Below are 144,179 nucleotides of genomic sequence, written 5' to 3' on the forward strand. Positions count from 1 at the left end.
AAGCAAGATACAAACTGACACTTTATTAATATCCAAGAAGAATTTACTAAGAGAAAACCTTGAAATAGATCTGAAAAGTAGAAGCCTTATGAATGAAACCACAATAATAAAAATGATGAAAAATTCTTTCCTAGAAAATGGAAAATGCAGAAATAGAAAGGAAAAAATGGGGTTGGTGAAGAAGGAGGCAGAGCTAAAAACCAGTTGAATTGTCTTAAGTCAAAACTGTATTATGTTTTAAGAAATGGTTGTTTATGGTTCCAAAATACAGTATAGATTAACATTTACAAGGAAAAGAATTGTTAATAAATCTAACTAGATTAAAATATATGATGAAGTATTATAATGATACTATATTATAATTATACGATAATGAAACATTTTATTCCATTAGAATTTAACACATAACTTACATAATTAATAGAAAAGCTTGTACAGGGAAAGAACATATGCTATGTCCCGACTAGAAAACACTCATTTTAAAAATTTCCATTCCTTTCTTTGCACTAAGGATACAAACAAATATTTTCACAAAAGAAAGGAGTGGGGGTTTTTTTTGTTTGTTTTTTTTTTTACTATTTTAACTATTTGAACAAACTTATTTTGCTCTGAATTTCACTAATTTCAAGAATAGTGTTAATTAGTAAAACTAATTAATTTCACTTAAACCAGTCTTTGGATAAATGAGTGGAATATGAATTAGTGCAATTTTATTACATGTGGTACAGCAATCCCTTTCTGAAAAGCAGGTAATCAAAATAGCTGATAGTGTAATTTAGGTTGTAAAATTTAAATATTTAATGCAACATCTGCAATATAAAAGATATTTACAAAATATCATGAATAAATACATTTGGACTTTTGTGTGTACAAAGTCTAGTATTCAGTATTTATTTTCCCACTTATTCTACCCTCATGCTTTGTTTTTACTAGTTATCTATGTTGGATATATACATGTTAAATAGTCCTATGTTTAAATGTAAGAAATTCTGGAACCCATATTTTTAATATATATATATATATATATATATACATATTTTTGTTTTTAAAAATAAAAACTCTATTCAATCAGATGTTCACCTTGCTGAAGTACCAAAAAAAGGGGGGGGGAGGGGCCAAGAAACTTTGAGAAAAAAAAAAGTCTTTGAAAGAGCAAAGTATAAAATATGGTGAAAACGTTGAAAGGTATTTTATTACCATAAGCTGTAGTAAATGTGAATTTAGCCTCGAGTGACCTAAATTAAATACAGAAACTTATACACTATTTTCTCTGATGGGTCTAATGAAAATACAGTTTTTAAGCAAGCTTTTAAAAAAACCAAACAAAAGAAAGCATGTTAATGTGAAATGATCCTCCACTAATGATTTTCTTTTAAAAAGGAGAAAAAAACTTCCTATAAAGCCTAAACAAGGCAGAAAAGACACACAGACACACATCTGTCATATGTTTGCGGCTTTATAGTTACTGCTTTAAGAAAGGATGTGAGTTATGAAGTGAGTCCTTTTGTAAACATTCTAATAAAGTCTGGATAAGACACACAAGGCATCAGAACCCTTCAAACTGCTGTTCTCTAAATAACACTAAGAATTATATGGAAGTCTCCAACGTCCACGTATAAATTGTTACACCAACTCAAAACATTAGACTGCTGCTTTTTCTTTTATTCTTTTTTTTGCTTCATTTTAAAAATTCTTTTAAGAAAACCTGCTTTATTCTTCTACTTTGCAAACGTGAGAACAGTGCCGTGAAAAATCTACATTTTATAAGATTCCCATGCTTTTTAGAGAAAGAGATCAGTATATTTAATTTCTGAGTCCTAATTCCCCCTTCGCCCCCTTCTAAAGCCTCTATTACTTAGTTCTAGGGAGGGAACCAAAGATGACGTGAGCTTGAGCCTGTTCTCGGCATTTACTCTTACGAGGAAGGTTGGTAAAAGGGACATAGAAAGGCCGATTAGCCTCTGATTACTTTATTAACTGTAGTCTTTAACAACAAAAATGAAAAGACAATAGATTTTAAAAGTATAGTGGGGGAGATGGGGAGTAATGTGGGGATAAGGACACATATGTAATAACTTAATAAAGAAATTAAAAATATATATAAGTACAGAACATACAGTAGACTATCTTCTCTTTTTCTCCCCCCATTTTTCCTAGTAAATATTTTTGAATCAAATAATTTCATTCGTTTGGGATCAATTTCCACAAACACTGTTTAAAGAACTTACATCCTTTCCTGTTCTCAGACTATAGTATTGCTAGTTCAAATCTATTTCTCCTAATACTAATGACTCTTTTTAAGGGCTATTTTTTATCATTTAATTCTAATCAAATATCAACTCCTGAAAAAGGACATGTTAAAAAAATATAAAAATGTTTTCCACTAGTTAAAGAAAACAATATTCTTCTTCGTTTCTAAAAGTACTTAAAGTGCAAGAAATGTTAAATCAAGAGAAAATCTGAATCTGTTAAAAGGAATTGACTAAAGTAAAATTAACAAGTTATTATCAAAGTATTGATAAAAAGTTTGTTTCATGACTATTTACAGTGTTACTAACTAAAAGCAACAAAGAAATATAAATATGACAAAAAATAAAATAAAAACTAACACTACAGATTAAGTATGCTGGCTTGTGTAGGATGTGGAACTCTAATCAACTTCCTAAGACACTCTAATTAGTATTTATTATTATTTCATGAAGATGTATGTTCTTTAAATTTACTGTTAAATTTAGTCTGTGAATCTCACATCATGAATCTATTTCTATTTTCTACAATAGGTATTACCTACAAATAAGAATGGCTACTGCAAGATTAGATGTCAAAAAAAAGAAAAGTAGAAAGAGCAAAGAATTTGAGATTATAGAAGCCATAAAAATATTTTAATTTTTACTTGACTTCCTATTAACAACACCCAGCAACTCTGGGACACTCACCCTCTTTAACTATCACTATATATATGTATGCATGCATGACAACAAAATACGTTTCAATAGAAATATATTTGAACTAGCGAAGCAAAATTGCTTGAAGCTTTTGATCTGTCTCCTAGCTCCCATCTCTGAAAGTCTTTCCCCCTCAACAGTTACATTCAAAAAGTCCAAGATATACAGCTGATGATTCAACCTGAATGACACGACGATAAACTATGGTTTCTCCTGAAGATAAAATACGTCATAAATCGGTGCAACACTTACCTCATTTTAAATATTACTGTCTCCTTTTATCAGGTAACACTATATGACCTCCCCTTACCTTCCCTCTTCCCATATTTTACATGGGATTTTAATTCTATACAATGATCACAACCAGAATTTTTTTTTAATTAAAATAGGATATATGGCTTTAAAGGCTTAGGTTATCTGATAGACAGATTTAATTTAAAAAAAAATAATGAGGACAGTCTGACTTCTGATGCCCTGTAAAATATGGCAATCACGGAATTAGACCAATTTTTAATTGCAATAACTCTCTATACTTAGCTGCAATTTATCAAATGCTATGAAATGATAGGCAGTACGGTTTCATAAAGTGGAAAGGCATTCACAGATAAATGGCAAAGAGATATTTTTGTAGGGAGTGTATGACAACATAATGTGTCTTTTTTCCTCATTAAAATATCTATTCATGAATCACAGTGGCTCCATCAACACAGTATTGGTAGTGGACTGCTTGATTTATGCCGGCCAGACTCTAGCCAGAAGTTAGCCTTTTTCTGGATACTCAAGTCTGGATTACACTCCCAAAATTACTAAATGTGCTAAATGTACTAGGATAAATCCTGATTAGCACAGCGTTGGACTCATATCCTTCATCTTCCCAGGCTTGTTGAGGGGGCGCGGGGAGGAGTGGGTCTGTTCCTTGGCTGAATAAAGAGGAAGGAGGTTCCCCAGTTGGGAAAGAGCAGCTGGGAGGGATGCACCAGTGGGCAGCGGACGGCGGGCTAACCTTTTCCCTCCCCACCTGCCCCAGAGCAGACACTGTGCGGCCCTTCCGGATACACCAGTCTTGTCTATCATGGGGAACATTAGTGGCAAAGACTTCTTCCCATTCTCCAGTCGCTTTTATCTGAAACTGGGAATCTGAAGAGAAACCTGTGGACTCAGCCCCCTGACTCACGCCCCCAACTGACTCTATCTTTTGAGCTTTGTTCTTCACTTTCCAAAATATCTCAGAAGTCACTTAATGAACTCTTAATTATACCCTTTCACCAGAAGGTACCTGTAATCTGCTGATTCATTCCATCACACATTAAGGGAGATTCCCAAACCAGATGAAATTTCTTTATTGACTCAGTCCATCCTATTAAAATCATTTCGAGCTTTTTTTTAACCACATAAGGACTCTTTGCTATCTGAGAGCTTTACATACATGTAAGTAAATGACATACCCTATTTTCATATAGTATGAAAAAGAAGTAAGATGCCTTTTATGCAATCGTATTGATTTTAAAGGTTTCCACTTAGGGCATGCTTTGTGAGGCTTTTCTAATTCTGGTGATAGATTTGCTCATATCAGACTGTTGCACCATCCCATGCCTTTGCCATACCTTTGAGTGGACATGGGGTTAATAGTGCAATCTAGAACCTTGACACAGAATGAAGCCAATTACTCTCAACATTCTTTCCCAGCAGCTTTCCCAACCCATAACCCTGAAGCCCCGACTTTACCTGAGTCCTGAATACTGCCAGCTTTCCCTCTCTCAAACTCTAAACAGCATTCTTTCTACATGATAGGGTTCTCTTCTTCCTTCTTGCCTTTCACAAGTAAACCTCCCCCCTATGCTGCGCCTACTCCCATCTCCTCTTGCCTCCCCAGGCACTTTGCATCATCAATTATCAGCTCTCATCCTCTCCAGGGACTCCTAAGAATGTCTTCAAAGACACATGCACCCAGTTGGGGAAAAAACTACTCCATGTGTCCCACCACATTCTTCAGCTATTCTTCCATTTCTGTCCTTCTTTTCTTTGCTATTAACTTCCCAAGCACTCAGTCTTCTCCTTCTAGCACACATAAGGCTCGTATCATTACTTACTCATTTCATGTCTATCTTCTCAAGAGAGCTATAAACTCCATAAAGGCAGAGATTAAGTTGTCTTGTTCCAGGCTATAAGCTCAATGCCTAATACAGTCTGGCACATAGTAAGCATTCAAAAATATTGATGATATTGGTTTTTTTCATTTTAATAAGTGCTTTTTTTTTTTTTTTTTTTTTTACCTCTTTCAGCATAATTCCTGAAAATCTGGTTTCCATTCTACTCTCATGAAATTGTACACTATCAAAAGTGTTATGGTTTGGGGGGTGCCAGAAGCAAGGAGGAATAAATGATAAAACCATTGGATAGAGGAGTAAAGGAGAAGGGGGGGTGGGAGAGAGAGAGAGAGAGAGAGAGAGAGAGAGAGAGAGAGAGAGAGAGAGAGAGAAACATAAAACCACCAATATTTAGCCAGAAAACTAAAATTTCAAAACACATGAAAAAATCTAATAAATTACTATCTCAACAATTACTTACAAATCGATACATAAAATAACATTTTTCTTAGCCTTCACTTTTTTGACCTTTAAGAACCTGATGCACTGAGGCCACTTTCTTTGGGAACCCTCCAGCGAATGGGTTCTCCTCACAGTCCAGTTCCTGAGACTTTTTCTCAGTCTCATTCCTCCGACTTTTATAAATCCACCCCAACCTCCTTGCCTGGAATGTTGTGCAAACTCCAATCTCTCCCATCTCAATCCACACTGAACATTATAAGGAGGCCAATTTCCCCCGTTCAAAAATTTCCAAAGCTTCTACTGCTTGTATTGCTAAATCTTAACTCCTTATCTTGGCATTCAAGGCCCTTCATAATCTATACCTTAATCTCTCTCCAACCATACCTCCCAAATTACTTATAGTCAGCCCAATCTACTTATTAAGACCATGAATGTCTTATATTTTCTTCCCTAGGACTTTGCTTAATGTCAGTTGCCCTGCCTAGAATGCTTCCCCCTCCTTTTAGTATATCCAAATATTATTTTTCTTTTTTTCCAAAAATCGCACCAAAGTAAAGCAGAGCTCTGGTTGATGGAAGCGTGTTGCTTAGCTGTTAGCAGGTCGGCTCTCACTACATGCTTATTGGATAATAGTGCAACCCTAAGAAAAGAATGGCTCTTATTCATCTTTTAATATTCAGTCCAGATTACTGTTTCTTCATTAAGGCCCAACGAAAAAAATCCAAAGAATAATGGTGTCTTTTTGAACTATTTCTTTTGGAAACCAGCCATGGACTTAATTATTTCTTCTCTTTTCTTTTGTTAGGTTGGGAATAGCTTTGTAATACATTATAGGTGTTCAAAATTCAAAGGGTATAAGAGTACATACCAAAAAAGTCTTTCTCCTAACCCCATCCTTCAACCAGCTAGGTTCCCTCTTAAAGCAACCAATGTTATCAGCTTTTTTATTTTTTTTTATTTATTTTTGTGTTTGTTTTATTGCTTAAAGTATTACAAAGGGTATTACATATGTGTCCTTTTTTCCCCCCGCCCTTGACAATCCCCTGGTCTCCCCTACCCCCCAGTGTCTTATGTCCATTGGTTATGCTTATATGCATGCATACAAGTCCTTCGGTTGATCTCTTACCCCCCTCCCTCCTGCCCCCCAACCCTCCCTGGCCTTCCCGCTGCAGTTTGACAATCAGTTTGAGGCAGCTCCTGTATCTATTATTGTTCATAAGTTTATAATGGTCTTTATTATCCATGAATGAGTGAGATCATGGGGTATTTTTCCTTCATTGACTGGCTTATTTCACTTAGCATAACGCTCTCCAGTTTGTTATCAGCTTTTTGTGTATTTTATTAAAAGTAAATAAAATGCACTGTTTTTTAATATGTTTAGTATTTTGTATCAAACAAATATTTATCTCCATAAATATTTAATGCTTTATGTACTAACATGTTTTTCCCATTTATGGACACTGTGTGCCTTGGCTTCTTTATAGATTTTTAAAAATTATTTATAGATTTTTTTTTAGAGAGAGAAATATCAATTTTGCTCCAATTATTTATGCATTCATTGGTTGATTCTGGTATGTGTCCAACCTGCAACCTTGGAATATCAGGATGACACTCTAACCAATTGAGCTACCCAGGCAGAGCCTTGGCTTTTGTATAGAAATGTCTGTCACAAATATTTCTCGATTGATTGTGCAATTTTTTCTTTCAAGTTTGAAACAGACTAGTCAATGGTAAGACTGAATCTCCACTACCTTCCTCCTTAATTAAGAAGGATAAAAAAGTAAGCAGTAGGTTTTCTTCAAGCACTTCCTCCCCATACACAGCCTTTAAAGGAAAATTAAAGCACAACTAATCACTTATGCAGATGTGCATTGTTTTACTGCCATAGTTTAATGTGTTCCAGATAAGGCACAGATTACCCTATTTCCTTTGGTTCTGATACATATGCTGATACGAAGATTAACAGAATCACTGATTTGTAATGGATGATTCTGTTTCATTCTAGAATCTCTCATTTCTGCTTTCCAAAGTTCGCTGAAGGTATGCTTGCACTGAAATTTTTGCTTCATAATTATGTCCCTCTCCATTTCACCTGGCACATATTAGAAATGACAGGAGAGCCCACCCACCTTGTTACTACTTCCTAAAAGCCCTATAGTTTCCTATAATTATGTTAAACATATATACCAAACTCTGAAATGATAAAGCTCCAAAATGTTTTTTTTTATTTATTTAAAGTTATAAAATAATACTTAAAGGTCAAGCATTGGACTCAAAATAAGTTTCATTCATAGTTAAACATTTGACCCAGCGGTACTAACTTAAGGCATTATCCAATACATAATGAAGTATATGTTTGTAATCAAATGGTTTATTTGTCAATTGAGAGCCAAAGCAGATAAGCTAGAACTCCTCAAAATTTATTGAAGTGTCTTCAACTATCAGATTGGCTATTTTTAATGGATCAAAATTATTATATAGGTGCCAGATATTCTCTTAACTTCATACTATACAAAACAGCAACTTAATGTATACCCCATGCATGACCCTGGAATTCTTTCTGATTAATCTTATATTTAAGTCAACACCCAGGGTTTAAATATTAATTATAAACTCCCAATTTTTGTTAGGAAAAAAGTATCTTGAACCAATAAATAAAATTCCATTTTCAAAAGGTTAGTCTAGATTATTTTTATCTATACCAGCACTAATACTTTTAAAAAATTAGAGTTTTGTTTTTTTCTTAGAACACAATAGAAAGTACTAGCATTGTAGGCTTAAGAATTGTAGTAACTCATTAAATCACCAGAATTATAATGCTGGTGTATGCTATTTTCTTTAATGGCATATTTCCTTTCCAACTAGACACACATGCACAAACAATATTTTCAAAAGTTTGCTTTTATTCCTAAGGGCACTTCACCTAGAATAGTCTCATAAATACAAAATTCATGATAAATTACAAAATATGCAGGTGTGAGTGAGATCAAGTAGGCCTCAGTAATTCTGATCCATCACAAAGATTGGGTTTCTTTTTTATCCTCAACTTTGCTAAACTTTGTTTGGGGTTTTATTTCAAACTTTGGGTCTATATTATCAGCTAATATATTTGAATATTAACCAGCTAAGAAATTAAGTAACATTTAACAGTTAAACATATTGCTCACTGTTAAGGCAGGTTGGAAGCACTTAGTTTTGAAAGGCATGATATATAGCTAGGGAAGTGAGTGTACCCAAATAATTACACTGTCTTTGAAAGAGTGGCCTATTTATAAGTAGAATAGCCAATGAGATTGAGGTAGTAGTTGTCAAATTTACAGGAAGTAATTAAAGGAGCAGAGATTCTCTTCTTTTACTGGTTGTTTCTGGATTCCATAGAGATTATGAAGAGAGACAAGAAAAATGACAGAGCAGCCTGAACAGCCCATCAAACTTTCTACTAAGAAAATTGTTTTCCTCCATGGATAAACTTTCCAGTTAACAAACACTTTTTGCTTTTATTTTATACTGTATTGATTGTGATTTTGCACACAAAAATGTTTGATTTCTACATTTTAATGAAAACACGGGGATGTTTTTCCCCAAGAGACTCGTTCCCTATTTCACCAGCATTTTGTAATCCTCTCCATCTTCAGTTCCTTTGGTTTGCTGCCATCTGGCATTGTGCCTTTGATTTTGTGAATAAGGTCCCCAATTGTTTCTGCAGCTGTTACCAGTGCAGTCTGCCCTGTTGCAAATGGAGAAAACAGGGGAAAAATCTCCACAACTTACACAACATTTCATTCCTGTGGCTCTCTTCCCAGGCCCCGATTGTGAGTATCTAGTGTACATTCCTCAACACAGATGCTGACATTACTACACCCTTGGTTCAAGGAAGATATAAAAGTGAACCCTTTCCAGTAATCATTATTTATAAACATATTCATTAATTTATGAATATGACATCTAATAATTCTATTCACATTACATATATATATATATATATATGATTGTTTTCATTCATGGTCATGATAATGCTTCTAATTATACAATTTCTCTCTTGTTCCAACCAGTTGTTTCCTATGTCCACAATGATGTCTATATCTTCCATATTGACCTCATGCAAAATCATAATTTTCAAATTATACTCCCAAGAGCCAAGGGGGGAGAAGTAAAGATGTTGAGGATGGTGAGCTGCTACTGGCCAGTTCTCTGTTATAGACCCATCACCCTTTTTTCAACCAGGGCAATTCTTTTTTTGTTTGTTTGTTTGTTTTTGGTTTTTTTTTGTGGTTTTTTTTTTGGGCAATTCTTTCTTAGTTCATTTCATGATTGGGCTTCCAGGTGAAATTCCATTTGAAATACAAGTTTCACTATAACTTTTTTAAAAAATATTTTTATTGATTTCAGAGAGGAAAGGGGAGGGAGGGAGGGAGAGAGAGAGAGAGAGAGAGAGCGAGAGAGAGAGAGAGAGAGAGAGAGAGAGAGAGAGAGAGAAACATCAATAATGACAGAGAATCATTGATCTGCTGCCTTCTGCACACCCTCCACTGGGAGTCGAGCCCGCAACCCGGGCATGTGCCCTTGACCAGAATCAAACCCGGGACACTTCAGTCCGCAGGCCGATGCTCTATCCACTGAGCCAAACCAGCTATTCTTCTGATTGTGTTCACTATCAATTTTGATGATAACTGAATTCACTCACTATTGTGGAAGGGGGCAGGTTATTTCAGACAATAAATAGATAAGATATTATTGTAGTTGAAAAGGCCTTTATTAGCAACTTCCCCTGAAATATCTGCCCTTGTAGCAAAGCCACCTAGAATTTCCATTTCCAGTCCCACCTCTTTTTAAGCATTGAAAACATTAATTTCAGGGGAACTATAATAGGTTGGACAGGAGAACACATTAAGCCATCCGTCAGCACTTCCATATGAATAAGTTTATGTACTAACTCTTGGGCCTGGAGGAAAAAACCTGGTTAAGTTTTTGGGGGGGGTGGGGTTGGGGACAGAGAAATGCTTTCTAGGTCACCACTTCAGGGAACTGTAAGTTACTGTGTCATTGGGAAGCGGAGGGGACGAAAAGAAAAGATATGGAACCCTGAGCAGTCGAGGGCAGCGATAAGAAACCGAGGCTCTAAAAGCTGAGGCGTGAGAGCGAAGGGTGGAGCAGTTCTCTTCTGACCCTCCCCTTGGGCAGTAGAGCTCCTACCTCCAAATCCAGAGATTTTCTTTTCTGATAGGACGACTTTATTCTTCTGATCGTGTCAGCTATAAATACTTTTGTTTTAATTGATTTTGACTTTAAACGGATTCTGTTGTCACCAATACCAGTGACAGTGCCTAACACAGTGCGCAGAGCTATCCTGAATTCTGCCTCTTTCATAAAACGGGTCTATTCTTCCCCCAACTCAGGCAAGGACGTTCTCAAATCTACACACAAAATTTGTTACACACATTGATATGTCGGGCCCCTATATTTTACGTAGGAAGTTATTCATCTAGGATACAAAGGTAAAATGTAATACCATAAACTCCCCAAGGGATGCACAGAGTATTTAACTCCCACAATTTGTAAAACGAACAGGCAAATGGCCTTCTGGGTCTAGTTTTTACATTACATTAAGGTGATGAGTAAAATTGAGTTATAGCTCTGACTCAGTATGTGCGAATTATTATTCCACATCTCCAGGCCTGCCCTGGAGGAAGTTCCCTTCGAGCATACCTCTGTAGACACAGTGATTTTGTGCCTCTGACCTAACCGAGCATGATCCCTGGCTAATTCTACAGCCAAGTCTGCAGGCAGCTTCACTTTACAAAGGAAGAAGGCAGCAAAGGCTGGATTTTAGAAATACTGTGTCAAGTTCCAATAAAGGTCAACTTCAGATGAGAGTGACAGCTAAATGGGGAGGTGGCAGAGAGGTTAAATAAAATGCAACCAGAACTCTCCCAAGAGTTTTCTTACCAGTCATCCCCACATTGGTCTATGAAATTTTCAAATACACATAGGAGACTTGCTATCATTCTACACATAGTAGAGTTCACATGCATTTTCCCTCTTCTGCGGGCTGTGATCCCTGAACACGCTAGGACCCAACAGGGAGTCAGCCAGGATGCTACTTAAGGCTGAGGAAAAGCCGGCTGGACCCCAACACTCTTTAGACTCCTCTGCGAAGAGACCCTGTGAGGGTCTCACAACTGTGCCAGTGTTGGCGCGCACTTTGTGTCTAGTTCACGTAGCATGGTCAGGACACAAGGGCTGTACCTTCCGCAGGTAAGAGCTTTCTCTTCTGCATAACCTTTTGTCCGCCTTGTTCTGTAGAAGCCAGCCCGAAGCGCAAACACCTTTCCAGAGCTCTGCGCACTACCCAGGGTGCAGACACGAATGCCTTGCTGATTTAGCCATTCCTTTGATGATCAAATAAAATCAAGCCTGCTCCCCGCTCTTTGATGTGCGGCTGGGTCCAGGTTCTTAGGGCTGCCGGCCTGAGGCATCCCGATGACTTACTGCAGGCGTCCTAGTCCTAGTCCCCGCGCGTCCCCCAAGGTACCTATGGTCGCTGCAACCTTTTCCTGCGCGTTCCCCGTTTCTTTTGTTAAGGCTCCATTTACACAAATTATTCCTTCCTTTCATTAAGGAACCAGGATTTATTTTCTTTACTCCCTGTATCAACCATGCACACATCCACTGCTGTAGAACCAGTCAACGTTTTGTGTTCTTGTTTATTTTTATTTCTGACGGAGGGAGGTTCAAATCAAATAGTGAAGGCAGAGAAAATAATCAAACAGCCGGCGGTGGGCTCTTGGCTTTTGTTTTCATTCCAGTTTTCCTTTGCGGATCTTTTTCATTCTCTTCTTTATCAAGGGCCAATGAAATCCTTGTGAGCAGCGGGTGCAGGCGGTGGCAAGGAGGCTGGGCAAGTCTCTCAGGAGAGAGAGAGAGAGAGAGAGAGAGAGAGAGAGAGAGAGAGAGAGAGAGAGAGAGATTGATTCAAGCAAAATAAGTCAATACCTGGAGGAAACCAAGCCAGTCCTGATGGCCATTGAAGAGCTGCTAATTCTTCTCCAAGCAACACCTGTGTGCCCTGGGAGCCGGAGCAGAGTGCATCCCAGGTGGGGAGAAGGTCCAACCACAGCCCTGGTGGAGACAGAACACCCACTCTCACGGAGGAACGTGACCTTGACCTGCTTTTTGTTTTAAAGTTGGCCTGGAGATCTATGGAGCCAAGATTCCTTAGAGGGCACTAAAGTACTGAATTGATAACTCCAGGAGTTGAATAATGACCAGTGCGAGCTGGAGTGGCATGAAGTGCCCTTTTCCCCAGGGCCATCGAGATGACAATGGGCTTCTAGAGGGGAGGGGAGGAGGGCGTTGTTACCTGCTATATGGTGCATCGGGGACACTGTGGGAAGCCTCGGGAAAGGAAGGCAGGTGGTTTAAACTACACATAATAAAGAAAACGCTTAGGTGACAGAGAGGTTTCCACCAGGTGCCTCTATTAAAGCCACATCCGCTCAGTGCCCCGCCCAAGGTGAGTCTGAACAATATCAACCTGGCCCTCCCCTCTGGAGTGGAAACTCTAGGAAAGATTTGGTGTAGGTTGTTTTTGTTTTGTTTTGTTTTTTTTTAATGCTGTGTCCCCAACCCCTAAACCAGTAGGCATTAAATAAGTATTTAATTGAATGGTAGAGCATTAAAAGTCACCCCCTTCCCCCCCCCCCCCCCAACACACACACGCTACCATGAAACAATGGGATTTACAAACCAAGACCAGTGACAGAAGACAGAGGTTCTCTACTCACAGTTCTGGTAAGATCTGGCCACCCAGGGAAATTAATTCTGACTCAACAACACCTTCATCTCCTCTTTACAATAAAGGGAAGCAAAATCACACGTGGATGGAGGGGGGCATTTGAGGGGGGGGGGAGTTGATGCTCCTACGGACTCTTCCTTGGTTTCTTGGACAGAAGAGATCCGGGAACTGTGGGCACAGATAGAAGCAACATCAACATTAGCATCATAACCGCAAACCGCAGAACCTTCAAACTATTGTCTAAGTAAAGGAAGTGCATTCATGCAAAATACAAACTGTGAAATGGATTTGGGTGGGGGCGGGGGAGGCTCTACCTAGCAAGAGAATTGTTGATCTGGGTCCTTAGGGTTGAGACTCAGGAGGCTTCCCTGCTCTGGCTCCTGTGGGAAGAGACTGATCCACGGCGAACACTGCCGTTCTCGGGTCGCTCCAAAGACTAGCCTGGACGGTGGACGCCCTCAAAGCAACACCTAGGAGCTCGCCGCCGCCTTCGGTTCTGGGGCCCCAGGCTGGTCCCCAGTCGCCGTCATCTCACTCCCTGCCAGAGGCCGTTCGCCTCTGCTGCCGTGGCGAGGAGCAAAGCACCTCTCCCCGACCTCGGTTTCCCAGCGCGCGGCCTTGCAAAGGGGCAGCTTTGGGATCGTGCGCTGGCAGGACCTCTTTCAGAACCAGGACCGCTCCAACTCCCCCTGGGTTCTGTCTTGCCCCTGAGGGCTGAAGGGGCCGGGCCCGCCAGGTCAGGAGCTGCTGCAGACACCAGCTGCGGCCTGCCACCCGGATGCAGGCAGGTCCCTGCGGGTGTACCCACCCCGAGCGCAGGGCGCCCAGGCGCCGGGATCGCCCTCCTGGCTTTTTTAAAAAGATGCCAAGAAAAAAAGCACCTTTGGGATTCATCCTTCCACCGGTGGGCAGAGGAGCGTGTGGGGAGAGCCTGAGTCCAGGGTGGGGGGTGGGGGGTGGGGCAGCCGGGGAGAGGACCTGGAAAATGGGAAATGCGCCGTCTGCCGACCTGGGGTGATTTGGCTTTGATTTTCAAAGGCAGCGAAATGGGGTGGTTTCGGTCCCCCCTATTCAGTGGCTCCGGTTGATCCTGGAGCTAGTTACGGGTGTTAAACTGGTACGCGGGTGGGGCAATTCATTAGGCAAGAAATGGATTAGTTGTTTATTATCTATAAACATTCCAGCCACAGCGACCAATCATAAAACCGCGGAAGGGCCTATAAAATAAAGCAGCGGTGAAGCCTCCGTGTGGGCAGGGCGGGCTTAGCAATTGTTCTCCGTGATAAAGGGGCCATCGGAGCGAGAAAAGGAAAGGGGTGGGAGTCCACAGGAAAGCGAACGTCGGAAAATAACTTCGATTTCTCTAAGTTGAACGGGGAGGGGGGAAAAATTGAGGTGAGTTGGCAAAGGATGAAGCAAGGAAGGAGGAAATAAGGAGTTGGGTCACTAGTGAGGTTGGTACCTGCAATAAAAGCCATTGATTAAACGGAAGAGCCGTTTAGTCTTTGGTTCCTGATGAAATACCTAGTCACCAAACCCTGGATGCAGCCTAATCATATTTTATGGAGGGAAAACAATTTTAAGAATGGCCTCTTTCTAGGGTTAGAAATTCACTTTTGAGTATGGCTGAAATTCTTTTTAAGATTCTCACTTGGGATACAACGTTTCCTGATAGGAGCTAGGATCAAACAATTAAATGCTGTTTAAAAGTATAAAGTCTGATGGCTGTTGGTTTTTTTCCACTAAAATAGCTATATTGCTTCTTTAGGTATTACTTAAGACAAGCTTTAAACTCTCATTGCTTATTTGATATTTTAATATACTAGAAACAGTGGTCAAATATTTATGCTGGTTTCCTAATAACTAATTCAAGAATATTGCCAATTTGATTCAGAACCTAATATTTAGAAATCAAGTTATGGGTAAATTGCTTAAAGACAGTTTAATAAATGTATTGGTTTGGAAACGTATGATGAATAAATTTTAGAATCTCGTTACATACACACACATCAGAGATGTTCTGTTTCTTAGATTTTAAAAACTTTTTTATTGAAGTATAACAATCCAAAGAGACAGAAATCATAAGTGAACACTTGACAAATAATTTAAAATAATACTTCTTATGTAACTACCTAGATCAAGAAAAGAGCATTACAACACCCCAGACTGGCCCCTCATTTAATATTAATATATATATATATATATATATATATATATATATATATATATATATTTGGGAGTATTTTGTTTTCTTAAAAAATAAGTTGCTCATCAAGCGCTCAGATCTCTTTTCAATGCCAGCATGGAGGACTTTTTCCCCTGAGGATTATCTTCAAGAAAACGAAATGCTTTGAGCTCTCCTGTGTCGAGGGGGGAACAAGATCGGGCTGGGGGTCTTTTTTTTCCTCCCTCTGGTAACATGCAACCTCCCCCCAGCTTTCCTTGCTCCGTTTGGAGAGACATAACAAACAAACGATTACATGTTGAAAAACACATCTGAAAACAGAAAGGTCACGTTACTACCGAGTCCTGGGAAACATTAATCTGGTGTTTGGAAAACAGTTGACAGTTGAAGGTTGGGGTTTCTTTTCTATTCTTGGAGGGACTGAGAGGGAGGAAGGGAGGGAGGGAGGGGGAGAGAGAGGGAGGGAGGGAGGGAAGGAGAGAGAGAGAGAGAGAGAGAGAGAGAGAGAGAGAGAGAGAGATCATTTGAATGAGAATAAAAAGGTAGAGATCAACGCTTTGTGGCCTCTTCTGAAATAAATGCTGAGGGGGGGGGGAGGGGGGAGCACTACCAACTCTCTAACCCAGATTTCAAAAAGCAAAGCAAAACAACAAACAAACAAAAAACAAATAAAGGAAACTACAGGGACAAAGAGACCCGGATGTGGCTGGAGTTCGCCCGAGCGTGGAGGTGTGTGCGTGTCTTTTCCTAAAGCAATGAAGGCGAATAGTGAGGAATAATCGCGATAACGTCAAGCCCGGGACGCCCGAGGGGAGAGTCCGCTGGACGAAAACCAGTCCCTTTTCTAATAGCAGCCCCTGCGAAGGTGAAAGTTGATTGCCTGACCACTCGCCTCCCCGCGGCATTCCGCTAAGCCCGCGCGCACCCCGCCCCCTCCGCCGCCGGTCCCCCAGGCTCCGGCCCCGCGCGCGGAATTCCTTTCCCCGCCCTCGGGTGGGCGCCGGCCCGGGGGGCGAGCTGGGCGTCTATAGGACCCTGACGTCGGTCTGCGGTGCCTCTCATCTGAGCGTGTGGTGTGGCCTGAGAGAGAAGCCCTGAAGCGCATTCCCGGGGCCAGTCGCTGGAAATACCACCTTGAAACCTGCACCGATAAATTGCTATGACAGCAAAGACTTAACCCTTCTTTACCGGCACCCTTAGATGCGACCCCTGTAAAACAGAACGAATGAGAGGCAGGGTGGTGGCGGGGGCGGGCAGGGAGAGCGGGGATCCAGAGGCACGGGCCCCAGCGGCAGTTTTCCCGGGGCTCTCTGTGACCTCGAGAACGCCGCTTTCATTGGGAGGGGCTCCGGGGTCCCGCCACAGAATGGAACCCCATGGTGCGCTGACATTCTCTGACTGATGGACCGTCATCTGGCCGTCGCGAGCCGGACCTTCTTCCCCCCAGCCCCTCCCTATGCGTGTCAGTTCAAGTGCAAATGCATCTTTGGAGCCAGAGGAGAGTCTCCGGCAAAGACCCCGAGCAGATCCTCCGTCCGGGTCGGGAAACGTCGCGCCGCGCCGGGGCGGTGATCCTGCCTGGGGCCGCGGCGGCCAGAGCGCTCTGCCCCTGCCGTCTCGGCCGGCAGTGATTTATGCGCTGGTGACACGCGTCGGCGGGAAACCTGGACGGTTCGCCAGTCGTGGGGAGCTGCGGCGGAGTTAACGCAGGACTGCTCAGCCGGAGGACCGCTCTCCCGTCCTGCGCGCCGAGCCCCCGCCTCCCCACCCGGCGCTCGGGGGCGCGGGGTTTCCAGCTTCTCCCGCTTCGGTGGATTCTATTCCAAACCCCTTGAGAAACTGAGCGCATGTCCACTCTTGGATCCGTCTGGCCGAGTCTGGTGTGGGTCCCGGCGGCCGCGGGCTGCCCCGGGTGCACGCTGCCGCGAGGCCGCAAGGCGCCGAGGCCCGGCGAGCGCTCGGTGGGAACGAGCCGCCCTCGAGTTCAGCGCGAAGCGCCTCGGTGGCGGAGGGAGGAGGGACAGGCCGTTTGCCTCGGGAATGAATTATCCTCGATCATTTGTTTTAAGACGTGAACTCCTCCAGAACCCAGCAGCAGCTGCTGTGGTCGTAGCCCCAACTCCAGGCAAGCGGCCAAACCGTGCTCTCCATGAAAGATCGAGACTGGCTCCATCCGGTTACAAATACAATTATTATGATTATTATTATTATTGTTATTATTATTATTAATTTTCCCGACCCAGCAGAGGAAGCGCTCCTCTCGCCATTCACCATTCTCAGCACCGAAGCTCGCCGCACCCTCCAGACGTCGCGAAACACACCTGCCTCCTCCCGGCAGGTCTCGGGTGGGACCTCCCAGGTCCTTGCCCAGTTCCTTTCTCCACGCAGCGGATCAATACATTTTATAAGCACTTCCGGACAAAAACAGACGACGACGAACGATCGCAGAGCATGTAACTGAAGTCAGGCAGCAGTGTTTTGGGAAAATTGTCCCCTGAGACCGAGAGAGGGAAGGGGCTATCCCCCTTTGCAATGCGCCCTATTTCTTCCAACTTCGTGGTCCGCTTGGTCCCAGAGAGCGAGGCGGACGCGGTCTGGAGACGGATGGGGCGGTTCGTGCTGCTCCTCTCCCGCTCTCCGGAGTTAAATCCCCCAAGCCCATCCCCACCGGCAGCCCCGCGGCTGAAACCAAGCCCGGGACCTGGGGCACCAGGCCCTGCCGTAGACAGACAGACAGAGATGAAGGATGCGACAGTGGGGCCTGAAGTGCTGCGCGGAGATAAGGTCCCGGAATCCAGCAGGAATTTGGTCCGCTGCCCTGCTTTGCCTCTGTTTACATCACACCGTCCCGCCCCCACACCCCCCGCCCCCCAACACACACCTGGAGGCAGAGCAAGTGCCGCGGGAGACGGTTGGGGAAGACTCTCCATCCCCTCCAGCTCCCGGGCGTTGGGATTCCCTAAAAAACCACTCGATTAGCTAAGTTTTGGTGGAAGATGCTAATGAGACAATCGTCGGTATGGCGCCTCAAAGCCCAGAAGGACATAACCCTCCCTGATTCATAAATATGACTCCAAATGTGTGAAGGACGTTAAGTGACTCTTCTTCCTTCTGGAACCTGCCCTGGTCCACCTACGATGCCGAGCGAGAGCCGTGTGGTTCGCGCGGGTCACGTGCCAGAACGCTGTTAAAGTGAAAGGAAAAACGGAGCGAGGCGTTTTTAAAAGAACACAACAAAACGCGCACAGAGTTTTATGAGAACAGTTACAACGAAGAAACTGCTTTTTCCAATTTAATGAAATTTGGTTCTTTTAGTCGTTTGCACAGCTTTTCTGAGTGGATGACGTTTGATTGTAAAACTTAACTTTCCAGAAAAAAAGATTGCTCCCCTAACCAAATGATAACGCCAGGGCAACAGATAGGCTATTTGGCTTTTAAACACACGCAGTTATTTTTAAACAAAATGTTTTTAACTACCTGGAACACATACAAAACACTAAAGATGGTTGTATTTTAGAAATTATCACAATACATCCCCTTCTAAGAATTAGGAATTTACTCCCACTTAAACCAAGAAAGAACAATTCTTTGGGTTAAATATTTTTTCTTAATTCCTAGATGTGGATTGGAAAGTAATAAAATGAATATTTGCAAGAAATCATTAAATGTCAAGATTAAAATGCTGTATAATTTTCCTAGTAAAACATAGCTTACACTTCATAACATGTGAAACTCATTTATAAATTTTACACTTCTTTGAAACATAATTCACTTATGTCATATATATTTTGTAGCAAAATGGAAGTCTTAGTGTTTAAGCACATATTGTAATGTCACTTAACTTTGATTTATTTCTTATCTTTTAAAAGCCCCTCTCCCAAATGAAAGATCTTTTTGTTTAAACAGCAAATTATATAAAAATATAAAATCTGAAGAAATTAGCTATTTGAAAATCTTTCGACAATTTTAGGGATTATATTTGTTGTTTTGTTCTCTTTCTAATTTACATATTTGAATATATATGTAAATTATATAAGTCATGCATATTAGGCAGGAGAAATTAATTTTGAAACTCATTTATTTTAAAAATGTTACACATAGCTTGAGGTGAGTAAATTAAATTTAGATTTTTTTTGTCACAATGATAGAACAAATATTAGTACTATATTGTTGATATTAAAAGGCAAAACCTTTTAGCCTGTGATTTATATTTTAAAAAAAAGTATGTTGAATCATTTGGTCAGACTCTATAAAACCAGTGTCTTCAGTAGCTTTTATTATAAGTATTAAAATTCAGATTTATAGAACTATCCATTTAAGGAGAACTTTTGAGAAACACAAGCATAAAAGTGAAAAGACAGTTTCCCCACATAGTCACACTCTAAGCTTCCTATCCTCAGTGCAGCAGAAATAATCCTTTTATTCCATAAAATGGTCACTAACCTTATAAAGATAAAAGAATGTTTTAATCTCTTACCTGAAGGAGTCTTGTCAATGTAGCAGGAACTGAAATTGGGACTGTTCTGTGTTGTCCATTACAGTACAGGGCTCTGGGCTGTTTTGCCTTTGTGAAGGCTGAAGTAACAATGTATGACTATCGCCTCCTGGGACCCTTAGGAAAATGAAATAGATAGCTGGTTCAAATAAATGCTCTAGACCTTCACCCAGGGATATCGTGGAGAAAAACAAATGATTTCACAGACACTAAAAATAATTGAAAGGTTATTCTGTAATTTGTTTTTCTTGTGTATGTTATTTTGTATGTACCTATAAATGCTATGTTCAATCAATAGATATATAAGAAGTGATTTTTAAAATGTTACTTTAACCTCTATTTTTTTTAGAGCAGCAAAAATCACCTGAGAAGCAACTTCTACTTTTGAAGTCTTTGAAATGTATATTTTAATTCATAATGCAACTTTCTCATCCTAAAAAAATTTTATGCTTCTTAAAAACTGGCATTTTAAAAATTTCTGTTTTTTAGTAAGTTATGTATGTGAGGTTGGATTTCCTATAGCTTTTGTCAAAATAAAGTCACTGTTTGGGGTTTAGTATTTATTTAGATGTGTGTCTATATTTGTTTAAAACTATGAACTCCGAAGAGAGTTTTAATTCTATGCAACATAAATGAGTTTTATTAACAAATATATATATATATATATATATATATATATATATATATATATATATATATATAGTTTCAGCTTAAAAGAACCAAGATTGTATATTAACAACGTATTATCAAAACCTATAAGGATATTGCCAATCTACTATCAGCTTGATTTGCAAACCTAACAATTAAGTTCTTTCAATTAACCATAGGTATACTGTTATATGTTGTCTGTATACATATTTTGCTGATTTTAGAATGGAAAATAACCCTCCCGAGAAATTTGAGGTGGATTATCTAATTATTTTTTTCCAGCCCAAATTTTTAGGTGCTAAGACATAAGCATATGTTTTGCTTTTTAAAATATTTCCAAAAGAAAATCTCAGAAATCAAAAAGACATTAGAGAAATGCTTTATCTAAAAATTATGATGATTATTTTGTTTATGAAATCACCAATCTTTATACCAGGTGAAATATCTTTAGAAGTCATTAACACTCTTGGTTCTCTGAGTAGAAGCACAGAATGTTATTTTGAAAAAGAATAATACATATTCATACATTTATACATATGCATACACACTCTTTTATTTAAAAAAAAAAAGGCTTCATAATTTTTGGCAGCAGAAAAAGGGAATAGCAAGCATCAAAGCCTGAAGTAAGAAGAAAGCTAGTCATGGTTTTCAGGCAAAGGAGAAAGGACATTTCCCAGGGTATCTTTAATTTCATTTGGAGCAGTTGGAGTGAGGAGAGTTAGGTTCTCACTAAACTAACTGCATTATCTGTTTACACTGAGCAATGATAACATCTTCTGTTCCTAATGAACTATGTAGACATATTTCTAACCCCATAATATAGACCCCACCACCACTTACTATTTTTTTCACCACTCACTTTTTAAATAATTTGTAACGTTCATGTCAGTTGGGAAACACATTTCCCCAACACCACATTTCCAATTCTCCATAAGGACAGTCTTTAAATGGAGTATGAACCCATCATTCACTTAACAACTATTTTTACCTACTAAGTGTCAGGCACTATTCTAGGAGCACTGATGAAGAAAAGAAACAATATCCTTGCCCTGGGTTAGAGCAATTCTTTCTGAGAATATGGAAATTAATCACTATAGGGGTGGGGGTGGGGTAAAATAAAATAAAATCCTGTAGTTTCCAGGTTATCCACCAGGTGGCGAAATGTGCAAAACTGATAGCTTAATATGAATCAAAATTTGGTGCAAAGAATAGATATTTCTATAAAAATTTCCACCATATTTTGCTTAAAATGTCTCTTTTGTAACACTACAATTAATAGCTAATGATTATAAAGCATCTTGCGTTCAGTTTTCTAAAGCATTCCTTTCGAGGGTCTCGTCCCTTCAAGGAGAGAAGAGTCAGCTGTGTTCCCCAGAGGCCTCTCTGGAAGATCCCAAGCTTATCTTAAGAAATTCTGCTTTTACCCTCCCTTTTTTTTAAAAAATATATTTTATTGATTTTTTACAGAGAGGAAGGGAGAGAGATAGAGAGCTAGAAACATCGATGAGAGAGAAACATCGATCAGCCGCCTCCTGCACATCTCCTACTGGGGATGTGCCCGCAACCCAGGTACATGCCCCTGACCGGAATCGAACCTAGGACCTTTCAGTCTGCAGGCCTATGCTCTATCCACTGAGCCAAACTGGTTTCGGCTACCCTCCCATTTTTCTCTGTCCCCTAGGTGTGGGGATTATAGAAATCTGCCTAAAGGACTGAACATCTGGCTTTGCATGGGCCTCCAGGAAGCCTTGAGTCTATTGTATTCAAATTCTTGTAGAGACACTTAGGTATCACACTGCGATTTGTTTGTATTGTCCCAAACATTAATATCTTAGAATAACACCCATGCTGAAAAGTAGTCAAACATATATGACAATGTATACATACATGCAATCATGTCTATATTTTATTTCCATACTCCCCTTAAGTGTGACCTCTCACTTACATTGAAGGAATAAAATTATGTATTCCGATCTCTTTGGAATAGAATATATTCTAAAATAAAATTAGACCTTTCTTCACCTTCAGACTCCCAAAGAGGTAAAAGAAATAAAAAATCTTCCATTCTTAGAAAATGGTTTATATAGGATGTAGAAATACTTTTAGAGTGGTTTAAATGTAGTTTGAGATTTTTCCTAATTTCTTATTATCACCACCAGGCCCTACAAGATATGACCTCTGCCTTTTTCTCTAAAACTCACCTTCCCTGGGTTTCCTCATTCATGCATTCATGCATTCCTCAAATATTGACTGACTGTTCCTTGTTTCAGTGGCTCTTTTAAGGTACTTGGAGTAGATAAGTAAATAAGGCAGCGCATTCCTTCATGAAGCTTACATTCTATTGTACAGGGACCAACTTCGTTTTCGCCTCATGGCCTTTGCATTGCTGCTTCCCTTGCTTTGAAACACTCTTACCCATATCTTCCCAGCGACGGGTGTATTTAGATAGATGCATATCCAGGACTCACTATCTCCTCAGAGGGTACTTGCGAAGACTAAATGAGTTAAGGAATACAAAGCCTTTAGCAGAGTAAGCTTTAATAGAAGAGTAAGATACATGTTACCTGTTATTTTGATGTTATTATTTATTGCCAAATGAAATATCTCCACGATCTTTCCAGAGATTTTTGAGACTCAGTTCCTTGTCATATTGACCAAACTACAAAACGAGAATTCTAACTTACAGAATCTATTTCCAAGATGCTGAAAGAGTATTTCCTGCCAGGGCCAGAGCTCTGCTGTGCAGCGTGAATACAAATATCCCTGGTTTAACAGTATGGTTTTTATCATGGATGCCAATTGGAAAATAATTTAGAGATGCTTTCGATTGGGACCAAATTTTGACCCTTCAGTGCATTTACATTCCCACTGCAAAGTGTTTAAACTTTTATTATTGCATTTATCACATTGTATTATAGTCATGGGTAGGGCGACCATACTTCCTAGTGTATGCCTGTTGTCTTGAAGTGCCATCTGGTTTAGCATTTTAGCACTTTCAGAAGTGTCCTGGTGTAGACAATAAACTCTGTAGTCCCCCAGGTTATGGGGCAGGTGCCTGGCTGGAGAGGCTGAGGAGCACTGGGGTGGTCCTAAGTCTGGTGTGGGCCTTTGTGAGGAATTGGTGAGTCTGGTTCCTCGGAGCTGTCTGGCTGATTTGCATGCAGAGAAGGACTTTGAGGGCTAAAGGCAGAATCAGTGGAGGAGAGTCAAGAGGGCCTCAAAGACGATGGCTAGGCACCGAAAGAGAGGGTTCCTCTTCCCACTTTTGCTGAGAAAACATATGGCTGGACAGGGAGACTTGCAGAGAACAGCACCACTTTGGCTCATGTAGAGCTTATAGTTGTAATAAGTATATTAGGGGACAGCATCCCGGTCAAGGCAATGGGATATAACCCAGAAGATGCTTTGCAACCCTAAACCTCAGGGAGGCGTGAAGACAACTAAACCGGAGTGCCTAAGGACTCAGATATTCAGGTGGGAGGTGAGGGCTGATTCACATGTGTCTTAATCAGTGCAAGGTCTAATTTGGTCTGGTATAATTTTAGTTTTGGGTACTTCGATTATAGAGTCAATTACAGTCTACCCATTAAAAAAGAATATTGGATAAGTAGGATGCCTCATGTCCTGGCAAGAAGATTCTTTTGTAAACAGAGAGTTATTCTGAAAGGTTCTTTAAATTGAAACACGGTATATTTTTATATCTAAGGTATGTTATTTAAAAACTTTAAGACTATTTTTGAATATTTGGTTTGCGAACCCTTGTCAATCAATCTGTTAATTCAACAAATACTTATTTAGACTTCACTACTTGAAGTGCACTGTGCTATTTGAAGTGATCATGACATTGTCAATATACATAGCTATTCCTGTGGTTCATTCTATCATTTTTATACTGAGGACTCTACCAAAATGTTAGCTTTTATTGCCAAGCTCTGCTCTATTCTACATTTCCTACCTAACTGACTAGCTGCTGAATATCTTCACGTGATTGTCCTATTTGTACTTTAACTGACCAGAGGGGAATTCATTCTCTCCCACTCAAATCCTCTCTCTTGTCACTTTATTCCCAACCCAAGTAAACTTGTCCTTCACTTGTGTTCCCTCTATCTTCTTCAGACTATTTAGAGTAATTTTTAACTCTTGAATCTTTATGTTCAACAGTCAGTACTTTGCCAAGATGGTTCACCTCCAAAATGTCTCTCACATCTACCTTCTATCATTTGCACTCCCAATAACAATGCTAAAGTTCAAGATTTCGATCGTTTTTCACTGGCATAATCACAGTAGCCTCTTCAGTGATTTCCTTATACTACTTTCTGTTGCATTTCTACCTCATATTTCAGATTGGCTTTAGATCTTCCTAAATCACAGATTAGAAATAATACTTTTCTCCATGACAATCTCCAATTGCCTACAAAAATGAAGTGCCAACTCCCAATTTTAGCATATTCTTGCTCCAACCTGTATTTTTCAGTCTTTTCTTCCCCTAAATGATTGCTCAGACCTTACCCTGGAATTCCAGATCATTCACTATTCTATGGCCCTCATACGCTTTTCTGTTTCCGTGTCTTTGATCAGGCTCTCCTCCCACCAAGTAATACCTCTATTAAAATAGCATTCATCCTTTCACAGTCAGCTAGCCAGTATTAATTGCTCATTCTCTTATTTCTAAAACACTTTTTAAAAAGATCTTTTAACACATTTTCTTCTGCCGTTCAATAAGGTTAGTGATATACCAAATGTACCTGGGGCTCTGCCTCTCTTAATCTCTATAAGTGGTCATGTGACCAAGACACGCAACTTCTCCAGACCTTCGTGGCTACCTTGTGGTGATATATAGAGAGCATTATAGAGCTGAATGTGATTATGGTTGCCTTCCTCCCACTGAAGCCCTGGACGACAGGAAACAGTTTTCTTTATTTTTGTCTCTTTCACAGCACCTGGTTAATTCCCTCCTTGCATAAAGTGAGCCATCTTTTATTTTTTTAAATGGAACACTTCACAAATTTGGGAATCATCCTTGTTGCAGGGGCCATGCTAGTATCTGTATAGTTCCAATTTTAGTATATGTGCTGCCCAAGCAAGTACAAAATGAGCCATCTTTAAATGTTTGTTTGCATATTTTTAAAAAATATATTTTTATTGATTTTTTTTTTAAGTTTTATTTTTCATAGAGAGAGAGAGGGTGAGGGAGAGAGATAGAAACACATGTGAGAGAGAAACATTGATTGGCTGCCTCCTGCATGCTTCCTACTGGGGATCGAGCCCCCAACCTGGGCATGTGTCCTGACTGGGAACTGAATCTGTGACCTCTTGGTGCATAGGTCGGTGCTCAAACACTGAGTCAAACCTGCCAGGCTGAATATTTAAATTAAAACTTCACCATAATGTAAAATAATGCTCTAAATTTAGGTCATGCTATAGATATTTGGGAGCTATCGTGAACTTGATTATGTAAGACATGAGATTTTCCTTAAACAGCGAGAAAAGCACAAAATTCTTCAGAATGACTTTAGGAGAGCAGGCCATGCTTGTAATGTGATAGGCTACATAAAGGTTTTAAATACATCAATGTAATAATAATTGAAAATATTAGAAACATTCTGAATCAATGACAATGGGAGGCAACTGGTGAGGGGCAGAGCAAACATTGTTTAATTTAACAGTATAAAATAAGGAGAAACATGGAAGCAAATACTGGCAAAACTTATTAAAAAGTGACTTTGGCTATGAGATTTTAAATATGCAAAATCATCTCTATTGAGACAGAGATGCATTTGGTTCTCTCAGTCTGATACGAAACATAGCATTTGATTCAGGCAACTTCCCTTGCTTTGATTTCAAAATCATTAGTCAACTTTCTGTAGGCTGCTGAAGGAAGAGAACGATCACATGCGTAAATTATTGCTGTAACATTTCCTTTAGTTCTGGATTTCAAAAAATCAATGCTATGAAAAATACATTTGCTTGAGGTGTGTTGACAAAACCAGGTTTCTGAGGCCAATAAGACCCAGAACCAACACCACTTCAACACGCCAATAAATGCTCCCCTAGGAGAGCTGTTACAGGGCCTCGGAGTTCACCTATTCCAACAGGAGCTGGGCCTCGTTCAAGAATTTTTTTCTCTGGCTTTTTAATGTGACAATGGCCATAATCTTTCTTAGACGGCATTTTGGAAAATACTATGTATTCTTTTCTTTGTTCCCAGGTTAAGGGACAGAAATCTCCAAAGTGAAATAAAATTAACTGTGAATTCCTTCATGAACACAATTTCCTTCATTATATTTTTTTGGGGGGGTGGGGGGAAGGAATATTTATTGCGGCACCTAAGTTGTAATCATGTTAAATGCATACACATTGAAAATAGTCTATATAATTTCTCAGAATTTTAGAAATGCAATATACCAGTTGATGGCTTCAGGATTGAAAATGACATTCGCTTTGGAAGAAACTCCCAACTGGGCTATGTCATGGGGACAGTCGTGCTGGTATATACACAGCTGCTTTATTTTCCTCCTTTTATTCTTCTCTCAATAAGAGCAGCAGCTTCGGTCAGCTTTTCTAGGCCCCTTCACTTCTCTGTGCTCTCTCAGGCTGCTATTCATATCATTGATTATTTTTAAACTAAGTACATGAGTAAGTAAAAAAGGCGGTATATTAAATCAGTTCAGAAACTTATAGCTGAATTTGAAAATCGATTATAAAATTAGGTCATGCTAATGGTTCAAAAAGCGTTTTCAAAAGTGAAAAATGATTTCATTTTTTAAGAAAAGCTTCATCTTAATTCTTTAAGAAAAACAAACAACAGAAAGTCATTTGATATCCTAAAGTTACTTTGTTTAGTTTTTAAAATAAATTAGGGAGGAGGGACTTGGTAAAGATTTTGTCTTTAGTTCCCTTTGGAAAAACATCAACAACTTAACTATTTCAAAAGCGGTTAACCGCTTGTAAAGAGACTGAACACAACATGGGAGGTATGTGTGTCCCCCAAACCCACATATTTCTGATTCAGACTTTTAAGCTGTCAATATCTCAGAGACAATGCCATTGACATGTACCTGGCACTAGTCCTGCCAGTTAATTTTTTCCCTGGAGAGTGGTTTGGGGCGACAGAGTGGCGTCCGGGTTCCCCAGGTTGCGGCACTGACAAACTGCAGTGGTAGTCCAGTCAAGGAGCCTGACAAAATCTCATTAATCATTCTAAATTAAATCCAACCTCCCTGTCCAACCATGCCAAGAAGAAAGCCATTTTTTTTTCTTTTTAACAAATGAAAATTTCCTCAGCAAAGATTTGGTATCTTTCTCCTGTGGGCCTTTAATTCGATTAGACAAAAATAAAATAAAGCAATCCACTCTTCTGAGCCTGCAAACAAAACATTTGTCCAGATATGATTTAACAGATCAACCAAGTGTCTTTTAAAAAGAAAACAAATTTTGAATAAAAATACATGGGAACGTTCTGAGGGGAAACTATACTAGTTAAATTAAGGACACCATTTACCTTTCGATGAATTTATTTTATTCTACCTAAAATGTATGATCCTTAATAATAGCTGAAAGAAGAAATAAAAAAACTCATTACCATAATATCTTGGCACATTTTATTCCAATCTCTTCTTTCCAGTAATAGGTTTTTGCTGTTTTACATAGTAATTGTAATATGTGTCTATGTGTATAATTTAATATCCTTTTCAATATTTACCAGTATTTATAACTGTTTTTCCATACTATTTATAAACATCAAGGCTTCATAATAATACATCATGAGGATGTGTTTTGCTGTACTTCACCAGTGCTTGGCATAGTGTCTGGTATATAGTATGTTCTCAAATATGTGTTGGTTGTTACAAAAGACCCAAGTTCTTGGCTTTCCAGGTATTTCCACCTTTTTTTCTTTAATTAAAAACAATGATGTAATTAAGGTGTATATCCTACCTTTCCTCTATTTTGGACTATTTCCATAGGATGGCTTCCCAAAGAGGACATGTTCACTTATAGATGCTTGAAAAGAGGCTGCAGGCAGTATATTATTAATAGTGATCTTTAAGACAAAGTTCACTTTAAACACAGAAAAACAGACTCCAGTTAGAATAAACAGGTTATTATTTTAAATATCAAGGCTTCTGAACAAGTTTATTCTTATTGAACACCATAGTAATAATGTAAAAAAATGGAAAATATTAATTTGGAAAAGTAACAAGATCAATGATTTAAATTCTTAAAAACAAAACAAAACAAAAACAACCGCCCTGGCTGGTGTGGCTCAGTTGGTTGAGTGTTGTTCCATGCACCAAAAGGTCGCTGGCTCAATTCCTAGTCAGGGCAATGCCCAGGCTGCAGATTCGATTCCTGGTTGAGGTGCAACTGATCAATGTTTCTCTCTCCCTCTCTCCCTAAAACCAATAAAAACATATTTAAAAAATAAAACTATATTAAAGCAGTAATTTATCCAAATATTTAAAGTTAGAATCTAGAGATGAGTTTACATCTAGAATAATACATAGATTAAATCTGTATTAATATTTTAAAAAATAACGAATGTATTCTGATTTGTAACTTTTGTACACCTGAAAGATCTGGGTATATTTTTAAAAAATGCAAAAGTAAAGCACTTTTCTATATGCTTATGTAGAAACTGAACCAAGGCTAAAATAACCCAATTGCATTTATTGAGAAACTGCTCGTGGCCAAAGTCTGTGTTAGTTAGTGAGGGAGATAGAATGACAAGATTTTCACCTGCAAGAATTAGGAAAGTTGTGCTGGAGGGAAAAGCATCTGAGAAGACTTGGAAGGACAAATAGGTAAATCTGGGGAAGGGGATACAAGTTTTCCAGATGGGAAAGCAGAACAAATGAAATTAGAGAGTGTTAGTTTTAACAGAATGTAACAGGAAAAATCCTGTAGATAAATTTGGAGGACTCAAACTTTTAAAGCATTTTTCCATTTACCTTTCCTTTTCTTAAAAAAAAAAATCTGTATCTTAGAAAATATAGGTGTTGGTTGTATATGGGATGAATGTACTAGCAGTACCCAGCTGTATGGTGTGTTCTGAGCTTGGAACAGCACAGCCCTTGGTAGGGGAGGAAGGTGTAGACAGGACTGAATTGCAATGCACCATAAATACTCCCGTGGGTTTCAGCAGAGCTCAGATTTTACGCTGAGTAAGGGAATACTTGGTCAGAGACAATATAAAAGCCTCTAGCACTACTGTGACTTTCTAGCCTCAAAGAACTCAGACCCAAGTGGAAAAGGTAGATTTCAAAAAAGCCTGAGTGAAGATAGGAAAAAAACTAGTTTCTTGGGCTGCATCATATGCCAAGTTCAACATCCTTCCTGAAACCCTCCTTTTCTAGTTCTTTTTTTTTTTTTTTTTTTTAAATATATTTTATTGATTTTTTTACAGAGAGGAAGGGAGAGAGATAGAGAGCCAGAAACATCGATGAGAGAGAAACATCGATCAGCTGCCTCCTGCACATCCCCCACTGGGGATATGCCTGCAACCCAGGTACATGCCCTTGACTGGAATCGAACCTGGGACCTTTCAGTCCGCAGGCCGACGCTCTATCCACTGAGCCAAACCGGTTTCGGCCTTATCTAGTTCTTGAGACACTATTCTTCTCTGGTCTGTCTCCAGTTTTATTTATTTTTATTTATTAAGGTATTACATTTGTGTCCTTATCCCCCCATTCATGTCCTCACCCCCCTGGTGTCTGTGTCCATTGGTTAGGCTTATATGCATGCACACAAGTCCTTTGGTTGATCTCCTCCCCTTACCCCCACCCACCCATATCTTCCCTCTGAGGTTTGATGGTCTAATCCAGTAGTTCTCAACCTTCCTAATGCTGTGACCCTTTAATACAGTTCCTCATGTTGTGGTGACCCCCAACCATAAAATTATTTTCGTTGTTACTTCATAACTGTAAGTTTGCTACTGTTATGAATCATAATGTAAATATCTGATATGCAGGATATATTTTCATTGTTACAAATTGAACATAAAGCATAGTGATCAATCACAAAAACAGTATGTAATTACATACGTGTTTTCTGATGGTCTTAGGCGACCCCTGTGAAAGGGTCGTTCGACCTGCAAAGGGGTCGCGGCCCACAGCTTGAGAACCGCTGGTCTAATCGATGCTTCTCTGTCTCTGGATCTGTTTTTGTTCATCAGTTTATGTAGTTCATTATATTCCACAAATGAGTGAGATCATGTGGTATTTATCTTTCTTTGACTGGCTTATTTCGCTTAGCATAATGCTCTCCAGTTCCATCCATGCTGTTGTAAATGTTAAGAATTCCTTTCTTACTACAGCGTAGTATTCCATTGTGTAGATGTACCAAAGGTTTTTAATCCACTCATCCGCCGATGGGCACTTAGGCTGTTTCCAAATCTTAGCTATGGTCAATTGTGCTGCTATGAACATAGGAGTGCATATATTCTTTCTGATTGGTGTTTCTAGTGTCTTAGAATTTATTCCTAAAAGTGGGATCACTGGGTCAAATGGGAGTTCCATTTTTAGTTTTTTTGAGGAAACTCCACACTGTTCTCCATAGTGGCTGCACCAGTCTGCATTCCCACCAGCAGTGCACGAGGGTTCCCTTTTCTCTGCATTCTCACCAGCACTTGTCATTTGTTGATTTGTTGATGATAACCATTCTGACAGGTGTGAGATGGCACCTCATTGTTGTTTTGATTTGCATCTTTCTGATGATTGATTAGTGACTTTGAGCATGTTTTCATATGTCTCTTGGCCTTTCTTATGTCCTCATTCAAAAAGTATCTATTTAGGTCCATTGCCCAATTTTTACTGGGTTATCTTCCTTTTGTTAAGTTGTATAAGTTCCCTGTAAATGTTGGAGATTAAACCCTTATCGGTGATAACATTGGCAAATATGTTTTCCCATGCAGTGGGCTTTCTTGTTTTGTTGATGGTTTCTTTTGTTGTGCAGAAGCCTTTTATTTTGATGTAGTCCCATTTGTTTATTTTCTCTTTAGTTTCCATAGTCCTAGGAGCTGTATCGTTGAAGATATTGCTTTGGCATATGTCAGATTTTGCTGCCTGTGGATTCCTCTAATATTTTTATGGTTTCCCATCTTATGTTTAAGTCCTTTATCCATTTCGAGTTTATTTTTGTGTATGGTGTAATTTGGTAGTCTAGTTTCATTTTTTTGCATGTATCTGTCCAATTTTCCCACCACCATTTATTGAAGAGACTGTCTTGACTCCATTGTCTATCTCCAGTTTTAACAAATCCTCCTTTTCTGACATCTTTTTCTCTACCAAAACTTAAAATGCCGTGTTTCCCAAGTATCTCTTTTAACTCAACATGTTCCCTAGAACAGTGGTCGAACTTCACGGACCACTGCCCTAGAAGAGTTTTCTTTTCCCATGCTTCACTTCATATAACTTTATAGGATACCCCAATCTTACATGTTCAGCCCCAACTGTTTTGAACTCTAGTCTTATTCTCTAACTGAAGTCAAGCAATGTTCTATTAATACTTTCAAATTTAAAAATTGGGACTATCTTTTCCATTTCTCCAGTGGTTGCTTCCTAGTACTTACCTTTAATAATAAGACAGATTATCCTATATAATAAAAGCCTAATATGCAAATTGTCCCCTTGACTGCTCGCTATGATGTGTGTTGACCACCAGGGCATGGTGTGGAACATAGTAGGCATCAGTGACGCGGCGCTGGCAGCGGGTGGCAGTGGAGGTGCTGCTGGCCCTAATGGGCTCCGATGAGAGCGGGACCACGAAGAGATGGTGGAGTAGGTGAGTGGGCGGTGCCAGGCCAAGCCGGGTGTGAGCAGACCGGATTGCCTCACTGATCACCCTGAAGACAGTGACCAGCAGCAGCGGTGGGGGGCGGGGCTGCCACCTGGCTCCCAGGCACAGAGGGAGTCGAGTGGGGGCCCAAACATCCCACTGACCACCCCGCAGATGGTGACCAGCTGGCTCCCAGGCACTGAGGGATCAGGGTGGAGGCCCGATGACTCAGGTGGAGGGGGGTGTGCAGGGGCCTGGGGTCCCAGATGCTGCCCAGGGCCCAGAGGTCAGCTGGGACCTGCCCTTCCACTCCAGACACTGGCGTTTCGATTGCTGGCCAGGCCTAGGCACTGCACCCATGTGGGAAATTCGTGCACCGGCCTCCAGTCTTTGATAATAAGACAATCAGATCCTCATCTTAGAAAACTTTGTCTAAAATCACCAAATCTGGGGGGCAGGAGGGATGGGGGTAAGAGATCAACCGAAGGACTTGTATGCATGCATATAAGCATAACCAATGGACATAAGACACTGGAGGGTAGGGGTGGCCAGGGGATTGTTAAGGGCGGGGGGAAAAAAAGGACACATATGTAATACCCTTTGTAATACTTTTAGCAATAAAAAATAAAATAAAATAAAATCACCAAATCTTATAGATTTCCAGTGTTATTTGTTTTCTCCTCTCCAATTCCTCTGCATTTGCCTAGTTTAGTTCTTATAATGAAATCTGACAGGTTGGGAGCAATCCTTGACCTCTTAAGAAGACCATATTCTGATAATGGAGTAGGACATGTAGGTTAGAGTATAATTATAATAATACTAGAGGCCCGATGCACGAAGATTCGTACAAGAATAGGCCTTCCTTCCCCTGGCTGCCAGCACTGCCTTCGCTCCAGCTGGAGCTGCCTTTCCGCCTTCACTCTGGCCAGAGCCGCCTTTCTGCCTCTCGCCTTGTCGTGCCAATTTGCATATTCCCTCCTTATTGGCTGTGGGCACCGCCATCTTTGCTGCAAAGTTATGGTCAATTTGCATATTCCATCTTTATTAGATAGGATATTTACAAAGTGCTATGGTTCACAAAGAAAAAAGCAATTAACACCAGTGGTAGTATGATAAAGACAGTCTTTGATAGCTTTGAGGAAGAAAATATACTTGGAGTGCATCTTAGAACTTAGATACAGAAGGGAGAGAAGGATATCACATAAAGAACAGCTTATAAAAGGTAAAGATAGACTAGGCACTACATTGAAGGAGATGAGGCTTTAAAGAAAAGCTGAGGCTAGATTATGAAGGGTTTTATATGCCATGCTAAGGAGGCTTTACTTAATTTTGTAGAGAAGAGAGGCATTAAAAGCCTTTAAATAATGGTATCAGAAGTTTGTACTTTATAAAGACAAGCTTGTTGTATCTGAAGGAAGTTCCAGTAGTCCCCAACTTTAGGGGATATGCCTCCCCAGCAGGCATCTGGAAACACTGGACATTATTTGTATGCCACAATGACAGGGAAGCCACTGGCATCTAGTAGGGAAAACCCAAGTATGTCATGTCCTACACTGCATGAAGCAGTCTCCTATAATGAACAGCCTTCCCCAAAAGCCAGTGCAGTGGGACCTCCACTGTGAAACAATGAATTGCTAATTTAGCAAATGTTTAGTAAAAACTTAAGGTTTTTCATAGACAAAACATTTAAAAAATTCTACTCGCCTAAATTTAAAAATAACCAAGAACAAATCCTTATTAAGTATAGGAAGTAGTAAAAAGAATACTGTCCAATTGGAGAAGGTTCCATTTCAAATAATGGCCAGATAAAGCTGGTCTTTCAGACCATCCCTCTAACAGATAAAAATCACAAACTCAGGACAAAAAATGTCAACTACCTCAAAGTAATGGGAAGCAAGCTAAAAATAGGCTGATGGCTCTAGCCCAGGGTTGGGCAAATTTTTTGACTCAAGGGCCACAATGGGTTCTTAAACTGGACCGGAGGGCCGGAACTAAAGCATGGATGGAGTGTTTGTGTGAACTAATATAAATTCAAAGTAAACATCATTACATAAAAGGGTACGGTCTTTTTTTTTTTTAGTTTTATTCATTTCAAACGGGCCGTAGTTTGCCCACGGCTGGCTTAGGCCAATGGACTGAAGGGTCCCGGGTTCAATTCCAGTCAAAGGCACATACCTTGTGCAGGCTTGATTCCCTGCCTGTGGGAGGCAACCAATCAATGTGTCTCTCTCACAGATTACCATGATGTTTCTCTCTCTCTGCTCTCTGTCTCTCCTCATCCCATCCACTCTCTAAAAAAAAAAAAGGCAATGGAATATTCAGGTGAGGATTAACAACAAAAATAAATTAAAATTAAAATAGGCTGATGCAACAGAGAACACTTGGAAGAAAATAGCAGTGAGTGACTTCCCCAATTCTTATAGCTCTTAGCCTAAGGGCAGTCCCCATTCTGTACCACAGGAGCCTATAGCTTTTCTGACTTGAAGAACCATAGGACACAGTTGGGGCAATGGTAGCTGCTAAAAAGTGAAGGAAGAAATAATGGAAGGAAAGAACCAGAGAAAAAGCCTAAAGTCCATGTATAAACTCTGCCCCAAACTCTTGGCTGATCTCTGAAGCATGCATGCATAGGAGATATTCCAAGTACAGCAGCTAGGTTAAAGAACTAAACTGAGATGTGAGCTGCCACCAATTGCAAGGGAGCAAGAACTTACAACAGAAATTCAGCCAAATTAACTGCCAACATATTTAAAAAGAAGTCTTTGAAGAAACATATCAGAATCCAGGGTTTCTACATTTTATTCACCATGTCCAGGACAAAATCTAAATTACTAACCTATGAAGAAACAGGAAAATATAATCTACTCATAAAAGACAATCAAGGAAGACGGTCACTAAGATGATCTCGATATTGAGATAAACAGAAAAAGATGTTAAAGCAGCTATAATAACTATGTTTAAGATTGTAAGAGAAAATGTGCTTGTAATGAATGAAAAGGTAGAAAGTAGCAAAGAAGTATAAATTATAAAAACTAAATGAAATTTCTAGAACTAAAAAATATAGTAATTGAAAGAATAAAAGCTCATTGAATGGGCTTAAAATAATGATTACCAGAGAGTAAGTGAACTGGAATATAATAGATCAAGAGAAGCAATCCAATTGGGGGGGATGTAGGGGAGGGAAAAAGTCAACAGAACACCACAAATATGTGAGACATCAAAAGGCCAAGCATATGTCTAAAGAAGGAAAGGAAAGAGAAAATTAGGCTGAAAAACTATTTTACAAAATAAAACAATGAGAGGAAAATGACATTATTATGCACAGGGGGAAAACAATTTAAGTACTACTGACTTTTCATTAGAGACAAAGGCGGGGAGGCAGAACAATGACACGATGTCTTTAAAGTGCCAAAGAGTGTGGGGGAGGGGAAGTGTTGACACAGAAATATATTCAGCAAAAATATTCTTCAAAAAGAAAAACAAAACGGCATTTTTATATATAAAAGAAAATGATGACACTTAACTGCCAGAAGACCTGCACTGTAACAAACATTAAAGTTTTTCAGGCTGAAATGACTGATACTACCGAAGAGAAAGGAATAAGAGCATTAGAAATCATGGTGTGGGTAAATATAAGAGTATTTTTCCTTAATTTATTTAAAATATATATGACTGTACAAAGCAAACTATAAACTCCACAATAAAATGATATAACATGCTATTTGTAAGACATGACAAGTATAAAATAACAGGGTAATGAGGTAAACACGCCTATGTGGTTGTTGAGTTTTTATGTGTAGTGGTACAACAGTAACTGTAAACAGGCTTTGTAGAGTTAGCTCTTACCATGGGTTTGTTTTACATAGGTGTGTGCATTTGTGAAGACTCGTTAATTAGTATATTTAAGATTTATGCATTTTATTAAATGTCAATTTTACCTAAAAAGAAAAAAAAAAGCCTTAAAAATTGATCTCTAGCAAATGATATTCAAGTTGAAATCTTCAGGAATGAAGCGTACTGATGTCTGAAACTTATTATGGCCTGTATCCAAAAACATTAAGACAGGCTGATTGATGGACAGAGATGGATAACTATGTGGTAAAGAGTATGCAGTAAAATCTGAATTGCAGAATCTAGGTAGGAGTACATAGAAAAGACAGAAGGAGATAGAGAGGGCAGAGTGCCATGCACTGGAAAATAGAAACGATAATGTTAGCACTACTCATTGTTTGAAAATTTCATATGATAGTTTTGAAGTTAATTAATTAGTTCTGAAAAAGATTAGAATTATTTTGTCATGGAATTCAAAATTATGTACCTGTGAAACTTATTAGAGTATTTGCTTCACAATCTTAGAAAGTGCTTACTTATTACCAGTCGAAAACTCCCTTTGACTTTCAAAAGTTGATTACCTTATGATTTGTCCTTGAAAATTCTTAGTACATCATTCAGTTGTAATATTGACTTAGGGCCAAATCTGGAAGAAAACTGATTCCACACCTCTAGTTATGAGTTCCTGCTCCTCTAGTTCTCTTCCCATAAACTAGCAGTTCTATCCACCACATAGTGTATCATTCCAAAGCTGATGCTTTTCACTTAGAGGTATTTCCAGGGAACTTTTGACTTACTATATAAATATACTGTTATCATTCCAATGTTAAGTGTTTTAATTACTAAATAATTGTTAATGAAGATATACTTCATACATTTCCTCTCCATTAAGCAGTATTTTTCCTCTCATTACCTAACCATGTAACATTTGTGAAGGCAGAGCCCATGTCTAGGTTTCATGCGTACCTACCACAGTGCTTGGCATGTGGAAGACCCTTGGTACATATTTACTGAATGAAAGAATAAAGAATATTTACTATCATTCACGATATCCCTTTCTCAACTGATACTGAATAGAAATCATCAACATTAGGACAATAGTACAGTTTGACTAATTACTTCAAATATAAGTTACAATAATATTTTGTTCTTACATATGTAAATCTTTTTTAACATATTTTGCTATTTTAAATGTTTTAAAGGTTATTGTGACTTGACTAACCCAGAAGTTTTAAAAATTAAAAGTGATAAATTTATATTATAAAAATAAGTGCCTATTTTTCATACTAACAAATCAATACTCTTTTCAAAGTTCAAAGGGAAGAGAAGCTGGTACTGATTGTATCAAAGTAAGATTCAATTTTTATAAAGACTAATAATCTCATATCAGAATCAAAAAAATTTCAGAACTCAGTTTGAGAGAAAAAGGAAAGGTTTTAGTTAAAATCTTTACAATAAAATAATTATGATTATAAATCTCTAGTTAAATATGTACACATTACATGGTATTTTAAAAAAGAATGGAAGTGAATAAAGTTTTTCAGGCAAATCTAATACACAAATATACCATCTTTTAGAGTATAATGTCAGTTTAACATTCTTAAACAGCTGTGTCAGACAATGGCTCTGCTTTGTGCAAACATGATAAGCAAAATTAAGAAAAATTCTGCAAAACTCTTTAGTTCCTCAAGAAAATGACTAAAAAAGAAAATAGAAAAGAAAACAAGATTGTACACTCAAGCTTGATTGTATACAGAGGCTAGAAAGACTGGCACTAATGTAACCCCCATATCTGCTAAATAGGTCCTTGGGTAGCTTTAGTTTGAAGTTAAAAGTTAAAGTCCTAGCAACTGTGCTTTTATGCAGCCACATGGCCAATAAGGTAGATGTTGTCATAAAGGTGCCCTACAAAATCTTCACTAATATTTTGAGCAGCCCGACGAGTATTTCGAATAAATTCTCGTTTTGACATTTTATTCTTCACGTGAGGGCTAGTGAGGTCAATGGAAAGTAGAATCAAAGAGTAGCACAGTACATAGACAGCATCTGGAAGGAAAAAGAAGCATTTCAAAATGTGGTTCCCAAGGCATCATATCATGCAAAAATGTTCATAATTTCAAGAGATCAAGATTAGATTCTAACTATAGGATTACCAAGTCATCTCCGTTTGCCTGGGTCTTTCCCAATTTTAGCACTGAAAATTCTGTGTCCTGGGCAAACAGGGATGCTTGCTTATCCTAACTGAATATCAATTCAGCACTTTCTTCAACTCAAAAGAACTTCAGAATAGTTCAAGAGTTGTCATGAAAACTCACTCTAAATTTTATAAGTTCATAATTGGCTTTAGTTTCATCTTGCTTTCAAATGTGATATTTCCATTCAACTCACCATAAAATATTTGTACTGTCAGTATATTTATCTTCCCATTAAAAAGAAATCACATATTTATTTACATATGCTTTTATAAAACCCTAATTTGAAAGCATCTTTAATGACAAAAATTGTATTAACTTAGTACAATAAGATTTAAACAATTCATGTTAGTAAATTAATATTATTTGAGATAGGCATTTTAAGGGTCTATTGAATTTACATATTAATCTCAAAAGTAAATCTTTTGGGAAAAGATTGCTAAAGCTGAGCACCATGCAACAAAAAACTTTTCTTCTTTATATATATCCTTAGGGCAATACTTGTTGTTTACTATTAAAATAGTAACAAAGTTCATGATGCTTGCTACTACTTGCTACCACTGTGGTGTTTATATTTCAGAATCCTGTAGTCTTAACAAAGCTAACTAAACATTATGTCTATAAGAGAATGTTCAACAAATTTCATATGATAGGTATTTTGTAATCTCTTCTTAGTAAGGTAAGCACAATAAAACTTTTGATATGAAGCGATAAGTAAAGCTATATCATGTGAAAAATATATGTGACTCAGGCTATATTACGCACACAAAAACAATGAACACTAGTCGTATGAAAAACATTTTATTAGAAAAATGGTTTTACCTATGTAATATGTAAATTATTAAAAGTGTTACAAATAATTTCTCAACTTTTTAATTAGACTAGTAAAAATACCAATATTCAATTTTTTAAAATTTATATAGCTAAGTGTAACTTTCCTCCTAAGACAGCATATTAACTATATATAAATGATAGCTATGGCAAACTAAAGTAGTCACTGGTACAAGCAGTAAAATAAGTATTTGTAATTTTTCCCTATAGTGAGAAAAATGTCTCATAAACTACTGTTTTTACCTGAAGGAGGGAATGGGAGAAGGAATTCACTATATATATTCTTACCAGGACTAAGGCCAAGTTCTCTCATTAAATCAGGGTTACAAGCACAGAATCTATGTGAGAACTTTGTTATAAGAGTTTCAAGATATTCCCCACGCTCCTCCGGGGCATGGATGTGACGAAAAAATTCTCTCAGTGCATTGGGCAAGAACTGATTTCTAAAATTATGCAGTGTTACAAGGTCATCCAAGACATCTCTCCTAAAAGAAAAAGACACAGCTTTAGTTAACTTTTCTTATTAATCATCAGTTTTTGAATAAAAATACTTTATTATTGAGCACCAGATCAGCTAATCCTATAAAGTATATATAATTCTTAAATAAAAAAACTGACTGTGAATTATTTAAGGAATTAAATAATTTAAAAGTATTTCATAAATAGAACAAAACAAGGTAAAACTTGTATTTCTAATTATAAAATGAAAAACTAAGATTTTCAATATTGTAAAGGGCAGGTATTTTTCAAGTATCTTCTTGGCTAAGTCCAAATGAGCAACATAATTTTTCAAATTTTAATTATGAAAATAAAGAGTCTTCACCTTCCATATCAATCTACATCACCGGAGGTAACAACTGTTTATGCACACCTTTTACATGTCTACATGTACTGTCTATTGTTCTAGATTTTTTAAAATATATTTTATTGATTCTTTACAGAGAGGAAGAGAGAGGGACAGAGAGTCAGAAACATCGATGAGAGAGAAACATCGATCAGCCGCCTCCTGCACACCTCCTACTGGGGATGTGCCCACAACCAAGATACATGCCCTTGACCAGAATCGAACTTGGGACATTTCAGTCCACAGGCTGATGCTCTATCCACTGAGCCAAACCAGTTAGGGGTGTTCTAGAAATTTTTTTTGCTTATTTTAGATAGTATATGTCAACAGTTTTCTGTCTTAAATTTTTTTTTTTTTTTTTTTTTGTTGATTTGAGAGAGAAAGGAGAGAGAGAAAGACAGAAAGAGAGAGACATTGAGTTGTTGCTCCACTTACATATGCATTCACTGGCTGATTCTTGTACATACCCTGACCAGGATCAAACTCACAACCTTGGTGTATCAGGACAATGTTCTAACCAACTGACCTACCTAGCCAGGGCTCAGTCTCTATACATAGGTCTAACTCCCCTTTTTAATGGCTTCACAGTATCCCATCTTATGAATGTAACAATTCTAATGATACACATTTAGGCCATTTACAATTATATAAATATTTGTGAATAAATATATATATATATATATTATATATATAATTACTAGAGGCCCAGTGCACAAATTCATTCACAGGTGGGGTCCCTTGGCCTGGCCAGTGATCGAGGACTACTGGGGGCCGGCTGGCCAGGAGGAGAGACCCTGGGAGGTTGGCCAGCTGGCCCCCCAATTGGGGCCTATCAGGGGGGTTGGTTGGCCAGGGGGAGGGGCCGTGGGAGGTTGGCGGCCTGAGGGAGGAGCCACGTGAGGTTGGTGGGAGGTTGGCTGTGGTAACGCACTGACTACCAGGGGGGCAGCAGCTCCGGTGTTGAATGTCTGCCCCCTGGTGGTCAGTGCATGTCATAGCGACTTGTTGACCAGTCGTTCCGGTTGTTCAGTCATAATGGTCGCTTAGGCTTTTATATATATAGATTTTTTTTATCAATAGTATTCTAATAAAAAGACAATCTTAGTTAAAAATGCTTCAATCCTTACTCAACTAAACCATGATTATAATCTTTAATATCTACCAGTTGCTTATGGCAGGGATAGGCAAACAACATTTAGTGGACCAAATATGGCCACTGCCTAGTTTTATAAATTAAGTTTTATTAGAACACAGCTATACTCGTTTATGTACTGTGTAAATCTACTTTCATGACACAATGGTAGAGTTATAAGTAGCTGTGACAGAGATCATATGGTCTGTCAAACCTAATATATTTACTAAAAGATAGATCAGTTTCTTTAGAGAAAAGCTGCTGATCCATAGATACCTAGCATTTAAAGTTAAAAAGAATTAATGACACTTTCTTTATGTAAGAGATTTCTTTCAATGACCAGTATGCTGGACTATAAACTCCCCAAAGACAGCGATTATATTTTAATCAAATGCATAACCCTACTTTCTAGCAAAGTTTCTAGAATATGATGAATGCAGATTGCTGTTAAAAACTCCTGAGAAATAAAAAAACCCCTGAAAATTATAATAAAAAGTTAAATACATTTTGAACCATTCATGAGATTAGTATGAGACCTTTAATTAAAAAAATGGTAGTGCAGTGATGTCACATTAAATGTCAACCCAGTATTTTTTATATCCACTGATAACCATAATTTAGAGTAGCGGTCGCCAATTTTTTGGACCTCACGGACCACCGGTTGGTGACCGCTGATTTAGAGCACAGATTAATGACTACCCAGCATCATTTCTGTGTATAACATACTGTTAAATGACACATTTTCAGGATTTTCAAAGTTGTCTGTGACACTTCTGTGCAGTATTGATCTGAAAATATGTATTTCTTACCCCTAGGATTTGTGAGTTTATGATTACAATGTCTATCTGATTTTTATATCGGCAATTTTAGAATTCAGAACTTTTAGTTACCCAATCACTTAGGTTTTATGGCTAGTTATTAAAAAAATACAAAAGGACTGCAGCAATTCAAAAATACTTGGTTTTGATTTACTATTACAAAGATGATGGGCTACCATTTTGCGTGTATGAGTGGGACTATTTTTTATTTTTGCTTTCTTTATAGGCAAGTTAAAGCTCAGAAAAAAATGACAAATTTACAAAATTGTAAATTACAAAAATCTTTTCCCTATCTTTACTCAATTATGCAACCTGGGCATATACCTTGAACTGGGAATTGAATCGTGACCTCCTGGTTCATAGGCCAACGCTTAATCACTGAGCCATGTTGGCCAGGCTTGTAGTATAGGTTTTAAAGTAAAACAACTCACAAAAAATATTACTGAACTCATTTCTGATGAAAACTTTATTTTTTTTACCTTTCATCAAGATAGATTCTCAGTTTTTTCCAATTTAGTGTTCTTGTACAGAAGATAAACTTTGCTATTTCCTTTGGTGAGTCATCTAGGATACCCTTGGACATAAAGTAGTTCACTCCCTAAGGCAGAAATACAAATCTCATAAATAAAATCAGTCTTTATTTATAAACTTAGCAATTAGGCAATAGCAGAACAATAGCTATAATTCTTTCTAGCATTAAATATACTTTGTATAGCTTTAACATGCAAAATACAAGCTAGAACTTGAACTGAAACTATTACTTGTGGCTGACAGTTTACATGCAATGAAAAGTAGGAAATTCAAAGGTAAGACTCCTAAAAAAATCCTAATTAAATTTTCTGGCTCATGTCAGTTAAAACTAACTATACAGAAATACAGCCTAAATTAGAGGAGGGTGTTGAAGAGGGGAGGGAAAAACTACTATATAGACTTCAAAATAAGCCTTATCACAAACACTTTCGCTGTCTAATAAAAAAAAAACATGATTTCTTAAAACTCAGATACATGTTCTAATACACTTTTCAAGGAAATAGGTTCTTGAGAAGATTCTCCAAATGAAAGACTAACAACTTGATTCTGAAAAGAAAAATAATTAAATTATTTAACTTAAAGCAAAGTGGGCACAATTCCCAGGCAGTTTATGGGTTGTTCACTTTGGCTTTAAGCATTGCTATATTCTTCAAGAATTTAGCTCCAATACACACTGATGTAAAACATAAAACAATTTATGTTTTCATAGGATTTATCTTTGAATTTCCTTTTCTCTGCATGCAAAGTTTTCCAGAGAAGCATTACCCATAATTTTGTACCTACTTTAGGTTTAAAACAATGACAAAACATCAACATAAAATCAAACGCTAAAAGCAATCAATGTTCTCTTATGTATATGGAAATCACATTCAAATAACTGCTTTATGTGGATTTGAATGTGCAATTATTGAAATAAAAGGCAGGTGTGTTTATTTCAACTCACAGTTATTCAGATACTTGCATTACCACGAATGCTTATGTCTGGATAATAGCACATTATGTACTGTTAATTGGCAGAGAAAATGACGTAGTATATACACCCAACATATTGTTTTCACACATAAATTCCTTCAGCATTTCTTTCCTTTATAAACACAAACTACTCAGAAATATTAGACACATTAAGAAATCAAAAGTTGTAAGATTTTTATAAAAGACTCTTAAAACCCTCTCATAAAATTTTTACATTAAAATTTTTATAACAACTTGGTACCATGAGGTAATGCTTTGAAAAGTTATAATTATCTATAAATTATAATTCAAAGATAAAGTTTTTTTATAAAACTAATTGTATGAGGCATCAGATAACACCTTAATGAGTATTTTAATAGTATAAAAACAATCCTAAAGCACTGATTTAAAAAATGTATATAAAGAACAGAATGTGATATCATGAAACTTTGTCAACTCGATTGCAAGCTGTATTTTAGACTGCATCCTGTATACAAGGCTAGAGAATATCACATGATCAAGATGGAAAGCCGAATAATTTGTTTGGAATGAGGCTTTCAGAAATTGTCTGAGGGGGCAGGACTAGAGAAATAGTAATGCTTGTTCCATCCTTTCCTCCATTAGTTTGAATAATCGAGAGTTGACTGTATATTTAATTGATCCACCCAGCAAAAATGGTCCGTTTTTTAAATAAAATTCCTGCATTTAAAAGAATAACATATCAGAAGGGCTTAATTTTAATCCAAGTGATTCAAAGATGAAGTGTCAATTAAAGATTATTTAATAGGTTATTTATTCATACCTACTTATAAATCAATATTTAAGACATATAAAACTATTTCTAATCTATTTTTTTAAAAAATTACATAAAATATAGAAAACCACTAATATGATTCATTAAATAGTACATAAATCTCTAATTACATGATAAATACCATTTTAATATCATTTGATGCTTCTTAGTTATAAATTAACATTGGTATCTGCATCAAGTATGTACACTGTTGGTCATTTCCTTTTTTATGGATTACATGTTTTTAGACTTTAATATCTAACCTAACTTGTCCAGGCTTACACATGTGCAAAAGCAATAGAAATGCAAAGGAAATCTTTTAAAAAACATGAAAAAGAAACTCATATGCTACCAATCCAGAGGATAAGTAAAAGACAAAGATAACTGATGTTTCTGGCTTAGATGCAGAGAGAAATGACTGACAGAAAAAAAAAAGTGACAGCAAAAATCCCACAGGTTTTAGAGGGCATCGAGTTGATGGAACAGTGATGTGTATGGTCTTAGAAATGTTAACAGATACAACTAGAAACGTACTGTAGGCAGTTGGCAATTTAATAAGACATAAAGGAAAAAAATGAGGGTTGAAGGTACAGACTAAGGATCTTCAATAAGAAGACTCAGTAAGAGAACAGGTAATGAAGAGAGCAGGGATAGAGTAATGCCCGGAGGGTAAGGTCTCGGAAATGAAAAGTTTACAATGCAATGACATAGTATAATTAAAGGAGCATAGTGTTCAGAAGAGGGACCAAATTTTGGCTCTTCCACTTAATGATTATGTTAACATAAACAATTTACCCAGGAGCCTTGGTTTCCTAATCAATAAAAATTAAAAGGCTATTGTGTGGATATGACAGTGCCTAGTATAGAACATGGCTAGTTTCCTTTGTCTTTTAGATAGCCCAAGGAGACAAAAATGGGAATGAGGGCATGGATTTGGTGATTGAGAGAAAAGAAAGTAGTGACTTTCAAGGTCTCTTTACAAAAATTAATGGGGACTCTCAAGTCCAAGTAGAAGCTAAGGAAGGAACACAAGGCAAGACCATTCACTTGAAAAATGCACTAGTATCAAGGAGGAAAAACATGGCAAAATGAAAGGGCAAAAAGGTACAATGAAGTTTTTCCCAAGAAACAAAAGAAGGAACATCAATGGAGAGAGGAAAAGACTGAAGTGCAGGAAAAAGATGAGATAATGGGAGCAGCAAGGTAGAGAAAAGGGGAACAAGGGAAAGAATTGAAAAGACAGGTGAGTTCACTGTGCTTTCTAAGCCTGACAGACAGGACAGCACTGTTGGTCCAGAGACAAGGGTACCAAGAAAGTGATAAAAGTAGAAAGCAGAGTGCATGTTGTTTTCTTCTTAGGGAGGACAGATGATCTGGAAGGAGTTGGAAAAGAGAGTTGATTGGGATCCTGAAGCAAAATGGTAAAGATTTCTATCAACAATGGTGGAGGGTACAGAAAATCCTTGAAGGCCTGGCGGGTGTGGCTCAGTGGTTGAACATCAGGCTATTAACCAGGGAGACAGAGTCATGGTTAGATTCCCAGTCAGGGCACAAGCCTGGGTTGTGGCTGGATCTCCAGTTGGGGGTATGCAGGAGGCAGCCAATCAATGATTCTCATCAATGATGTTTCTATCTCTCTCTCTCCCTCTCCCTTCCTCTCTGAAATAAAAACATAAAAAAATGAGAACTCAGGTAAAATTAATTCATCCCATCTCAGGTTAAGCTTTTCTTTAATAGAACAGATGTTTTCAGCAATTCAAGAAAAAAAACAAAACACCAAGAAATTTTGTAAAGCAGTCTCCATATAGTATAGTATTCCACTAAAATTTTTTATGCAAATGTAGCACCAAGACTTACACAATAAAATTAGGGTGGTGAGCTGTTTTGAAGTCATTTGTTAAGTGGCAAAAACCAAATAATTCAAGAAAACATAAACAAGTAACTAAAACCAATATTAAGAAGTAATTTAGAATGAAGAAAAGATGTGTTGGAGCTAATCACCTATATAATGCATCTCTCTATTTACTTCTTAACTGTGAGAATGGCTTCCCACATAATAAGTCATGCTTTAAGATATAGCTACTTTTTTTCTTCTATTACATAAGTACTCCTTATTTTCTCTCACCTTTTAAAAAAGTCAATTAAAAAAAATCAAATTACTATATCCACAGTTGTGCTTCACAAGCAAAATCTACCATACATATGTTCAGAACTAAAAATATACATATTTGGGTACAAAGCGAATTCTAAAAAACTAGGCATGCAAAGCCAAATAGGAAAGTACTGGCTTTTGTTGTAAACTTAATACTACTCTTAAAAATAAAAGTCTTAATTTATAAAAAGTACTGTTGGAATTAAAAATACTGGCTATCGGCACAAGCACTTTGCAGAAACACTGTGTAACAGTTGGTCAATAAAGGAAACCATTAATAAAACAACACTGTGGCATACCAGGGATTACCCTTAATTTATTTTCCTAAAAGACAGCTTAGGATATACAATTAGATTTAGCTAGTTTTGTTCAAATCTGCCATTGTATACAATGTGAAAATCCAGTACCTTGGCTACTACTTTTTAGGCAATAAACCTGTTCCTAGAGCATTACATAATAGGAAAAGCAAACTGGACAGTGTATTTAATTTTCTTTTAAAAATATTGAAGGCTATTAAAAAAACAATCCAAAAATGTTAACAATAAATATTTATAAAACAAAACAGTTCAATCTAGATTTCTAATTTTCTTTCAATATGACACTAATATATTAATATTCAAGTATACATTTTAACCACGGTAAAATAAAAAAATTGAAATGCAATATTTTCACATCAAAAGCAATGATATAAAAATTAGGAGATACAATATATGTTATGAAAATTTTATTTCCTTAATTACTTCTAAAAAATAATTAGCACATCAGAGGACAGCCCTCTATAGGTCAAATAGTATTCCCATTGTCTTGGTTAAAAACAACAACATCAATGATTAGGATGACTTCTAATACCATTCTTCTTTTTCTGAGTGCTTTCAGAATTACTAAGAAAAATGTTAAATCTATTAATTTTTATTCTGTCCAGCAGTTCTTATTTTCCCTATTTAGTCATATAACATGTCCTATCATTAAGGGGGGAAAACCCACATAGAATTTGCATAGGTAAAATTCACCTAGGAATATGTATGTTATTCTGCAAATAAATATCAACATCTTGCTTTAGAGTTGAAGTAAAATAAATGCAGAAGATTACAATATGGGAAGGTTTAAGACTAGGTATCTGTTTTTTGTCCTGTCATTCTACCCAATAACTTTTGCCTTGTTTTCTCCCTTCTGTAAGTTTCCATGCCATCTCATATGTGTAAAACTGACCTTAGCACATACTTCAGAAATGTCACACAATGCTTTTAATCATGGTAATCCAACCTACTCATACATATAATGATTGCTATTCTCAATCCAGTCACTAGATTCAAAGATAAGAGTAAAAACTATGCCTAAATTTTTAAAGTTGTCTTATGTAGAAAGATTGCTTTATAAGAGAAATGTTTTCCTCTTACTCAGGTACCCATAATTAGGCTACTCTCTGCAAGGCTCTGTGTGACTTATAACTCAAAGGAAAGGAGACACTGGAAATTGGAAAATAAACGTAAAGATAATTTTGATGTTAGTTTGAAATCTGAGCACAGATTAAGTTTTGTCTCTTCCCTAGGAAGAGAGAGCACACACTGTCCATACTCCCCCAATCTTAATAGAGAAGTGACAGTATAGAGAGAAGAGAGTGCCAATATCCTGTAGCCAATTCCTGAAATTGGTCAGAACATCACATTTTATCTGGAGGATAATGAAGGTCATACTGTTCAGTTTTCAGTACAAAATATGGAATGAAATCAGTTTATTTATGTACTTGTTTGAATTGACAAGGATTTCAACTTCCAAGAACAATTTATGAACGATTTTTCAGTACATTAAAATGCACAATGCTCAGGAATTGCCGAGAACAGTCACACAGACACCCTAAATTATCTGTTGCCAGAAGAAGTTAATAGGAAATCTCATATTAAGGAGGAATAGTTCAAAGAAAATTAAAAGAAAAATGGGAAATCCCCTCTAAGGGAGTCCAGGGAAAATGGAAGAGAGGTGGATCGATCTTTCTAATTCTTCTTCACAGGAGAGAAAGCAATGACATTAGACATAATAACATGAACCTCAGTATCTAAGGTTTTAGATAACAAAAAGTCCATATTAATTAGTCCTAATAGCCTCAAACAGAAAAAGAGCCACATACGTGAGTTCTAATAGTCCCCAAAAGAGTCAAACCCATGACAGGATAGAGCAATAAGATGATAAATATGAAATTACTTCCTAATTGATAAATTACTACTAATAATTAAATATAGCAATCATTATTGTAATTATTATTGACAAAGTTGTTGGTAGTTGAGATAAGCTTCTTGAAAATGTCCTTTTACCTCTAATATATCTGGAAGTTAGAAAAAGAAAACATTTTTATAAAACTCAAGATAAAACTTTATTAGGTGAAGGCATGATTAATAACAATTCAAACTAGTGAGAAAATGACAAAATTGAACACCAATGTTAGCTAATTTTAAAATTGCATTTGCAATGTGCATGTGTATTGATTTAAATGACTAACTCTACAATTTTATATTACCCACATTCTAAGTTGTACATTCATAGAAATATTTTAACAGCTCTTAAACAATTTCAAAATAACATTAAAAAAACAACAAATCTTAATAGTAGAAAAGAATGGAAGCAAGTTGGGGTTTAAGTGGTAGTTTGCTGCCAGCACATGTATGTACTTATTCATGTAATTAAAGTATCTGTCCATCCAAGAAACATGTTTACTTTGAACATAATTTTGGACCCCTAATTGTAATGCTTACAATGTCCTCAAAGGGACTAAACTAAGTAGCACCCCTGAAACAAAAAATTGCTATGTAATATTTGCAAAAAACTGCTTATCAGATATCAGGAAATGAAAAGAAAGGCAAAGAGTATCACTGTCAAAAACTAGATGTTGGTGTGACCAATGCATATTTCATGAAGGACCATCATCAGGTGTCAATATTTATCTATCAGATAAAAAAGTTCCAAAAGAGGAAAAACCCCAGAGCCGAGAGCTGTGCCTGCCTCTTGGTAGTAAAGTTGTAGTTGTACCTGTAGTATAAATTTAAAGCTACATTCTGGTGAGCACTCAGAAGTACTAAGCTCTTAGTAGCACTAAACATACATTATTTCATTTAATCTTCAGAATACCACAATGATATAGGAACTATTATTTCCCCATTTTACAGATGGTGAAACTGAAGCACAAAGAGTTCAAATAATTTGCCCCAGGTGAAAGTCATATAACTAGTAAATGGAGAGATACTTAAAATTTGTTGAATGAACATGAGTATATATATAAAAGATTCCAGCTAACTTTTAAGAAAAGCTGTAAATTTAAGGATTATCTATTTCAACTAAGGGAGAAAAAAAGAAAAACAATTAATAACAACAACAAAGATCTATAAATTATACCAAAACTCCAGTATGCTATGAAATGCCTCAAATTATAAACTCTCAAAGTTCTGAGTCACCAGTCCAAATAATAAAAACCAACATGTCATTTTGACGATACAGTTAACTGCTAATGGCCAAAATTGGTTCACGAGGATCTAAGACTTTGATTATTTGGAAGGAATCTCTAAACATTATAATAACATATAGGAAAATCATATACTCTTATGTATAGGTGTATACTACAATTAGTTAACTAAAAAGTCGCATTTAATGTAGTGTTTCCTTCAAACCCCCATATTTCAAAAGCTACAATTAAATTGATGGATGCTGTATAATTGGTGACATCCAAGAACTGAGAAAATAATTTTCTTTTAGAGTTTTATTAAAACACTTACATTTTGGAGTGACATCTACTGTGATATTGGTAAGCAGTAATTGCTAGATTCAGAAAAAGTCATAGGCGAGACAACTACCTTGGACACTAAAGCTGAGAAAGTAAATCTAGCAAGTGATATCAATGAGAATGAGATATTTTGATGTCAAGTTTTATTAAAACAGTGGTCACATGAGATAATAAAGAACATTTCAGAGGTCTCAAGGTGGTCAGATAGGGTATGAAAGGAAATAAAAAAACAAATAAATTTTTATTTGAAATGTACTTAAAATATTAATAAAATATTGCAAATGTTTAGGTACATTTATCTAAATTGGTAACAAAACTCAAACAAAGTAAAAAATACTGCTCATTTTAGCATTTCGCACTTTAAAATTTGTAATATAGGTCTTGTGGTGTTAAAATATTCTAATTAAAATATTCTAATTTGATTCTCTCCTTTAGTTCAAAGTCCTGTATTAATACATTGTCTCCTAATGTCAGTTTACTTTTACCCTACACAGTCCACACTAAATGAGATAACAAGTTAGTATCTCCCAAAGCATACTGAAGAAAACAAAAGGAAAATTCATCAAGTGGTTCAACTGAAGAATAAACTACGGAGAACTATAGGCTTAAATCTCTTTTTCAATTAGAATACGGCTATAAAACAGCCTGGGAAATCTGATTCTCATTGAAGCTTCTAAAAAGATGAGTCTACAAACATCCTTCAGTGGGCTGACCCTAAACCACATGCTAGAATGACTCTTAGAGACAAGAGAGGCCAAGAGAGGGTGGCCATGATATATTGTGGCCAGGTCAGAGTGTAGAATAAAGTTAAATAAATAATAAAATAAATCTTTATCCTAAATAGACACAGGATAAAGTTGCCTTCTTAACCATAAAATCAACACATATAAGTTAGATTAAAAAGTAGATGTATATACACATATATACCCATGCACATATCATGTTGCCCTTGAAAGAGTGAATGGCCTGCAGTTTAGTATGACTTGACTAGTTGTAACTAACCAGACTGAAAGTATTAACTTATCTAGATAGAGAATAATATTTAGTGCCTGAGAGGCAGTTTTTCACTTTGACTCTCATGCTGATCCAAAGGAAGGGACATTGCCAATAAACTTGAGCATTTTGGCTCTTTTGGGTAAACAATTCTTAGAGAGCAGAAGCTATATTTGGTGAGGGACTCCTTTCATTGTCAACTAGCTCCTTTTGCTCTGGTTAAATTCTCATCAGCAAATCTGGGGATAAAATTAATTTACTAATGAGAAAGAACAATGCTTATTTTTATAAAAATGTATTTGGGATTACATATCAGACTCCTGTAAGTTTAGGTAATAGCAGTAATAGTGATGAGGACGATGATTAGGCAGTACTCGGATGTGTTTGACTACAAACAACAGGAATCTCAATTCAAAAAAAGTAAAGGAATTTATTGCCTTGCATAACAAGAAGTTGCAAACTAATATGGTTCCAGGGTTGTTAGGCTCACACATAGCATTATGGACCCCATTCTTTCTTTCTAATGTGTCATTCTCAGTATGTTGTTAACACTTTCATGGCTGCTAATGCTCCTATCATAATATCCTCATACACCAATGTCCAGAGTGTGCAATGTACATATGTGTACGTACACACACACACTTCTCTTTGTCTCTTTTTAAAACCTAAAAAAATCTTTCTCCACACCATCTTCTTCAATCTCACAGGTCAGAATGGATTAAATCAGCGGTTCTCAACCTGTGGGTCGCAACCCCTTTCGGGGTCGAATGACCCTTTCACAGGGGTAGCTTAAATACATCCAGTAGCAAAATTACAGTTATGAAGTAGCAATGAAAATAATTTTATGGTTGGGGGTCCCCACAACATGAGGAACTGTATTAAAGGGTTGCGGCATTAGGAAGGTTGAGAACCACTGGATTAAATGGATGTCATGGAAGCTAAGGGGACTAGAATTAACATGATTAGCTTGGAATAATCTATATTTGACTTTTGAGGCTGGGGCTGGTTTATAGTGAGAGTCTAAGTGATGGGATTTCACTGCTGCCTATATAAGGATACTGTGATTTTTTTTTTTTTTTAGAAATTACTTTTACCACAGGATATAGTGGTATTAGAAGGAACTCTAAAACATCTCCTGACTTCCGCCTTTTGTCCCCCCACCCCCAGTGTGCCAGTAACTATTCCTTCTGATAATTAGGCCTAATCACCTCAACCACAGCATCCTTACCTACCCTCACAGCCTTTTTGTTTGTTTGGTTTTGTTTTGGCTTGTTTGCTCAGTGGCAGAAGGACCTAATATAGCCAGAAGGTAGTTTCAGCAACCAATTGGAATTGTACCTCTGTTACAATATTTCCCCCTTTGGGTATTAAGGGCTCTAAACCAGCAGAGTCCAGAAATAAGGGAAGCAGAATTACAAATTTTCCAAGTGGCTCACTAGTAAAAAATAGTGCTGCAGATGCCTGGATGCCTGCCCAAAGGCCATTCCGCTCTCTAGCATCTCAGTCACAGTTACTAAATCATGTTTAGTCAGTCATGTAATCCTTTCTATTCTGTTCTCTGTTGTTCTAGGGGTGTACATTTGACTCAGTTCTGTTCATAAGAAATGAGCACAAGTACATTGGAGGCTCCTGAAAAAGAACCCTCTCCCCTAATAAGCAGAAGGAATTTGAGTTCTTTGACTGCCTTCTTTGTGCTGAGGGTATTTTCATAAGAGAATGAGATATTTTGAGCAGCGGTAGCCATCTTGTTATCAAGAATGGGATACCTATCTTTGGGTGTCATTTGAAGTAAATATATGTATATGGCTTAAGACATTATTATTATTAGTTAGGTTCTCCGGTCCTTCAAGCCCCAAACACCCTAGCTGGCACATACAGGGAGAAATGGGTACTGCAGGTAGCAGATCATAAAATGTGACATAGGCTGAGTAGAGCAGCAAAGTGAAGAGCACCATTTATAACATAAGCTAAGAATTTAGGAAGTTTAGTTTACCTTTCTTTCTTTATGCTATCAAACATTATGCAAAGTATACCTTCATCTAACTGCCAAAGAATACATGCTTATCTGTAAATTCTGACACCAAATCAAGATTTTCTATCTCTAGCAATAAAAATAAAAGTTCTTTTTCATCACTGTTGCTATTCTATGAAGTAATGGTAATGAAAAAAATCAGTAAGATTTAATTTCTGAGATGTTATTCATAAGAATTGAGTATAAACGCTTGTTTTCCTTCCTTTAATGGAGAACTACAAATTTCCTAATTATATTTTAGCTGGTCCAACAACAAAAAGAATATGTTATCTTAAAAATAACTATCTTTTGCATTTCCATGTAAAACACATGCACAGGTCAAATTTAAAATATTTCTCATAACAGGTTCTACCCCAGATCAATTTAACAAAATGCATAAAACTGTATGCATGTGGGTCTTTTTGAATGAACACAGGAAAAAAAAAGTGCTGATATAGTTAAAAATAAAGACTTCTCATAGCTGACCACAATGAGGATTACTTTGTTTAAAAACTTTTAAAGAACATACTTAGACAAAAATAAACCTATAATAGAGTTTAAAGAAACATGTTCACTATCAATTTTTCAGACTAAATTTAAAAATAACTAGGTCAAGAAAATGTTTAATATTAAATGGAGCACAAGGAATATAGCTGACTGGATGATAAGTAAAATTACTTTATTACAATACTGCTAGTGGGATAAAATCAACACACGGAACTCATACATGCAGGGGAAATACAGCCTAATGTAAACAGATGGTTTTTAGCACATTCCTTTACTAGAATGTGGTCACCTGCCACAAAGTACACAAGCTCATGCACAAGATCAAGACTTTACATACAGCTGAGATCACAATGGCATGCATACAACAATAGCGTGCTAGATAAATCGTACCACAGACTGTGCAGATCTTCTCCCCCACCCCAGTTGCTGTGGAGTTTGGTTACCCATATCCGTGACATGAACGATGTCCTTTGGAGAATCTTGTTCCCTGTGGCTGTAAGTATTCTTATTTTGATAATATTTTAATGATGCTTGCTATCAAATCTTAAGTAGAGAACTAGAAATTATGGAAAGGTAGACTATTTTTTTTTACAATACTGAACAATTATATACATCTTATCTCAAGTACTTACAATAAACACCACTTACATTTAAACATATCAAAACGAATTTGCTTCTTAGGCTTAAACTAAGCCAATATAACACATCTGATGACAGTGCTCCAGTGAGGAGGGGGAAAAAGAAAATCACCCTCCAAAAAGTGCTAATTTTTAGTTCTCAAAAAAGTGTCAAAAGTCTTCTAAGTATGACTAACGTACAACTCATACAGAGAAATTCTACATGAAAACATCTATTTGGATATCCCTTTCAGTTATGTGATTTAAATTCTGAAGGCCTGACTTGGAAAAACAAGCAAATTGACATTGATTATTATTTATATTGATCAATGAAAGAAAATATGGAATATAGTGATTAAAATACTTCCCCTCATTTCTCTGCACCTATAAGTGCATTTCAATATCCTTTTTTGCCTATTTATAGCCTAAGTACATTCAGGTAAAGGCAGAATTCTATTTTGCTATTAGGCAACACCTGCTAAGTTACTGACGTTCATAAAAGCCCAGAATCAGAATTCTGGAACCACAGGTCACTGTGATGGTTCAGCCTATGCCTCTTGGCAGCACTATGTGCCCCTTTCGGAACAGGGAGTTCAATACTTCTGGAATGCTCCAGGATATCTTTAAATCAGGCCACGGAGTAAAGAAAAAGAAAATACAGCCAACTCTCAATAATAATGGGAGGTAGGATGGAGAAGTAACTCTGAAGATCTAAGAATCTTACTTTAATTAATAACTTCAATCCCCCTCTTAGCATTTGACTTAAAACTAAACATTTTTGTCAGATTAAAAAAAAATAGAACTTTAATTTTGCCTCTTTTCTCTGCCCCCTCCCACTTCCAAACACTCTAGGGGCGGTATAACAAGAACTCTATAATCTAACATATGTATTGCAAAGATAGGATTATATTTTAACATCTAGCTTTTCCAAGTTAGATATTTAAAAATATCCATCACATTCTAATATATAAGGGCCTATCTATATTTTCATCTTTGCATAAAAAGAATGGCTTTACAATTTGTTTAAAAAATTGGTACTCCTTTAGCAAGAAATAACTACTTACCACAGTCAATATCAATAGCAACATCCACCTTTTCTGACTTTTGTAAATCTACAACTCAGTACTTACCAAGTTACATTTTCCTTAGAATGTAACATTTGCAAGTAATATTAATTGAAGATGACAGTTTTACTCAACATCAGCATAAGTCATGACAGGAGCCAGTACGCCTTGGGAAACTGGCCATAATAAGACTGGGGCTTGTAATAGCCTCCTTTCCTGATTCTTAAGTATCTAGAGTAAAACACTGTATTATTCTGCTTCAGTTCTTCTCCAGTAATCATCATTCAATTAACTCAAGAAACTGATGTGAAATATATCTTACTATAAAGTTCATCATATGAACTGTTTTAGTTAGCATCAAGTAATGCCTAATTCTAATAAGCAAAAATAATGAAGTCCTGAAACCATGCCAATCTTCAAAAACATAATGTGGTTAGTTAAATCTCTTGTACAGAGCAGGTATTCATAGTGCAAGATAAAAAAGGTGACATGCTATCTGTTGCTATATATTAGACAGAATTTGAATTTGATAAAAAAACAAGTAAAGTAAGTGTATTTTATGATAATGGCACCAGAAAATAATTGCAATAAAGTGACAAGTTACAAAACCTAAATTTATAATAGTTTATCTACTCATTTGCCTTCTAAAATGATTAATTTATAAAAACCAGTACTGGCTTCAAATATGTAATTTGAACTTTAACTTATAAATCATCCTACTTTCATACAAAGTATCAGTTTGCCATTCATTAAAAATAAAAACTCTTTACACAGTGGTGAAGAGAGAGAATATCGTAATTTAAATATTTGTATCAGGTTTTGTTATATTTGTGGGGCTAAGACAACTTACAATGTGTATGTATTGGCAAACCTTTGTAGTGGTGTTATGTTTTATTTTTCATTCATGTACAAAAAAATTAACAAAGAAAGAAATCATATGTAGCAAGCAAAAATCAATTTAAATTTAAAAACATGGTGTCATTTGTATTATATGCATATTTATAAAATTCGGATTTCTGTTTAATATTTAAATATTCTGCATGGGAGAAGCATTTCTCTAATTATAATTGAGCAAAAGTTAAGATATTTAAAAAATATTTGTGTGATTTAAATAGCTTTTAATACTTTCACAACAAATAAAACAAAAAGTTGGGTTTTAAAAATTAGGTAAATTAAAACAACTGCCAGGTATTTTTTTCCACAAAAAAATAATATACCTAGAACTAGTAGTTCTGAGTGCTCTATAATTGATATTAGATTTCTAAGATAAATCTAGTATATATTTAAATATCTATCTAAAAATTTGAACCTTTCCAGGATATATTAAAATGAGAACAGGAGGGAAAAAAGTCAGTGAAAGAATTGTCTTTTGATCATTCCTATGTATTATGTTAAGAAAAAATTAATTATTAAGCAGTTACTCTTGCTTCTCCCACTCTCCCTTTTTCCTGTTTGTGTTTGTTTATTGTCTTTTAAAAAATTAAATTATGAATACAAAATTATTCAATTTTATAACAGAATCTAAAAGCAGTTTCTATGTCAAATGAAATTAGATTGTTAAAGGCATTATTTAAAGAAAACATTCTGATGTGTTGGAAACCAGAACAATGTATTTTGTGATCATTTTGATAAAAGTAGTAGCATTGTTATTAAATATAAACAAATCAAGGAGAAAATTCTGCAAATAAACTTCCATGAACGTATTTTATGCGCTCCAATATCTCAATCAGGTCCAGTAGAGGACTGCATGTGTCATGGAAGTTGTCATATAAAGTGAGCAGGCAGAGAGATTAGAACATGACATGGTAAGGTAAAAACAGCAATAACTCAAATACTGGGCTTTGCAGTGATTGAAAAGGCACGTGCAGTGACTTGTGATTTTACTTGCAAGTTTATTGGAAAATTGCAGCAAGAAAGTAATAAAGTTCAACTGTTACAAATACTCAAGTTCTTCACTTACCTCGTCTGGATTGGCATTAAAGGTGAGGCTGCCTTCATCCAGCTGCATATATAATTTTCTAAAAGAAAATCCTATAGGTGGGTTCTTATTGTATATGGAACAGTGACCCCAAGTGGATTTACACAACCTATAAAAGATAAAATAAAAAAGAAAACATTACCATATTTAACTCCCCAAGTTAAATGTGTATAAACATGATAAAATAGTAACATGAAATGATATAAAAATAGATTTTACAGCTCTAAAGTTTAAAATGTTTAGTTTTATGCTTTTAAAATTTGTTTACTAGAGTATAGTAGACAAATTCCTTCAATTTAGCAATTCTGACAGCACATAAGTGTGGGCTACAAAGATCAATAATATTTGTAAGCACTATTTGAAGCTAAATATAAACTAGAGGCCTGATGCACAAAATTCATGCAAGGGGCTCGGCCCTTGCAGCTGCCAGTGTCTTGCCTCGGCCCTTGGAGCCCCGGCTTCATCAGGAAGATTGTCTGGCTGTTCGGTCTAATTAGCATATTACATTTTTATTATTATAGGTAATAATGATAGCTAACATTCAAGTGCTTACTAAATACCAAGCAGTATTGTAACTTGCTTATTAATCTTTACAGCATTCCTATGATGTTGGTGCTACAGGTAAGAAACAGACACAATAAAAAAGTTGTTCAAGGTTGCACAGCAAATTTGTGTAGAGGCAAGATTTGAACCCACAGAGTCTTATTCCAGAGCTTGCAATCTTAACCGAGAGCTAAACAGGATTAAGTAAAATATGTGCTGTATTGGGACATAAAACTGAATGGGGTGGGGGGAAGATAGCTGGGCAGAAGGACAACTTTTTTTTAACTATATATATATATATATATATATATATTCACAGGCAAACTATACACAGGAATTGTTTGTAATTTCAATACATACATCAAAAGCTGTGATGTTAAGCATCACTATTTTTAAGATACTGCTTTAAAACACTGGCTCTTTACTATCACAGTGATAAATGATTGATTAAAAATTCATTAAAACCCAAAATGCTAACAGCTCATATTTCAAAACACATTATTTCTGCAGATTGGGATAGTTGTTTCCAATTCTGTACAGAGCCATTAACTACTGGTTATTATTTGAAAGCTAAACTTTTATCTTATTACATTGCCAGAAATTCTGACTACATACCACAGATCATAAAATGTAAACACATTATTCCAGAGACATGGAGAATATTGAAATTATATTTTTTAATAACTCTACCTCAAAATGATCTGATTTTTGTGTGTTCAAAAATACCTACTTGTACACGACATACAGATGATGCACTATAGAATTATATAACTGTAACCTATATAATTTTATTAACCAATGTTGCCCCAATAAATTCAATTTAAAATCATCAACAACAACAACAAAAATCTACTTGTAGAGATAAACATTAAAGTAGTTTTACTTCCTAATATTCATTATTGATTTTGGGCTCAAACTTCCTTCTTTTCACACACATACACAATGTATAGAAAAACAAGAAAAAGCCACGGTCTCAGCCTATAACACCAAAAATTGTGAAGATAGTGGGTAAAATACCTAATTTAATATGAGAATATCTTCTTAATAGTTAATTTACATCCTTGCATTATTTTTATAAAATAAATGATTTTTGAAACAGTTTAAATAAGTTTAGTAACTTATTTAGAAAATTATCAGTGTTTTAGTAGCCTCTTTAATCTATTCCCATAGATTTTGACTTTTATTACTAAGCTACAGAACCTCCCAACATAAGTAAGTATTCAGCACATCCAAAGTTAAAATAAAAACTAAGCTAGCCTTTAATTTAAAACAGAAGCAATTTATCACTAAGAAAAAAAATTCAAGCATCATAAAAATAGGCATAATTATGTGGTAAACAAAAAGAAAGCATTTCTTTCAAAAATGATCAATCCAGATTTAAATCACAAGTGAAAACTACTTTCTGGTTGAGTTCATTCAGATGAGCTTAGTTATAAACTTTTTTTCAAAGATAAGGACATAAGTTTGCTGGGACTACTAAAATGTAGAAAAGAGATTATAAATAAAATGAGCAAGTTTTAAAGTATTTTCATTTCCTCTTATACTAAATCATTAAAAATCAATAAACATAATTTATTTTAAACATTACTAATTAATAGAATTTTACTCACTTCCATAGTACTTTCACTATGACAAGACAATGAGAGAACGACAAGATGATACTGATGATTTATATCTATTTAGAGGTTAAGAGGTTGAGCTATTTAATTAATACTGTAATTCTGTTGCATCTGGAAGCCTGAGTGAGGAATGTCATTGTTGGTAATACATTTTGACTAAAGATTGGCTATTTAGATAATTTATTAATTCTCTCAATTGGATTTTCATTTAGAAATTCAAGTCTCATAAAGACTTGTTTTTAGATATGTTTTATATCATTGTGAAGTCCCTTTTAAAAATAATGAAACAAATCTTGGTAAAGAATGCTAGAAAAACCAATGATTCTCCTATGTTTGAGAATATTTTCACAACTCTAGTATATGTACTTTTTAAGGATTAATGTAGATTCCATAGAGCAGATTCTATTCCACCAAACATTCTCAGATTTATAGCTTAAATTTACACTGGTATAATAGCTGTTAAAATTTCTATAATCTACATTCAGTTCAGCAAGTAAATGATCTCTTTGCTTTCTAATATTTGCCTACTTATTGATTACATAGTGGTTAGAAAAAAATTAAAAGTAGGTGAAATATTCACCAGTTAAAATTTATGCTAATAAGCACCTCTGACAAAAAAAAAAATATATATATATATATGAGAAAAAACCACAGCCATCCTCCATCTGTAACCAATGGAAACAATAAGATTTGAAGAATATTTATTGATTTTTAAGTATACTTATTCTTTATAAGGGAAGCACAAACTATACCAGCGTTGTGAACACTAAATTTTGGATTATAAATTCTCACTTAACGACTTGTATTTTTAGAATAAACTGACAATTTTTGACTTAAAATAAACTGATGCATCTTGATTGATAACCTCTCTTATAACTATAACTCATTATTTTATTTTATACTGCCCTTCTTTTCCTAATATCAAATTTGACTGTGATGATAACTGTATCTTGATTTTCCAGGTTTTAATAAAGAACAACTCTGGTTGAAAGAAACATTTCATGATACAAATATAACTAGCATAAAAAGAACAATTAAGGTGATTATGTTTAGAGATATTCGAGTTGAACTTACCCTTGCCACAGAAGTTCATCATTAGCGAGGTCCTGCCAAACACATGAAGCTAAGCAGAGGTCAGTTGCATTCAGGTAGGACAAGATGGTAAAGCTTAGCTCAGGAGGCAACATTTCCAAATTAATGAATCCTTCCTGTTCTTTAGATTTCCTTGCTTTCAAGAGATGATATATATCAATGCCTCCTTGGACTTGTTTACGATGACTGCTGTTAGAAATGCTGCTGGCAGCCATTCTCCTGGTCTGCTCTCTGCTGAGGTAGCCTTGTTCACTATAGCCTTCCTGCTGTAGCTGCTGGTTTCTGGCCACTCTCCACAGACCCTGACCCATCTGCAAGCCTGGGAGAAAGCCAAAATGTAAAAAGGTTAAATTGAAATGGGAACCTGCGTTTCCCAGTGGTACAACAACTCTGACATGAAGCATTCATTTATCAGAATTAGCATTCCTCATGAAAGCATATTAAGGAGTAATATATTACAAAGAATAGCTGGTACATCATACGTAGAAAACTTGGACAGAGAAAGTTTCAGAAATATTTGGTTTGATTATCACCTTTATCCCAGTTTGCTAACTACTTTTAAAGTCCACAGGTGACATAATAATTTTTCACATGGTGAGATTTAAAAGTTACTGGTGTCCTAAAGACTCTTACAAATTATAATTATGTGGACTTATGGGCCAGTATTAAATAGAGCTCTGATCAGAGCACAGGACTTGAGTTAAAAGGCCTCTAGACCCTGCTTTTTATCACAAATCAGGCTAAGCTAAGCTAGCCCCTTTTAACCAAACTCCCAGATGCATAACAGCTGTGAAACAGGCTTTTAGTTTAATTCTTGCCAGTCTACATTTATGTTGTAGACTGTAATAAAATGTAACATAGGCCCTGAAGTCTAATTCAGAAACCTTATAAATTAGACACCTAGAACGCCATGATAAATAGCTCAATAATGACTATTTGGTTTTGTTGTTGCTTTAAGTAAAAATAATGTAGACTAATTTTCCAGTTCTTTTCCATATAGGCGTATGGATTCCTCAGAGATAACTGGAAAAGGCAGACAAGAGTGTGCTCGTCTCCTCCACGCCACCCACTGACCTCCAACCAGAGCACTTCCACATTTATCTGTTGCAAATATTGGACTTCATCGTATATAAACATATAGAAAATTAATGGCCCGGACTTTACATTTGATCTTAGCTTTAAAATAAGTAACTTTTCCTAGGCAAATAAATTCATTACGAAAAATGAAATCAGAAAGAGCTCTTAACTAATATAAGTAGTTATTTTCATGATCTCTTTTCCTAACAAAATATTCTTGTTTTATAAACCCAAGTTGATTACTAGAATGTATGCATATTTCAAAGTTTGGGGGAAAATTGATTTTTGTATAAAATCATTAAACTAAATTTCATAGCATAACCAGACCTTAAAATATGGGTTTGTTTTAATTAGCTGTTTACAATAATGACTAACAAAAGATAACAAAAGCAAAAACAAAACCAAGAAATAAAATCCACGGGTGGCCAGAACTTATGAAAATTATCAGGAACAATTTGAAAATTGAGTAGGATTTCAAAAGATGTCAACGATATTTTTTTCAATATCTATAAATACATGACTCATGTGTACATTTACGGAATTACTGGCTATTATTTGGATAATAGCCATTATAACAGATCACTTATTGATGAAAACAAAAAAAGAATCCAGCATAATTTTTCACTCTTCCTTCTTACAGTGAACTGTTTACACTTACAGGAGCTTAAATTATTAAGGGATGGGGATACAAAGAGAAGAAACCTATTAATGATTTTAAAATGTGAGGAAATTTGTTTTTGCAAAGAAACCACAAAAGATAATCTTTCCTCCCTACAACACAAAGCACAAGAATTGTAGCAGTTCCTCTATTTGTGATTAAGCTACAGTGATTACATTCTTATTTTTATTATAGAATCTTAAGACAACCCACAGATTGGGAGAAAATCTTTGCAAAACACTTATTTGATAAAGGACTGGTATCCAAAATATACAAAGAACTCTTAAAAGTCAACAACAAAATAAACAAATAACCCACTTAAAAATGAGCAAAAGATCTCAAGCCACCTTACCAAAAAAAAAGATATACAGATAGCGAATATGCATATGAAAAGAGGCTCAACATCACATATTTAGGCAATCACAAATCAAAACAACAAAGAGATAACTACTATTACACATCTACTAGAATGACTGAAATCCAAAATAATGACAACACCAAATGCTGGCAAGTATGTGGGAATGCAAAATGGCACAGTCACTTTACAACAGTGGTTCTCAACCTTGGCTGCACATTAGAATCACCTGGGAATCTTTTTAAAATCCTGATTTCTGGGCCTCATCCTTCGGAAATTCTGTTTCTTTGTTATGGGGTGGGGCCACAACATTAGTAACAAAGAAACAGAATTTCTGGAGGATGAGGCCCAGAAATCAGGATTTTAAAAAGATTCCCAGGTGATTCTAATGTGCAGCCAAGGTTGAGAACCACTGCTTTAGAAGGTAATATGGTTGTTTCTTAGAAAACTAAACATGCTTTTACCGTATATGTTTATAGCAGCTCTAGTCATAATTACCAAAACTTGTAAGGAACCAAGATGTCCTTCAATAGGTGAATGGATAAACTATGGTACATCCAAACTATGAAATATTTACTACAAAAAAGAAATGCGCTATCGAGCCATAAAATGACATGCATGAAACTTAAATGCATACAACTAAGTGAAAGAAACCAATCTAAAAAGTCATATGTAACATGACTTTAATTATGACATCCTGGAAAAGACAAAACAAAAATAAAATAACAGAAAAATACAGAATATCAACATAAATCTGTAAGGAATTTTAAGTTCACCCAATGGATAATTTAATTTTGATACATATTTAACATTTTGAGATTATAAAGAAAGGTATTATTTTCATCATGGCTATTTCTGCATTAATCTTAGAAAGAAAATATCTAGAAATCACATTGATTGCTAAAGCTCATGTAGCCTGTCATTTTAGATACTTAAACGTATTTGTCTCTTTACCTTAGCACAACTAAAGGTAAAAAAATCGAACATGGTAACTATGGTATTTGAAGTCTCAAGGTTGAAGGCATTTAGTATCAGTTTCTGTGTATTTCCCTACAGCATCTTTCCAGTGGCATATGGTTAAGCAGCTGCTGTTCCTCTCAGGGATGCTGCTAGGAAACACAGACTCAGGGTGATTTCCCCAGGCTCTGGACTTTAATGGGGATCACTAAAGTTGAGCGCTGAATGTGATTCAGAAAGCATCCGGCAGGTAGAAAGAGGTAAAGGCAGCAGCTGGTTCTTAAATAAAAAGTAAAAAAAAAAACCACACACAAAAAAACTTGATGGGGAGAGGGAAAGTTTTAAGCTGATGTACACATAATTCAGACAAAGAAAACGGCATTTTCTATTCTCCTACTGTTAAATAATACTGCAAATTGCCCTTTTGGGACTCCATTTTTCTTTTAAAGCAGCTGTTGATACTGGGCAAGAACACAGTACAATAAACCACTTGAGGAAGATTAATATCATAAGTTTATCCGATAGAGAAAAGAAAGGGTGTTTATAGTGTTCCACCCCACTCCCAATCTTCATTAGGGTGACAGGGATGTGGAATGTGAATGGAACTCCCAGAAAAGTGATAAAACTCTCAAAAAGACATGATATCCATTGCAGACATTGTGAAGCAAGTCATGGATGGAGTGGTGTTTTGGACTCTGAAGTCCAACAGAGGAGTTTAAATCCTCACTCCACTGGTTATTACTTACAGGACCTTGGGGGACTTACTTGATTATTCTAAACTTTAGTTTCTTCATATATAATGTAAAAAAATAATACTTAGAGCCTAAAAGGCTGTTGTATTAGGTGAGATAATGCATATAAAGTTTCATTCCACGGCTAATAGCCACTAAGATGTTATCTATTACTTTGTTTTGACAAAATAATATTTTCACAAAGTAAAAATCATGAGTACTTTGGTAAAATATATTTAATGATGCTTAATTGTCCTCGTGTTCTGTACACCAAATAATCTCATTTGTTCATGTTGACACTTGCTTAGCATGGTAAGATTTATTTACATAATTCTTCATCCTCTATCTGATATTTTAGACATGGTTATTTGTTCCCTTCATAAAAGCAATTTTTTTATATCAATGACTACATTTTAAAAAACCACCAAAACCTAAAAAACAAAATCCTGCCTTATGTTTCACAAAACATTTTTGAACTTCAGCATGCCTTATGGTGGTGTCAATAGAAATGGCATGAAACAGGGCCTTATGTTATCATTAGTAAGCTTCAACATTTGGCTCTAAAAGAGAGAGAAAATATGATAGTTTCATGCTGAGTTCTTACATGGTTTCAAACTCTTAAAATTTGTCATTTGTGTCAATTACTTGGTCAAAAAACTAAGCTGCATAGTGGAATCACTGACTAGGCAAAGAGTTTCAAACTAAATAAAAATTAAACACAAAAATAAATTAAATACTTTTGGTGTAAATATGGATTTTGTGATGAAATCACCTATTATTTGTTGACTCAAAAAAGAGATATTTCTTTCTTGAAAACAATACTTACTCTTATAAGAACACTAGAGGCCCCGTGCATGAAATTTCATGCATGGGGGGGGGGGGAGGGTCCGTCAGCCCGGCCTGTGCCCTCTTGCAGTCTGGGACCCCTGAGGGAATGTCTGACTACCAGCTTAGGCCCACTCCCTGGACCCCTTCGCTCCTTACCACCTGCCTGCAGCAGAGGCGGAGAGGCTCTCGCCACCACCACTGCACTCACCAGCTGTGAGCCCAGCTTCTGGTTGAGCAACGCTCCAGGGGGCAGCTCCTGCGTTGAGCATCTGCCCCCTGGGGTCAGTGTGCAGTTTTGCTGTTTGGTCAATTTACTTATTAGGGTTTTATTATATTGGGTAATTAGTCTATTTCATGTTAAGATAAAAAAAAAACAGTCAATTCTTATAGTTCTGTAAAATCACTGCAAACATGGAATTAGCAAATATTGAACCACTGCTCCTAGAAGAAATATGGGGTTAGGTTCCTGTGAGCCTTTAGACACATTTTTACCAGCTGATCAATATATAATTTTGTTTTGTGTCTTTCTATTGATTCACTACCACAGAACACACCAATTCTGAAAGAAGCTTATCTAATGGGCATTTCCTCTGTAGAGCACTACCACAGCCGTCTGAAACGTAGGAACACTAGACAGCTCTGCAGCATTACACTTGGGAGCCATTTTAAATCACAAAGTCATCAACAAATGGCATAAATGGGAAAAATGTGGCACTGTATTAACCACAAAAAAGATTTGTTTACAACATGAGAACTAAAGCAGGCAGAGTGTTCGTTGCCTTATTCAAACTTAGCTGGAAATGTGTGCCTCCACAGATGCAAATTTTTGCAGCTCTGCAAATGTCCAAGAATGACTGGAAAAGTGTCAAGAAAATTGATTTGGGGATAAAAATATTTACTGAGTAGACAAATTCACTAATACAAAATCTGCAAATAATGAGAACTGTAAATTAATAGTATTCTAGATGGCCCATGCATTTTTCTTCCAAGTGTGAATATATTTTGTTAAAGTTTATCATCTTCAGAAGATCTATAAAATTATGAAACCAAAAATATTTCTAAATGTGGAACCAATGATATTTCTAAATGTGGAAATAGTATTTCATTATTTATTATCTGATAGAAATAAGCAAAAGTTTCATAATTACTTACGTTACAGAGGAGAAATTATGTTAACAAAAATCCTCTAGAGTCTAGAAGATATCAAATTTGAAATTTTTCTTTTCAGAGGACAAAAGAAGCTATGTGGCGGGGGAAAAAAATCAAGGCATATTTTCTTATTTTTCACACTGGTGATAAAATCGATACTTATAAACAAAGATTTAGATACTCTAGTAAGTTTAAATTCTTCATAGAGTATGGTTAACCCAAATATAATAAAACTTGGAACTCCCTTTTAAATTGGATGAAGTATCATATGAAGCAATGGCCAAATAAATATTATTCAGGAATTTGTATTTTCCTGGAATTATGCAAACATGGCTATCAATTTAATCTTGATTGTTTTAATACAGTGGTCAAACAATGCTCCCGCTGTCTCAGAACTTGGTTTTATACTGCTTGGTTTAAAGGTCAAATATTCGTGCTCAATTCTGTACTAATCACAAATGCACTCCAGGAGTGGACAGGAGATTCAAAAACCTGGCACTAAAGGCTACTGAACAGGGACTGGTAACCAAATTAAGTGACCTAGAGTACTCAGTGGTGCTATGGATAAATGTCATATCAGCTAAATGACAGAGGGGTATTTTCATTTATTTAAATTTTATATTTTGGTACTATCGTATCTTGTACTTCAGATTTAACTTTCTATTCCAAAGTCCTATGTGCCGTGGCCTAGTAGCTAGGTTGACATAAATGGATATTAACATGATTTTAGGACTGATTCCAGCATTTTTCAAAAATAAAGTCTTTGGAAAATATTTACCAAGAAGAGTGCATACAGTTTCTTACTTCAAGATCCGTTTATGGAGCAAACAGCCACTAACACCTCCAAAGGATCTGTCGTACCGTCAACATTTTAGGCACGGTACATGTAGTGTTATTATGCATCATTGATAATTTTCCTTCTAAAACAGCTCTTTTGGTATTACATAACTTAATTTTAATATTCTGAGCTCTAAAATTATTTCAATTCATTCATAGTTTTAGAAATAGGTTTTAAACCAGAATTAAGATAAATATAAATGGTAGGGTACCATCTCATGAACATGATTTATGACATAAGGCAGCGATTTTCAACTGGTGTGCCACAAGAATTTTTAAAACATGCAATACCTGACTATTCAGTCAGGAGTGCTGACCTCTTTTCCCTTAGATTGTAAAATTTAAAAAATGACAACAGCCAATACAACAATAGTTGTCTGGTGTGAATGAATGAAAATCATACCTTTTTCTTTTTTTTAACAGATCCGCAATATATATTTTTTGGTGTGCTGCAGAATTTTAGTAGTTTATGTGTGCCATGAGATGAAAACAGTTGAAAATGGCAGACATAAGGTATCAATTGGACAGCAGATAGAAGAAAGAATGTTCTAAATCACTTTTGAAAAAATCTTATGGTCAACTTTTGTCTTGTTAGAAATAGAAGACTGAGCCCTAGCTGGTTTGGCTTAGTGGATATAGCATCAGTCTGTGGACTAAAGGGTCCTGGGTTTGATTCCGGTCAAGGACACATACCCGAGTTGTGGTCTCAATCCCCAGTAGGGGATGTGCAGGAGGCAGCTGATCAATGATTCTCTCTCATCACTGATGTTTCTATCTCTCTCCCTCTCCCTTCCTCTCTGAAATCAATAAAAATACATGTATTTTTTAAAAAGATGTAAGATTGAGCACATATAATTATCACTTTTCCCTTCTATTAAAATGAGAGAAAAGGAATAAAAATTGTAAAAACTAATCCTGTGAGAGAAAGGAAAACAGGATGTTAAGTGGACATGAAATTTCAACAGATTTCTGTAATGTGAGAGTGGAAGGGGAGTGCTTACTCATGAACCCATGAAGAGGAAGGCGGAGAAAAGTCTGGAAGAGCAGAGAGAAAAGTACATTACAGAACCCTCAAGAGGCTTTTAGGGGTCCAAAACACAGTTTAAAGACGGTAGTAATTCAGAGCAAAATGAGGAACAAAAAAACAGGATTAACATCTCTGGGTCACTGTTACCTTACTTACACAATAATGAAAAAAAAAATTCCTCTTTACAATTTCTTGTGAGAATTAAATGTGCACACATGGAACAATAGACCACAATTTAGCCACCAACACACATACATCATGTGTCTAGAATGCTTACACATCTATTTCAACCCCTTTTCTTACCTAAGTAAAATGAAGAGGCAGACAGTTTCACTAAAGAAATTGAATGACCATAGAGAAAAGACTCCCCTCCTCTCCTACTCGCATTTACAAGTGGCCCAACATAATGGCTATCAGACCAGAGCAAAGGCAACCCTATGCAGATGCATACATCTATAGATTAACTTTTTATTGTCTTAAAGATCCAATGTTCAATCCTTAAAGTGCAGCTGAGATACATAACAATCACCTGGTTTATTTTTCCTGATTTCACCCAGTGACTCTTCAATCAAAATTAAATTTAATCTTAATCTAATAGACATAGTTATAAAATCATATACTTTACATATGACATATTTTGAGAGTTTGAGTAGAGTAGGAATCCACTGAAACTCTGCTATATAGGAATATGGTAGAAAGGTACATCTTTCTCCCAACTTTCCCCTTTGCAATCCACTTGGGATCCCCCCACCCCTTCATTCCCTAAGGCAGTGGTTCTCAAGCTTCTGGTCCTTTTAAATACAGTTCCTCATGTTGTGATCCAACCATAAAATTATTTTCGTTGCTACTTCATAACTGTAATGTTGCTACTGTTATGAATGGTAATGTAAATATCTGATATGCAGGATGGTCTTAGGCGACCCCTGTGAAAGGGTCGTTTGACTGCCAAAGGGGTTGCGACTCACAGGTTGAGAACCGCAGCTAAGGGCTACCAAGAAACTCTTTCTTAAATACAGAATATGAATGTCCAAAGCTTTTATTCTTAACCACCAAACCACATGCCTTGAGTTGTTAGAGCCCACAGATGGCAAAGGCAACCTACCATCTGTTTCTTCATCACTGGCTCGCATCTTTTACCTCTGTCACTGCTTATTAGCTCCATTCTTTCCCAGCTGTGCTTCTCTTTTAGGCTACTGTTCTTGTGGAAAGCACAGAGGCTTTGATGTGAAAACAAGTCTGGTTCAAACTCCAACATAGAATCCGATGAGCCTGTAGTTTGTGGTCCTCATTTGCCACATCAGTAAAATAATGGCTAATTCTGACCCAATGGATACTTAGAGAACCTACCCACAGTAGATAGTTTACAATAAGAGGTAGTTTTGTAGCCACCCCTCATGCCCTTTTAATGATAACACTTATTTTGTTTTTTCCCATTTCAGAGTACACTTGATTATTTTGGACTTAATTACCTGAGTAGTCATATCCTGGTTCTAAATTTCATTAATTTAGGATTTGTGAAATTTGGAGAGATTCCATTTACCTTTGGTAGGAGAAGAAAATAACTAGTGAATATATAATGTAGAAGGTAACTTTGCTTAGATTGATATATAAACACAAAGTTTAGCAAATAAGGTCAGTGATAACAAAGATAGCGTTTTGGTGTTAAGTACTAACATATTTAATCGCTATTGATATGTTAATGTCTGACAGAGAAATGGTTAGAAGTGTTCTTGATACTGTTACTCTGGAGGGCGAATTTAAAATTGGAGCTCCAATTATGCCATATAGTGTGTGACTGTAAATACTTCAAACAAGATTTCTGAGCTTCTATTTCCCATAAAAGAGGGGAATTCACTCCTATCTATTTTATAGGGTTGCTAATGAGCCTTAACTAACATACCATCTATAAAAGCCTCTTTTAATTGGGAAAGCTGTATGTAGGTCCTACCTCACTTTCTTTTTTCCTAATGCAAACATCTGAGAAAACGCTATACCTATTTTTTTGGACACGATTATGGATGTCATTTTCTCTTTTTAAAAAAAGTTTTAGTCTAAACGAATTTGTTGCAAGCAGCATAAAGGAACTTCCACCTAGAAGGCAGTATACATTAGATTAATTACCAACAACTATATCAGTTAGTTTTTAAGAACAATAATACTTTTCTATTGACTTTCAGTAGATGGCTGTATTTCTAAAAGGGATGGTGTTTTGGACTGACTGCATTTGTAATGCCTTGCCTTTTTTTCAAAAGGGCAGAGCATCTACAAAAGAATAAGATAGAAATTATTTATTAATAGCGATTGGAATATCTAATATACAGCCTGTATTTAAAATATTAAGCGGTTTTAGTCAAAACATGTCCTTGTGACAGACATCAAATAAAGCACTCTTCTATAAGAAAAGGCTAACTGTACTAAGGCTTTTAGTAATTCCATTACACTAAGCATTCAAATGGCACATGCTGTGGAGACAACTATAAGTAATAAAGAATGGTTTATACCCTATGCAGGTAGAGAATACACAATGGGTATTCAGATGGGTAAAGTATAAAGGAGGCTGAAGGTCTTAAAAAAGCATTCTGCTTTAAATACTCTTGTTTGAAGCAAAATGATTCCGTAAGTCTCTTCCTGAGCAAACAACGTTAAATTACTGGTTTGCAATGATTGACATGAAAAATCTCATTTAAATACTCATTATAAATGGTTAGTTTTCCTCGATATTTCTTAAGTGTCTACATAGTGGAATTTATAAATAAGAAATTTCCTACCTCAGAGATAGAGATCTAAAATATGTACCAAAAGAGTTATCTCTCAAATGCAATTTATATTAATATTTAAAGATCAAGGATGTTCACTTATTTGTATCTTTTTGACAATTTTCATTTTTTTTCCTAGTAGAAAGAAGTAACAACTATACTTTCGTTTTTAAAAATCTTTAAGTGATATTATGATATTACTCAATGGCATAGGAACATAGGAGATTCTGTGAGAAAGTATTTTCTAGGTGACGTTTAGAATCAATTTGGCAGCCCAGCATTTACTTCCCTACTTCCAAAAGAACAGACCACCAAAGTAGTTTAGAAAAGTCTGAGTAGAGAATTTAAAAAAAAAAAAAAAGGAAAGGAAAGAAAAAACCTGATAACCAATCACACCTCTAAAATTGAAAGGCAACAACTGTAGAGAAATGAAGGAAGGGTCCGTCCACAAGGAGGTCTTTCTAAGGAGAAAAGGGAAATAGCTAAGTACTAAGAGGTCACAGGGTACATTAAACACATAAAAAAACCCAGTCATTAAATTTAAAGATCTGGTCCTGCAAGAGCAGTTTTTGTTCCTAAAAGGCATACCAGTTGTACTTGTTTTAATTCACAAAGATTTACAATATTACTTTGTTTTCTGGAGGTTTTTTCCTGTTCTTTAATTTGATTCTATAATGAGTGTTACCAAATGGCATCTGAACAAATGTAAAAATTAAGATGTGTCATTTAAATGTAACCCAAAAGCTGAGAACTGCGTGCCTATTTAATTTCTTCAGCTTTTTTTTTTCCAAAAAATGTTCCACTGTCTGTTTTAACTTTTAAATAAATTTATCATACTTCTCACCAGCATTATTTGTAATTACACTGGTTCTTCCTTGACTACACTATTTACTCAACCCAATTATAATCAGCAGCTGCATATCCCAACTCACCTCCTCAGGACATACCACACCCCATGCCCACCAACCACAATGGCCATTCCTATGAGAGTTGTGGAATTAAATACAAAACCAAGACTATAACTCTTACTGAATTACTTTTATACAAACCAAACAATATATTAAATAAAATAAATATCAAAGGAAGTCCCAAATAGGAGGAAAATCAGAAATGAGATGAGAAACATCTAATAATAAAGATTCCAACACAAAACATGGTTTTGATTCAGGCTCCTTCTTTAACTAGTTGTGAGTACTGCGCAAGTTACTTAAATTTCAAAGTCTCAGTTTCCTCACCTGTAATACAAGGATTTTGAACTTGGTGATCCCTAAGGTCTCTTTTAGCTATCAAATTCTATGATTCTATAAAAATAAAATGAGAAGACATTCTTTTAGAAGGTAAAATGCAGAGGTGATGGAGACAGATGCATGTATGTGTGTTTGAGTGTATTTAGCATCTGCCCTTCCCATCTCTCTTTTCCATGTTCATGACTTCTACAAATCACTATTCAGCAAGAGCCCAGGGGCTTGTTCTCCAAGCATGACTCACTTGCTAAAATCTTGCTCCTTCTTTCAATCAGTTTATGAAATGCTGTGCGACCTATTCTTGAAGAATATGCAAACTGCTGATTACAGAGCTAAACTCCCTAAATCTGCTGCTTAAATTTGAAACCACAAATATCTTTTCTCATCTTTATATCATAAAAGTATTTGCCCCAAATATGATGTAATCTTACTCAAGTTAGGACATTTTAGTTTTAGTGTGGAATCTATGTCAATAAATTTGTCAGAATAACAAAATAATGAGAAAAAAATAAAGAAATGGGGAACATAAATTTTTAGAAGATGTATGATATTAATGTTGTTTTAAAATTTTAAGTAAAATACTTCAATGAAAAAGTATCATGGGTTAGATGTATATTTCACAGACTTTCAATATTAATTTAAAAAATTTTTTTTTATTGCTTAAAGTATTACAAAGAGTATTGCATATGTCTCCCATCCCCCCCCCCCTTGACTTTCCCCCAGCCTCCCTCCCCAGTGTCTTGTCAATATTAATTATTTTGATGCATTATCACAGGCCAACCAAGGCATTAGTCTGTTTCCAAATTTGAATGAAGATATAGAAAAACATAGTGTACACAGCAGTTGGCTCATCAATGAACTATAAAATCATAAATCTGAATGACTAATTTCAATGTACTATGATAAAAAAGGTCATCTCTTGGCAATTCAATGTTTTAGTTTACACAAAGCACAACACACACACAAAACATTCCCTATTAAACTGATCATACATAATAAATTACAATTCATGTTTTAGCTTATCTAGAAGTTATTACCTTAAGATATTGTATGGGTGAAAGTACATCAACTGTGTTACTTTTGTAAGCATCTGTTTAAAATTTTGCAACCATCTAAGGGCCCCAAACTCCTATAAATGAAGTATGTTAACCTGATAGGGAGCCCCAATTTAAAAGCCAAATTTACAATCTGAGAATTGACACAATCAGGCTGGTATTAAGCCCCTGAGGGATAAGAGATAAACTTGAGTAATACTTTACTTACAGATAAGGATTTACAACATCTTTCAAACTTGGAAGAAGCATAGACATTTTTACAGTGGGTCACAGCCAAAATCGTGTCACAAGAAAACTTGAAGTCTATACCTTTAATTTCTGATAAACTTATATGGCTCCCTGACAAAAGCTATGCTGGTAAGGTACATCCAGGTAATGCTGGAAAAGGTGGTACCTGCCACCTAATAGTGCTTAAAAACAGGCATACAAGATAAAGTTCCACTCTAGGACATACCTCTCCCCAATCCCTTTTTGATCTCATACCACCATAAAGGCTTCCACTGATGTGCCTGCTTTCTACACCAGAAGGCTTCCCTCTACCTTTTCTTTCCTCCTTAAAAGCTAACTTTGCTCATGTTTGTTTTGATACAATTTCAGCCACATAAAATGGCAATGAGTAAGGAATACACAATCTCCAGCTGTGATATGCTCTGCTCACAGTACCTTAAAAAACACAAGCATTCCTCAGACACACATCATCCCTCAGGCAGTTCCCCAAGCAAAATAATGAGCCTCTCTTCAAATAATTAGTAGGGGGGAAAAAGGAGAAAAAACAAAAAAACAAAAACACACACACCAAAACACTTTTCCATGAGATAAGGCTTGTGTAAGTTTGTTTATTTCTTTACAGTCTGACATTCCTCCTTGTCTGACTCATTTCTGCTCAGTTATTCCTATCTATTACCTCCTAAAATTTATCAGGCGGAATATCTCTTAGGCAGCCTCTAAGATGGCCCCCAAAGATCCTTGCATCCTGGGACTTAAGCCCTTGTGTAATCCTCTCCAGGTAGATTTTGGGTTGAATTATTTACTCACTTCCAACAAACACCATGGCAGTAGTGATGGGGTAAACTTCTGAGATCAGGTTATAAAAGACTATAGAGAGCCTTTGGGACTCCGTTAGATTGAAGCCAGCTGCTATGTTGCGAGGCAGCCCTGTGGGGAAGCCCCTGTGGTGGAAAGTCAGGCCTGCCAATACAAGGCGAGAGCACTGGGAAGTGGATCCTTCTCCCCCGCAGTGGAATCTCCAGGTGACATCTCAGCCCCCATGTACAGCTTGACCACAACTGCAGGAAAGACCATGAGTCAGAGGTGCTCTGCTGAGCGTGTCATGAATTTCTGACCCACAGAAACTTTGATATAATAAATCCTTGTTATTTCAAGCAGCTAAATTTGGGGGCAATTTGTTACTCAGCAAGGGGTAACTAAGGAAGGATCTAATCAGACAAACTGTCAAGTTAACTGGATAAAGATGGGAAGTTTCCTACTCAACCTGAAAAAATAGAAAAAAAACCTGTATTCTTCATTCTCCTCAATTTTGCAAACCATTTTCTTGGGCGGGGGGATTAGGGGACTTCTACCTCAGAAATAAGGTTACCAAACGCCAAACATTAAAAGAGGGAGAAGAAAAACTGAAATGGAAAACACAAATTAGCTCCACCTTGCAATAGTAAACATCATGATATACTGATTTAGACAGAAACACCTGGGATCCTTTAAAATCTAAATTCCACTGGTTAAAACAAGCATGCACAATTACTAAATTACTAAACCTAAACAAAACATAAACAGAACCCAAAAATAAAACAACGAAAACCTTCAATGGCTGAGGATTAGGAATCATTTATGCTACTCCATCCAATTAATAATATGTCATTGAGCATCCACCATATAAGAAACTAAAGCCCAGTCACAGAGACTCAAACAAAAGAGGGCAAACGAAGAAGCTTTCAAATTTATAACCAAAGTTTGATAACTGAAGCAACTGGCAATCTATCGTGACTTTAACTGTATTTGCATTCATATTACTGAAAAGTATGTAAAGAACCGAAAACTGTGCTTAGGCATAAAAAAAAAAAAGCCACAACAAAAAAAAAACCACACGACGGAAACAAAACCTACTTTGCTCGAAAAGCAACACTTGGGTTAGAAAAGGACAATCATCGCCTCTTCTCGGCTTTATTTCAGGATGAAGTTGGGTCACTACGTCGGGTCCCAGGCTGACCTTAATGGCCTAGAAAACCCCAGAACACACCTATTCCCGCCTGCTGACACCGCCTTATTCCCCACTTTAATAAGCCGTCACCGCTGTCACTCAAGAAGCTTTGCACTGTCATTGGTCCCAAAGTCTCGCTGGTTGGCAAGTTTCTACTAACTAGCGAGCACCAGTTATCTTCATTTCCGAGGAGAAAAGTGGGGGAGTGGAGGGGAAAAGAAGCAGGAGCCCTGAAATATCTAGGCTGACGCTGGTACCTGAGCGACCTGCGATCCCCACCGCCGCCGCGACGACTCGGCCTCTTGACGGGGGCTTTTAGCCAAACAGAAAAGAGCTCAGCCGGGAACTGGTGCCCAGGCCATTGGAGAAGCCGGTTCAGACGTTCCCGGTTCACGCCGGTGAGGGTGAGGGCGGCGAGAACCCCAGAAACAGCCTCAGCTTCCTCCAAACGGAGCGCACCTCCAGCTGCAGCAGCGAGGGCTGCCGACAGCCCGAGGTTTGACGTTTCCTATTGTTGCCGGAAGTGACGTGTGAGGTCTGAGGCTTAAAGCAAAAGCATTTTTATCTCCGTTGTGGACGATTCTTTACAGATTCCCCGTTTCTCACTTCGCCTCCCGAGCCACTCCGAGCATCAAAACTGGGGACAGTTTCTCCTCTGGAAGCTTGGGATCGGACTGGCTGTGGACAAGGCCCTCAGCAGAGTCAGCGTCCTCGGGGGTCTGGACGAACGTGGTGTGGAATCTGCGGCGAGGAATCGTGGAGCGTGGGAAGCCTGCCGCTCCGAAGGCCCGGTCGCGCTGCGTGGCGGGCTCTGACCCGCTGTTGCAGATACAAACGGTCGGCGCGAGAAACGCGCCGGGGCGCGGGGTTGCGGCTGCCGGGATTTGTTGCTGGCGGCTGGGCTGGTTGCATAGGAACCCCTCCACACCCCTCCCTTTCGGAGTCCGCTTCTTGGCCCCGCGGCTGCTGGGGGAGCCTCGAGGAGCTGGCGAGGCTGCCCCTTAGACTGGGCTGAGTTCTCCTCTCTCTGATGCCGTGACCGAGGCCCCGAGTGTGAGCGATGACCAGGTCTGTCTTTTCGTCCTTTTAAATCTCGTGGAGGGAGGAGGGCCCCTAGACGTGTCTTGCCTATAGTATACCCAACTGCTTACGTCCCTTCGTGACAGCGAAGAACCGTGGCAGCGCATCCTCTGGGATTCGGTTGTGATTTACGGTAGCGAAGTGGTAGACCGCTCCCTCCTGTTGCAGCCTCTGAGCTGAGCTCCTCGGAAATATTGACTGGAAGGAAGAGATGAAAAGTGGTGCATGTGTTCCTTGCTTGGCATGTCCCTGGGGTTTCAATATGTTTCCATGTTCCTAGGAGACTATTGATTTTTCCCTCACTATGAAAAAAAAAAAAATCAATCTTGACGTTTTGATTCCGGAATTACGTCTGTGTTAACCTGTTTTTCTAAAGTTGTCCAAACCTTTCAACAGTTTTATATGTGAACACGACAGTCTGAACTCTGTCTATACTTGTCCCTTACTTCCCTTGTTCCACACCCCCCCCCATTTTCTCAATGTTTTCTCTCCCAGCCCTTTCTCTCTTAGAACAGTGTTTCCCTAATATTTTTTGTGAAAAGTTTTATAAACTTAAACCTTTCCTCTTTCTACTCCTCTATTTTTGATACACGGTTTTTAGATAATATCTAGTATTATGAGCAATGTCGCAAACTTAAGTCATCAACCGCAATCGCTGTCGTCAGTATAGTTGCTTCATTTTGATCAAAAATCCCTCTGAGTTTAATGGCATTCCATTGGGAGGCATCCTTGCATGACCCCCAACAGCCACGATCTCTCGCTCGATTGAAAATGGGGTTCGATTGGGCAGAGCTGACTTGCAGAGAGAGCTCTCTGGAGGAAGCCAGGAAGCAATATTGAGACCATCGTAATGGTTGGATCCATGCTACAAGCTGAGTAATATCTTCTTCTTTTACTTTCCTTTGATACGGGTTATAAAGTGTAAATGTTATTTTTTTTAAGTTATTTTTCATCTCCGAAAGTATTATGTTAAATGTGCATAAGTTCGAGATTGACTTTTTTAATATCTTAATTTTTAATCTTGTAGTAGACTCAGTAAAGCCTTTCATGAAACTATAGAGCAGTAACTATAATTTTTCTATGATTTCACGTTTTGTATCCCTTTATTTTTTTTTTTTATTCTATTCTTATCACTTATCTCCTTCACCTACAGATCCAAGCTGTACTTGTATCTTACTCTTCTTCAAAATATTGATTCCGCTGGCACTGAAGATGATGTGTTCCAGGGACATACTTTGTGGTCAGAAATTCCATTACCAGAGGTAGAAATAATGAGACATTGATATATGTTCCAGAACTACAGAGAAAGGAAAGATGGAATAGATACCATAAAGTGTTAAATGAAATGAAATGACCTGTACTAGAAAGATGGAATATGCAGGATAAAAGGAAGTCTGTGGGAAGAAATACAATGTATATTAAAGTTATAGAATGTCTGAGGGGAAAAGGTGCTCCAAGAAGAATTGTGTTAAAATAGATGTGTCTGGAACTTAACCTCAGACCTTCTATAATGGCCAATGACAATTACAGCCAGCTTAGTTCCCAACTCATCTTTTCCTGGAAAGTAAAGGCTGGTCGTGTTCATGAGAAGTCATCTCTCTTCTTCCATATATCTGTTGATCCCCAATCATCCTAAATGATGTTAAAAAAAGATTTGCCTTTTCGGCCAGTATTTTGTACAATGTGATTTGAGGAGTACTTCCTTTCTTTTCTAGTTATCTCCCATTTGACAGTACCCGAAATTCCTCCTGCCTAAAAATGTAAATGCTTAGTTGAAGTAATTGATTGGCTGAAAAATAGTGACTAAAACACATGCATGAGTGTATAAAAATATAGTCAATAACCTGTTCTTTACCATATTGATAAAGGAGAGGAGACTTGGATCAGGAAGATACTGTGTTCCTAAAACAGAGAAAAGGTTCAGAATGGGATGCCTAGGAGCTTAAACTAGATAGCTTACTAAATTTAGGATTTTGCACATTGTTAGCCTTATTGCCTCTAGTTAGAAGGTGTGTAGAGAGATGATTTGTATCCTGGGTAACTGCTGGGAGGTTGACTGGGTGAAAGATCATGCTAATTCTACTTCCCCTGATTTATGAATTGTTCTGTTTTAATTTTAATGTCAATGGCTTCACTTTAAAGAAGCTTCGTTCCCGAAGATTCATTACTCAAGGTATTGTTATATGTTACCAGAGGCCCAGTGCACGAATTCATACACAGGTGGGGTCCGTTGGCTTGGCCAGCGGTCAGGATGATCCGGGCCGCAGAAGGTTTGGCTGGCTTGGGGGAGGGGCTGGGGAAGGTTGTCCTACTGCCCGATCTGGGCCATTAGGGCCAGCTGGCCAGGGGAAGGGACCACAGGAGGTTGGCTGTGGGAGCACACTGACCACCAGGGGGAAGCTCCTGCATTTAGCATCTGCCCCCTTCTGGTCAGTGCGCATCATAGCAGCCAGTCGACCGGTGGTTTGGTCATTCAGTCACTTAGACTTTTATATAGATTTTCCTTCTATGAAGTGTCCATGTACAGTTCCAAGTAGATATTTTTAAGTGTTATTGTGTTTTGCCTTACTGGTTGACTAGACATATATCTCTTTCATCTCTTTCTAGCAAAGGTTCTTAACTATTTATAAAAATGTATTTTTTTTTTTTTATGACCTCCTTAGGGAATAACCTTTTCTTTGGAGAATCTAACAAAAGCCCTACCACATCACTCATTTAAAAATATAATCCTATGGTATTATTTTCTTTGGGATTTTTAAAAAGTGAACCATTTTATTTAAAATGTCAAATATTTTTCATATGGCCCTAACTGGTTTGGCCCTGTGGATAGAGCGTCGGCTTGCGGACTCAAGGGTCCCAGGTTTGGTTCCGGTCAAGGGCATGCACCTTGGTTGCAGGCACATCCCCAGTGGGGAGTGTGCAGGAGGCAGCTGATCAACGTTTCTCTCTCATTGATGTTTCTAACTCTCTATCCCTCTCCCTTCCTCTCTGTAGAAAATCAATACAAATATATTTAAAAAATATTTTTCATGTGTTTTGCTGCACAAACATATATAAATACATATTCTGTTATGTAAATTTTTTGAATTAGTATTTCTGTCTCATAGGCCTTATGTATACCATCTTTAGCAGATATTGCCAAGTAACACTAATATACTCTTGCACAGAATTCTGTAGATTTAAGATTTCAATAATTAATTTGATTGAGTATCCTTTCACATGTTTACCCTTCTGTCAAATTCCTGATCAGGTCTCTTTCCTATTTTTCTATTGAGTTACCATTTTTTTCTTATTGTTTTGTAGGAATTTCTTTACATACTGTAGACATGATTCTTTTTGTTGGTTACATATATGATAGCATCATCTCCCACTCAACGGCTTATCTTTCTACTCTTTTAAAGGTGTCTTTTGATGAACAGAGTTACTAATTTTAATGTGTTTCATTTTATCATAAGATAAATTCTTCTGCACCTGAAGTTCATAAAGATTATTCTCTTCCGTGATCTCCAGAAAATCTGGTCGTCTTATATTTTATATTTAGATTTTCAACAAACCTGAAATTAATTTGTGAAGGATGTGAGGCACCCTTTACATCAGGGATTCAAGTTTTATTTATTCCATCTGGATATTCAGTTGACAAAGTATCATTTATGGGTAAAGACCATCCTTTCTCCAGGGCTACTCAGCATCAAGTTTGTCATAAATTTAGTGTCAGTGGTCGGTTTCTGGACTGTATTCTGTTCCATTGTCCTATTTGTACATCTTTTCACTTATTCCAAATTTCACTTTATACTGAATCTTGATATCTAGTCATTAAGTCTTCCAAATTTAACTTGATAGTTATTCTTTTCTTTTGCATTGCTATATATATTTTAGACCTATGAATAATGTCCACCTATGAAAAACTGCAGGCATTTTTTGGGGGGAGGGCGAGGGAATGCATTAAATCTATGGATCAATATATATTGAGTCTTCCAATTCTTTTTTTAAAAAAATATATTTTATTGATTTTTACAGCGAGGAAGGGAGAGGGATAGAGAGTTAGAAATATCGATGAGAGAGAAACATCGATTCAGCTGCCTCCTGCACACTCCCCACTGGGGATGTGCCCTCAATCAAGGTACATGCCCTTGACCGGAATCGAACCTGGGACTCTTCTGTCTGCAAGCCGATGCTCTATCCACTGAGCCAATCCGATTAAGGCCGAGTCTTCCAATCCTTGATCAATGTGTATATCTCTTCTATTTAGGGCTACTTTAATATATCTCACTAGAGTTTTATGACTTATTTGTTTTGAGGTCTTACATATATTTTCCAGATTTATTCACATGTTTATGATTATTTATTGAGGCTATAGTGAGTTATTTATACATACATAATTTTTAAACATCTCTTAATTATTTGGGGAATACAGGGAAATACAATTGGCCTTCTATCCAGCAACCTTGTTAAATTCACTTATTTCTTTTTATTTTTTTTTCATATACAGTTATGTGGTCTGTGAATAGTGACATTTTTATTTCTTCCTTTTTAGTCTTCATTCCTTTTACTTCTTTTTCTTGAACTTTTGTACTGCCTACCACCTTTAGTACAATGTTGAATAGAAATGATGAGACTAAGTAAGCTTGCCTCATTCCCAATCTCAGGAAGCAAGTTTTCAGTATTTCACTATTATGATGTATAATGTTTACAAGAGGTTTCTGTAGATGATCTTTATCAAATGCAGTTAGTTCTATTTCTAATGTCATAAGAATTATGAAATAAATGGGTGTTGAATTTTAGCAAATGCCTGTTGTGCATGTATTAAAATTATAAGATTTTTCCTTTATTTGTTAATGTATTGAATTATACTGATTGATTTTTTTTTTTTTAATACCTTGGACTAGAGGCCTGTTGCAGGAAGATTCCTGCAAGAATAGGGCTTCCTGAGACTGGAGCGAAGCAGAGAAGGGAGCAAAGCCCACCGAGGCAGGCTTCGCTCCCTTCTCCTCTGCCTCGCTCCCTCCCTTCACCGCTTAGCCCTCGGCTTCCTCCTGTCTCCTGCCTCGGCCGCCTCCCTTCTCTGCCACTTCGCTTCCTCCCTTCTCCGCCACCTCGGCTCCCTCCCGTGTCCACCGCCTCAGCTCCGCCCTCGTCTCTGCTATCTCCGATCCATTCCCTTCTCTGCCGCTTGGCTCCCTTCTGCAGTGCTTGGCTTCCTTCTACGCTGTCTTCAGTCTTTGCTGGGTGCCTGTGTATGCAAATTAACCGCCATCTTTGTTGGGTTAATTTGCATACTCTTCTGATTGGCCTGTGGGCATAGTGAAGGTACAGTCAATTACCATCTTTGTCTTTTATTAGATAATAAGTTCATACTACTTTATTAATTTTATTGTTCAAAGTGTGTTAACTTTGATCATTGGGAGCTATTTCATTTGGCTCCTGTGCCCTTTTGATGTACCCCCATCAATGTTGGATTGGTTTGTTTGTTTTGTGTGTTGTTTTTACTTTCTGGAACTACATAATGCTTCAGGTTCATTTTGCATATTTCCTGCCCCAGTTCTACAATTGGTCTTTTCTCCAGGGAGCCCTGCTTTCTTTATTGGAGAATAGCATTACACACCAAGATCTGGATGCCATGTGTGCTCTTTGCTACTGGGGTGCCATTGCTTTTAGTCACTTTCAGCTGGCAGAGAGCAGAAATAGATGTGTATATACTAAGCTGTCTATATCTACATATCTATAAATATTTCAATATGCAACTATCTGTATCTATATTGAGCTAAACATAAATTCATACTAATGTCTCTAACTAATCCATTAGGCATGGCTTATTCTTGTCTCCTCCCCTTGCTTATCAGTAAATTCTCACTCCAGCATTGAGAAAGCGTAGCTGCTACTATTCAATCATCCACTTACTTAATTCAAGTATCAGAATTAATTCACATATATACACATATATACACACACACACATATACATACACATGTGATATATACATGTGATATATACATACACATGTATATATGTGTGTGTGTGTATATATGTGTATGTGTGTATCTTACCTAATAATAGACAAAAATGTAAATTGACTGTACCTTTGCTACACTAACCAGCCAATCAGGAGAGTATGCAAATTAACCCAACAAAGATAGCAGTTAATTTGCATACGTAGGCTCCAAGTGGCGGAGCAAAGCCTGACAGCCCCGGGGCTGGAGCAGCAAAGCCAGACGGCCCGGGGCCAGAGCAGCGAAGCCGGATGGCTCTGGGGCTGGCTCCGGCTGGAGCCCGCCCAGAATGAAGGCCTGGGTCCCGGGTGCCAGAGGCAAACTGGTGCCAGCAGCCAAGGGAAGGGAAGGCCTATTGCACAAATCTCTTCGTGCAGCAAGCCTCTAGTATGTATGTGTATGTATATATATATATACACACACACACACACACACACACACACACACACACACACACATACACACACAAACATGAAACAAGCTAGAGGACAGTTAAACGCAGAGGCACAGACAGCTATTTGCCCAGTTGAGCAAGTTATGTGTCAGAGACAGGAAGGGAAGTGAAAAACCAGTATTTAGCAGCTCCTTATATATAAACTTTCATATAATCATCCTTGTTTCAGTACCCCTCGGCCTTACCCCTTGCAGAACTGTAAGGGTACCCTCATTTCTGAACCTATGTTGCTGCTGTTGGTTTTCTCCTAAATAGATGGGATTGGCCAGTCTGTGCTCTGCTAGGTTGGCTGTTACTCATCCATCTGCTTTCCATCTTCCAAAATTTTGTTGATACCTCTTCTGTTATGGAATCCCTATAGTTCTTTTTGCCCTGGTGAGGATATGTGGTTTTTAATCACTTGTTTTTTTAACTAAAGCATCTTATTGGCAACTGGGTGAGGTCAGAGCTCTGGGAATTATGACTAAATCTGTGCTTATTCTGTCTCCATTTTTTACTGATTTTTTTTTAATGTACCCTTCATAAGCATCCAAAATAGTCTTTGATGTAGACTATTTCAGATTGATGTGTCTTCTCAAATGGTACTTTATTGTTCAAAATAAAATATCTGGGAGAGTATCATATATGAGACACATTTCAAGAACGTGAATATAAAGCAAACTTTTTTTTAATAAGGAAAAAATATTGGGGGGAAAACACACCTTATATTCAGGAATATGAGATAAATACTAGGCAATACTAGACCAGTAGAGAAGATAAGTTAGGGGAAAAATAGCTTAGCCAAGGTAAGTATGGAGATGTGAACAAAATAGGATATGTGAACAAAATAGAATAGAGAAGCTTCAAAAATACACAGACTTAATTGTTTTATAAATTTTTACTTTTAGGTGAAATATTAGATTATTTCAAAAGCTGGAGCTGAATGTAATGTTAAATAATGGCAACAGGCGACTTGAAGAGAAGCTTACGGAACCTAGAACAAATGCTTCGCTCACTAAATTATCCTCAAGAAGTGGATTGTGTAGGGTAAGCTAGTGTATAAAGCGTATTTGTAGTCTTTTGGTAATGATTTGATATAATTGACATGGGGGAGTATCTAAATAAAGACACTGATTTTATCTGGGCACTTTAATAATTTTCCTAGAAATGATTTTAGAAAGCGGGGAATTATAGGAGTTTATTTCTAAATATGAATTTTAAAGTCTAACTTGAGATTTAAATCACCTTTTAGAAGTAGCAGCAAAGCCTTTGCTGGCTTGGTTCAGTGAATAGAGCGCCGGCCTGCAGACTGAAGGGTTGTGGGTTTGATTCTGGTCAAGGGCATATGCCTGGGTTGCGGGCTCTATCCCCAGTGCGGGGTGTGCAGGAGGCAGCTGATCAATGATTTTCTCTCATCATTGATGTTTTTCTCTCTCCCTCTCCCTTCCTCTCTGAAAGCAATAAAAATATATTTTGAGTCCTAGCTGGTTTGGTTTGGTGGATAGAGCCTCATCCTGCAGACTGAAGGGCTCTGGGTTCGATTCTGGTCAGTCACCAGTCAGGGGCATGCGGGAGTCAGCCAGTCAATGGTTCTCTTTTATCATTGATTTTTCTATCTCTCTCTCCCTCTTCCTAATTTTCTGAAATCAATAAAAATATATTTAAATATATTTTTTTGAAAACAAAAAGAAGTAGCAGCAAAATATACATTCATATATGGTATGGTCTCTGTACAACTTTTAAACTCGTAGAAATGTAATGAATTCATTAGTTATATGACTTACCACCCTCTCACATCTAGTTGGATAGTATTTCTTTATTATTTGGAAGATTCTACTTAATAGATTTCTTATGACCACTTATACCTTGCCTGAAGATTATTAAGCTAACTCATATAACAGACCCCACATTTGGACATTTTGCGCTAGTTTCCACTTTCCCAATATGACTGACTTGCTTTTGTAGGTTGTAGCAAAGCAACATACATTTCTTCTATATTCATGCCAATCTAATACGGTATTCCTGTCACCCTCTATCCCCTAATACAGTGATGGCGAACCTTTTGAGCTTGGCGTGTCAGCATTTTGAAAAACCCTAACTTAACTCTGGTGCCGTGTCACATATAGAAATTTTTTGATATTTGCAACCATAGTAAAACAAAGATGTATATTTTTGACATTTATTTTACGTATTTAAATGCCATTTAACAAAGAAAACTCAACCAAAAAAATGGGTTTGCGTGTCACCTCTGACACGCGTGTCATAGGTTCGCCATCACTGCCCTAATACATCTATTCTTACCTGAGATATTCATTGATATTTCCCCCTCTGGGAAGTAAGTTGATATCTAGTACTTAGTTTTTGTTGTTTTTTTAGAAAATATTTTTTTTGTTGGAGTTCAGGGAGAGAGAGAGAGAGAGAGAGAAGCATCAATGTGAGAGGAAAACACATTGTGCTTTTTGCACACTCCCTACTGGGTATCGAACCTGCAGTGTGGGCTTATGCCCTGTCTATTAATTGAATAGGCAGCCTTTGGGTACATGGGACAATGCCCTACCAACTGAGCTACACCAGGCAGGGCTAGTACTTAGTTTTGTTCATTGTAGTATCCCCTTATCTAGAATGATGCCTGGCACATATTAGAAGCTAATTAAACATTTATTTAATGAGTGTCAAGGGACAACTCCAGATTAGCTACATTGTCAAGTAGTAGAGTGAGTCTTGGCTAAACCAACTACTAAGTAGAATTCTGGAGTAATGGGCTTTATATATAAAAATAGAAGTTCTGAATGTATACTGAGAGTTAACACTAAGAAATGGCTGCAAATGAAAGGAGAGTAAGGAGAGCAAGGAGAAAGTTGAGCTCTAGTGACTATTGTCACAGGTATTATACATGAGAAACAGAAGGCATTCCATAGTATGTTTCCATAGCATATACCAATAGGCTGGTTATTCAAGAGAGGGAAATCTCTACTGTCTGGTCTTGCCGGGACTTAACCAGTTTGAATAGCCAAGTTTTCTTCTTACCACCTTAATCATCAACATTTTTTAAAATTTATTTTAATAGGTTTTTATTGATTTCAGAGAAGAAGGGAGAGAGAAAAACATCAATGATGAGAAAGAATCATTGATTGGCTGCTCCTGCATGCCCCCTACTGGGGATCAAGCCCCCAACCCAGGCATGTGCCCTTGACCGGAATTGAACCTGGGACCCTTCAGTCCGCAGGCCGACACTCCATCCACTGAGCCAAACTGCTAGGACTACCATCAACATTTTAAAGACATTTGTATAGGAATAATTTTAAAAGATACTGATTATGTTCCTTTCTTCTGAGTACACTGCTTAAACATTTGGTTTTCTTATTGACCCAAGAGTGTCATTAAAAACAATCATTTTTTAGATTATCTACAATAATAAAAGCCTAAGCAACCATTGCAACCGAACATATGACTGAACAGGCTCCATGGGGCGACTACGCCGGCTGGGGGGTTAGTGAGGGGCAAACAAACAACCGAACAGTAGGCTGCATGGGGCGACCAGGCCCACAGAGAGGGCAGTTATGGGTGACCAGGCAGTGAGGGGCAACCAAACGACTGAGCAGCAGGCTGCGTGGGGCGACCAGGCCAGCAGGGAGGGCAGCATGGTGCAACCAAACGATTGAGCAGCAGGCTGCGTGGGGCAACCAAGCCGGTTATGGGGTCAGTTGGGGGCGACCAGGCTGGCAGGGGGGGTTAATGAGGGGCGACCAAATCACTGAGCATCAGGCTGTGTGGGGCCACCAGGCTAGCCAGGGGGGTTAGTGAGGGGTGACCAAATGACCAAACAGCAGGCTGTGTGGGGAGACCAGGCCGGTTGTGGGGTCAGTTGGGGGCAACCAGGTTGGCAGGGGGGTTAGTTGGGGGCGACCAAAGAACCAAACAGCAGGCTGTGTGGGGTGACCAGGCCCGCAGTGGGGGGGGGAAGTTGGGGGTGACCAGGCCGGCAGGGGGGCAGTGAGGGGTGACCAGGCCAGTAGAGGGGGGCAGTAGGGTGACCAGACTGGCGGGGAGGGGTGCAGTTGGGGGCGACCAGGCCAGCAGGGGGGGCAGTAAGGGGCGATCAGGCAGGCAGGCAGGTGAGCAGTTAGGAGCCAGTGGTCCTGGATTGTGAGAGTGCTGTCCGACTGTCAGTTTAGTTCTGATCCCTGACTGGCAGTTGGACATCCCCTGAGGGGTCCCAGATTGGAGGGGTTGCAGGCTGGGCTGAGGGGACCCCCTCCCTCCCGTGCTCAAATTTCATGCACCGGGCCTCTAGTTTCGTAATACAGTAATATTGGCAAGGTCTGTTGAGATAGGCAGTGCGACTTGTTGCTGCTTCAGATTACCACCCTCACATACACACACAGCCCCAGATACACGTATTTTGGTTCTTTCTACTTTTTCCCATTTTAAAATTTTTTCTTGTGATTTGCTGTTTTTTGTTTTGGTGTGCCAGTTTATAATACCTGTTCTTCTTACTGTTTCTAATCAAAGTTCTTAGACAATAGATAACCAGGATTTTTGAGGTTGTTTTATATGAGATGTTAAATGCAGATCTGGCTGTCTTCTATTCATAACATGCATAAGATGGGACAGATTTTGCTGTTCAAAAGCATTTTTTGTGTATGTCTTTTTTAAACTGTTGTACAGGTGAAAAAGGTTGCCAGAGCAGTTTTCTCATGGGTAAAATATTATTGTGCCCATAAATATAAAAGAGAAACAATTTATATTTGTCCTGAAAAATTGTAATGCTGTCATCATATACTTGCTCTCTGCCTTACTAAAAATATTGGGGTGGGAATAGGGGGATTTATGTACCTCTTGAATCTTGTGGAAAACAAATGTTTTACAGAAGTGCATTATTACTTCAATTGAACAAATATAACTGAGTAATTGAACTGGCCTCTCCTGTGCTTTGTTGTGGGAGAATCTGTGAAATTACTTCACATGGAGAAAATGAGATTCATATGTGTTAGACAATTAGGCAAGAGTACAAGACAGGCATGAGCCATCAGATACTGAATAGCCAGGGAATCATTCTGCGGGAGAGAAATACGGATCAGAACGTTGAGGATGGCTTCATGGAAAGCTCTGTATCTGACAAATGATTTACGGAGGATGAATAATAGGCAGAGAAAAGTGGGATACCTTTCTAGACTGGAGGAATTAGCATAAACTAATAAGGTACAGATTTCAAAGGGGCCTGCCTAATACAAGGGGAAGATACTGATCAGACTAGTGACAGTATCCCAACCCTGTTTTCCTCATCTATAACTTAAACTTTCCTCTTAGAATTGCATTTCCTGCATTTTATACTTAAGTTTTGTATTCACTTTACCTCTATATTCTTTTGAGATCTCTATTTTTTCTTTCATCCACTGATTTTTCAGGAGTGTGTTGTTTAATATGAACATATTTGTGAATTTTCCAGCTTTCTTGAAACTAAAACTGATGTCTAGCTTCATAATTGTGGCTAGATAAGTACTTGATGAGATTGCTTCTCAAAGTTTGAGACTAATTTTCTGACCTAACATATTCATAATATTTTACCTTTGCAGTTTGTAGTAAAAAGCATATGAGGTAAGGTAACAAGTGCTTGCAAGAGCATACAGTGTACTTGAGCTCTGTAAGATGGTACATTTGTTTTATTAAGACCAAATGTACTAGATTTTCTATTGGTATTAAAGAGCTATTATAATTGTTTGAGCAAATGAGTAATAATTTCATAGTAATTTGGCTAGACTAATTTAGTGTTGGGGATAGAATATGAAGGGTCTTTGCATCACTTTATTATGGCTATCGTATTGTTATAAATTATTGACAATAATTCTTATATTGCCCCGATTTTCCAACTTTGTGGAATTATGCTCATTAAAAATCTTTTTCTTTTTTTCCCCCCAACAGTTTGATTAAGGGAGATTTAGCAGCATCTTTGCCCATCATCAGCTATTCTCTTACCTCATATTCCCCTTATGTAGCAGAACTTCTGATGGAATCCAATGTAGAGCTCATAGCAAAGAATGACTTGCGCTTTATAGATACCGTCTATAAGGTATGTTTGAGTTTATGAAATAATTGTTTTAGAAGTCATCAGTGGTTTTTTCAGATTAATGTTTTTATAATAATTTCTTAAATATATGCAGCATGTATAGTTGACAGTATTTTCATATGCACTTACCACATTTAAATATAATCCCTATTGCAATCAAGATGTAATTGAAGTTTGCTTTATGTTTCATACTCTATTAAATATGACAACTGGCAAACGTTTGTCATTGGTATCATTTGCCATTTTTACAACAAATTTTAGTAAAAGTTGGTATGCTGGCAGAAGTTAGAGAGAAATGTGGTTTTATTGAGTAAAGTTTGTGATGTATAGAATTATGAGTTAATATAGTTGTTTGTAGAGCTTTGACTGAGATTTTATGTGCCTTGTCGTCTAGGACCATGTCTTATATCTACCCTAGTATTTACACTTGTATTATGTATTATGCACTTAATCTCATACTTAGTTTTTTAAAAACCCTACTTATAATCATTAATTTTTGCTCAAGTTTTCTTAAGCTTTTTTAGAAAAGGTAAAACCCATTTATCAAATCAAATTTTTTCTTTTTTAAGTAATAAGTTGCATTTGATAAAATAGGAGCTTTTATGTGTAGAGTCTCTGTTTAATCTTCCCTTTCTTTATCTTTCACCCAGAAAACTTCTGTGGAAGCCTAAGAGGCACTTCCAAGAAATCTTAGGGTTCAAGAGTAGGTTTTGGAATTACTGGTCCGGTCTATTTCTCTCATTTTACAAATGAGAAATTGAAACTCAGAGGCCTACTGACTTGTCTAAAAAATCATATAGTGGAAGAAGTATAAACACATAAAACTATGGTTTCCTGACTTAACTGGTATGGAGTGAGCTAAGGAGTATTTCTAGTGCCTATTAGGATCATTGGGTTTATTTTTCCATCTCTCTGGACAGCCATCTATTTTTGGTACATCCCTCACTACCTGTTTTTACCTAGATACCTCTGCTACCTGGTCATAATTCTCTTTATACCTTTTAAATAAAAGGCCACCCTAACCAGGTGACCATTTATTATTTTAGATTTTTGAAAGAGATTGTTCCCAGTATTTTGTTGATCTATTCCCTCTTCATAGCTTCTTCGTGATCAATTTAATTATAAACCAATCTTGACGAAAAAGCAGTTTCTCCAATGTGGATTTGCAGAATGGAAAATCCAAATTATTTGTGATATTTTGAATTGTGTGATGAAAAAGCACAAGGAGTTGAGTGGTCTTGATAAGGTAATTTTCTTATAGATTTTAACTTAGACTGAGTGGTGAGTATTTTAATGTGTAAAATCAATACCCTAGACAGCAAATTAATACATAGCATAATTACTGCATTATTCAAAGATTTGTGTAACCTTGTAATTCCTGGTGTTTGCTTTAAATACTAGTCACTTGTGTTTGCACATTTGCAACTTGGAGCTACTGGTCCTAAACTAACAGTTAAAACAGTACATTTTCATTACTTCTTAGTTTTCAAAATATATGGCATTTAGACTCATTATTTGACAGTCATATTTTATATATAAAATTTAAATGATATTAGAATTTAAATATACTAGCACATCATGTTTCTACACAAAACTTTTTACATCTTAATACTTTTTTTTTTTAGACTTCCTCACTACAAAGAAAGAAAGTCAATTTTGTTAAGTCAGAACCTTGTTCAAGCAGCGAGAAGTCATCTGCAGAATCTGTTGGCATTGATATCACTGGCAGGTTCATGACTTCAGGAAAGGTCGGAAAATACAGCTACCTACCTAACTAATCCAGTGTACAAGCTCACTTTTCTAGCTAGCAGCTGGTTAAAACATTCTAGTTAGGCATTATACCGTAAGGATTTGTTAGCAATGCATATCATGTTATCTGGGGAATATTCCAAAAGGAAGAGGGTAGAAGTGTAGAATGGAACAAGCTTTCTCTTTATATTTCTAATTCTTATTTCTGCCTTGTTTCCTAGATAGAATATCAATGATTTAGGAAGGTTATATTATGTGCTCATGGATAGTTACTCCTAATTATGTATATAGTCTTCCTGTAACAACATGGGAACATAAACAGAGCATGCCATTATAAGTTATGTGGTTTTATTAATCTGTGTTCATATTTCTCTATCAGGATTGTGAAGAATCCAATGATTGGTAGTTCCTAAACCTATACTCTGGTTTGGGGTAGTGTTTTGAATATCTTCTCTTTGTTGATAGGTAGCTTCCCTGCCCTTATCTGCTCAGTACCTGTGACTGAATAAGTCCTTACTCTCAGGACTTTCCCTTTGTTGATAGTTAGTTTGAATCATTAGCTAAACGTCTGATATTTTGTGGTTTGTTTAATTTTTAAAAAATTGTGATGTCTTATTCACAGAGTCAGTTCTTGATTATTTACGTGAATTATGTGGTAACCTATTTTATGATGAAATTGTTTTTAAAGTAACTTTCAAATACTTACAAAAGTACTCATTCCCAGTTTCAGCAATTTATTAACTCTTTGCTCATCTTGTTTCATCTTTATTATAACCAGTTTTCCCAACATCTTTCTCCAAAACCTGAAACAGTTTGAAACAAAAGCTGACATCATTGAAGAAATATTTCAATATTCTAATATATAAGAATGCTTTAAAATATCATAACCACAATTTCATCACCACTCATAAAATAATAGCTTAATTAATGTTTTATGTACACATTATATGTAGTAATTTAAGCTTTTATAAATCTGAAAGGGAAGATAAGATGTTCCTTTGCAAAGTGGCTGTGTGTGAGGGAAACACTGAAGCACCTCTGACAAAGCTTTCTCTGGGCAGAAGAAAGCTGTGGTGATCCGTCACCTCTACAATGAAGATGGTGTGAGCATTTCTGACAGTACATTAAGTACAACGACAGATGTGAGTGAAGCATGTGCTGTGAGTGACTTAAAGGATACTGAAATAAAGACTCCTGAAGAAAAGATCCCTGAAATCAAGTCTGAGCAACAAGTAAGAATTTGGGATGTTTTTAACAGATGCCAATATTTCTTATACCGATGTACATGATTACTTCAGCGCCTAACTTTGGAATATCTCTGGCCTTTTGAATTATTAATCATGGCACATTATCTTTGTTACCATTACTTAAGAATCAGTAAGACTTACTGAATTTATTCATTTATTTATTTTTTAAAAAAAATATATATTTTATTGATTTTTTACAGAGAGGAAGGGAGAGGGATAGAGAATTAGGAACATCGGTCAGCTGCCTCTTGCATACCGCCTACTGGGGATGTGCCCACAACCAAGGTACATGCCCTTGACTGGAATCGAACCTGGGACCCTTCAGCCGCAGGCCGATGCTCTATCCACTGAGCCAAACTGGTTAGGGCAAGACTTACTGAATTTAACTTGGCATATTATTTACTGCTTATGTTTAGGTGTTATGAGTAATGCAGAGATGATGAAGACATGGTACATCTCTTCAAGGAATTTAGTTTAATGAGATAAAGAGATATACTGCTTTGTACGATGAAGATTCTCTATCGCCTATTCCCTATATTGATGAATGGAAAAAACTGGTGCACTATTGCCTTTTCATATTCCGTTTTGGGCCCTTCATGTCTTTTTCTCTTTTCTCTAAGAGTACCTTTTCTATTATAGTATTGCCACAGATCCTAGTATAGTGACTAATCTCTACTGCTTTTGCTAAAACTCTTTTTTCTGTCTTCTGTGTCTTGTGACGTCTCTACATCTGTATACAGTTGGCATTAATAAAACTGCCAGATGGCCATTAGGCTTATTTCCCATAGCAAACTAAACAGTTTCAGTGCACTGCCATTTCTTGGTCATTTCCTCGTAGCTTTGTGCTGGGTGCTAAGTGTTGTTACAAGAAGCTTGGCAGTGACAGTTATATTGTACTACCCACTGTTGTTCAAAAGAGCCTTATGAAAAGTAACTTATTTAATCCTCACGAGAACCTTATGAAGTGGGAACTTTTTTTTTAATAAGTAAATTGAAGCATCAAGGTCATACATGTTAGACTGTCCAAGTAGTCTGACTTCAGAGGTAACAGTCTTAAATCTCAAGCTCTATTGCCTTAACTCTCAAGCTCTATTATAACTATTGAAATAACACAATGGGCCCAGCCAGCATGGCTCAGTGGTTGAGCATCAGCCTATGAATCAGGAGGTCAAGGTTTGAGTCTCAGTCAAGGCACATGCCTGGGTTGTGGGGTTCATCTCCAGTAGGGAGTGTACAGGAGGCAGCCAATCAATGATTCTCTCTCATCATTGACTAGAGGCCCAGTGCACAAAAATTTGTGCACTGGGGTAGGGGGGGCGGTCCCTAAGCCTGGCCTGTGCCCTCTCGCAGTCTGGGACCCCTTGGGGGATGACCACCTGCTGGCTTAGGCCTGCTCCCCGGGGTTTGGGCCTAAGATGGCAGTCAGACATCCCTCTGGCAGCCCGGCAGCCCTCGGGGGATGTCCACTTTCCAGCTTAGGGGAGCAGACCTAAGCTGCAGTCAGACATCCTTAGCGCTGCTGAGGAGGCAGGAGAGGCTCCCACCACCACCGCTGTACTGGCAGCCATCAGCCTGGCTTGTGGCTGAGCAACTGACCACCAGAGGGCAGCTCCTGCATTGAGCGTCTGCCCCCTGGTGGTCAGTGTGTAATAGTGACCAGTCATTCCCAGTCTTTCTGCTGTTAGGGTCAGTTTGCATATTACCCTTTTACTATATAGGATAGAGGCCTGGTGCACGGGTGGGGGCTGACTGGTTTGCCCTGAAGGGTGTTCCGGATCAGGCTGGGGGTCCCGCTTGGGTGCCTGGCCAGCCTGGGTGAGGGTCTGATGGCTGTTTGTAGCTGGTCACACTCCCTTCAGGGTGGGGGTCCCCACTGGGGTGCCTGGCCAGCCTGGATGAGGGGCTGATGGCTGTTTTCAGGCTGGGCACACGCCCTTTAGGGTGGGGGTCCCCACTGGGGTGCCTGGCCAGTCTGGTGAGGGGCTGAGGGCTGTTTTCAGGCTGGCCGGGACTGAAGCTCCCAGCCTCTCGTTTTTTTCTTTTCTTTTTTTTTCTGGGATTTATTTACCTTCTATAATTGAAACATTGTTGCCATCACTGGCACTCCCAGCTCTGAGGCCGTGGCTGGCTGTAAGCAGGTATCTGGGGTTTGGTTAGCTTCTATAATTGAAACATTGTTGCTTTCGGGCTCAGAGCCGGGCTGCGGCAGGCGGGGAACCTTGGCTTCCTCCATCACTGGAGCAAGCAAACCTCCTGCTTGTTTCAGCTGTGTGGCTGCTGGCCGCCATCTTTGTTGGCAGTTAATTTGCATATCGCCCTGATTAGCCAATGGGAAGCATAGCAGAGGTATGGTTAATTACCCTTTTTGTCTTTTATTAGATAGGAAGGATGTTCCTCTCTCTCTCCCTCTCCTCCCTTCCTTTCTGAAATCAATATTTATATATATGTGTGTGTGTGTGTGTATATATATATATATGTATACACATACATATATATATATCACAATGGAAATGGAAATGTGTTGACTTTTAAAGGAATTTCAGTTTGTGTAATATTATTTTTAATATTTTAGGATATAAAAGCTAATCCTGAGCTTACTGTACTACAGACTCTGCTTGCTGAATGCCAAGAAAAGCTTAAGAAACTGACTCAGATAGAGTGCAGATTAAATTCTTTAGAAGAAAAAATGAAAGGAAAAGTGATGGTAGATGAAAAAACCTGGACCAATCTAATAAGTCGTGTCACTCTTCTTGAAACAGAATTGCTTTTGTCCAAAAAGGTATTTTCTTTCCTTAGTATTTATAGGATATCTCAGATACAGTGTATTTTTTTGTTTATTATTGTGTTTATTCCTTTGGAAATGCTAAATAAGAGGATATTTGGATAATGGGAAATGTTTGGTGGGAATGAAGTCCTATTTAGACATGGCTGTTTTATTGCCATTTTCATGGCTATTGTTTTTCTCTACATCAAATAAGATAATTTGATAAACCTACCACTTGAGCTTTTAGAGCTATTAGTACCTAAAGTATTTTAAAGTAAGGTAAAATAATGTTTGCTTTTGTTTTTAAAAAGCTTGAAATTATTTCATATCCTGTCATAGTACAAATGGCCTATTTTTTATAAGAAAAAGTTGCCAGGAGAGGAACAATTGAAATTAGAACTTCCTTTTCTGACTCATTTACTTCAACCAAATTGTAAATTTTATAGAGACAGTCACCAAATTTGCCATTGCTTCATCTAATCTGAGAAATTTTTTCTTGGTTACTTAGGATCTTAATTTCTGGTTCTAGTCTATCCTTCCTAAAAAGTAAAGTTAGTAGATTCAAGAAGGTTACTATCTGATTCCAACATTTAAAAATATTTCTTATTCTTAGGAATATTTATATATTGCTTTATAAATAAAATATTTAAATATTTAAACATTTATCATGTCAACTTTATATTTTATGCTTAGCAGTAATAATGTAAAATAAGAACGTTTTTCTTTTCATTTCATTCTAAATACTAAACTATATTATTCCAGAATGATAACTATTTTTACTATGATGAAATGAATGAAGACTGTGCTTCTGGTAGTAGCAGGAATATTCTGAAACTTGGTAAGTTCTTATGGTAGTAGTATTGGTAGTATAGCATTGTATTGGATTATAGTATATATAAAATGTGCATATGTGTTTCAAACCTTAAAGGTCTCTTGATCAACAGTTTAGAAAAATAATTTTAATATGTGTCTGGTAATGTTAATACTCCCAAGCCTTATATTTTAGAAACTGCAAAGCTCTTAGGAACAAAGAAAATATAAACTTACAGACTACTGAAGCCAAGGATTGCTAAAGAAGCCAGCTTACATATCTTATGTGACATAGTGATTGAATAAATTTTAATGTACAGAATTGCAAACTTTTAGAGATTTTGTACCCCTTTAATTGCTAAGTGCTATCTATAATAATAAAAGTGTAATATGCAAATCGACCGAACAGAAGAATGACCATCCGGACGACCTTCTGGACAACCATGCTTTGACACCCACTGGTGCCAGGCCAGCTAAGGCGGGTGTGATCGGTCAGGGGCCTGGCCATCGCCCCATGATCGCCCTGCAGAGGGAGGCCCAGGCCACTGGCTGGTGGGGCGATTGATAAGTAGGGGGGCTCCATGTTTGCTCCAAAAAGGGAGGCCCAGACTACCCTATGGCAGTGCTACGGCAGGTGGGCAAGGCCTCCCTCTGTGGGGGTGATCCATTGCGAAGCCCTGGCCGGGTGGGCAGGACCTACCTCTTTGGGGCTATTGATTGCGGGGCTCCTGGACTGTGAGAGGGCACAGACTGGGCTGAGCGTCCCCCCCCCCCCCCCGAGTGCATGAATTTCGTACACCGGGCCTCTAATAGAATAATAAAAATGTATCTCCAAGTTTCTAATTTATACTTAAGTAGCCGCTTTGCATATGTGATAATATGTGCAAGAGAATTAAACGCATTTGTCAGTAACCTGTAAACAGCATACAGCCTGCTAAAAGTGGGATGTAGCTAGTCTTCAACATTGTGCCATGTGATCTTGACCTGAGCTCAAATAACTAGATCAAGAATAGATACTTGATCTAAGGATTACCAGTACTAAAGGTGTTGAGCCAAATCATTTTGTCTCCCTTGGAAATTTGGAATTAGGACACCAGGGATAATATCCTGTCTAATAAAAGAGTAATATGTAAATTAACTGTTACTCTGCGACAAAGATGGCTGTACCCATAGTGGCCAAGGTGGGACGCTGGAGGCGTTGCCCCAGCAACACGAGCCCAGCGTCCCCGCCACGCGGAGGGAGGGGAGGGGCCTCAGGCTGGAGGCCAGGGCCAGGGACGCTGGCATCATTGCAGGTTGGGCTGAGGGACCCCCCCCCATGCACGAATTTTGTGCACTGGGCCTCTAGTCTATATCATAAAGGCCTGTGGTCATGACAACTGGTCACCAGGAGGTGCATGAGGCTCGTGTGGCGAGGCAGGGCTCACGCGGGGCTGGTGCAGCAGAGGCGGGGCCCGCAGCCCGCGCAGGGCGGGTCTGGGTTCCCTCGGATTGCACATGGCCGGTCTGGGTGTCGTGCGATTTCGCGCGCTGGGCCGCTAGTCCTATCTAATAAAAAAGTAATATGCAAATTGACCATCACTCCAACACACAAGATGGCTGGCACAAGATGACCGGCATGGGAGGGCAGTTGGGAGGGACCAGACCTTAAAGTGAGGGCAGTTGGGGCCAATCAGGCCTGCAGGGGAGGACAGTTGGGGGGACCCAGGCCTGCAGGGGAGGGCAGTTGGGGGTGACCAGGCTGGCAAGGGAAGGCAGTTAGGGGTTCCGGGCCTGCAGGGAAGGGCAGTTAGGAGCGACCAGGCCTTCAGGGGAGGGCAGTTGGGGGAAACCAGGCTGGCAAGGGAGGGCAGTTAGGGGTGACCAGGCCATCAGGGGAGGGCAGTTGGGGGTGACCAGGCCTGCAGGAAAGGACAGTTAGAGGCAACCAGGCCAGCAGGGAGGGCAGTTAGGGGCAATCAGACCAGCAGGGGAGCAGTTAGGCATCGATCAGGCTGGCAGGGGAGTGGTTAGGGGTGATCAGGCTGGCAGGCAGAAGCAGTTAGGGGCAATCAGGCAGGCAGGCAGGCAAGCAGTTGGGAGCCAGCAGTCCCGGACTGTGAGAGGGATGTCCGACTGCCCATTTAGACCCAATCCTGGTGGGCCTAAATGGGCAGTTGGACATACCTCAAGGGGTCCCAGATTGGAGAGGGTGCAGGTGGGGCTGAGGGACCCCCCCGCCCAGTGCACGAATTTCGTGCACCAGGACTCTAGTATCAAATAATGTTAATCCTGGGCTGGGCATTTTGTCCAAATTCATGCTGATGAGTAAGCAGAGGAATTGGCAGGAAAAATAGTCAGAAGACACTGCTCTGTGAGAGAAGAAAGTAAAAGTCTTTTTAATTGTTTCAGTCCTCATGTGGTAATACTTTATTCCCTAATTGAGGTTGCCTGTATAGGCTTATAATAAAACTATTTAATTTTTTTTCTGGCCTTGTTTTTGCAGCAAAATGGTACTCAAGCCTGTTGATTGATTTGACAGGAACATGTCTTATCTGTGATGATCTATAATTTATTCTGTTGTAGGGAGGATTTGCCATGATTTAGTAGCTTAAATTTAAAAATAAATTAACTTGCCTATTATTCAATTGATTGTTATCATGACAGAGGTAATATTATTTGTAATTATTATTGGCCAATTTTTAACATCTAGGTCTTTATATGTAGGTCATTATCTTAGAAGAATATTAAAAACTCATCTGCATACCAGTAACCATTTTATATTAAAACTAGAGGTCCGGTGCACAAAATTTGTGCACTGGTAGGGTCTCTAGGCCTGGCCTGCGATCAAGGCCAATCAGGTTCCCCGCCTCCTCCTTCCCTTGCCACCTGCGCACTGCCACTACCCAGTTCCGCCCACCTCCCTGTCTCCTCCTTCCCTTGCTTCCTCAGTGCCCTGCTGCCACTGGTTGCCCGCCATGTTCTGAGCTGCCTCCTGGTGGTCAGTGCATGTTATAGCAAGCAATCCAACTCCCAAGGGGACACTTTGCATATTAGCCTTTTATTCATATAGATGTTTATTTTTCTTTCACATATAAAAAAAAAAATTTAGATATTTGACTCCACTGTGAAAGGAAAAGATAACCTGAAAAATTGATTTCTCCACAGATAACAGATGCAAAGAGAAGGAAGTAGGTATTCCTCTGACTTCCTGTTATAGAACAACATCTAGAGACTCAACTCCCAGAACCTCAACTCTTAATTACTGTGGTCTGAAAGAGATTTCAGAGGTAAGAAAAACTGGAAGCTTGCTTAGATGATTTAGTTTCGAGGGTCAGGAGAACAAGCAAGCATTAGGTTTAGTTGTAGATGCCATTGGCAAGAAAAATAGTGAAACCATGCAAATCTTAATCTCTCATAAAAATTCTTTGTGATAAGTAAACAGTACTTAATGCAATGTTTTAGTCTGTGTTTTATATGTTCACAGTCCATCTTTGATGATGGTTTATTTTGAGAAATTGCCTAAATTTTTTGCTTTTTAAATTAAAGGAAACAACAATCCAGAAAATGGAAAGGATGAAAAAAATGTAAGTAACAGAAAGGGGCAACAGAAATTCATTTCTCTATAGGGAATTGTATTGGATTACAGTATATGTAGAATGTGCATATGTGTTTCAAACCTTAAAGGTCTCTCAATCAGGTGTGGAATTTCCTTCAGGACTCAAGTGGATAATAAATCCTCCTACAGTTATGTGTTTGTGAGATGAGTCACTGTTTTGGTTTCCAACAAGTGATATAAAACATTGTTAATGGAATTAATTGTAGATTAAAGAGTGCAGGAATATTTTTGGTTGATAGTTAATCAAGAGGATAGTTAATCAGTGATTTGATAACTGATTTATCAAAATGTTAAATGATATGTGTAGATGGGTGGTTTGGAGACATTTTAAGCATTAAGTATTGCTAGTGTTTTTCAGAAAGTTATTGGTAAGGTAATAGTAAAAATGATACTTGTATCTAAAGTGCAGTTGAAAGGAAATATGAAATCATATTTAAGTTATTCGGTAGCCTACTATTTAAAAAGCTATATTTCTTGAAATTTGAGAAGTACTGAAATAGCTTATGCTCCCAGAAATAATTGACTCCAATTGTTATTCCTCCCTTCTGACCATAGTATACTTATTAACAGTGACTATACTTGTAAAAAAGAGAAATGTTAAAATTTATTTTAGCTTAAATGCATAATTTTAGCAACTTAAAACCTATGCCTCATTATGATATTTATTTACTTAATGTATTACTTATTTTTTCAGGTTTGAAGAAACTGCAGAGTTACTGAAAGGTTCAAATCACTCACTATAGAATTTTTCTACATGAACTTTTCCAGGACTTTGGCTACTGTATATGTTGTATATTTTAAGAATTCCCTATAAATTTTAATATACTGCAGTATTTTTGTTAAGAATTTTAATTCCATTTGGTATATGAGCTTTTTCATACAATATTGAATAAATACTTAAGTATTTTTGTGGTATGATTGTATGCTTTTACTCTGTTTTACTTTTCCTAGGAAGACTTAGGTGCCAGTACACTTCTTTTACAGAGTGAACTCATTACAGCACTGTATTTTTGTGTTGACATTTGTTGGCAGTGTGCTAAGTAATATGTTTTTAAAACTACAGGTTTCAGGACCATAGCTTACATCCTGTTGGAAACACTCCAACTGGAACTTGCATATTGTACCCAAGAGGCTGTCATACATACCATTTTGCCATCTGTACTGATGAATATGTTGTAATGAAAAGTTAAAAATGCTCATTGAAAATGAAATAAAACAAAACTACAACAATTTCATGCTCAGTGAAAAAGCAGCAACACATTTTCAGTTACCATTGAGAAAGTAAGGGCATGATTCCTCTTTCAGATTTAGAAGCAGGTCGGAAAGTTAACTGTGAAAAATGTGTTGAGGATTTTAGTGCTCTATTCTGTAACACATTTTAAGACCAGCAGCACAGACACAGATGGTGGCCGTCCAGTATTACAAGATACACAGTGAGGTATTTTTGGTTTTTTTTAAGTGATGGGAAGTAATACATTTTTCTGAAGAGAGAAAAAGTTTTAGATAAAGTTAAGAGAAAAAAATAAATTTTAGGTTACTAAATAAAATATTATTTTTTAACTTTATAAATAAAAATGCAGTAATCATCCTGGGTATACTTCAAGAAAATTGATTCTATTATTTGAGAGGAAAAAGAGAATATTATTATTACTTAGTTCATCTGATTGTATATTATTTACCCACCTGTTTATAATATATGTGTGTAATTTGAAATTTGTCACATATTTAACATTAACATAAAGTTAAAATTCTAAGTAGAAATAACTTTTAAGAAAGCATTTTTAATATTCTAATATATGTTTAGTCATTAGACTTAAAATTATGAGCTTTTGAAGTTAGCATAAAACCTTGCTATTAGAAGAGTTTCAGTAAATATTTCTAGGGCAAATCCAATTAGCTTTATATTTTCAATTACAAAATAATTTTAAAAATCAAGTTTAGCCTGGCCAGTGTTGCTCAGAGGTTGAGCGTCAACCTGTGAACTAGGAGGGCACGGTTCAATTCTCAGGACACGTGCGGGTGTTGCGGGCTCCATCCCTAGTGTGGGGTGTGCAGGAGGCAGTAGATCAATGATTCTCTCTCATCATTGATGTTTCTATCTCGCTCTCCTCCTTTCCTCTCTGAAAGCAATAAAAATATATATTTTTAAAAATCAAGAGTTTAAAATAAAAATTACCAATTAACTTCTAAAACATTAGTACCAGCATGGAATTATAGCACCACCTTGTGGTTCATATGCCACATAAAATATATTTTATTAAAACAAGTGATTTCACATAAAATAATTTTTTTATTGATTGATTTGAGGGGGGGGGGAGAGAGAAGCATTGATTTATTGTTCCACTTGTTTATGCATTCATTGGTTGATTCTGGTATGTGCCCTGACTAAAGATTGAACTCAACCTTGCTGTGGGAAGGATACTCTAACCAACTGAGCTACACTGCCAGGGTGATTTCTCAAAAAACATATGATCATATTTTTTCCTTTTGAAAATCCCAATTCAAAACTCAGCTCAATATCTTTTAAAAAGAAACATTTTGAAGTTTTCTTGTACAAAGACAGAAGAAAAAGTAAGTGTTTCTTCCTTCCCTCTTCTTTTTTCTTTTTTTACCATTAAAATTTTTTTTCAATTATAGTTGACATTCAATATTTTCTTTTTTCTTTATATAGTGTACATTTACACACAGATGATTTGAAACTTTTTTCTGTAATCCTCACCCTAGGATATGTTTTTATTGGTTTTAGAGAGCGCGAGAGGAAGGGAAAGAGACATCAATGTGAAAGAAAAAGTGATTGGTTGTCTCCCATACCCACCACGGCCTGGGATTAAACCTACAACCTAGGCATGTGCCCTGATGGAATTGAACCTGCAACCTTTTGGTTTCCAGTATGATGCTCCAGCTAAGCCACCCGTCCAGGTCTTAAAACATTTTTAATCTCCCAATTTATGTATAGTGTGCAAATTATAAGTATCAATTGAAAATGTAGTAAAAGATGTCTTATATTATCAAGTGGAAATTTGAAATCTAAATTTTGTTACACTTTTACTAACAACTTAAACAGGAACTAATAAAATCAGCTTATATTAGCGCCATACATTTACACTTACAAAGAATCTCACTTTCCTGCTTTGACACCATAATCTTCGGGGAAAAAGAAAGCAAATTTGACCTACTTGAAGTTATTGAAGAGAGAGCCACACTATTTTTTATTCTAACTTTTAGAAATTATAGAAAAGGTTGTTTTCTTCCAGGCAATTTGGGAAGTAGCTTGTAACTCTACATCAGCCTCTTTGATTAACTTGAAGATCTCGAGGAAATGAGGGAGGGGAATTCTGGGTACATTATTTGGAGGTACATACTTAAACCCTTAGTTAACTGGAATTTTCACTAATCCATCCCCTTAATTCTCTCATAAGCAGGATGAAAGGTATTTATACTAACCACAAAGGCATCAGCGGCTTGTGCTGCCCTATCCTATATTCTGAGTAGATCTGGATAGAAATCATACAGGAACACTCTAGTGAATGCATACGGTAAGATACTAGTCAGAACATTAAAAAAAAAGCTAACATCAGCTGTATGAAAATTCTAGGCAAAGCTAAGGACTATTTTTATTTTTATAAGGGTTAATTTGAGCTAAACTGATGACATATGCTAGGGAGCAAGATTTCATATGTTCCCGCTAAGGACTAGTTAGTGGGAAAAAGTAGTTCTATATTTTTTGTTTGTTTTACTCTAGTATGTAATGTTTTAACATGTAATATAGTCCCTAAAAAATACAAAAAGACTTTGGAACTGCGTTTTATGCCATTCATTATTCACAACTTTATATAATTGACAAGCACTTGGGGAAGCATTAAAAAGTAAAAGGACCTTGTCAACTTTACAAACTACAACACTTTTTGAGTTCAAATAACATTATAGATTTAATTTTTACTTTTTAACAATCCCCAGGTTTGTGCTCTTTCTTTCAAGGTGAAGGATGTAGAGAAGTGATGAGGTGGGGGTAGTGTGAAACTTTAAAGTTGAACTACAAAATCAAAACTTTAATTGTTGTGTTACTTGAGCTTTACTGTTCCTAGTGAAAATGGCAAGTTTCTTATACTACTCAAAGTGTAAAGAGAGCTGGGAAGCCAATACTGACAGCAGTTGCAACATTAAGAATATGCAACTTTACTAGTAAGTCCAAGTTCATTTTATGATGACTTTTATTTATATCTAATATTTGTAGGAATGGAGAGGCTATATAGTGTATACATTTTATTTTTATCTCTGAAGTTCACTAACTCATTAATAGAGAAATTTAACTTGATTGAAAAAAATTATAATGAAAAGTGTTCAACTCAACATTTTAAAATTAAGAGCAGAGTACTTTCCCTGGCTGGGTAGCTGGGTTGGAGTGTTGTCCTGATGCCCTCAGGTTGCCAGTTCAATGCCCGGTCCAGTCACATACAAGGGTCAAGGGTCAACTGATAAATGCATGAGTGAGTGGGGCAACAAATCCATATTGCTTTCTTTCTCTCAAATCAATAAAGATTAAAAAGAATAGACTGCTTATATTATTAAGTATCCCAAATATTTAAATTATTTGACAGTTACATTATGGATGGGAGTTAAGAAAAAGGAGAGCTCGCAATATTAATTACCCAGGAAAGTTGAACAGTGGGAATTAAAGCAATGGGAAAACAATATTTTGGAATAAATCCTAACTTGTAGATCCAATTCTTCAGTTCACTTAAGTTGATATGCACTTGGAGTACAATCAACTTATTAAATCATTGGGTGTAGCTCTTCAATGTGATTGGTGTTGAAAACCTGAAAGATACTTGTGGAATACCTACCAGAATTATTCTATATCTGTTTCTTAAATGCCTTTTGATTGTCCCTATGACTCCAACCATGTTTCCTTATCTATTCCCACCACTTACTTTTCACTTTTACAATTTACCAATAAAATTAACCCTGAGTAGATTTTTTTTCTTTCTGGGTCCTCAGTAGACAGTGTTTCCAATTTTCTTTTTGCTGTCACTGAAACTTCTGAGTTTCTTCTCTAAGAGTGTATCTCTGTTAGGATATTTGTGGAAAAAAGTTGTTTTTTTAAAAATATATTTTATTGATTTTTTACAGAGAGGAAGGGAGAGAGATAGAGAGCTAGAAACATCAATGAGAGAGAAACATCGATCAGCTGCCTCCTGCACATCCCCCTGCAACCCAGGTACATGCCCTTGACCGGAATCGAACCTGGGACCCTTGAGTCCGCAGGCTGACGCTCTAGCCACTGAGCCAAACTGGTTTCGGTGGAAAAAAGTTTTAAAGTAAGCTATGGACTATGTAAAATACAAAATTATTCATTCGAATTAGAATGCGGCCAGGATTTATCATTTTTAGACCCATTGCTTGACCATTTTTCTCATCCCCCACTTTGATAAGTATTACTTTCTATCAGTCCTAATTTAGATGGCTTGTTTTTTGTTTTAGTGACCTTGGCAATCAAGAATCTCACTCAGCCAGAGATAATGACTACTAATATTGCCCCCCACATCCTGTCCTTGACACTATTTTATCATTTACCTCCTTTCCCATTGCACTGTGTTCCCTCTTCTCATTCTTTGCTTGCACTATTCACTGATCTCCCTGCTTATGGTCTTGCATGTTCCTCTGATTATGCCCTTCTGCTGCTTTTATGTATCTTTTACATGTTCTTATTTCTACTGAGCTGTGCATACCCTGGACAACAGGCCCTTACTCTGAAGTCTCATCTACCTTCCCAGCATCAGCTTCTACAATTATGTAACATCTGTGTACATAGTTCTCTTTCAAGCGTGCTTTTGCTCACTATTTCTTTCACTGAAAGTGACTTTCCATCTGGCAAATTTTTACTTATCCTCTATGACACTAGCTTCCTTGGAAAAGCTTTTCTCAACTCAACTACAGAAGCTAAATTATGTGTGTCTTTTTTCTGCTTTTCTGTTTTTATACCAGTTTCACGGCTATTATTTGTTTATGTGACTTTAATCTCAATTATTTGTTCAGTCTTCAATTTTTCTTTCAATGTTTATTTCCCTTGAACTTAGCATTTATTTATTCATTCATTATAAACTAATTGGTACTTAATTATTTGTTGGCTGAATGAATATCAAATTATAATTAAGTTATAATATATCAAGGTTTCCAGATAAAATATGCCCAAGTTGAAAGCTATGGTCTGGTCAATCATGCTATGTACTTTTAATGGAAGGAATCTATTGACAAAAGAAAGATATAATCAGCATGTGTTCTAGAAAAGAGACATCATATTCTGTATGTTAATCGATGAATTTAGAATAAAATTGAAGTGTCTACTAGGTGCCAGCCAATGTGCCAGGCACTGGCCACAGGCAAAGAAAAAGATAAACATGGCTCCTGTTCTCACCGAGCTAACCGCTGAGCATGAAAGACAGTTAAGTAACAGCGAGGAGTAAATACTAAAAGGGAATATGATGCATCTGACTACTCTGGGGTTGAGGGAAGTCTAAGAGGAAGTAACCTAAATCTAAATCCTACAGGATGAATGGGGAAAGCCAGGGAAAAAGGTTTAAGCAAAAGGACTAGCATGAACAAAGGCTTGAGAGGAAGGACATTTGAAAGAAATTCACTGGGTCTCCTCATTGTGGGGGGAGGTCACAGAGGCTAGGTTAGTTTATACAGGCCCCAGAGACAATTTGTATTTTATTTACTGAAAAATTTAAGTAGCTGATTATAGTTTTTGAAGGATTTATTTTAGTGCTTAAGTGTGGAGGATGAATAAGAGGTAGCAAGGCAAGAGGCAAAAAACAACCACCACAACAAAAACCCCACAAAAAAAAACAACAACAAAAAACATTTTGGAGGCTATTATTACAACAGTCTAAAAAAGAGATAGTAAGGGTGACTCAGATTAAGATGACAGTGGAGATGGAGAGAAATGGGTTTTGAAAGATTATTTCTTCCAATTTAAGACTATCTTCTTAAATAAGATCAAATTAAAGATTATTGTTGATATAGTATCTGTATTGAGTTAGGAAATATACCACCCTATCTTTGGTCTCACACCTTGCCTAATTGGTCTCGATCTGGAATTGTATTAGAAATACAAGATCTTGAGCCCTTCTCCTGACCTAGTGAGTCAGATTCTGCATTGCACCAAGAAGCCAAAGTAATTTGTCGGTATCTTAAAGTAGAGAAGCACTAGTTTAAATGTACATACCTCTTGCTTTATTATCACAATCAACAATAGTCTAAGCCTTCAAATTTGGATTCTTTCGAATTGCTTTCATCCAAATTAGAGATACCCACTAGATTTATAAAATTTTAAAAAGTCAAACAATGGTAAATTTTGTTAAGGTAGTCAACAGGAAGTCTTAACTAATTCTTCTGGCAGGAGTACAATCAGTACCACCACTTTGTATACAATTTGGGAAAATCTCATAAAGGTGAAGATGTGCATATCCTACTAACTAGCAATACACACTATGACATATACCTTAAATTCATGAGGACTTAAAGACTATATCAGAATATTCATGGTATGCACAATAGCATTGCATGAAATTGCCAAGAAAGTGACAGTAACCATTGGTGAGAAATGAGCCTGGAGAGGTAGAATCTTGTATATCATCCTAAAGAGCTTCACCTTGCGAAACAATAGAAAGTCATGGGGACAAGAATACCATATTATAAATTTGACTCTGATGGTGTTTTAGGAGGGAAATTAGGAGAGGTTAAAGATAGAGGCAGGAGGACTGGTCAGGAAACCATTACAGTGTCCATAAGAGAAATGGGGTTCAGGGTAAAGAAATAGCATTGGAGATAAAGGGAAAACAGAAAAGAAATCTACAGACAGAATCAATTGTTGACTGACTAAGGAAAGGAGAAGTAAGGATGTTTCTGTCTTGAATGGATGATAGTCACCAAAGAATATTGACAGTGATCCTGTGGAAAGTTAATGGGTCCAATAAAATAAATAATCTCCAACAAATAATTAAATAAATATTGATTTGTTGGATAGGCTATTTGTATGTGATTGATATGAATTTAGTACAATGTCTACCCCAAACAATGATTTAGTTTCTGCATAGTTTAAATGATAATTTTCCAGCAGGATTTTCACCAAGTTCTAAAGGACTCAAATACAACCTTTGTTCTTAATACTACATAAGATGGTCTCTGATATGTCATGGGACCATCTCTGCCTTCTCTGTTCTCCCCAATGAAATTAAAAGGCAGGGGGTGTGGATTCATCATCCTGGGACCTTTATTAGTCAAGTCAAAAGCATGTTACATTGTTCATTTTGCTCATTGAATTAGAGACTACAGAATTGCCTTTTCATCTTGGTTTTCTCTGAAAAGTGAGGAAGCATAACAATTGTTAATATGAAATAATCTATATAGCTGTGGCTGATATAGTAGACACTTATTTGCTGTCCATTCTTGCACTTCCCTTTGTTTGTGAAATTTACCCAAGTTTCCTAATGGGCAACAGTGCTTTCCTGTCCTGAGCCATGTAGTTTTAAATGAAGTGAATTCAGGTGTGGAACCACTCATTCTACCTGTTCCCAGACACTGATTGAGAGATGACCAGGCAACTGTACTGAGCTTGGTCTTCTGAGAAAGAGAAACTGCTTTCCTTTTCCACACTAGCTCACCAGAAGAGACTCTCTCTTACTCTGTACAGTCTAGTGTGAGGATGTGAATCTGGAGGTGATAGAGTTGTGCCTGAGTGAAAAGCTGCCACATGGAACTCAGAGAAGAAGTCAGTATCACAAGAGGTAAGACAGTGTATGAAATGCCAGTGGAAGCTTCTTCCAAAACCAGGATTACCTATGGACTTTTCATCTGCATGAGTCAATATACTGCTGTTATTATTAGAGGTCTTATGGGCATAATGATGCATCCAGAAAATTGTAGGTACTTTTTAGGGGGAAAAATAAAACATTTAAATTATTTTGTCATGGCAAATAATCATTTAAATGATTTTTAACCATAATTTTTTGATACACGTAAAATATATTGTTATTATAAAACTCAAACTAATTAAATTCTATATAGAAGGTATCTTAACTTTCCAGGCCCAAACTATCATTTAACAGTATAAATTAAAAAGGCTTTTAAAATCTGTTGCATAAAGTTACATAGAAAAATTTAGTACAAACCATTAGCATCTAAGGCTAGGATATAAAAAGTAATGACAATTATACTTTCCCATTTTATTAGGAAGGGGAGTCAGGATGAGTAAGAAAATACACAGACAAGCACTTTACTCAAACCCCCAAAAATTACACATTTTTAACAAGAGTTAGTCATAAGAATTTTTGAAAAGTTGTTAGCTTTCCCCCTCTTAGTGAAGTTTTAGTTGATTTTAAGTTGTAAAAGCCAAAGGAGATATGCTTTGAATTGTTTTGATATATCTTCGAAGTCATAAATGTTATAAAGTAGTCAATGTTAAAATATATTTGGTAGTTTAACAATAACATTTTGCTTCCAGGATAATGTTCTCACTCTTTATAGCTTTAAGAATGTATTTTACTCATGGGAACTAAACATTTTATGCTATGTGAAACTGAAGGGAAATAGTTCAAAAGGTAGTTCAAGACCTTTTTTTGGGGGGGAGTAGGTGGTGGGATTTAGAAAACGGATAAAACTGTTTGGATTATGTTGTTCTCTGACTTAGTAAAAAAAATGCTAATGAATATAAGTTAACCTCAGGTTATCAACATTCTTGCTCAAGATAGATTTATGGCAAAAATAGACTACTGAACTGTCTTGTTAAAACTTTAAACATGAGTTACAAATAACATCCTCTACCCTTAGGTCAAAAGGAATATGTAAACTCACATAGTTTAGATAAGAATACTTATTATAGTTTCAGCTTTTATACTTCCTATTAAAATAACTATGTAAGTATATACAATCTTGTTTTTATTCTGAATATATAACACATGTTCATTTTATTTTCATTTTGAAGTTTTTTAGAAGTAAGAGCAAATTGCACCCAGAAATAACTTTTGTTAATATTTTGGTGTATCTAATTTTTTACTTTTTAAATGTGTGTATTTATGTGGATTGTGGGGGTTATTTAAAAATGAAGATTCTAGCCCTAGCCGGTTTGGCTCAGTGGGTAGAGCGTCGGCCTGCGGACTGAAGGGTCCTGGGTTTTATTCTGATCAAGGGCACATGTCCTGGTTTTGGGCTCAATTCCCAGTAGAGGGTGTGCAGGAGACAATCAATGATTCTCTTCATCACTGATGTTTCTATTTCTCTCGCCCTCTCCCTTCCTCTCTGAAATCAATAAAAATATATTAAAAAATAAAAATAGAGATTCTATTTTAGGTATAATTTTTTACTTTTTTAATGTAATTCATGAGCATTTTCCATGTCATTAAATAGTTTTTAAATGCAAAATCTGGATTTTAATAGCTACAAAATATTCTCATTTAGAAGTTTAATAAACACTTAACTTTCAGTGTGTCAGGCACACATAACAATTATTATTCTTTCAAATAATTTCTCTATTGTGTATTTGTAAAGTTCCAAAATATAAAAAGTGCCATGATAAATGTTTTTACATGTAAATCTTTGATAATGTTATTACTATTTCCTTAGAATATGTGTCTAGGGTATGCAGTGATTAAGATAGTTGATATCTATTTATGACTTTATGTCCATAAAACTTATACTCTTCTATAGGAGCCTTCATTTAAATACATACTCTCTGCAAGTGAATATTTTTATTTTTAAAATCTCTGTTTATTAGTATATAAATTATATTATTTCATCATTATATTTATTCCTATTTTTTTTTAAATTAAAGTAAAACCCTAGCAGAGGTTTCTGATCCCCACAGCTCTTTACCTGAGCCTCACTCCCCAGAGGAAAAAATCTGATTATTTTAACTGTTTCTTAGTCTATCTAGTCCTAAATAATGTGGTTATAGTTTTTGTTTGTCCATTTTGGGAATTATTTTTGGACTACCTATTAGAGGAAGAAATATCATGCTAATTCCTATCTACTATCCTACCCCTCTTGGGTGATAGGTCAGCATTCAACCACTGAGACATGCCTGCTGGGCCCTACCAAGATGTTTATACACATTTGAGTCTGTCATTTGTGTTTTCTTTCTAGAATCTCCCACATGGAGGACTCCATCTTCTTGTTCCAACCTGGCTGGCTGCTCTCTAGCTCTACTCCATATCATTTATCATGGAATTTTCCTGGGCTTCTCTCCTGTGTTTAATATTTATTTCTTGGATATCTTGTCTTCCTTTTCTTGCTCTACTCTGATGTTTTAATGGCGCTATTCACTTAGTCCAGAGGCTCTTCAGCATTCTGTCCAGAAAGCTAGTTGCCTCCTCTGCTCCAGCTTTTTCAATGGATATATCCTAACCTGTGGCTTTTTCCTTCCTGCTGCTTAGGCAACACTTGTCGATCTGATTTCCATTTTTGAAAAATTTGTTAAAACCTCGATGAGAGCCCCTGATTCGTACTTTTCATGTGGGTTTAAAGCTTTCATATGTCTTTATTGTCATGATAAATGGAAGCTATGAAGGTGAGAAAATACATGCTTTCTTGAAATTGAAAGCCTGCTTCATTACTTAAATATTTTTATTGACCACCCCACCCCCCAACGGTATGAGTCTCTTTTTGTTCTTTTAGTAATCTCTTCCAGTTAACTACTTCCGTTTGTAGGTGATGAAATGTCTAAGGAATCCAGTTCAAATGTTGGCTCTGCTGTGAGCATGGTATTTCCCTTTACTTCAACTCAGAATTAAGACTTTTGATTCTTTTTCTTTTTTTTATAGTCCAGTCCCAGAAGTAGTTTTCACTGCAGAAGTTATCTAAAAACAGTCTTATATGTATCATAGTGGTCTACAAGCAGGCTCTAGCTTTGCAGGGACACTGTACAGGATGAGTTTAAATAAGTTTTAAACTAAGAGGCATTCTCTCAAATGAGTTAAATGTGTTTTATTTTTAGACAACCTACATGGCATGTTCTTCTTAAAAACAATGTGCTCCAAATAAATTAAGTCAAAATAAATAAAGAGAGCTCAAGAGATAACGTCAGTCCTATTTGTCCTGGTCCTGGTGTGTGGATGAAAAGCAGCAGGCATTTAGGATGTCAGGTGATAAAACCAAAATGCCAAATTTGTTAACATTTTCCCATTTCTACACCATCCTTAAAGAGAATCACATATGGGGCCACACCATCCTTGTGGTAGACCAACAGAGCAACCATACCATCTGGACTCATGTTTCCACCCATCAAGAACTGGTAGTTTTTGAAATGAGAAAGGATGTGCTTGATTTGTTCAGAAGCCCCTGTCTTAAAATATTTTACTTTTTCTGGCCGCTGTTCTCCAAGTTTCCCTCTCATCGATTCCATGTAATCTTTGATATACTTCCTGTAGGCTCCTTTTGTGAAGCTGGTTTCCTACAAATGATTCGTGACAATATCAATAGCAATGATTACTGTGCTTTTAGTGCCTTCCTCCTCGGGGCCTTTGATACCATTGTAATTAGCTAGTTATTGATAACAAAAAAGGAGCGAAGGAAAGGCCAGACATTGTAAGCATGCCATTTGTGCAACTTCACCAGGAATCTGCAATTTCATACTCCCCAGGAAACCACCGGCCCATTTCCTGCAGATCGCTGGGGCAAGGGGTCCAACAAAAGGGAGATGGGTGCATGAGCAGCAAATTCAAGGTGATGCAGAGAGGGTGCCTGTCAGTCATGCCTGGGAACAGAGCTCATTGGCCAGAATGGGCGTAGCCACTGCAAGCCCATGAAAATTTGGGAATATATAATCCCCTAAACTAAGGAATTTTATCTTTTGGCTTTTGACTCCCTCTTGGCACTTTGGTTCCTTTGGCTTTGCATCCATCCAAGTTCCCTCCATAGCTGAATAGCCCATGGCCATGAGGACCCCACACTTAATGGACTGATGGACTGCAGCTGGGAACACAAACTAAACTAGCCTGATGTGGGATTGGAGACTACTCCAGTAGGGAACACTAACTCTGGACACTGACTGTGACTTTAGCCCTATTAAAGCCCCAGCTACTTCTTCCTTGGGGAAATGGGACCTTGGAAAGTCAGGGATTTAATTCCATGCAAATGAAAATCACTCATTCTCCCAAGTGAGTCTCAGAAAATTATTTTTGGGGGGATGTTGCCAGAATTTCACTCCCACTAGCAACAGGGGGAATGAAGACCTCATCCCATGAGTAGCACCTATAGGGTAGGCATTTCCACCAAAAAGCAAGTCATGAATGTTACTCTTTCCCCTCTAACTCCAGACACAGACATGGCTGATGAGGTCTTGGTAGATGATCATGACAGCAGGTGGAGGAGATGATCCCGAGCTGGCTTAGCAGGAGCTGGGAGCTCAGAGTGAGCATAGTGCGGCCCAAACGATGCTCTGGGAGGCAGGGGGAGTGGGCATAAAAGCTCTTTATTGACTTTAGAAAAAAGAATACAGTTAGTCAAAATCACTAGAGGAAAATTCAAGTGTTACAGAAGTACCAAAGTTGCCCATGCTTGCCTTTTTTTCTCACTGTCCATTAAGTCCAAACACAGGGGAAGTGTTGCATAACCAGCATAATGAAAGGGACAAACATTGGCAACGAGAGATGGGAATTATGACATAGTTCAACCATGAAATCAGCAGGGAAAGAGGTTTTCTTAGAAGCTGGGTCAATAAGGAGAAAATAAATTCCCTTGTATCTAAGATCCCTATTCCTGTGTTGATTATAGATTCTCTGCCAAACTACGCCGTTCATTTCAGTGGAGTAGGGGAAAGCAGTGACAACGGGAAAAAAATGGAAAATAACGAGAACGTATTTGCTTAGTCTTTGAACATGCGACATTGGCAACACGCTAGATTCATTCTATTAATTGCATCAACCACATCTTATGAACACATTTCCATAGGCCATATGTAATAGGCGTTGGCTTCATTCACTGCATTTATTGACTCCTCAAATTGCTAACATAAATTTTTTTTCACATCATTTTCATAAAATTCACCTTAATTTTTATGAACATCTTTAAAATGGAAACTATCTCCCCAAATGGTCTGGATCTCCAAGTGGCAGAGATTTTATGTGCTTCACATGTGAACTGCCAAAGCTCTCAGCTGATGTATGCATTCATCAGGACCACTTACTGTTCTGGTTCAGATGTTTGCTCAAGTATATGGGGCCTAAAGAAAATATATAAGCCCAGTTGAGCATATCCACACATTGTGGCTCAAGCAATGTCTTTTTAGAGTAATAAACACAATTTTGTTCCTACTTGGAGGAAAACGATGCTTAGAATGGAACCTGTTGCCTTCCTGAAATTGAAGTCTAACACACATGGAGAGATTCCTCATTAACAAATGCATTTACTAATAGAAACAATTCACTAGGATGTTGAATCCTTCTTGGGAGGGTGGAGTTCTTTGGAATTTACAGAAAATTGAAAATTGATTGCATCGGCACAGAGGACGTTTATATTTACAGAAACACTTCTTTAGCAAGACGAGACTTTTAAAAGCCAGAAAAAATAATCACTTTTGAGGTGATTTCAAGAAAATATAATCTTTTTCATTTTTATTAGGCATAAAAAGGATTGTTGTATTGATATTGACAGAGATTAGATGCTTAATTGATTATTTTAACTTAAAATAATGAATCGCTCTAATATTGGCTTAGAATTTTTCTTTATATACGGTTCAATTTTGTGGTCTGGCAAATGCCCAATAGCCATTTATCTAGTATGCATACCTTTCCACAGCTGGATTTTCAAATATGATTATAAAGTTCATATGACAGAACTATCCTGAAAATAAATATGTCAGCAGGCCTTGCTTTATTTTATGCATTTATTCTGGATGTAACATAACTCGATACAAATACAGTCGACACTCTAAGACATTTTGCCAGAGCTATTCAAGTGTAGCTTTGTTTGAGATTGCGGAAGGTGGTTTAGAAACACCTGGGTTGAATATTTATATCCATGCCTTAAATCCTAAAAGCCTTGCAGTTTTATAGTTCTTTTGGGGAAAGACAGGAACTACATTAACACTTATTAGTGAAACAGTGAATACACTGCTGAGAAAAACTTGGTAAAAAATTTGAAAATTATGCAAAAAAAATTAAAGGGAAGAGTAAAAAAACTAGCATTTGATCAGCCGTTATAGGTTTAGGAATATATATTTTTAGAATATTTTTAGAAATATATATTTTATATTTTGGGTTGCCGGAACATGAAGAGAAGATGTATTGGAATAAAATTTGAAATACCATACTAAAATGAGCATCACTGTCTGTAGTAGCATTTAATTGAAGGTAATTGAGACCCAGCTAATGTCAAAAACAATAGTCAAGAAGGTATTTTGCTCAAGCTTGCTTTATGTGGTCCTCTTAGAACCTCTGTCTCCTAAATATTATTTCCACACTCTCCTCCTCCCCGACTTCCCTCCCATCTATTTGGTCTAACTTGGTACCACACAAGACAAAAACTTACTTAATTTGATAAAAAATATGAGCTGATCAGTGACTAGGGAGAAGAACAATAAAGCTTCTTCCTCTCATTATCAGTGACATATTTACATTGAATACCCAGCATCTGGAGAAGTGCCTCCACCTTTCTTGTCAGGAGCAGTGCTTTTTGGCCTGTGTAGTAGGGATGTAGTAGTGTAGCTGGTGATGTCAACATTTTTTCAAAGTGGGAAGTTTTATAGGCCATGAGATAATACATTAGCCACATGAAGTGCCAGGCATTTGAAACACTTCCTCCCCACAAGGCAATCTTTAACAATAATAACAACAATAATCATTGCTAACATATTTGAGTACTAACTCTAACTGGGCAGAGAGTGGAATACATATATTATCTCATTTAAATCTAACAATCCCATTAGATAGATATTGTGTTATCTCATGTTACTAGTGAGATTTCTATATCAATGATCTATTATGATTAATAAACTACCTCTAAAATTAGTAGCTTAAAATATCAACCCTGAATTGAACTCATGATTCTGTGCATAGTGACCTGGAGGAGAGGCCTCATTTGGCTAGTCATTAGTCTTGACCAGGTTTAGGTGACATGGCTGAGTTCTACCAACTTGCGATGAGCTGGTGAGTCACCTGGAGCCTCACTGGTCTGTAAAGGCCATAGCTGAGACAACAGGGCCTCTACACAAAGTGTCTCATCCTCTAGCCCACTAGCAAGGCTTGTTCGTCTCGAGTTTCAAAAGCTCCAGAGTGGAACCCACAAGACCTCTTGAGGCCCAGGCTTGGAACTAGCACAACCACCTCGTTTCCAGTGCATTCTGTTGGTCAAGAAAGTCACAAGGTCTGTCAGTTTTCAAAGGGTAGGGAGATTGCTTCTTAGAAAGACTTTCATTGTGACTATTTTTGCATTCTACTATTTTTTTTCTGAATTAAAAAGCGATATTCTGAGTTGCCAGATATCACACAGTTAACAAGTAGACGCTCATGTGCTGCTGGTAGGAGTTGTACAGCCACCTTGGGAAACAGTTTGGCATTTTTGGAGTTGTTTGTCTTCTCATTATTAAATTTTAAGAGTTCTTTATATATTCTGGATACAAGTTTTTCGTCTGACATATGTGTTGTGCAGATTTTCTCACAGTTCTTGGCTTACATTTCCATTTTCTTGATGGTGTTTTTTTTTTTTTTTTTAAAGAACAAACGTTTTTCATTTAAATGAAGTCCAATTTACCAAATATTTTCTTTCATGTCTTGTGCCTTTGGTGTTCTGTTTAAGACGGAATGAGCGAATGAGACGTGGTTGAGAAGAGTCAAAGGGTAGCTCCAGCAGCCTAGCAGCCTGAAGTGGCGCAAGTATTTTATTTAAAAACAAATTTTGCATTCCACTTGATATAATGAGCTTAAACTTGCCTTAACATAAAAAAAATAATGCTTTACACATGAGCAAGTTTATCTGATGCTCCAAGGTAAGAGCCCACGTTTATTCCGTGGCACAGGACATAAGAACTCTAGGTTGAGAATCATAGAACTGAATGGCCTCTTGCCTCAGAAACTAACATTATTATTCACAATGAGTTTCAATATAAATAAAAGTTATAAGGCTACAATTAAAGGGGAGATTGCTATTGATATATATATATATATATATATATATATATATATATATATATACACACACACACACACACACACACACACACACACACACATACACAATGAAGTCTGCCTTAATCTTTCCTTACCATTGACTATATTAACTTTTAATGTAGATTCAACTATTCAACTGCTTAAATATGTCTAGGCTACTAATAAACCTTTCCAGAATGAATAGCAGATGAACAACTGAATATAAATGAAAACAGATGCCTCAAAGAAGAGGATCCAGAATTGTCATCAACTCTTCACGATCACTACATGTTTTCTCTAACAAGCTCATATGCCCACAGCACATTGCCAAAGTTTATTGCCTTCTTCCAAAATTTCTGTATGAAATTATGATTATGATCTCATAGAGTTCAGGATTACTGACTAAAAAGCACGCCTCCCCAGGATGTTTTTTCAAAGGAGCTGGTACCCCCAGGAGTGCTGGGGGAGGGAGGCACACATGCATTTGAGGACATTACTAGCCTAACCCCTGCTGTATGAGTTCAGAATCTTCCAAAGTTTGACTCCTTTCAAGTCTGAAAATCTGGAGTCTCTCCATGATCCAAAGACACAAGGCAAGCAGAAAAGGATACCCACTGACCCTGTATTTGGTCTTTGCATTCTTGTGCCTTTAAGATACATATTTTTTAAATTGACCTATTGAAATATCAATATTACCATGGATGCATGTACATACTTGCACAATAAAGGTATTCATGATATATGAGGAAATATGGATTCTCATACAACATAAAATAATATAAATGCTTTCTGCTCAGAGTATTTGCTTTCAATTTAATGTCTGTTTAAATGTCTGTATAAAATATGTTTAAGAAGTGATAATATGGTGATGGTAGCACAACAATGTGAATGAACTTAATGCCATTGAACTGTATACTTAAAATGGTATGTTTTGTGTTATTCGTATTTTACCAAAATTAAAAATTTTTAAAAAATGATAGCAGGTTAGATGGTAAATGTGGCAGTGAGGACTGACTTTTTATACTTATTGGGAAAACCCCAGAAGACAAAATTCATTTCATACCTTGCTTCTACACACACATGAGATTGATTTAACTACTTAAATAATCTTATGGGTTTACAGCCCTGATTCCATCTACTCCTTTTTTGATAAAAACTATTAATTTTCAAAGACAACTTAAGAGTGGGAAGATGTGTTCAGATACATATGCATAGCGCTTCCAGAACACACACAGATGGAGGATTGTGAGTGGTGATAGTGAAAGAGGCATGGGGCTGTGAGAAACATCAGTTTATTATTATTATTATTATTTGCATAGAAGCAAATAATATGTTAAAATATATGCTTATTACCACAACTACTAAAATTACAGGTCATTTTGATAGAAAAATGTCAATCTCAAAATCTAATTTCAGGCAACAGTTCACCAAACTGAATCACAACAATTATCTGTGCTTTTTATGTCCTTATTTTTCTGATTGATTGTGGTAGTTACAGGAAACATTTGCTAGTGCTCTATGTAAGTATCAAACATGTGACTGGAATAAAGGCAAGTTGGTAGGGTTTAGTACCAAAAGCATTTGGAAATGCTGAGTGCTCATTTGTTCTTTTACAGTGATGTCTGGCTCCATGGCGTTTATGCCATTGGTTCTAGAGTCAAGTAGCTCACTAGTTTGGCAAAATAGTTATTCCAGTGTTTGCATTATGTAGGAATGATTGCACAAAATATGAAAGCACAAGATTTCTTTGAAAAATCACCAATGAATTTGAAAGTAGTAGTTTTTAAATGATGTCTCTTTGAAAATGTTCTTAATTCTGAAGGAATGTGCAGTATTAACATAAATAGCTAGGTTTTTTAAAAAGATTAAAATGTATTTTTTTTTTAGTTTAAAATATAATATGAGGAACCAAGAAAGTGGAGTAGGTAAACATTTCTTCCCACAACCACATTAAAATTACAGCTAAAATACTGAACAACCATCATTCAGAACCACCTGAAAGCTAGCTGAATAAAAGTCCTACAACTAGAAAAGTAAAGAAGAAATTACATTAAGATTGGTAGGAGGGGCAGAGATGCCAAACGAGCTGGACTGGCATCCATATGTGTCACTTCTTTAATCGGGAGGGAGATCATCTCTGTGGAGGCCATCTGTAAGGAACAAGGGGTCCAAGCCCCACACCAGACCCCAGCCCTGGGTTTCAGAACTTGGAAGAGAAGTCCCCATAACTACAGGCTATTAAAACCAGCGGGGATTGTAGCTAAGAGACGAGGAGGCTGCTGGAGATCCAGCTGTTCCTTTTAAAGGGCTGGCACACAAAAACACTTGGACTCAATACCTCTGAGCTCCAGGTAGCTCTGGGGAACCAGACACATACAGGGAGGGACTGGATTGTCTGGCATTGGGGCAGAAACCCAGGGGTGACTTTCTCCCAGACAGGGGTGCTTATATGGGTCGTTGTTCCTGTGCCAGGACCTTCCCTGTCACAGGACTGACTGCCAGCCATAGCTGAGTCTCAATCAACCTGGAGCACACTGCTAGCTCCACTCTGGGGATTCCCTGAGACCCTGCCCCATCCAATTGGCAGCCCCTCCCAAGATGTTTGCAGCAGCTTTTCCATATGAATGGCCTGTCCTGGCTCAGGCTTCAGACATTGCTAAAATTTCTCAAACAAGCTGCAGCTGGTGACAGCATGCCCAAACCTATCAATAAAAGGCCCAAGACCAGACACTGCCTTACTTCACAGTGGGGCCTCCCCTCCTGTGCAGCAGCTTTCCCATTGTAGTTGCACCCGGTCCTTACAGCCAATTGGCCTGGAGGTCAACTCCTCGTAGAGATGACAACAGCAATCAAGGCTCAGCTATAAGAACTGTGTACACAGCCCACAAAGGGGTGCACCTAGAGTGCCCAACTCAGGTGACTAGGGAGGTTGAGCCACTGGGCCCTACATCTACTACACAAGACTACTCTACCAATTCCAGGAGATATAGTAGCTCTATCTAATATATAGAAATCAACACAGGGAAGCAGCCAAAATGTGGAGACAAAGAAACATGTCACAAATGAAAGAAATGGAAGCAAGAAAACTACTGGATACAGAGTTCAAAACCATGGTTATAAGTTTACTCAAGGATCTTCATGAGAGCTTCAAGGTACTAATGAGATTTTCAAGGATCTTAGTGAGAATTTCAATGACATGAAAAAGAACCAGTCAGAAACTAATCATATACTAACTGAAATAAAGTACAATTTACAGGGATTCAGCAGTAGGGTAGAGGATTCCAAGAACCAAGTCAATGATTTAAAATATGAGGAAGCAGAAAAACATCCAATCAGAAGAGCAAAAAGAAAAAAGTCAAAATGTGTGAAGTGTAAGGAGCCTCTGGGACAACTTCAAGCATACCAACATTCGCATTATGGGAGTGCCAGAAGGAGATGAGAGAGAGAGAGCAAGAAATCAAAAACCTATTTGAAGGAATAATGACAGAAAACTTCACCTAACTGGTGAAAGAAATAGACTTACAAGTCTAGGAAGCACAGAGGGTCCCAAACAAGAGGAATCCAAAGAGACGAACACACATCATAATTAAAATGCCACGGGTTAAAGACAAAGAGAGAATCTTAAAAGCAGCAAGAGAAAAGCAGTTAGTTACCTACAAGGGAGCACCCATATGACTGTCAACTGATTTCTCAACAGAAATTTTGCAGACCAGAAAGGAGTGGCAAGAAATATTCAAAGTGATGAATAGCAAGGGTCTACAACCAAGATTACTCTACCCAGGAAAGCTCTCATTTAGAATTGAGGGTCAGATAAAGAGCTTCACAAACAAGAAAAAGCTAAAGGAGTTCATCACCAGCAAACCAGTATTATATGAAATGTTGAAGGGTATTATTGAAGAAGAAGAAGAAGAAGAAGAAGAAGAAGAAGAAGAAGAAGAAAAGAAAGAAATAAAAAATATGAATAATAAAATGACAACAAATACCTATCAACATCGAATCTAAAAATAAAAATAAATGAACAAAATATCTAAAGAACAAAATAAACAGGTGAATAAAACAGAATCAGAGGCATTGAACAGACTGATGAATCTCAGAGGGAAGGGGGAAAAGGGGTGGGAAGAGATTAACTAAAGATCTTACTTATGGACACAGACACTAGGGTGGTGAAGAAATGGGGTGGGGCTGGAACCGGGAGGAGGGAGGCAATGGGAGGGGGGGGGGGAAGAGGGGACATCTGTAATACTCTCAACAGTAAACACTAAAAAAAATAAAATATAAATACTTCTACCTCTCAAAGATGACTTCTTTTACTACAAGTTCTCTTCTAGGCTTTTAAAAATGCATTTTGACATAACTGTAACCATACACTATATAGTTTATAGCCTGCATTTTGAACTTAAAATCAACATATGTTTTTCCTGTAATATTACCAACATTTCATGCATGTAATTAAAAATCCAAGTGGTCCTAACTGGTTTGGCTCAGTAGGTAGAGCATCGGACTGCGGACTCAAGGGTCCCAGGTTCAATTCTGGTCAAGGGCATGTACCTTGGTTGCAGGCACATCCCCAGTAAGGGGTGTGCAGCAGGCAGCTGATCAATGTTTCTCTCTCATCGATGTTTCTAACTCTCCCTCTTCCTTCATCTCTGTAAAAAATTCAATAAAATATATTTTTAAAAAAATCCAAGTGACTGTGCCGTGATAAGTTTAGTTAATGCCGTAATATTGCACATTTAAGTTTGCTGTGATAAAAATGCCTCTCATGGACACCTCACTACATGAAATTTTCACACATTTCAGATTGTTTCTTTGTCTTAGAATATCAGTCAGGGTTCAGCCAGAGAAGCAGAACTAGTAGGAGACATACAGTAAGAGATTCCCTGCAAGGAACTGACTCACCTGATTCTGGAGGCCAGCTGGGCACATGTGGAATCTGTTGGGAAGGCGGCCAGGAAGAGCAGCCTGGACCGTTCTGAAATAGGCTGAAGCTGCTCTTCCACCAGCAGCGTTTCTTCTTCTGGGAAGGCTCAGCTGCACTTCAGGCCTGGTTGAAGAAAGCCCACACAGAGCATCTAAGACAATCTCCTTTACTTACAGTCACTTGATAATGGACTTTAATCACATCTAAACATACCTTCCCAGGAACACCTAAATAAGTGCTTGTGAGTAACTGGAAGCTGTAACTTAGCCAGATTGACACATCAAAAAACCATCAGGGTTATTTATATGTTCAGAAGTGGAATTTATTGAGTCAAAGAAAAGTTTTTTTTTTTTTTTTTTTTAAATCTGATACATATTTTCAAATTCCTTTTCTAAAGGGTCATCGCAATCTTCTATGTTTTCCCACTTTATCCCTGATTTTATTTGGGGTAGATACCAGACTGTCTACCCTACTAGACTATGGATCAGTAACAGTTGAGAGTGCCCCTAAAAAAAGAAAGTCCTAGTGTTTCAAGATAAGCACATTTCCTGGCTAGGGGATTTAAGGACCCTGCTTTCCCAGGACACTTGGTCTGCCTTCTCAGAGTGACTGCCCTGATCTATTTATAGGTGGGATATACATTTCCATTCATTATTTACGCTTTATAGAAAAGGTAGTTGGCATTTTGGGGGAAGACAGAAGTACTAACCTTGTCCTTAAAAAGTCTAACGTTAATATAGTAATTTTAAAATAAATATTTTATGTTATATTCATGTTAAAGTTCATTTTTATATATTTCCATAGCAAACAAGGCTAAACCATGTCTTTGAAATCCATATAACTATACATACATGGCAGACCTTTGTGAACTCCTTGTTCAATAGATCTAGAGAGGTCCCTATTATTTTACCTTTAGAAATCTTATGATTAGGCACAGGTTGGTGGATGGATTTGCTGATAAGATTATTTTTTCAGTTGAATCCCTAAGCCTCTGTTTTCTTATAAAAAGGAGATAATACTGTCTCTCTTGTGTGGTTATATGAGGAATAAATGAGCCAATACATACAAAAACTATGGTATCCATGCTGACACATGATGTATTTGTATGCCTGTGTGTGTCTGAGTATTCCCCCTCCACACAGAACAGAAACTGGAACTGGCTTGAAAATCCTTCTTTTATTTCTTCAAAGCCTCAAACCTTCAGAGGCTTTAGGTTTTGAAGGAAACAGGAAGGGGGGGGTGGTTGTAATTTGAAGACAGGGATAGAGTGCCTTGGAAAATCATAAAGGAACAAATGCTCCCCCAGAGCACACAGAGGGTCCCCAAAGCTGAGGGCGAGGAGGAACTGGCGGATCCTGTGAACAGAGGTATTTGCATGCTTAGGGCAGTGCCTGAAAAGCTGGGGCTCCCAAGGGGAGAGTCACTGCAGATCCTCGGCAGGGGCACCGTAGGAGGTGTCACAGTAGGTTCCTAAGGAGGTGTGAGCACCCCAAAGATCCACCAAATCTGAAGGAGCCATGCATAGGCTCAAGGGATAACTCTGGTAATTGCAAGGGTGGTTACAGATGCCACAAGTCCTGGATGTCATTTCATGTGACTCAGAATCAAAGCATAACTCTGTTGGTCAGGGGCAAACTTTCACAACACTCACAAGTTTCACAGTGGCCCAGTGGGATAGAGCTTAAAAACTGAAGTTAGATTGATAAAAAAATAAAATAAAATAAAATAAAGCAGAGAAGTTCACTGAACTTATAAACCAAGAATCACATCCCACACATTCAAAAAGTGTCCTTAATGACAACGATTTAGCTACTATTGATATGCAAGAGAGTGGAAAAGGGAGCATTTGCTGGCTTTCTGCCATCTTATGGGCCTTCCTTTGTCAGTTAGTTATATCTAATTTCAAGAATTTTGGATATTTCCTTTCTACTGGCATCCCTCCAAACATGCTAAAAATCCTTCTTGTCCTCAAACAACCATCACCAATTTATCTTGACCCAACCATCCATCCAATTCCTATACCATTCCTTTCCTTCATTATCACATTTCTTAAGAGTAGTCACATGTGGTGTGCCCACTTTCTTAACTCCCATGCACTGCCCAATTGATTACAGTTGGGCTTTTTTTTCTCTTCACCGAGTAAGTGGTAAAAGTAGGCCAAATCCAAACAACTTTTTGTTCTGCATCCTCTATAACCTCTGAGTACCATGTGACACTATATGCCACTCCTTTGTCAAAAACATTCGTTTTAAGACTTCATCCCGTGACGAGCACTGTACCTGGCAGACCCACGCCATGGCTCCCATCTGGGAGCTAGTCTGCACCTACTCAGCCCTCCTCCTGCATGACAATGAGGTGCCTGGTGATGGAGGTAAGATCAATGTCCTCATTAAAGCAGCCTGTGTAAATGTTGAGCCTTTCTGGCTAGGCCTGTTGCAAAGGCTCTAGCCAATGTAAACATCTGGAGCTTCATCTGTAATGTAGGGGCTGGTAGACCTGCATCAGAAGGAAGTTCTGCCCTTCCCCGCCTCCATCCTGGCTGTTGCCCCAGCTGAGAAGAAAATAGAAGCGAAAGAAGGAGAATCTGAGGAGTCTGATGATGACATGGGCTTTGGCCTTTTTGCCCAAAACCTCTTTTGTAACACATTCGGTAAAAAGCTGAACTCTGAAATAAAAGACTTGTGTTAAGACTTTATTTTTTTTGGAGCAGTTTTAGGTTTACAACAAAATTAAGAGGGAAGTACAGAGAATTCCCATTGCCCGCTGCCCTCACACAAGCATAGCCTCCCTTGCTATCAACATCCTCACCAGAATAGTATTACTTTTTAAACCAAGCATAAATCTACATTGGCTCATCACACTCACCCAAAGTTCATAGTTTACCAGAGGGTTCACTCCTGGTGTTGTACATACTATGGTTTGGACAAATGTATAGTGACATATATCTATCATTATAATGCACACAGAATATTTGCAGTGCCTTAAAAAGGATTTATTTTTTAATTCAACATTGTACAAGGATGTTTTTAAAACTATCTATAAAGAATATTGCTGGAAATAGAAGCCATACTATCTTCCTTCTTGAGATCTGCTTCAATATTTTATCTTCTATTTAGTAAATGACCTGGGCTCCTACTCTCCTGGGCTAAGACTCTGTTATTTCTCACTTTTTTTCCCCCTCAACTCTCAAATCCAAGAGGATGCCAAATTCTTCTGCTTATACCTAAGAAATATTTCTTAGCCATTCCTCTTCCTTTCACTTTCTACTAGGATAGGAAGCTCTCAGTTCTATTACAATTAGAATATTTAATAAACCCCAATTGATTTTCCTGTTGTTACCAGGTGTCTATACTCTAGTGACATGTCACACCGTAAGCCAAAGCCAATGATATGCATATATCTCCCATAAAGTTCTCTATTGTCTCTCATTATGATCTCTTAGTACCCTCAGGATGAAATCAGAACACCTTATACCAGGGTATCTCACAGGGCGATCCCTGCATCAGCAGGGTTAGCACTTCTTGGAACTTGGGGCAAAGCAAAATCTTAGACCCCATCCTAGACCTACTGAAAGCAACTCTTTGGTCCAGCGATCTTGATTTCAACAAGCCCTCCTCCAGGTGATTCTGTTACTGTAGACAGCCACGGAACACTGGGGAGTCACGCCCATTGGCCAAGATGATGCAGCGGGAGATTCTCACACTGAGCATGCCAAAGACTAGAAAGATGAATGGATAGGGCATGACTATGCCCAAAGTTAGCAGGGTGATTGGATAGAGGAAGAGAGCCCTCCTTTTCCTAAATCTGTAAGAACTATGAGCTTGTGCTGGAGGGTGAACTGGTCTTTGGGATGGGAGTCCACCATTCACCCAGGTTGGCACCTGAATAAACCTCTTTCCTTTTGCACCAGAACCTATCTGACAAGTTTGGCTTTCATCCCTGCAAGGAGCCGAAGGCACTGTAGTAGCTTTAACCATGTTATATTTTATTTACTTATTTATTATTATTTTTTACTCCTTACCTGAGGATATTTTTCCATTGATTTTTTTAGAGAGCGCAGAAGAGAGAGAGGGAAAGAAAGAGAGAAATATTGATGTGAGAGAAACACATCGATTGGTTGCATCATGCATGAGCCCTGACCAGGGCCCAGACTGGGAGGAGCCTGTAACTGAGGTATGTGCCCTTGACCAAAATCAAATCCAGGACCCTTCGGTCCATAGGCTGACACTCTATCCACTGAGCCAAACCAGGTAAGGCCCATTGTATTTTAGTTTATCTCTCTGTATATTTTTCTCTGAAGACTATGAATTGCGTAAGTATATAAACTATGTTTTGTTAATCTATGTCCCCCTAGTGGCCTAGTTTGCTATTCTTTTTTTCTTTTTCTTTTTTCCTTTTTTTTTTTTTGCTCTCTCTACACACAGGATTTAAAACAGTTGAAAAATATTTTTGAAATAAATATTTCTACTCAGCACCATAATGGTAATAAAAAAGCTTGGCATCCATGACAACTTTGTCAAGGTTTTATCACATAGTAGATCAGTTTCTTATTGCTCTTTCGTCCACATGTGTCCATAAAATAACAGTAATTATTTGAGAGGGAGAACTATTCCTCTCAAGTTCTTACCATATGTTTTTCTGCTCATACTTTATCTATGTGTCCCACTAGTCCCCTTTATACAACTTCTTATGTGACCCCAAGATTCTGACAATAAGGAAGTATTTCCCAGGTGATTTCTATCTACTGTTCAAAAATTCCCTTGCTTTATTGGAGCAGATATTTCAATTCTTTCTCTCTCTCAAACCTGATTTCTGTTCTCAGATGAAGGGAGACTGTGTGGGTGCAGGGAAGGAACTGAGCAAAGGAGACTCCATTGTCACCACCTCAGGGTCTGGACTCTGTTTTAATGGCCTGTTTTACTAAACTATAACCTTCTCCCCTTTCTTGGACTTGAATTATTAAGATGAACATTAAAAAGATAAAAAGGAGAAGAAGCAACTTTACTCCAGAGAGCTTCTCGTGATCTTGTTTGCAAGAAATGCCATGGTCATCTGAATGGCCGAGGTGTTGTTAGGTGGCCTGCAAAGTGATGGAGAAGGTGTGGGTTATCCTCTCGAGAATCTTAATATGTTAATAACCACAATTATTAACATGAGGGAGACTTATTAGCAAGTGTTCACTGATAAGAAGCCTGGATTTAGCTTACTCCATGTGAAAGTACATAATATAAGTTTACCCAAAATGGGAGCTGCTGTTTGGTATTTGTAGATGAATTGGGGATAGCTTTGTTGTTACTAATGATTCACTACAGTTGTTTTCTTATTCCTGTAGTTTAGGGTTAAACTGTTTAGTAAATAATTGCACCAAAGCACCAAATTTGATTCAATATCTGAAAAGCTTAATACAGTTTCAACTGGTAATTGTATTGTCACAGAGAGAATCATGTGCCTTTTTTTTCTCTCAAGGAAGTGAAATAAAGAATAAAGGCAAAATAGATCATTTTAATTACCAATATAGCAGGTTGAAACCTTTTTATATCTAACAAAAAATCAACTAATCATTTTTAGATTGCCTTTTTACTTCATCAGCAAGTATTTGATATCCCTTGATTACTTCCACAGATTTATTTTATACATAAAAACCACATCTGCAAAACCAGAAGCAGAGTGACTTCTTAAATGTAATTTTCATTGTCATTGAAAGTGACAGATTTTTGAGAAAACTCAGTGTTCACTTGGAACTATATTATAGCCGTTTGCTTTCCAATAGCATGTAATTCCAACTTGACACGATGGTTAATGTGGACATTTAGTTCATGAGCTAAATCTCCAAAACCCATAAGTGTTCAACTTACTTCATGTGGGGAAAACTCCGGGACTACCTGTAGCAGTTTCTTATGGAAAAGAACCAAAACTGTTACAATACTTTGAACTCTAGATAAGTGAAATGCATAAAATTGATGTGTTTCTGATGTTCCATTTCAAGATAATAACAATGGATCTATTCTTAAAGAAGTACATAAAACTAAAGCATTTTGAGCCACAGCATCTATGAAGAGGATACATTTGGAGACCAGTTGCTCGAGGTGCTGATGTGTTGCCCATATGTCTCAATTTGCTGTAATGGGCCACTGAGGTCATATAATACAACACTTTTCTCTCTGCAGGCTTTGAAGAATCCTCTTCCCTTCTGTGTCAAAGGCAGCCAGAACCTCATGCTCCAACACTTGAACTCCCTAGCCTCTCCCAATGGCCAGAAGTTGTTAACCAGATATCATAAATTTGTCTTCTCTGAGCTATCCAAATGTTTGCCTATTATATCACTATAGCTATGGTTATTCTAAAGCAGGAGAATTATCAGCCTCATTCTGTATTTCAAAATAGAGGTGGGGGCTTTGGCCAGGTAGCTCATTTGGTTGGAGTGTCCTCCCAGTGTGCCAGGGTTGTGGGTTTGATCCCTGGTAGGGAATGTGCAGGAATCTTACATAATAATAGGCGAACATGTAAATTGACCATACCTTCGCTATGCTAACCAGCCAATCAGGAGAGTGTGAAAATTAACCCAACAAAGATGGCAGTTAATTTGCATACATAGGTGTGAAGCAGTGGAGGGAAGACTGAAGGTGGCTCCGGCTGGAGCGAAGGCCTGGGTCCCAGGTGCCGGAGGAAAACCGGTGCCGGAGGAAAACCGGTGCCGGCAGCCAGGGGAAGGGAAAGCCTATTGCATGAATCTCTTCGTGCAACAGGCCTCTAGTCAACCGATAAATGCATAAAGAAGTTGAACAAATTGATGTATCTCTCCCCACCCCTCCTTCTCCTCTCCCCCTTTCACTCCCGTCCTCTATCTCTTAAATACATACATACATGCATGCATACATAAATACATAAATAAATAGAGGTAGGAATTTGGCTCACAATAAAATTGACTGTGTGAGAAGGAAAGAGTGTAACAGTTTGTCTCCTGCTGGAGACACTCTGGAGAGGAGAAGAGAGTTAATCAAACCCAATGACACACAAAATCAACAACAGAATCTTGCTCTCATTTGTTTCTGCCCAGTTGTCCTCTCAGAAGGGTGCATCCCCTGAGCACTCCTGTGAGTGATGGCTGAGCCTTTCAGAAAGGCGGTGATATTTGGAGGGTGCGTCTGCCTCCTGTGCTGTAAGAAGGTGTGTGTGAATGTCCTAGTCAGCAGCCTTTCTGTTTTCTTTTTTTTTTTTTTTTAGGGCTTGAATTTTTATCTTTATTTTTTAGCTTTTTTTTTTAAATTTTAATTAAATCTTTATTGTTCAGATTATTACATTTGTTCCTCTTTTTTCCCCCCCATAACTCCCCTCCTCCCGGTTCCCACCCCACCCTCCGCCCTCACTCCCCACCCACTGTCCTCTTCCATAGGTGCACGATTTTTGTCCAGTCTCTTCCCGCATCTCCCACACCCCTTTCCCCCCCAAGAATAGTCAGTCCATTCCCTTTCTATGTCCCTGATTCTATTATAATCACCAGTTCATTCTGTTCATCAGATTATTTATTCACTTGATTCTTAGATTCACTTGTTGATAGATGCATATTTGTTGTTCATAATTTGTATCTTTACCTTTTTCTTCCTCTTCCTCTTCTTAAAGGATACCTTTCAGCATTTCATATAATACTGGTTTGGTGGTGATGAACTCCTTTAGCTTTTCCTTATCTGTGAAGCTCTTTATCTGACCTTCAATTCTGAATGATAGCTTTGCTGGATAAAGTAATCTTGGTTGTAGGTTCTTGCTATTCATCACTTTGAATATTTCTTGCCACTCCCTTCTGGCCTGCAAAGTTTCTGTTGAGAAATCAGCTGACAGTCGTATGGGTATTCCCTTGTAGGTAACTGAGTTTCTTTCTCTTTCTGTTTTTAAGAGTCTCTCTTTATCTTTTGCTCTTGGCATTTTAATTATGATGTGTCTTGGTGTGGTCCTCTTTGGATTCCTTTTGTTTGGGGTTCTCCGCGCTTCTTGGACCTGTAAGTCCATTTCTTTCACCAGGTGGGGGAAGTTTTCTGTCATTATTTCTTCAAATAGGTTTCCAATATCTTGCTCTCTCTCATCTTCTGGCACCCCTATAATTCTGATGTTGGTACGCTTGAAGCTGTCCCAGAGGCTCCTTACACTATCCTCGCATTTTTGGATTCTTTTTTCATTTTGCTTTTCCGGTTGGGTGTTTTTTGCTTCCTCGCATTTCAAATCATTGACTTGATTCTTGCGCTCCTCTGGTCTGCTGTCGGGAGCCTGTATAATATTCTTTATTTCAGTCAGTGTATGCTTAATTTCTAGTTGGTTCCCCAATATAACATCGAGGGTCTCATTAGTTTTCTTATAGATCTCATTAAGTTTATCGGCGGCTTCTAAACAGTTCTTGAGAGACCTTAAAAGTGTGGTTCTGAACTCTATATCTTCCATTGACAATTTTGTCCTGTTTCTTTGTCTCCGCATTTTGTTATGCTTCCTTGGCGCACCCCCTAGTGGTCTTTGTTCGCAGTCTTATAGTTAAACCTTGTTGTAGCTAATACCAGGGAGGGTTTGACCTCCAGGCCAATTGGCTATGAGAATCAGCTGTGTCAGCAGTGAGAGAACTTCTGTCCTCTAGGGAGGTGCTAATCTAGCCTTTGCCTGAGGCTATCCGGCAAATGCCTGTGTGCAGGGCTTGGGCAGGGCGGGTTGCACAGGATCAACAGGGTGGGCCGGAGAGAGCAGTTATGGCGGCTCTCAGTCCTGTCCCCAGGGGCTCTGCCTCTCTGAGTCCCAGCACCCGCTGCAAACCTCGGAGAGAAAGCTGCACTCGTTCTGACCGAAGCCAGACAGTCCCGCTTCTCCCGTTTGAGTCTGGGTCCCTAGAGACTCGCCCGTATCTGGAGCTCAGAGTCTGCGACTCCCTCCCGATTGAAAACGCCAACCGCGCCCTCCGCCGCCAGCCCGCTCCACGCACTCCGCACCTCAGAATTTGACTTCAGCACTGCGCCTCCTCTGAGTGTCCGTATGCGTTTCTCTTTCCTCCTAGTTGTAGGACTTCCACTCAGCCAGCGTTCCTGTGGTTCTTGGTGATGTCCGTTCTGTCTTTTAGTTTCACTTTTGAAGTGGTTGTTCAAAGCAGCAAACTCCGGCGTTAACCTATGCCGCCATCTTGGTTCTCTAGCCTTTCTGTTTTCATCGCTTGCCCTGCAACCCTTTGTAGCTGAGCCCAGAAAACTAGTGGAGAATAAGAGAGCTCCTTGTGATCTTGTTTGCAAGACATGCCAGGGTGCATCTGAACGGTCCAGGTGTTGTGAGGTGGCCTGCGGAATGATGGAGAAAGTACATTCCTCCTCTGAAGGGACTTAACACCTGCAATTTTCCCATGAGGGAGACTTATTGGCAAGTGTTCACTGGTAAGAAGCTTGGAGTTAAAATTAAAGAACCTGGCTGCACTTAAAACTGATACATTAGTTAAAGTGGGGAAAAATAAGGTCCAGCTATTAGGTCTTCATGTTTTGACCTTTGTTTTAGGAAAGAAGTACCTGTTTCTCTCCTGCATAACTGGTCAAAGAATTTGGGTTGATTCTGACTAACTTCTGACTAATTCGTTTCACTGTTTCAAAGCTGATAAGGCCGATGGCTTAAATGAATGAAAAGTATGTGTATTTTTAGCACTCACACCAGTTGTGGCTTTAACTTGCTCATTTATTCTTTTTTTCTCTTTTCTTAATTTTTTCATTTATTCATTCAACACATCTTTATGAGTCATCAGCTATGTTCTGTGTACCCTGGCTGGCACCAGAGATATTCTTTCTAGAAAACCTGAGCATTATTTTCATAAACATAGTGATGAACTAGACAACTCACTTCATTTCTGTGGGCTACATATTAAGGAATTATTATTAAAATAATGATCCAACCATCACAGACAATTTTTGTGGCTATGAAATCATATACCAGAATATTAGAGGGAAGCTATTACTAAATAATGAGAGTCACATTCTTTGGGGATAAGTTGATAAAACTTAATGTGTCAACATAAAGAAACATCTGAACTTGTAGAGAACTTTTATGACTTTATCTGAGCCAAACTGACAACATGAGTCAGGGAGCTAGATCTCAACGGCTCTGGAGAATAACAGTTTTGCTGCTGCTTTTATGCATTTGAAGTTAAGCAGGTCAGCCAAGGAAGATTACATGGAAGAGAGGGGAAGGAATTGGGTTACAGGATAGTTAACAAGATTATGGTCTCTCTTGAGGGTGGTTACCCCAAAGGTGAGTTAACCTAGATACACAGAAACAATGAACAAAGTTTGCTTAAGGCAGTGGTTCTCAACCTGTGGGTCGAGATGCCTTTGGGGGTTGAATGACCCTTTCACAGGGGTCGCCTAAGACCATCGGAAAACACATATATAATTACATATTGTTTTTGTGATTAATCACTATGCTTTAATTATGTTCAATTTGTAACAATGAAATTGGGGGTCACCACAACATGAGGAACTGTATTAAAGGGTCGTGGCATTAGGAAGGTTGAGAACCACTGGCTTAAGGCAAATATAAACCTTTTACTAAAAAATTATATGCCAGGGGCACGACTACCCACCATGACCTGCCTAGTTAGGAACTCATGATCAGATCATCCTGTAACGTTACTGTCCGTGGAACTCCCTTTTTCTACCCACAATGAAGGTAAGATTGTCAGACAGACATCCTTCATTTGGAGATACTAGTAGATGCTAGTAACCATGATTCAATATCACCTCATTCAGATTTTTTAACCAACTACTTTGGTTGAATATTAGAATAAATTACAAAGGAGAACTGAGGAGCTGCTTTCAGTAATTTCAATTAAAATAGGGTTGAGACTTATTCTTTCATTATTCCACAATTAAAAAAAAAACACAATTAATTGTGCTAGGAGATTATAGTCTAGTAGAGGAAGATGTCTAAACCAATAAGTATATGGTAATATATAAACTCTGAAATAGAAAGTTTTAAGATTATATAGGGACATAAAGCATGATAAAAGCCAAAGAATGTTCTAGTTAACTGGTGATATAACATTTTTACTATTCTTTTAAACACTACCCCATCCTTTTCCTTTACACAGACAGAGAGAAAGAGAGAGAGAGAGAGAGAGAGAGAGAGAGAGAGAGAGAGAAATATTAGAACAAAAACAAACCAAAAATACCCCACAATCTCCAAGCCCCCCAGCGTTAGATACCACCAAGAGTGGTTATTTATAATTGTTATCTTAATCTTGGTTTTCTTCCCTTCTCTTTCTTCTTCCTTTCTCTCTTCCTTCCTTTCTCCCTTTTGCTTTCTCTTTCTTTTTTCTTCCTTCCTTCCTTCCTTCCTTCCTTCCTTCCTTCCTTCCTTCCTTCCTTCCTTCTTCTTCCTTCCTTCCTTCCTTCCTTCCTTCCTTCCTTCCTTTCTTTCTTTCTTTCTTTCTTTCTTTCTTTCTTTCTTTCTTTCTTTCTTTCTTTCTTCTTTCTTTCTTCTTTCTTCCCTACTGCTTTTTAAAATCCTGTTTAATTAAATGGCTTTTTTTGAGATCCTCTAGGCTCCAGACAGAAGCATCAAAGTAGGACCTTGGCAAAAATAACTCCTGGGAAATCCGCAAACCACACTAGGGGGAATATTGGATTTTCTTTTTCTTTTTCTTTTTTTAATACATTTTATTGATTTTTTTTTACAGAGAAGGGAGAGGAATAGAGAGTTAGAAACATCGATGAGAGATAAACATCGATCAGCTGCATCCTGCACACCCCCTACTGGGGATGTGCCCTCAACCAAGGTACACGCCCTTGACCGGAATCGAACCTGGGACCATTCAGTCCGTATGCTGATGCTCTATCCACTGAGCCAAACCCGTCAGGGTGGAATATTGGATTTTCTGATTTCTGTGTATGAAACTTCATTTCATAGCATTTTACTACTAGTTAATCCTAAGTGATGATGTTTCTAAATTTTTTGCTGAAATGTTTATTTACCTTGTTTTAATCTTGGTTCCTGACAGTTTAAAGATATCAACGAAGCCACCTTTATTCTAAGATCTATATAAAGTGGTTTTATTCTCTTATTCACCTACTAGTGTTCCAGTGCATGGATTTGTGCACATTGAAAGGAAATTAATTAGAAGGTGGCCAGCGGGGACTTGATGAGAAGGGCCGGACATACCTCTCACGATCCCTCCCCACCTTCTGTAGAGTGAGTGGGGTCCCTCTGGTAGGTGGGGTCCCTCTGCCTGGCCTGTGGAGATCGGGCCGAAACTGGCTTTCTGACATCCCCGAGGGGTCCCGGAGTGCGAGAGGGCACTCTTCAAAGTTGCTGTCCTACAGGGTGTGGAAGGCAAATGCAAGTGTGCAGTAAACCAGATTCAAGGTCGACAGTGCCCCAGCAACAACATAATCGATAGCCAAAGGTGGAATCTCATGGCTCCACAAGGTATTGGGCTCCCTCCTCTCTGGTTTCGGTGCATCACCCAAGAACTGCCCCTGCCAAGTCACTGCAGCTCAGCAGCTCCTTCATTGAGCATCTGCCCCCTGGTGGTCAGTATGCATCATAGTGACTGGTCGGACACTTAGCAGATTAGCCTTTCATATATATGGAAGTGTAAAGTTAGCATAGCCCAGCTGGTGTGGCTCAGTGGTTGTGCATCAACCTATGAACCAGGAGGTCATGGTTGGATTTCCAGTCAGGGTACATGCCTCAGTTGGGTTATGGGCTCCATCCCTGGTAGGGAATGTGCAGGAGGCAGTCAATGAATGATTCTCTCTCATCACTGATGTTTCTCTCTCTTTCCCTCTCCCTTCCTCTCTTAAATTAATAAAAATATATTTAAAAAATAAAGTTAGCATAAAAAAAACTTATTATTAATTAAACCCAGAAGTGTATATTAAATATAAATATGGCTACTTTTATTAATCTTGAAGAGATAGATAGAGATAGAAGAGAAATTGGGGATAGAAGAGAAATTCATTAATTAGTGTTGGTCTTGGAAACACTGTCCTGTTAGGGAGAAAAGACTCACAAGAACTAATACAAAATAGTATATAGTCAAATTTCAAATGCATGTATTACAGATGTTCAGAAAATTGTGTTGATCCTTGGTTGCCATAGAAAGTCTGTGAAAAGTGTGAGTTAGGGGGTCTATAGAACTGAGCATTTTTACAGGCTTCACCCCTTCCTTCCAAAGTCATCATGGAGAAGTTTCCTAACATTTCACTACCTTAGAGCCCGCATCTATAAGGTGGGGATAAAGATGCCGCATTTGCTTGTGACGGGGATTAGGACATGCTACCCCAAAAATGCCACTTTGGCATATTGATAATTTTGAGCTGAAGGTAATTGAGAAAGAACAAGTGCAAAAAGAGCCCTTTGCCCTACCCTTTCTACCTAAAAGCAGGGCATCGATTTTCTCCTCTCCTTTTTCAGGGTGAGGAGGGCAACCCTTGACACCAGAGATGGAGGGCTTGCACCAAGATGAGTTACATAAACACACCTTACTGAGGTAACCCTCATCTGCCATTAGTTTCCTCCATGTTTTTTCTAGTCACTTTCACATAATTTATTAGCATTAGAAGCCCAAACCTCCTTTTCTTTGTCTAGTCACTTCTCCACAATTTATTGGCCCCTGTTAACTGGTATAAAAGCCCAGCCAGTGTGGCTCAGTGGTTGAGCATCAACCTATGAACCAGGAGGTCACGGTTCAATTCATGGTCAGGGCATATGCCCAGGTTGCGGGCTCATCCCCTGATCATGCAGGAGGTGACTGATCAATGATTCTCTCTCATCATTGATGATTCAATCTCTCGCTCCCCCTCCCTCTCCTTCTTCCTCTCCCTCTCCCTCTCCCTCTCTGAAATCAATGAAAAAAATATTTTAAAAAAGGTATATAAGCCCCTAAGTCTTACTGCTTCTTTGGGGTTTTCACTTCTCTGTGAAGCTCCCCATGCACGTAAAAGTACTAACGTCAATAAAAATTCTAAGCCTTTTTTCTTAACCTGTCTTTTGTTTGTTTAATTAACAGGTTTCCGGTCACTGAAGCTAAGAGGGTAAAGTTTTTCTTCCCTTGCACTTGCTAAAGATTACATGGTGTAAACTTGTGAGAAGTTATTTGTTCCATCCTAATGGTTTCCAACATGATCACACAAGATTTATCTCATTCAAATACAGACATAATGTAACAGAGTTAGAAAATATTATCCCAACATTTGGTCCAGAGTTCTCCTCTGTGAGCGATTTCTGTTCAGAAAACAGGTTAATAAGTGCTGGGAGTGTATCAGTTAGTGACTGTAGAGGAAGGGGAAGATGCTATGCATGAGGTGAGAAGAGGAATGTGTTGTTTGCTACTGAGAAGGGCTGGGTGGAGAAGAGTGGAGTAAAATAGGGGGAGCAGAAGAGGAGAGACAAGCCAGCAAAACAGAAAAGCAGGTGCTGCAGAGAAAGAGCCAAGAGAGAAATTTCTGGAGGTGAGTGGTAAAAATGAACCTGGGGAACAGGACACTATAATAAGTGATGTGATTTTGCCTCTTCACCTCTCCAGTCATCAGTTGAATCACATATGCTACACATGCTTCGGTTCAAATTTTGAAGAACACGCTAAAGGAGCTGTTTTATATCCAGATCAACATGAAGCAGCACATAATAGCATGTGCGGAATAAGAACCCAAGAAGCAGAAGAAGCCATGAGATAGTCAACTGTGCAGAAATTAGCCAACAGTCATGGAATACCTTTGCATTTCTGCAGCAAATAGAAATACGGGGTTCAATCTAGGTCTATGTAGATCACCAAGGGTCAGATGAACTCTAATATGGCACATGAGTTACACCAATTTGTAAAGACACCAAGAAAGTGTTCACAATGTTTTTCTAAAAAATATATTTTTATTGATTTCAGAGAAGAGAGAGGGAGAGAGAGAGAGAGAAACATCAATGATGAGAAAGAAAAATTTATTGGTTGCCTCCTGCATGCTCCCCTACTTTGGATTGAGCCTACAACCTGGGCATGTGCCTTGACCTGGGAATCAAACCGTAACCTCCTGGTTCATAGATCGACACTCAACCACTGAGCCACACTAGTGGGGCGAGTTCAAAACATTTTAAAGTAGGCTCCATTAGTGAGCAGTTATTTTTAACATCTAATGAAATTCTTCAGTTTAAATCCCTCGATTTAAACTAATAATATCCCAGCTCTTTGCTCCCTTGTGCTAACTCAGCCCTGACTTTTCCTAAACTAAATACATCCCCGTGAATCTATTACTCTCACCTACATGGTCTTCAGAATAGAAAAATAAAGTTACTCTACCAGAGATCATGATTACACTATATTCTGTATAAGATACCTCATAGAACTATTTTTTTTTTTACCATGCTTCTCACACAGATATTTTTGAAGTTATAATCTACATTTATGTTGTTCTTGGCAACTTTAACTATAAAGTCAAGTGTTCTCTCTCTCTCTCTCTCTCTCTCTCTCTCTCTCTCTCTCTCTCTCTCTAGCATACATTGACAAGATGACAATTTTGTTCAAATTGCTATCACCTGCTAGCTTGACCTGGGATAGGCTGCTTTCATTCTGGAGGCTTCACCTTCTCCTTAGGAACAGAGACAAATCATAAAAGCCTGTATACATCGAGTGTGACTAATCTGAGAGACACGGTCTGAGTACTGAAATGTAAGGTCACCTAGAAATTTCTGTGGACATTCTTCTTTCAATATATTTACAGTGAGATGCTCACCATGATTTTTATTTTTAAAATTTCTAAGAAGCATTTCTTTGAGTTATTCAGAGAAGGGACCAGCCTCAACAGAGGGAGTATGAACAGCATAGTTCCCCAGGAAATGCAAGTTTCCTCTGGAATTTGCTTCAAGGCCAGGACAAATATGGTAAATGTCTTTTCTCCTTGGACTTTCTTTCAAGCTTCTTTGGGAGAAGGGATTGTACAGTGGCCGGGACATTCAAAGTGCTCAATAGGCGATAGTCATGATCAGTTTGGTACATTTGTCTTCACTCCCATGGCTGAAGGTCAGCCGCTGTCCTCTACAGGGGAGATTCCTTGCTATAGCCTCTTAAATAGTCTTTCTGTCTCCAGTTTAGCCCCTTCCTAAGTTAGCCTGTATGCCAGTGTTAGGTTAATTTTCCCAAACTATACCTTTAACTATGTCACTTTCTTATTAAAAGCCACCAACGATATCCCATTTTCAAAAGGATAAATAAAATGTAAAGTCCTTGCCCGGCCAGCATGGCTCAGCAGTTGAGTGTCAACCTATGAACCAAGAAGTCACAGTTTGATTCCTGGTCCAGGCACATGCCTGGGTTACTAGCAGTGTTCCATACATGCTTTCTCCTTTACTTGAACCATCTTGCTTATTCCTCTCCGTTGAACTATCCAAATTATACCCATCCTCAATACAGAGTTCAAGTACTATATTCTCCTGGATCTTCCTGACATTTCCAAACTACTTGCTCTTTCTCTTCTTACGATATCTAATGCTCTATTTCCCATTTTCTTGACACCATTTATTACTATATTTTATCACAGAGATATGTGATATTATTCTATGCCTACAGAAAAGAGTTATGAATTATAGCTAAGTTCTTCAGGCACTGTAATCACTTTCAGGAAGGTAGAACTATTCAGTCTAGCAGATCAAGAATATAGATTTCTATATTGTTTGCCTAACACAGGCGTCCTCAAACTACGGCTCGCGGGCCACATGCAAATACAAATATTGTATTTGTTCCCGTTTTGTTTTTTTACTTCAAAATAAGATATGTGTAGTGTGCATAGGAATTTGTTCATAGTTTTTTTTTAAAACTATAGTCCGGCCCTCCAACGGTCTGAGGGACAGTGAACTGGCCTCCTGTTTAAAAAGTTTGAGGACCCCTGGCCTAACATTTCAGTGCTAACTGTGAGTTATAAGATTATAGAACAAACTTTACTTTGTTCTGCAGGTTGCTATTTGTTTGAGTGGATCTGTTTAATTAACTTTGATATAATTCTCTTTTTTTTTTTGTTTTGTTTCTTGCATGCATAAAATCATTTCATGTATTACCTGAGAGAAAGAAAGACCAAGGGAGAGAATGATAATTCAAAGATTATCCAGAGCTTTCTAGAAACAAAACCAAACCAAAAGTTGTAGTATATATATCTATCTAATTTTCTGGTGCATATATGTTTTTGTCCTTTGTTTTTAGGTTGTGAGAGTTACTGTAAATATTGTACATGAGAATACTTTGTTCACTGTAAAGCTTTGCACGGATGCTTTTGTGAGCTTTTTTTCTTCTTTTTTTCCCAAAATACCAAGAATGAACAATACCTCTTCATTTCTACAGGGTAGCAGCAATCTTGGGCCCAGTTCCTACATCCTTCCTTCCTTCAAATTGGTTATAATCACATTTCCTAACAGTCGACTATATTTAGGTGTGAAGGAAAAAGGAGAAACACTCAGATGCACAGGTATTTTAGGTCATTCCCAGAAAGTTTCAGAAGGGGTCAGGGTTTGCACTGTGCAGTGAGGAAATTCCCTTTCCTGCTCCCATGCCAGGAATGTTTCAGCTTCACTGGAACATTGGGCCTTGGCTGTGTTATTAGGACTTGGCTGTGTTATTAGGACTCTCTCTTTTGAAAAAACAGGGACATGCTCCTAAAAATAAATAAATAAATAAATAATAAATAAATAAATAAATAAATCTCATAATGCTAAGATTTATTGTTATCAAAATATTAACTAGACAGCAAAGTGATCCATAGAAAAATGAGTGCACTATTGTTATTATTTAAAAAAAATTAATAGAATAGAGTGGAGAGAGTGATATCATGGAGTAGAGAGGAGACCTGGATTTTCAAGTTGAATCTATTTACTAATTGCACAAATATGAACACCATTTTTTAAAAAAACCTTAAGCCTTCTAAGCCACTATGGTTTTGCTCCAGTGACTACTTCCTTGTGCGGCCTTTGGCTTTGCTTATAGTGGGTTCACTTGGCTTCTCTGAGTCATCTTGCTTCTCTGGACAAGGGAGATATTTACTGTAGGTGAAAAGGGATGAATCAGCAAGGTGATTACTTATACGGTGAAAATTGGTGAGTTGTCGGGGAGAACCAAGATGGCGGCATAGGTTAACGCCGGAGTTTGCTGCCTTGAACAACTACTTCAAAAGTGAAACTAAAAGATGGAACGGACATCACCCAGAACCACAGGAACGCTGGGTGAGTGGAAGTCCTACAACTAGGAGGAAAGAGAAACGCATACCGACCCTCAGAGGAGGCGCAGTGCTGAAGTCAAATACTGAGGTGCGGAGTGCACGGAGCGGGCTGGTGGCAGAGGGCGTGGTTGGCGTTTTCAATCGGGAGGGAGTCGCAGACTCTGAGCTCCAGATACAGGCGAGTCTTTAGGGACCCAGACTCAAACGGGAGAAGCGGGACTGCTGGCTTCGGTCAGAGCGAGTGCAGCTTTCTCTCCGAGGTTTGCAGCGGGTGCTGGGACTCAGAGAGGCAGAGCCCCTGGGGACAGGACTGAGAGCCGCCATAACTGCTCTCTCCGGCCCACCCTGTTGATCCTGTTCGACCCGCCCCGCCCAAGCCCTGCACAGAGGCATTTGCCGGATAGCCTCAGGCAAACGCCAGATTAGCACCTCCCTAGAGGACAGAAGTTCTCTCACTGCAGACACAGCTGATTCTCACAGCCACTTGGCCTGGAGGTCAAACCCTCCCTGGTATTAGCTACAACAATCAAGGCTTAACTACAAGACTGCGCACAAAGACCACTAGGGGGTGCACCAAGAAAGCATAACAAAATGTGGAGACAAAGAAACAGGACAAAATTGTCAATGGAAGATATAGAGTTCAGAACCACACTTTTAAGGTCTCTCAAGAACTGTTTAGAAGCCGCCGATAAACTTAATGAGATCTACAAGAAAACTAATGAGACCCTCGATGTTATGATGGGGAACCAACTAGAAATTAAGCATACACGGACTGAAATAACGAATATTATACAGACTCCCGACAGCAGACCAGAGGAGCGCAAGAATCAAGTCAATGATTTGAAATGCGAGGAAGCAAAAAACACCCAACCGGAGGGTAGGAATGAAAAAAGAATCCAAAAATGCGAGGATAGTGTAAGGAGCCTCTGGGACAGCTTCAAGCGTACCACCATCAGTATTATAGGGGTGCCAGAAGATGAGAGAGAGCAAGATATTGAAAACCTATTTGAAGAAATAATGACAGAAAACTTCCCCCACCTGGTGAAAGAAATGGACTTACAGGTCCAAGAAGCACGGAGAACCCCAAACAAAAGGAATCCAAAGAGGACCACACCAAGACACATCATAATTAAAATGCCAAGAGCAAAAGACAAAGAGAGAATCTTAAAAGCAGCAAGAGAAAGAAACTCAGTTACCTACAAGGGAATACCCATACGACTGTCAGCTGATTTCTCAACAGAAACTTTGCAGGCCAGAGGGAGTGGCAAGAAATATTCAAAGTGATGAATAGCAAGAACCTACAACCAAGATTACTTTACCCAGCAAAGCTATCATTCAGAATTGAAGGTCAGATAAAGAGCTTCACAGATAAGGAAAAGCTAAAGGAGTTCATCACCACCAAACCAGGATTATATGAAATGCTGAAAGGTATCCTTTAAGAAGAGGAAGAGGAAGAAAAAGGTAAAGATACAAATTATGAACAACAAATATGCATCTATCAACAAGTGAATCTAAGCATCAAGTGAATAAATAATCTGATGAACGGAATGAACTGGTGATTATAATAGAATCAGGGACATAGAAAGGGAATGGACTGACTATTCTTGGGGGGGAAAGAGGTGTGGGAGATTCGGGAAGAGACTGGACAAAAATCGTGCACCTATGGATGAGGACAGTGGGTGGGGAGTGAGGGCGGAGGGTGGGGAGGGAACTGGGAGGAGGGGAGTTATGGGAGGAAAAAAGAGGAACAAATGTAATAATCTGAACAATAAAGATTTAATTTAAAAAAAAAAAAAAGAAAATTGGTGAGTTGTCAAGAGGAGCAGTGGTGTGGGGGCCAGTGATTTGGCTCACCCTGGGATGTTAAGAGAGACTTCGGGAACTTAGTAGACAAGCAATCTGTTCTACTTTTCTTTCAAAATAATGACATATTAAACAAATAATATTATAAATTTGATCATTATCTTCATAAGAGACAAGTAGCAACAGTGCCTCCATGCACCACATGACCGATTCTTTGTCAACAATCAGTGTTTCTGTATGATAATTAAGTTGGTCAAACTCTGCTGTTCTGTAGCAAAAGATTTCCTTAATCTGTGATTTTTTTTTTCTAGTAGAATAACAGACAAAACCTAATTTTCATGCGTTGCTCAATGTTGTCCCCGTCTTTAAAAACCGGGCCAACAGAATGGTTGGTGTTGAAAGCCTCTGCGAGCGATAGTTTCCCTCCTTTTCTGTTTGAATGGCCTAATTTTGCTTGTAGACTCTGAGATCCCATCTGGCTTAAGGGCTGCCGTAATTGCGTTTTAACCCTGGTAGCTAACACAATACTTTATATCTACTTTAGGGCTCCAGAAACACTTGCTATTGTTGATAATGGTAAAATATGATAAATAGTATTTTAAATTTCAGAAAAGTATTATTTATTAAAGGAATATTTACTATGTAACTGAGCACTGTCCCTAAGACTTTAGCTTATTTGTCCCTCACAACAATCTTACTTTACAGTAAGAATGACACAGAATAGGGAACTTGCTCAAGATTTAGGATAAATGTTCTTTACCTTAAAAGACAGATTTTGGGGGAAGGAAGATAGATTTGGCTCAACCTGTCACTGGAATTATCAGACTTTTTATATCAGATTTGATTAATGATAGCTGACATCTATTGTATTCTTAATATGTATTCTTAATATGTCAAACATTGTTCTCAGTGTTTTAAATTTATCAACTCAGCCTCACAGTGAAATAAGGTAATAAGTGGATTACTACTTCTATTTTGGAAATAAAAAATGCAGAAATTGAAATGGTTAGTAGCTAGTGCCCCAAGTTCCTATAGCCAATAAAGGGCCTGTCCAGGATTTAAACTATGGAAATCACTCTTGCTGGTTTGGCTCAGGGGATAAAGCGTTCGCCTATGGACTGAAGCGCCCCAGGTTTGATTCCAGTCAAGGACACTTACCTTGGTTGCATGCCAGAGGCAACCAATTGATGTGTCTCTCTCACATTGATATTTCATCCTCTCTGTCTCTTTCCCTCCCTTCCACTTTCTCTAAAAATCAATGGAATAATATTCTTGGATTAACAAAACAAAAACAAAAGAGATATTTAGTTAAAAAAATCACCATGGAAGTAATTTTAAAGACCCTGTTGATTTGTTATACAGCTCTAGGATACATAAAGGACTCTCAAGATTCAATAGTATAAAAAAATTAGAAAATGGGTAAAAGATATGAAGAGCTATTTCCAAAGGAGAAGATGTGGGTAGCAAATAACTGTATGGGGGAAAAAAAGTGCATTATTAGCCATTAGGGAAATGCATGCTAAAATAGTGAGATATCACTTGCCAGAATGGCTAACATAAAAGCCAGTGATAAGACCACATGCTGGTAAGAATGTTGAGGAACTGAATTTCTCATACATTCCTGGTGGGAAACTAAAATGGTACACAGCCACGCTGAAAAGAGTTTGGCAGTTTCTTCGTGGGAATAGTTTTTTTAAAACCTCATGTGAATCTCTATTTCATAATAAAAAGTGAACATAGTCACGTCAAACACAGTAAGATGGGAATAGGCTGTTACTGTTTTCATTGTTTTGTTGCTATGGTAAAAACGACATTATTGATAAGGTACATATAATAAAATGTATAGTTTATTTTTTTAAAGCTTTTATCTCTAGTTGTTTCAGATGAAAATATCTAAGACTTTCTAGCAATTTAAGAAAAAAAAGATCCTTTTAAAATGCTAGTCAGAAACTCCTGTAGCAGAAATGTTTTATTTGAAAAAATTCAGAGCAACCACTGGATGGCAGCAGAGGTTTGGGTTTTTGCTCACTTGGCATTCTGGGGTAAAGCTGAGAAAATAAAGGGGCACATTTGGTTGTGGTTTTAGCAAATAAAAATCTGTAAAGATAGATACTCGTGATTAGCAAGGTTTAAGCTGCAAATGCAATCACTAAAAAAAAAAAAAAATCGGTGCTGGTGTTAAGTCAAATAAAACCTACTTAATAGCACATACTGTGAAAGACCACCATAAAGTAAAACTTCGTAAAATAAACCCTGGGTTAACCGTCTGGGATGACAAGGAACAATTTTAGAAAAAAAAAAAATTGGCATTTGGAATTTTCTGGTTCAAAATCTTAATGACTTTCAGAAATTTCAAGCAACTCCTTTATTTGTCTCCTCCTCCTAATAGTTACACAACATTCCGCTGTTCCTCACTTTTTCTTTTCTTTTTTTTTTTTTTTGGTCTGGAAAAAAGCCTTCCTCGTAGATTTTAGATTACAGCAAACCACTGTATGAAGCAGAAGAACAAGATGCTGCTGTTTCTGTGATACTGAATTTCAAAATACTCAGTATCTTTTCACCTTGGTCAAGCCGAGAGAAAATTTCTATATCACTTGCTGGATTTTCTGTAAAATTTACTTGCTAGGGGTAAATTGAAACATTTTCTTTAGTATGAAGTTTCAAGAGATTCTGTGCTTTTCTTCACAGAGGTTAATTCCTGAGGTTAACTCATTCATGCATCTCATTCTAACTATACATTGTCATCAAGAATATTTCTGAGGTATTATTTTGCATGTTCTTTTGTGTCGTCCTAATGTCAGATGGAATAAAACAATGACTATTAGGTCTGGAACTC

General features: G+C 37.7%; 2 protein-coding genes, 1 non-coding gene and 1 pseudogene across 10 annotated transcripts; 2 read left to right on the plus strand and 2 right to left on the minus strand.

The window, feature by feature from the left end:
- Window positions 1-25,600: 25,600 nt before the first annotated feature.
- Window positions 25,601-25,705, minus strand: LOC118659419. The gene has a single exon (XR_004968547.1). It is a non-coding gene; the product is annotated as a U6 spliceosomal RNA (small nuclear RNA).
- A 10,305-nt stretch (window positions 25,706-36,010) lies between these two features.
- FBXO8 (F-box protein 8) lies at window positions 36,011-76,046 on the minus strand. 2 transcript variants are annotated; one of them, XM_036312692.1, is made up of 6 exons: window positions 75,804-76,046; window positions 60,640-60,976; window positions 57,386-57,512; window positions 42,517-42,635; window positions 39,532-39,728; window positions 36,011-38,266 (listed from the first exon to the last, which is right to left on the minus strand). In XM_036312692.1, exons 2-6 carry the CDS (start codon window positions 60,966-60,968, stop codon window positions 38,079-38,081), a joined length of 960 nt encoding a protein of 319 aa, XP_036168585.1. In that variant the 5' UTR covers window positions 60,969-60,976; window positions 75,804-76,046; the 3' UTR covers window positions 36,011-38,078. The 2 variants fall into 2 exon arrangements, with proteins under 2 accessions (XP_036168585.1, XP_036168586.1); XM_036312693.1 differs by lacking the exon at window positions 75,804-76,046 and adding an exon at window positions 75,453-75,733.
- A 161-nt stretch (window positions 76,047-76,207) lies between these two features.
- CEP44 (centrosomal protein 44) lies at window positions 76,208-100,202 on the plus strand. 7 transcript variants are annotated; one of them, XM_036312689.1, is made up of 11 exons: window positions 76,208-76,614; window positions 77,780-77,888; window positions 88,969-89,116; window positions 90,213-90,359; window positions 90,739-90,861; window positions 91,924-92,094; window positions 94,682-94,888; window positions 95,636-95,711; window positions 98,831-98,952; window positions 99,212-99,249; window positions 99,976-100,202. In XM_036312689.1, exons 2-11 carry the CDS (start codon window positions 77,839-77,841, stop codon window positions 100,022-100,024), a joined length of 1,131 nt encoding a protein of 376 aa, XP_036168582.1. In that variant the 5' UTR covers window positions 76,208-76,614; window positions 77,780-77,838; the 3' UTR covers window positions 100,025-100,202. The 7 variants fall into 7 exon arrangements, with proteins under 7 accessions (XP_036168582.1, XP_036168577.1, XP_036168580.1 ...); XM_036312684.1 differs by lacking the exon at window positions 77,780-77,888 and adding an exon at window positions 83,955-84,093; XM_036312687.1 differs by lacking the exon at window positions 77,780-77,888 and adding an exon at window positions 83,955-84,093 and having other exon boundaries at window positions 94,718-94,888.
- A 23,436-nt stretch (window positions 100,203-123,638) lies between these two features.
- Window positions 123,639-124,031, plus strand: LOC118658496 (annotated as a pseudogene).
- The last annotated feature ends 20,148 nt before the right edge of the window (window positions 124,032-144,179 follow it).

This window comes from Myotis myotis, unplaced genomic scaffold, assembly GCF_014108235.1.
Source record: "Myotis myotis isolate mMyoMyo1 unplaced genomic scaffold, mMyoMyo1.p scaffold_m19_p_6, whole genome shotgun sequence".
In the NCBI taxonomy this organism is placed as follows: domain Eukaryota; kingdom Metazoa; phylum Chordata; class Mammalia; order Chiroptera; family Vespertilionidae; genus Myotis; species Myotis myotis.

Coding starts and splice junctions, on each gene's coding strand:
- FBXO8 (XM_036312692.1), bottom strand. CDS start 60,968: ATGGGTCAGGGTCTGTGGAGAGTGGCCAGAAACCAGCAGCTACAGCAG. Junction 57,513..60,639: donor GATGAACTTCTGTGGCAAGG/GTAAGTTCAACT, acceptor TATCTTTTATAG/GTTGTGTAAATCCACTTGGG. Junction 38,267..39,531: donor AGAACTTGGCCTTAGTCCTG/GTAAGAATATAT, acceptor TTTTCCTTCCAG/ATGCTGTCTATGTACTGTGC.
- CEP44 (XM_036312684.1), top strand. CDS start 84,005: ATGGCAACAGGCGACTTGAAGAGAAGCTTACGGAACCTAGAACAAATG. Junction 98,953..99,211: donor GTCTGAAAGAGATTTCAGAG/GTAAGAAAAACT, acceptor TTTAAATTAAAG/GAAACAACAATCCAGAAAAT. Junction 99,250..99,975: donor ATGGAAAGGATGAAAAAAAT/GTAAGTAACAGA, acceptor TTATTTTTTCAG/GTTTGAAGAAACTGCAGAGT.